The 139,235-nt window shown below is 58.0% G+C and overlaps 5 protein-coding genes across 8 annotated transcripts in view; 2 read left to right on the top strand and 3 right to left on the bottom strand.

Moving 5' to 3' along the window:
- Window positions 1-1,881: 1,881 nt before the first annotated feature.
- On the top strand, window positions 1,882-5,721 carry LOC101554898 (CMRF35-like molecule 6). The gene is made up of 3 exons (XM_055132275.1): window positions 1,882-1,967; window positions 4,755-4,866; window positions 5,589-5,721. The coding sequence occupies exons 1-3, from the start codon at window positions 1,907-1,909 to the stop codon at window positions 5,719-5,721; spliced, it is 306 nt and encodes a 101-aa protein (XP_054988250.1). The 5' UTR covers window positions 1,882-1,906.
- A 40,657-nt stretch (window positions 5,722-46,378) lies between these two features.
- CD300LB (CD300 molecule like family member b) lies at window positions 46,379-53,386 on the top strand. The gene is made up of 4 exons (XM_012935725.2): window positions 46,379-46,504; window positions 50,592-50,924; window positions 52,654-52,741; window positions 53,254-53,386. The coding sequence occupies exons 1-4, from the start codon at window positions 46,387-46,389 to the stop codon at window positions 53,384-53,386; spliced, it is 672 nt and encodes a 223-aa protein (XP_012791179.2). The 5' UTR covers window positions 46,379-46,386.
- Window positions 53,387-57,100: 3,714 nt separating this feature from the next.
- LOC129403539 (CMRF35-like molecule 8) lies at window positions 57,101-73,594 on the bottom strand. The gene is made up of 9 exons (XM_055132274.1): window positions 73,339-73,594; window positions 71,898-72,066; window positions 67,704-67,768; window positions 65,779-66,111; window positions 65,195-65,354; window positions 63,919-64,019; window positions 59,296-59,333; window positions 58,848-58,961; window positions 57,101-57,963 (listed from the first exon to the last, which is right to left on the bottom strand). Exons 1-9 carry the CDS (start codon window positions 73,592-73,594, stop codon window positions 57,826-57,828), a joined length of 1,374 nt encoding a protein of 457 aa, XP_054988249.1. The 3' UTR covers window positions 57,101-57,825.
- Window positions 73,595-82,516: 8,922 nt separating this feature from the next.
- Window positions 82,517-114,036, bottom strand: GPRC5C (G protein-coupled receptor class C group 5 member C). Of its 4 annotated transcripts, none has more exons than XM_055131403.1 (5): window positions 113,931-114,036; window positions 91,620-92,729; window positions 87,552-87,646; window positions 85,713-85,850; window positions 82,517-83,958 (listed from the first exon to the last, which is right to left on the bottom strand). In XM_055131403.1, the coding sequence occupies exons 2-5, from the start codon at window positions 92,695-92,697 to the stop codon at window positions 83,926-83,928; spliced, it is 1,344 nt and encodes a 447-aa protein (XP_054987378.1). In that variant the 5' UTR covers window positions 92,698-92,729; window positions 113,931-114,036; the 3' UTR covers window positions 82,517-83,925. The 4 variants fall into 4 exon arrangements, with proteins under 4 accessions (XP_054987378.1, XP_054987377.1, XP_054987376.1 ...); XM_055131402.1 differs by lacking the exon at window positions 113,931-114,036 and adding an exon at window positions 101,831-102,637; XM_055131401.1 differs by lacking the exon at window positions 113,931-114,036 and adding an exon at window positions 101,610-101,824.
- A 24,671-nt stretch (window positions 114,037-138,707) lies between these two features.
- The window catches only part of GPR142 (G protein-coupled receptor 142), a 3,045-nt gene continuing 2,517 nt past the window's right edge, over window positions 138,708-139,235 (bottom strand). Inside the window, exon 3 of the mRNA XM_004621682.2 lies at window positions 138,708-139,235. This exon is cut by the window's right edge and continues 598 nt beyond it. Coding sequence (XP_004621739.2) covers window positions 138,962-139,235 — 274 coding nt within the window. The 3' untranslated portion in view covers window positions 138,708-138,961.

Below are 139,235 nucleotides of genomic sequence, written 5' to 3'. Positions count from 1 at the left end.
ACACAGAGGGAACCCTCCAGGAAATGAGCGTGGGTGTGATTCCCACGGGGCCTCTAGGCTGCCGGCTCTGGGCTGTGGCTGCAGTGCTGTGCTGTGGGGGAGAGGAAAAGCCTGTGGTGCTCTGCGCTCACTCCTGGGGGGATCGGGAGACCCTGTGGGGTGCCGGGGATAGAACCTGAGTTGCTCACGGGCAAGGCCAGAGCCTTCCCACGGTACTGTCGCTCCAGCCCCATTTGTGGGTGTTTTTACCCGTCCCCAGCAGTCAGCCCAGCCCTCTGAGTTCAGCACGGGTTTGGAAAGGAGGAAGATTCTTTTCTCACGGGGCCATGAGAAGAGACCATGCAGATGACACAAAAGAGGGAACGGATCCTGCTGGGGTGTGGGGGGGTGGGTTTCCCTCAGCTGAGCTTGTTGCTCCACACCTCGAAGTTCCTCCACACAGAGGGGCCCCATCTACAACCTCACTCACTTGCTGTACACGCGATCAATCCCGGGTGGATCCCCTGCACCCCACAGGGTTCCCCCAGCCCAGACAGGAGTCATCCCTGAGCACAGAGCCAGGAGTCAGGCCTCAGCACTGCCAGGGCTGGCTACAAAACTAAATCAAATAAAGGAAATGAAACAAAAGCAGATGGTGCAGGTCAGCCGGGCCCTGGGGTGGGGGTGAGGGGGCGAGCACTGAGCACCCAACAAAGCACCTGCCTTCGAGGAGGGAGCATGAGTGGACAAGGCAAGAAGCACCGTAGAGAAACGCAGAGGGAGACGCCAATGGGGCAGGTTACGGATGAGGCCCCTGGGGAGGACGGGACATACCACAGACAGACCCCCCAGAGCGTGCAGGGGCCAGAGCACTAATACAGCAGGCAGGGCGCTTGCTTGCATGCAGCCAACTTGAGTTTGATCCCTGCAACCCTTCAGCCCGCCAGGAGTGACTCCTGAGCACAGAGCCAGGAGTCAGCCCCGAGCACTGTCAGGAACAGCCTCAAAACCTAAAACAGGGGCTAGAGCAATAGCACAGCGGGTAGGGCGTTTGCCTTGCACGCGGCCGACCCGGGTTCAAATCCCAGCATCCCATATGGTCCCCTGAGCACCGCCAGGAGTAATTTGTGAGTGTAGAACCAGGAGTAACCCCTGTGCATCGCCGGGTGTGTCCCAAAAAAGCAAAAAAAAAAAAAAAAAACCTAAAACAAACGAATGAAAAGGAGTGTGTACACAGAGAGGAGAGGTCGAAGGTGCGGGGGCTCTGATGGGACCCCCCCCGTCTGCATTAGCACCTGTAGCAGGAGCAGGAAGGCAGGACAGGTGCGTGATAGGGCGGGGGACAGCACAGGGACCCCAGAATTGCCTCCTTGTCCCCAGCAGGCCACGCTGCAGTACGAACCGAGCAGTTCAGAGCTCGGGTGTCCTGCCCAGCCCTGGGGGTCTCCGAGAAACGGTTCCGGGTCATGTGCATCTGGACCCCCAAAAGCCCAGACTCCCCTGGAGAGGGGAGCCCCTGTCCCCCGGAGACCCGCTTCCCAGCCCCCCTTTCCTTGGACTCTGTCTGACCTCTCTGCTCTGCCTCTCTGGATCTGGTGTGGGTGTCCCCAAGCCCAAGGGACACAGCTGCCCTGGGACCATACGACTAAAAGTAGAAGTCAGGGTGTCTGGGATGGTCGGCCTTCAGGCATGTACAAGCTGACCACAACACAAGGAAGTGACGTGGTGACATAGTTGGGGGGGCTCCCAGCTGTGGGCACCCAGGGGAGGCACCACCTTCTCTAGTAGCTTCCTGCCCGGCGGCTGAGACAGCCGGAAGGAGTGGTGGGGACTTGAGACCGGCCAGAGAAGTGGGGACGCGGGAGCTGTCCCCCACCTCCGCGGGACCCCACACAGCCTGCCCCTGTGGCCACCTCCCCACCGCCCAATGAGCCCGTGGGTGCGGGCCTCGTGGCTGCCCTGGACGCTGCTCCTCACCCACATCTCAGGTGAGCACTCGGGGGGACGCGGCAGCCGCAGGGACGGGGTGGCAGAGAAGCTTCCAGAATGCCTCTCCTGTCACCACCCGGACATAAGGGCCCAGTGTGAAGAGGCGACTTGGACTGGGGGGGAAGGGAGCACAGAGTCGGACCTTAGAAATGGTGACCGGAAGCCACACACACACCACATACACACACACACACACACACCACTCACACACTCACACACACAACACACACACCAGACACACCAGACACACAGACACATAAACATCACTCACACACACACACACACACACACCAGACACACAGACACATAAACACCACACACACACACACACACACACACACACACTTCCCCCTGTATCACACCAGAGAGTGGAGGGAGCTGCTCCCGCTGCCCCAGGCCTGAGGAAGGCCTCACCCCTGCCTCTGCCAGTCCCAGTCCCTGAGTCCTGGACGAACGGGCACCCAGGGGCCCTGGCAACGCCTCCCTCATGCCTCCACTGACTGGTGGCCATGCAGGTCATGTTGGGTGGAAATCGGGCTTCCTGGGAATTGGGGTCCCTGTGCTGGGCTGGAGGGGGCACCGTGTGGGGCTGAGCACACCCGGGTGAGGGGGATTTCATTAACCCCAAACTTTGCCCGTGCATTAATGCCCTTGAGAACTTTCTGGCGCCCTCTCTGTGGGGTTCAGTCTCCTGGGGGACAGGGTATGGGACGTCCTGCCAGTGTCCCAGCTGGGGGAGCAGGTGGGTGTTTGGGGGGACTTTTGGTCCTGGTTGGCACAGGCAGGAAGGGCAGCAGGAGAGGAGACTGGGGTCCGGAGGAGGGGGCTGCCGGGCTCAGAATCTGCAGCAGAGCTCAGAGAGATCACAGGGGTGTGGCTGATGGGGGCAGTCGATGTGCAATGGGGACCCGCAGGGGCCCGTGATGCCCGGTGCCCTGAGCCAGCTGTGCTTTCCAGGCTGTGTGTCCCTGAGGGGCCCTGGCTCCATGGATGGCACCGTTGGGGGGTCCCTGAGCGTGCGGTGCACATACGAGCAGGAACACAAAAACAACAGCAAATTCTGGTGCGAATTTCCATGTGTGACACGACTGAGTAAGGTTGTGGAGACGTCAGAGACACAACAAGAAGCAAGAAGGGGCCGTGTGACCATCAGGGACGAGCCAGCAAACCTCACCTTCACCGTGACCTTGGAGAACCTCACGGAAGCTGACTCGGGCTCGTACTGGTGTGGGGTCTCGCAGCCTAGATTCAACAGTGATCTCCTGGCCTGGGTGGTGGTGTCCGTGTTCCCAGGTACAGCCCCTCAGAACAGCCCTCAGGAGAAGACATATGTCTGTATGTGTGTCCATGCATGGATGCACACACGCGTACATGCATGTGTGCATATGTGTCGTATACATGTGTATGCATGGTGGGGGCATGTCTGTCTCCAAGCACCTGCCCACTCAGGCCATTCTAGGCCTTGCCCGCCGCACCCTGACTCGCTCTCGGTCTGACCCTTTGCTGAGGCAGGAGGGGGCGCAGTAGTGGGGCAGCCCAAAGTAGGGTGCAGGCTGTAGCCTCCTCCTGGGTCTCCCTCAGGCCCCCGGCCGGGAAGCCAGGATTAGAACATCCCCAGGGTCAGGTGAGGTCTCTGCCCCCGCCCCCAGCATCCTGGTCACATCCTGGATCTGCAGGAACCCCGGGGGCCCCGAGGAGCCCAGCCCTGTGGTGGGACTGTTGACTCGGAGCCCCCTGCCCCCTTCCCTGGGACCAGGCAGTTACTCCCCGGCACAAAGCAGAGGGTGGGGACAGGGTCGCGGGGGTCCTTGGAGCGTCCTGAGCCGCTGCTGCTGTGCATCGAGGGGACCCCCAAGCCCTGCTGGCAGCCCCTGCCTGACTCACCCCCTCGGCCTGGGTCTCTCCCCTGTGGGGGTCCCTCACCTGCTCTGTGCTCTTCCCTTTTTAAGGCAGGGGAAGGAAGGGAAGGCCGGGGAGGGCTCAGGACAGGGACACTCCATTTCCTCTAGCACAGCCGGGGTGACCCTGGGGGTCCCAAGCACCATCAGGCCAGTTCCTGGGGTGCTGGACCCTGATGGACCTGAAGCTACTGAGGGTGACCCGGAAAACACAGACTCAGCCATGGAGACGCTGGGTCCAGAGACACACTGAGCCGGGCCGGGACCCTGGGCTCCAGCTGGGGGTCTCCAGACGCTTCTATTTATTGGGGTGCGCTGGACACTCAGGGCTGTTAGGGGCTGCTCTGACTCTGCTCAGTGATCACACCGCAGGGACTCAGGGGATCAAACCCCGTCAGCCATGAGCAAGCAAGTGCCCAACCCTCTACATGGCTTTCTGACCTTCTAGATCCTTCTATGTGCCCAACCCCCTATCTGTCTCTCTGACCTTCTAGATCTTTCTTTCTGGTCTTCCCCTTCACCTAAGCAGGAGGTGCAGTGGCCCCATGGCCATCTCCTGGAAGACAGAGGGGGCGTCCAGCCTAAAGGGGCTGCCGTTACTAGGCCTCCCAGCACTGTAGGGGTGCCAGAAGGTCCTGGTCACAGTGAGCCTGAATCTGTGTGGGTCAGGGGTCCACATGATGCGGGGAACCTCAGGGTGCGGCCTCATTGCACCCCAACATGCAGATGAGAAAAGGCCCTTCTCTTAGTTCCTGTCTGATGTGGCCATGGGCTGCTGTGGGTTTCGGGCCACACCCAGAGGGCCCGGGGACCTTGTGTGAGCCGTGCATTGACGTGTCATGAGGCGTGACCCGATGTGACCCATGCTTCTCTCCGTCTTCCCGACAGCCCCCTCTGCTGCCTCCACCACCCTGGGACCCCACCTGGAACCAGCAGAGCCCACCTGGCAGGAACCCCCAGACCTGCACCCCACTAATGACCCAGGGGCCAGCGACAGAGGGTGAGTGTCCCTCCATCTGACCCCGCCATGTGCCAGCTGCACAGCTCATGGTCCCTGCCCTGTCCTGACAGACAGCCTGGTCTCGGGGTTCGCACCCTGAGCAGACCCCGGTGACCGAGAGGGAGATCCTGGGGCAACTGTCGAGGGAACGGATGACAAGAGCTCGGGGGTGACGGGAGTGGGAGCAGGGCTCAGGCGTGACCAGCAGGGATGGCCAGTCTGGGCAGCGCCTGCAGGACCCAGTTCTCAGGTAGCTTCAGACATGGCCCCTGAGGGGACAGATATCGCGAGATCGTGCGGAACAAGCCCTCAGCCCCCCAGAGCCAGGCAGCACAGAGGAGCCCTGGGCTCGTCCCTGCACTGTCCCCCCAACCCCGCCAGACACTGGGCCTGAGAGAGGTGGTCACCGCTGACTTGGGGTGGCCTTTGCTCACTGGGGTGGAGGGTCACAGCAGGAGACAAGCAACAAGCAAAGGGCCCTGGGGTGTGTCGCTCCCCCAGCCAGTTCCCCCAAATGCCCAGGACCGAATTGGAAGTGTGCCTGGGTGCCCACTCCGTCCCAATGACCACGCCCTCCTGTCTCCCTCTCGGGGCAACCACCAAGCAGGGACGGGGGCCCAGGATGGACATTTCCGTGGTCCTGTGTGGCCGCAGCGCAGAGGGGTCAGTGGAGAGCTCCGGCTGTCCCCGAGGACGGTGCTCATGTCCCCGTGTCCCCTCAGGTCCTTGCTCAGCAACATCCACTTCCGGCTCCTGATCTTCCTGAAGGTGCCCCTACTGCTGGGCATGATGGGGGCCGTGCTCTGGGCGAGCTGGCCACGGAGGGGCCCGCGACAGGTGGACAGCGCCGTGTGATGACCAGGAGGCCTGTGTGAGGACCCGCGGGGAAGCCCAGCCACGCCCCCAGAATCCTTCCTGACGCCTGGCTTTATGGTGGGCGTCACTCACCCGCCAAAAGGAAGCTGCGGAGACAGAGCTGGACCCCCAGCCCCCAGCCCTGCACACGCACTAGAGGCAGGCCCCCTACCCCCGCACGGGCACTGGAGCGGGACCACTACCCTGCATGCGCACTACACCCAGCCCAGACCTCACACCATGTGTGCAGCCCGAGAATAAATACACGCTGGGCTCCTCTCTGAGGGACGCGCACCCTTGCCTTGTTACTGTCATTCTTCATCATGGGACTGTATTACATGCATGTGTACAGTCAGAGCACACTTATACATGTATGCACAATGTTATGTTATGTGTACATGTGAGCACAGTGTTGTGTTATATACATACAAGTGTGTGAAGTGTCACAGTATACCCACATGTTCGAGGGTCATATTTTCACATATGTGTGCTGACAGTGTCAGGTTCATATACATGTCTGTACAGTGTCAGATCATATATTTATATAGAGTGTCATATTATACATACAAGTGCCTACATTGTCAGATACAACGCATTCTCAGTGAAATATTCTACAATACATATATGCAGAGTCATACATATATGGGTGTGGAGTGTCAGATTATACATATACATGAATGCACAGTGTCATAATCATGTTGTACATATATGTCATTCAGCATCTAGTTATATGTATGTATATATAGAGTGTCATATTATACATGTGCATGTGAACATACTGTCAGACTATGTATGTTACACCTGCCATTTTGTACATATATGTCATTCAGTGATGTACATATACATGTGAGAACAGTGTCAGGTTATCATTCATGATTATTGTCATATTATACATGTAGCTGTGCATACAGGACCAAATTATACATGTGTATATAGTATCATGCTATACACATGTGTGATTGCTGTGTTTGGCTGTACAACCACATTCATGTCGGGTATCAGAGTGTACATACATGTGTGCATACAATATTGGGTTATACATATACATGTGGGTACAGTGTCACAATATACATAGACATGTGTATACAGAGGCAGGTTATACGTACATGTTCGGAGTGTCATATTATGTGTTTATTTTGTTCGTTTAGTGTGCCACACCCAGCAGTGCTCAGGCTGAGCCCCGTCTCTGCTCAGAATCACTCCCGGCAAGGCTCGGGAGACCCTGTGCAGTGTCAGGGACTAAACCTGCTGACAGCTGTGTGCAGAGCAGCCCTGTCCCCTGCCCCCTCCAGCCCCGGGTCTTACTCTCTTAAACGGGATCCTCCCACAGGACATTGAAACGATGCCCGGCGTTTGTGCCTTTCGGAGCTGAGCTAGCGCAGAGTAAACTCGGCAACCTGAGGGAGTCCCCGTCATTTGCCCGTGAGTGCCGTGGAGTCACCAACCGCCTGTGGTCCTCTGGGCGCTGTTGCAAGGTTCCACCCCCACCGCCTACCCCCCTCCCCCCCACACACACACCGTCTCCTACCTTCATTTCTGTTTCTTGTGTTGCCTCAGTAACCAAGTGTCCAATCAGCGCCGTGCTTCCAAGTCCAGAGCCCTATCTAGAGCAGAAAGGAAAGGCTTTTCAGAATCCACAGACTAATTCAGCCCAGAGGCCCCTTACGTGGTCAGGATAACCTCAGACTTCAGGGGCTGGGGCTAAGGCACAAGTAGATGTGGGGGAGGGGGCGTGTAGTCAGTCCCTGTACCTCGTGAGCCTGAGCACCCCTGGGAGAGACTCTGGGGACCCCTGTCCTCCTAGGAAAGAAGGAATGGATGCTAGAGAGATCGGCGTCCCGGGAACAGACTCGTGTGTCACTTAGCAATGAGGCTGGGCTGAGAGGGACAGAGCTGGAGACTCATCCTCTGTGACTGTCCTAGAGCAAAGCACACAGCCCACGGGTAGGGCGTTTGCCTTGCATGCGGCCGACCCGGGTTCGATCCCCGGCATCCCATATGGTCCCCCAAGCACTGCCAGGAGTAATTTCTGAGTGCAAAGCCAGGAGTAACCCCTGAGCATCGCTGGGTGTGACCCAAAAAGCAAAAAAAAAAAAAAAAAAAAAAAAACAAAAAAAAAAAACAAAGCACACAGCCCGGTGGTCCAGCCCCTGCCACATGGCCCAGCGTCCTGGGACCCCCTGCTCCACCCAGCCCCTGCAGGGAGGCAGGATCTTACAGTCCCCTACACTTGTGTGCTCACTGCTTTTCTGTTCTGTTCACAGGAAGTACCTGGGTGTCTCTTGTTTGTTGGGTTGTATTTGTGGTTTTGATTGTTGTTGTTTATGGGCCACACACTGCTGTGCTCCGGACTCGCTCCTGGCTCTGTGCCCAAGGGTCACTCCCTGGCAGAGCTTGGGGGACCATATGGGGTGCTGAGGCTCCAACCCAGGCCGGCTGCCTGCAACACAGGTGCCTTCCCTGCCACACTATGCCTCTGGCCCTGACTTTCAAGACCCCAGCTAACATCCCTAGGTCTCTCTCCCCACGGCTTCACACACACTTTCTCATTCAATTCTCTGAGACGCTCATGGACCCATTGGACAGGTAGAAAAACTAAGACCTGGGAATCTAAGTCATCTACAGTCACTCAGTCTGGAAGCGGCACCCAGGATTGTAGTCCATGCCTGGCCGACCCACCGACTACCTGTGCCTACCACTCCCCCACCAACGCGTGGGCACCTGGGGAGCTGGAGGTGTCCTGCTGGGGGCTGCATCGTGGACAGCCACTTCCGGAGCTAACACCAGCCCAGATGACACCCAGATAAGGCCAGGCGCCACTTCCCCAGCCGCCTCCTCGTACAGACCCCTTACTTCCTCTTTCCTGCTGAGCGGGTACTCCAGGGCCTGGCACCCAGTCCCGCCCAGAAATGACCATGTCTGGGATGAATAACTGGGCAGTAAATCCTCGTCTATAAAAGGAAGCCACCCCAGAGGCCGGCCACACAAGCAGAGGTCATGCCAGGCACAGGTCGAGAGACCCAGGGATCTCGGCTGGTAGCGCCTGGAGCCAGGATGGTGCAGGGACCCAGGGACGTGTGGCTGCCCCCCGTTCTTCTCCTTCTCAGCCTCCCAGGTGAGTCACTGGAGTCTCAGGAGCACAGGGGCGGGGCACCTCGGGCCAACTGGCCGGGTGACACCAGCAAGGCTAAAGGCGATGATGACCTTGGATGCCAGGCCGGAGCTGGGGGCTGCCAGGAGAGAGAAGGTCGCTGGAACTGAGGGTCCGAGTCTTTGATACTGGCAGAGGGCATCTGCGGTGTCCCAGGGACAAAGGGCACAGAGCTCCAGAATGAGAGTCGCCTGGGGAACAGCACGGCAAGACCTGCCGGGCTCAGGACCCAGGGGACGTACAGGGCAGAGACAAAACGCGCAGTTTGGCCCCAGGACTATCGGAACACTGAGGGCAGGACCCGGCCAAAAGCAGCGATGGCAGGGGCAGAGCAGAGCCCCCAGCCGGGGTTGGATGAGTAATGTCAGTGGGACTGACCCCCAGCCACAGGCGAGTCTCCGAGAGAGGGTGGAGCTCTGAGGGGTGAGGGAAGCGCATTCCCGGGAGTGGGAAGTTTGACTCACCCTGGCCGGGCGCCCCCGCCAACCACTGGGTGAGGTCAGCAAGGCCAACGGCCACACTGACCGCCACCAGGACCCAGACCAGGAGCCGGGGTTTCCAGGGTCTCCCAGGTGGGAGAGGGTGTGTGTCTTCATCCTGGCACCCGCCACCCCCCACACACTCGGGGACACCAGGGGCAGTGGGAAGCCGGCAGCATGTGGGAGGTTGTGGGTCCCGCGGTCTTCTCTCAGGGACCGCCCTGCAGACAGGGGTGGCCAAGGCACCTCTGGAGCTGGAGCCCCTCTCCGTGGCTGCCAGAGCCCCTCGTCGTCCTTCTAGCTGTGGGGGTCTCCTCTTCAGACCCGAGTGAGCCACGAGGGTGAGAGACCCCAGAACTGGCTTGCTCTGGTAGATTTCTATTGGTTTTGATTGGGGGCCACACCATGGTGCTCAGAGGTTACTCCCGGCTCTGAGTTCTGGGATTACTCACGGGCCATATGGGATGCCTGGCATCGAACCCGGGTCAGCTGCATGCCAGGCAAACGCCTTCATCAGTGTCCTATCGCTCCAGCCCGGACCTTGGAGATTTCTGACCTTGGAGCCCCATGGGGGACTGTGAGGGAGGCTCCCGGGCCACAGGTCCGCCTGGGCTCAGGAACCCCACCCACCTGCCCCCTCTTAGCCCACTAAGGCAGGGGCGGAAGAATCATGCTTGGGCTGGAGCGCGCATGCGCGCCCGCACGCACACGCACAAACGCACACACGCACGCACGCACTCCAATCAACACAGTTCCCGGCCCCCACTCAGTCACACCCCGACACAGCTCTGCACACGCTCTCCCGCTCGGCCACACCCAGGCCCTCTTCTAGATGCTCATGCATGTGTACGCTGCATTCACACGCTCACGCTTGCACGACACGCAGCGTCACACACATGCATGCTGCGTCCACACCCACATGTTCGCGACCTGCAGCTTCACACGTATGCACACTACGTCCACACCCACGTGCTCTCGATACACAGCTTCACGCACACACGTGCTGCATCCACACCCATGCACATACGTGCAGCCCCTCCCCATGCATGCAGTGTTCACAGAATCCACAACATGGGCTGAGAGATGCACGTCGGGGGCCGCACTGTGCCCGTGACCGCTGTACGGAATGTGGGGGCCCGGGAGAAAGCCTTGTCTCCCATTGGCTGGCCCCTGCCTCCAGCTCCAGAAACTAGCAGCCCTGTTCTCTAGAATTTTCTCCCTGCCGCCCCCCACCCCCACCCCGGCAGCTGGCCCGCCCCACTTCCCTCACATCATCTTGTGAAATTCTACAGAGGCCTGAGGGATAGCCCCGACTTGCCCAATAACCCAAATGTGCAAGAGCCCCGCGACCAAAGAGGGGGGGCCCCTAGCAGGTGTCTCAGGCCACGTCTGTGGGGTTGATCCCAGGGCCCCATGACTTCTTGGTCCCTGAAGCATCTGAGGAGAGGCTCCCCCCGCCCAATAACCGAGCTGGGAGTAGCCCTGAGAACCAGGGTATGACCTGGAGTTGTTTTATGAGTGGGAACCCTGGCAAGCAGGTGAACAAGAAGATGTACAAGCAGGTGTACAAGCATAAACAGGTGTACAAGGTCTGCTGGTAGATATACACGCAGGTGTACAGATAGGTGTACGGGTAGGTGTGCCTGTACAGGCGAATGTACAAACAAACATATAGGTGCTATGACCAAGTGCCTGACCCATCCCCGGGGAGGGGCAGATCCCTGGTCACTGGTCACTGCAGCATTAAGGGAGGGAAGGGAGCAACAGCACAGCGGGTAGGGCGTTTGCCTTGCACGCGGCTGACCTGGGTTCGATTCCTAGCATCCCATATGGTTCCCTGAGCACTGCCAGGAATAATTCCTGAGTGCAGAGCCAGGAGTAACCCCTGAGCATCGCCGGGTGTGACCCCAAAAAAAAAAAAGGAGGGAAGGGAGAAGAAAGGGAATTGAGAAGTAACAGTGCAGTTCAGAATATATTCAAAGCATCCAAAGTATATCCAAAGAATGCTGATGCGGTTCAAAATAAAGCGGGGCTGCAGGGAGGGTCCTGAAATGCTCCCACAGGCCCCTGCGGAGCTGGCAGGGCCACTCTGGTGCCTGGCCAGGCAGCGAAGCTTCTGGAGCCCCGTCAGAAGCTCCGGCTGAGACGAGCGGCCAGACCGGCTCCCGCCTGTCACTGTGGGGCAAGACTGAGACAGGGGCGGCTGCGAGCGTCAAGTTCCTCCTGCTGGTGGCAACTACGCAGACCTCAGCAGAGGAGACGCACAGCCTAGCACGCGCCTGGCTGCCCGGGTTCAGTCCCGGCACCACATGGTTCCCTGAGCACCATCAGAGCCGCCCTGGAGGCCGCTGACCCATCAGGCAGCCCCTGTAACCCCTCCACCATCAGGTGACCCCTGTAACCCCCAAACTATCAGGTGACCCCCGAAACCCCTCCACCATCAGGTGACCCCCGAAACCCCTCCACCATCAGGTGACCCCTGAAGCCCCCACACCATCAGGTGACCCCCGAAACCCAGTGAGGTATTTATCTCCATCCACGTCCCGATGGATCTATCACATCCTCCAGAAAGGCAATGGAGAAAATTATTCACGACTTCTACTCGGATCTCTTTGACAGCCATGTTCACCCACACACATACCAAATTCCGCAGGATGATATGTCGTTCCCAACGTTCTCCCTTCTGAAATCCGACACGACATTTCGCTGGTAAAAACTCGAACAGCACCTGGTCCAGACAAGGTCAGACCCGAACACCTGAAGAATCTGCCACCAGTACTCATCAATAAACTGGCCCGACTCTTCACACGCTATCTATCTGAATGCAAGGTTCTGTCCCAGTGGAAAACCAGTAGGACCGTTCTGTTGTACAAGGGAGACATCCACGACATCGGCAACTATTGCCCAATCTGCCTGCTGTCTGTCATCTACAAGTTGTTCACTCATGTCATCCTGAATAGAATAGGCAGTATACTAGACGAAGGACAACCATGCAAGCAAGCTGGGTTCTGAAGGGGTTTCAGCACGATAGACCATATCCACACAGTGACCAAACTCATTGAAGTTTCGCGAGAGTTCAAGATGCCGCTCTGTCTGACATTCATCGACTTAAAGAAGGCCTTCAATTCTGTTGAGACTCAGGCAGTCATTGAAGCCCTGGCCAAACAGGGCGTTCAAACTCAGTATATCGAAATCCTCCGCTAGCTGTATTGTGGATTCACCACCAGGATCTCACCATTCTACAAGGAAGTGATCATTGATGTAAAGAGAGGGGTGCCGCAGGGTGATACCATTTCATGGAAACTCTTCAGTGTCACCCTTGAGAACATCATGAGATGACTGGAATGGGAAGGAATGGGAGTGAAGATAGACGGTCGGCAATTACACCACCTCCGCTTCGTTGATGACTTCCTTCTCATAACGCCAAACATTAGCCAAGCGGCACAAATGCTGTCCGACTTCGACCACGAGTGAAGAAAGGTTGGATTGCAGCTGAATCTCAACAAGACGATGTTCATTAAAAACGAACTCGTCCCTGAAACTCCATTTCTCTCAATGGAACAAACATCTCCGAATGCAGCAGCTATGTGTACCTGGGTCGAGAAATCAACATGAGGAACGACTTGGTGCTAGAACTGCGCAGGAGGAAGAGAGCAGCATGGAATGCATTCAAGAGCGTCGAAGAGGTGGTTAAGAGAACGAAGAACCTCCCACTCCGGCCACATCTTTTCGATTCCACTGTTCTTCCTGACTAACATATGCCTCAGAGACCTGGGCCCTACACAAACAGGATGAGAATGCTATTAGGGTACCCCAAAGAGGAATCAAAAGAACTATGCTGAGAATATCATGTCTCACTCAAGTGAGAGAAGGAATCCGGAGTTCTGATCTCCATTGACGGTCAAAAATCAGGGATGCTGTCTCGTTTGCCAAGGCATCAAAACTCAGATGGGCCGGTCATGTAATGCGATTCAGAGATGACCACCAGACTATTGCTGTTACCGACTGGATTCCACAGGATGTCAGAAGACCTCGTGACCACCCACAAACTAAGTGGTCAGATTTCTTCGTCAAATCCCTGAATGAATGATTTCAGGCTCCTCCTGTTCCTGGAGCAAGCAGATATCATTGGGCTGCACTAGCTCACGACAGGGACAAATGGAAACATTACTGTTCCCCGTTCAAGCAAATTGAAGATCAACAGGGCTACAAGTGATACAAGTGATACTAAGCAAAGAATTATAAAATGAGTTAATCTCAGATATCAGCCTGATAGCCTGAAGACATAGCATTGTGCCTTCGTAAAAGTCAAAAAACCCAAACGGCTCAAAACAACCCCTTTGGCTTTAATAGTTTCTGAGAAAGGAGAATGACATGGGAAATATGGGAAAATTATTAGTCAACTTATCCTGACGATATTGTTAGTCTGTCCAGTATATAAAAATGAGTGCTATTATTTTGATGACTTTATTTCATGCAGAGCTTTGTCACTGGGTATTACCCTATTCCTGACCTTCAGACAAGTGTGAAATTCTTACTGTTTCATGGTAACCTAGGAATGTTTTAATCTTCTTATGTCTATGATTTCCTGGAGATCAGAATTCTAAAGATGTCTCCTGGTTCATTTCTAATGTGAAGTGAACATTTGCCCAGTGAATATACATTGTAAAAAGTTTAATTGGGAGCATTTTTCAGGCTTTTTGAATATCTATAGAACTAGTCTAATGTATTTGAAACATCTCTACAGAGTAGTTTTATCATGTTAAGTGAGATGATTGGTAACTTGTGTCTAAACTTAGGATATCATGATGTACTAATACAGATGTAACTATTAAGTCAGAAAGATAATGGATGGAGATACCATCAGTGGGAAAAAGGAAAAGAATCCTGTTAAAGCAAAGTTGGTTTTGAAGTGGGGTGAAGAAAGTTACAGGACACAATGAATGTTAAGGAATGTGTAGAAGGTTTGAGGTTGTACTTTAAGGAAAGAAACTGATTAAACTATATTCTTATAAGAAACTCTTTTAATTACATCTGCGGAATCGTTCTAGTACCTTCTTGGTAAGCCCTATGGAAAAGATACTGGACAGATTTTCCGGACTCCTGTTACAGTGCTCTTTGATCATTGAATTCCTCAAAAGTTGCAGAAAATCAAGGGTTTTTCAACATGGGATCAAATGAATTAGGAATGTTAGACTGTACACTGGACTCCTGTAACATTTATCATAGATAATGGGAAGTCAAGGGACAAACGTGATGCTAGGGGGCTGGAGCGATAGCACAGCTGGTAAGGCGTTTGCCTTGTACGCGGCCGACCCGGGTTCGATTCCCAGCGTCCCATATGGTCCCCTGAGCACCGCCAGGGGTCATTCCTGAGTGTAGAGCCAGGAATGACCCCTGAGCATTGCCGGGTGTGACCCAAAAAGCAAAAAAAAAAAAAAAAAGTGATGCTAGACTGTATGCTTTATCACTAGAGATTTTAGCTTCTTTTGACTAGGACCCACAGCAAACGTGTATTACATCACACTGTGAGTAAAGTGAAATGTTTGCTTCTCTCTTCTTTGTACCTTCAGTAGGTTTTTGAGACGCTCCCTGGCACTATGTTCATTTGTTCATTTGCATAAATCCAGATACAAATCTTTCCTCTCTCTCATAGGGTCTACCCCTCATGCAGACAAGAAAATCAATTATGGGACCCAAAAGCGTGGGAGTCCAGACTGCAGCCCTCAGCGCTCTCAGGGCTTTCCAGAGACTCGTGAACACAACTTTAAAACCCCTTAGCTGGGGCTGGAGCGATAGGGAGGGTATTTGCCTTGCACGCGGCTGACCCGGGTTCGATTCCCAGCATCCCATATGATCCCCCAAGCACCAGTGACTCCTGAGTGCAGAGCCAGGAGTAACCCCTATGCAGCACCATATGTGACCCATGAAGAAAAAAAAAACCCTTAGATAATGTCTCTGGTGCTCCCTGGGAGTGCTAGAGCGCTCTCCCCAGCGCACCCCGACTTAGAATTCCAGATGGAGAGGGCCAGGATGAACACATGGACCGGCGGCCTGAGACAGTTTCCCTGGGGATTTATGCCCCACGGGCTGCCCCGGCTGGGGGTGTCTCCATCACTGCCTCTGAGCCCCCGCAGCGCCCCCTCACACACAGAGGGAACCCTCCAGGAAATGAGCGTGGGTGTGATTCCCACGGGGCGGCTGGGCTGCCAGATCTAAGATGTGGCTGCAGTGCTGTGCTGTGGGGGAGAGGCCAAATCTGTGGTGTTGTACACTCACACCTGGGGGGGATTGGGAGACCCTGTGGGTTGCCGGGGATAGAACCTGGGTCAGTCATGTGCAAGTCCAGAGCCATCCCCCCCCCTATTGTAGCTCCAGCCCCGTTTGTGTGTGTTCTCACCCGGCCCCCAGCCGTCAGCCCAGCCCTCTGGGTTCAGCACGGGTTTGGAAAAGAGGAAGATTCTTTTCTCACGGGGCCAGTGAGACAGAAGAGACCGTGCAGATGACACAGAAGTGGGGACAGACCCTGCAGGGGGTTAGGGGGGTGCGGGGTGGAGATCCCACGGCTGAGATTATTGTCCCAATCCTCAAATATCCTCCATGCAGAAGGGCCCCTTCTACAGCCTCACTCACTCGCTGGACACGCGATCAATCCCGGGTGGATCCCCTGACCCGCACAGGGTTTCCCAGCCCCGACAGGAGTCATCCCTGAGCACAGAGCCAGGAGTCAGGCCTGAGCACTGCCAGGGCTGGCTACAAAACTAAATCAAATAAAGGAAATGAAACAAAAGCAGATGGTGCAGGTCAGCTGGGCCCTGGGGTGGGGGTGAGGGGCGAGCACTGAGCACCCACCAAGACAGCCGCGTGTGAGGAGGGAGAGCGAGTGGGCAAGGCAAGAAGTACCGTGGAGAAACCCAGAGGGAGACGCCGAGGGGGCTGGTTCCGGATGAGGCCCTTGGGGAGGAGGGGACACACCACAGACAGACCCCCCAGAGCGTGCAGGGGCCAGAGCACTAATACAGCAGGCAGGGCGCTTGCTTGCACGCAGCCAACATGGGTTTGATCCCTGCAACCCTTCAGCCCTCCAGGAGTGACCCCTGAGCACAGAGCCAGAGTCAGCCCCGAGCACTGTCAGGAACAGCCTCAAAACCTAAAACAAACGAACGAAAAGGAGTGTGCACACAGGGAGGAGAGGCCGGAAGGGGTGGGGGCTCTGATGGGACGCCCCTGTCTCCGTTTGAACCTGGAGCAGGAGCAGGATTGTGGGGCGGGCACGTGACAGGGCCGGGGGACAGCACAGGGACCCCAGAATTGCCTCCTTGTCCCCAGCAGGCCACTCTTCAGTAGAAAACAAGCAATTCAGAGCTCGGGTGTCCTACCCAGCCCTGGGGGTCTCCGAGAAAAGGTTCTGGGTCATGTGGAACTGCACATCCAGCAATCAGGCCCCCCTGGAGTGGGGAGCCCCTGTCCCACACAGACCCGCTTCCCGGCCCCCTCTCATTGGACTATGTCTGACCTCACTTCTCTTCCTCTCTGGGGACGGTGAGGGTGTCCCAAAGTCCAAGGGACGCAGCAGCCCTGGGACCAATATGACTAAATGTAGAAGTCAGGGTGTCTGGGATGGCCCGCCTCCCACACTGACCACAAGGAAGTGACGAGGTGACATAGGGAGGGGCTCCCAGCCGTGTGCACCCAGGGGAGCCACCACCTTCTCTAGAGGCTTCCTGCCCACCAGTAAGACAGCCGGAAGGAGTGGTGGAGGCTTGAGACCGGCCAGAGAAGTGGGGACGCGGGAGCTGTCCCCCACCTCCGCTGGACCCCACACAGCCTGCCGCTGCGGCCCCCTCCCTCCTGCCCAATGAGCCCGTGGGTGCGGGCCCCGTGGCTGCCCTGGGCGCTGCTCCTCATCCACCACCCAGGTGAGTGCTCGGGGGTACGCACAGCCGCAGGGACGGAGTGGCAGAGAAGCTTCCAGAATGCCTCTCATGTCACCACCCGGACACAAGGGCCCAGTGTGAAGAGGCGAGTTGGACTGGCGGGGAAGGAAGCACAGAGTTGGACCTTGGAGATGGTGACCTGAGCCACACACACACTCTCTCTCACACACACACACATACCCACACACATACCACTCACACACACACCACTCATACATACATGCCACCAGACACACATGCCACTTACATACACTCACGTACCAAAGTCACACACAAGAAACTTACACGCATAGACACACACCAGACACACACATCCACCACTCAAACACAACCAGGCACACACACACCACTCGGACACACTCCCCCTGTATCACACCAGAGAGTGGAGGGAGCTGCTCCCGCTGTCCCCAGGCCTGAGGAAGGCCTCGCCCCTGCCTCTGCCAGTCCCAGCCCCCGAGTCCTGGACGGACGGGCACCCAGGTGCCCTGACAACGCCTCCCTCCCCATGCTCCACTGACTGGCAGCCATGCAAGTCATGTTGGAAAAGAAGACGCTTCCTGGGAATGGGGTCTCTGCGCTGGGTGAGGTGATTTCATGACCCAAACTTCGCCCCGCAATAATACCCTTGACACTTCTCTGACGCCCTCTCTGCTGTGGGGTTCAGTATCCTGGGGGACCCGGTATGGGATGTCCTGCCAGTGTCCCAGCTGCGGGGGTGGGGGGCAGGTGGGTGTTTGGAGGCAGTTTTGGGTCCTGCCCTGGTTGGTGCGGGCAGGGAGGGCAGCGGAGAGGAGATTGGGGTCCGAAGCAGGAGACTGCTGGGGTCAGAATCTGCAGCGGAGCCCAGAGAGTCACAGGGGTGTGGCTGATGGGGGCAGTTGGTGTGAGCTGGGAACCCGCGGGGGCCCGTGGTGCCCGGTGCCCTGAGCCGGCTGTGCTTTCCAGGCTGTTTGTCCCTGAGGGGCCCCGGCTCTGTGGATGGCACCGTCGGGGGGTCCCTGAGCGTGCGGTGCACGTAGGAGCAGGAAGACAAAAACAACAGCAAATTCTGGTGCGAATTTCTATGTGTGATACAACGGAGGAAGGTTCTGGAGACGTCAGAGACACAGCGAGAAGCAAGAAGGGGCCGAGTGACCATCAGGGACGACCCAGCAAACCTCACCTTCACCGTGACCTTGGAGAACCTCACGGAAACCGACTCGGGCACGTACTGGTGTGGGGTCTCGCGGCCTGGACTCAAGAGAGATCCCCTGGCCCGGGTCCAGGTGTCCGTGTCCCCAGGTGAGGAGATTCAGGGAGGAGGGGCAGGGGCAGGGCTCAGATCTGAGACTTGAGCAAAGGAGGGGGGGAACTGATGGGTCAGGGGAGCCCCAAGGGTCAGCCCTGCTACCCCATGCTGGGCTTCAGGGCCGGAGGACGCTGGGTGGAGGCGGCAGGACGCGGGTGAGGGCGCTGGGCTCAGATGGTGCCTGAGAAGTGGCTGCGAGCCTGCGGTGTAGACAGAGCTCTTGGGCAGGAGACTGGGGGTGGAAACGGGTTGGGCAGGCTAGAGTCTAGATTGTCGGGTCCCCTCTGTAAGTGCTCTGTGGCCCAGCGGAGTCCGGGGGCCGCCATCCTGTGCCCTCCCGGGTGAGCTGTACAGGGCAGGGGCCGGGACAGACTCAGCCTGTTTATCTTTCCTTTCCCGGCACCAGCGCCAGAGTCAACCCTGCGTATGTACGACACAAGGACCCAGACCTCGGCATGGGCCACCGAAAGGACCTCCGTGCTGTCCACTACGCTGGCCGCAGGGAGCACCCCTCACAATGCCCATGGCCAGGATGGGTCCCAGCCAGCCTCGAGCACTGGGTAAGACATCCTGCAGGTGGCCTTCTCTGGGGGTGACCTGGGGTGGCACTTCCTCCCCTGTCCCCGGACAGTGCCATGCGCATGCGGGTTGGAAGCTGCAATGTCACCTTCTAACCTGGGACACAGCTCACTGGCCCTGCCTGGGCAAAGGCAGGTTTCTGTGGTGCTGGGAAGCAGCAGCATGTGGCGAGACCCCCGCACACTAAATGCCTCACAGGAACATTCTCCTCTGCTCCCAACGCCGGGCACAGTGGTCCCGGCCCATTGCAGTACCACAAAGCCCAGGTCAGAAGTTCAGCCACAGCTGGACCCTGTCCAGGGGCCCCTATATGGTTTCTGCGGCTCTGGTCTGAGCCCCTTCCTGGTAAACTCCCCGTCTGCCGCTGTTGGTTTATTGGGGGCTACACCTTTTGGTCTGGGGGCCAGCAGTGCTCAGGGCACCACCCAGGGTACGGGGAAGAAATGCTGGGTGTCGTGCCCACTCTCAGAGTCATATCAACTCCTGGAAAACCTGACAGAAGCCAACACGGGCACGTACCGCTGTGGGGTCTCGTGGCCTGTATTCAGAAGGATCTCCTAGCCCTTTGGTGCTGTCCCTGTCCCCAGTAGAGCCCCTCAGGACATCTGTCATGAAAAGACATATGTCTGTATGTGTGTGCATGTACATGCATGTTTATCATACACATTGTATGCGTGGTGGAGCATGTCTGTCCCACAAGCACGTATCCACGCAGCCGTTCTAGGACTTTCCTGAGGAACCCGGACTCGCTCTCGGTCTGACCCTTTGCTGAGAGGCGGGAGGGGGAGCAGAATGGGGCAGCCCAAAGTGGGGTGCAGGCCTCAGCCTACTCCTGGGCCCCTTCAGGCCCCCACTCAGGAAGCCGAGACTCGAGCATCCCCAGGGCCAGGTGAGGTCTCCGCATCCCCAGCGTCCTGACACATCCTATATTTATGGGAACCCCTGGGGCCTGCGGAGCCCAGCCCTGCTGTGAGACTGTGGGACTCAGAGCCCCCTGCCCCCTCCCCTGGGCCCCAGCAGATGCTCACCGGTACAAATCAGAGGGTGGGGAAGGGGAGTGGGGCCCTCGTCCCAGAACCTCCATGTGCCCTTGGAGTGTTTTTGAGCCGCTGCTGCTGTGCGTCAAGGGGGACCCCCACAGCCCTGCTGGCAGCCCCTCCCGGTACTCTCCCCCCGCAGAAAAGCAAAGCTGTGCAGAGTTGGAAAATGCTCCCCCAGGAGACTCACTTCCTGTCCATGTCCCTCCAGGTCCCTGCTCGGATACGCCCCCTTCCTGCTCCTCATCCTCCTGAAGGTGCCCCTGCTGCTGGGCGTGCTGGGGGCTGTCCTCTGGGGGAGACGGCGCCCAAGGGGCCTTCAGGGAGTGGCCCCCCAGCAGCCTGGCCTAGGTGTTCCGCATGGTGTCACCGACCCTATCCAGAGACGCAGACAAATGCTCGCTGGGACCAGAGGGGACGTCCGGGCCGCAGCCCTCAGCACTCTCCAGGGCTTTCCAGAGACTCGTGAACACAACGTTAAAACCCTTTAGTCGGGGCTGGAGCGATAGGTAGGGCTTTTGCATTGCACGCGGCTGACCCAGCTTTGATTCCGAGCATCCCATATGGTCCCCCAAGCACCACCAGTAGTGATTCCTGAGTGCAGAGCCAGGAGTGACCCCCGAGCATCACCAGATGAGACCCAAATAGCAAAAGTAAATATATATATATATATATATATATATATATATATATATATAAAACTTTAGCCAAAGTCTCTGGTGCTTCCGGGATGAAGCAGAGAGCTGTCTCCAGGACACCCGACCATGAATTCCGAGGGAGATGCCCAGGCTGAGCACATGAACCCAAGGCAGCTTCTCAAGGGAGCAGGGGCCAAGCAACGAGCTCCTCCAGGCTCAACACACAGGGGCATTTCAGGACACCCACAAGCCCCGGGTGACACGCAGCTGGAACATCTGTGAAAGCAGAAGCTGCTGTGAGAATATGTCCCAGACAAGGCTGGGGGGATGCTGCCCGCCCAGGGGGTCGCTGAGCTCAGGGGACTTCACTTTACCCGTGGGGGTTGGGGGAGGAGCCGTGGAACGATTGAACCTGAGACGTGGTCTGAGACCAAACCTTGGATCACGGATGAACTTTGACCTGTGAGAAATCCCACTTCCTGGCATGGTGTTGGCAGGGGCGGGATTTAGGCTCCCAAAACCCTTCTGGAAACCAGCTTTCCCCCACACTGTGTGCTGTTGTTTGTTTGGGGAACACGCCCATTGGTGCTCAGGGCTTACTCCTGGCTGCGCTCAGGTTTCCCTCCTGGCGGGGCTTGGGGGGCTCCTATAAAGTGTTGGGATCGGTTTGGGCAAGTGCTGGACAAGTGGACTATCCCACCTGCCTATCCCTGTCGCCCTTGAACTTTAGTGAAAATGCCCAGAGCTTCAAATACTCCAAGCAGTGGGACTGAAGGGATAGCCAGTGGGGAGGGCGCTTGCCTTGCACACGGCCAACCCAGGTTCAATCCCCGGTACCCCATATGATCCCTGAGCCCTCTAGAAGTGATCCCTGAGCACAGAGCCAGGACTGAGCACAGAGCCAGGACTGAAGCACAGAGCTTGAGACGGTACCAGTAACGTCTCCATTGTGAGACTTCTTACTGTTTTGGCATATGGAATATGCCATGGGTAGCTTGCCAGGCTCTGCCATGTGGGCGGGAAACTCTAGGTAGCTTACCGGGCTCTCCAAGAGAGACGGAGGATTCGAACCTGGGTCGACCACATGTAAGGCAAATGCCCTACCCGCTGTGCTAATGTAACCAAATATTTTGAACCACCTTATAAATAAAAAAAATTAAAAATAAAGTGGCCCAGGACTGCCTGGGTCTTGGAGCAACTCTGAACCTAAAGGCAGCGCCAACTGAGTCTCACCTCTGACCTGTGCGGCCTCCTCACCACCCTCGTCCCCCCTGCAGAGACACGTCCCTCCTGCCCCAGCCACTGCACTGGGCGTGGCCTCCCACAATTCTCCATGGCGTGCCCGGAAACAAAAGAACTTTCCATTAATTCCTGGACAAAGGGGAATTTGTCCCCTGGGGAAAGGATGCTCCGAGCACTCAGGCAGCAGGAGACCCCCAAGTCTCCAAAATCTCAGTGGGGTGATGATGTTCCCAACTTTCAAGTCTGAGCACCAGGGACGCTGGGGACACGGGACAGGAAGCACTCAGGACACAGGGAGAATTCTTCCTGCTCAGAGAGTAGGTGGGGTCTGCCTCGCAGAGGGCGCCCGCAGAATAGCTGCACCCCTCACACACACAGAGGGAACCCTCCAGGAAATGACCGTGGGTGTGATTCCCACGGGGTGTCTGAGCTGACGGCTCTGGATATGGCTGCAGTGCTATGCTGTGTGGGAGAGGCCAAACCTGTGGTGTTCTGCGCTCACTCCTGGCGTGACTCAGAGGACCATATGGGGGTGCTGGGGATCAAACCTGGGTGGGTTGTGTGCAAGGCCAGTGCCTTCCCCACCGTACTATGGCTCCGGCCCCTTTGCAGGTGTCTTACCCGTCCCCCAGCCGTCAGCCCAGCCCTCTGGGTCCAGCCCGGGTTTGGAAAAGAGGAAGATTCTTTCCCACGTGGTCAGTGAGAGAGAAGAGACTGTGCAGATGACACAGAAGTGGGGACGGGCCCTGCCGGGGGCGGGGGGTTCCTCAGCTGGGCTTGCTGCCCCACACCTCGCAGTTGCTCCACACAGACTATTCTGCAGCCTCACTCACTTGCCAGACACGCGATCAATCCTGGGTGAATCCCCTGTACTCACAGGGTTCCCCCAGTCCAGACAGGAGTGATCACTGAGCACAGAGCCAGGAATCAGCCGTGAGCACTGCCAGGGGTGGCTCTGAAACTAAATAAAGTAAAGGAAATAAAACAAAAGGAAGATGGAAGGATAGCCTTTCAGGGGGGGAGCACTGAGCACCCACCAAGACAGCCGCATGGGTGAGAAGGGCGGGATGGGACCTGGGCCTGGCCGGGGATGACCTTCATATGCCTGGTTGGAGCCAGGCAGGGTCACTGCAATCTTCATGGCAAGGTGGGATTCCTTGACTCATTCACAAATGATTGAGCTCACGCCACCAGGGCCCAGATGAGAGCAGGATGGGGGGTTCAGTTCCCTGCTGCTCACCCTGTGGAACTCATTCTAGGGTTGTGGTGGTCCCAAACACCCACCAGCCCTTTTCCTGGGTCCCTTCTTCCTACCTCTGTGGTCAGGCCCCAGGGGAGACACGGTTGAGCTGGGGACAGTCACAGACTGGGCCTCGGGCTCTGCTTTTCACTCTCAGCCTCCAGCAACCAGAATTATACAGAGACCCGTGGGACCCCCAAGTCTCTATCAGGGACCCCACAGCAGGCCAACCCGGAGAGTAGGAGGCTCGCGTTCCAGCTTATAACTATCTCACAGTGGCTCAATAGATTGAAAAAAAATAAAGAAGAAGAGTAAAAGGCAGGTAAGAAGTCTGAGAAAAGCCACAAGACAGCAAAAGGCAGGAAAGATGTAGCAAGCTAAGAAGGGCAAAGTTTTGCCAACGAACCATGATTTCCTTAAGTCATTGCCCACACTCAGGAAATATGGGAAATTCTATATTGTTAATAAAAGATTCTCCTTTAGGTTGCTTATTAAAACGTCGGAGGAGCTTCCAACTAGGTCGTTGAAATGAGGAGCATCTTATTCACCTCTGTAACACCACGTGGCCTGGATGTAAGCTAGAGCACAGGGAAAGATGGCCAGTGAAGGGCAGTGTGCATTCCCAGACCATCTTGCAGTTCGATTTTTCTGCAGGGAGTAAAAGAAATGGGATTATCAAAGCAGAGGGGGAAGGGAAGTGCAAGATCATAAAATTACTGTTTGTAGTCAGCTCATTGCCTGTCTGTTTGTCCGTTAGAGCCAGGTTTGATGAAATCAGAAGTAGAAATTCTAAATCTGGGCAAGCAGGATCATCATGAGAGGTCAGAGTACACAACCCAGCAATTTGAAAGGTTTAAATGTTTTTTTATTTTTGGCTTTTTAAGTCAGACCTGGCAATGCACAGGGGTTACTCCTGGCTCTGCACTCAGGAATCACTCCTTGCAGTGCTCAGGAGACCATATGGGATGCTGGGGATCGAACCCAGGTCGGCGGCGTGCAAGGTCAACACCCTCCTCGCTGTGCTATTGCTCCAGCCCCGAAAGGTTTTCAATATTTTTGGAACTTCATAGACTGGGTTTAAACAAAGGTTTCTCATCAGAATGTTGAGCCTACAGAGAAATAGAAATTCCCAATCTAGATCGTACTGGAAAAAGTTAAAAGGCTTTGATCCCTGATGTTCTCTCAACTCCAGAGGCTGTATTTAGAAAGGGGCCAGGAGTTGGGGCCGGAGCGATAGCACAGCGGGTAGGGCGTTCGCCTTGCACGCGGCCGCCTGGGTTCGATCCCCGGCATCCCATATGGTCCCCCAAGCACCGCCAGGAGTAATTTCTGAGTGAAAAGCCAGGCGTAACTCCTGAGCATCGCTTGGTGTGACCCAAAAAGAAAAAAAAAAGAAAGGGGCCAGGAGCTAGAACCAAAAGCAGCAGAGAGATAAATGCTTTGTGAGACAGTGCAGAGATAACCTTATTAAGAATTTAGGGTTGCTTTACAAATAACAGAGACATAGAAGCCACCAAAATAAAGTTTTCTCATGTTTTTATAAACATTGGCAGTTCAAGTGTTTATGTTTATATCAAAGTTTGGTAAAAACTAAGGGCCTCTCTCTGTGTCTGAAAGCATGTTTGTATTCTTGTGGAATATTTAAAAGTATCTGGTGTAGAAAGCTCATGATTTTAAATAATTAAGGTACAAGAACTATTGAAATTAAGTCAAAAACAAAAATATTTTCTCGTGTTTTATAACAATTGATGGCTCAAAGGTCTTATGCAGTTATGTCAATATACATGTTTGTGGCTCTCCGCCCAGATGTGACCCGAGCTGCTGCACACGTGCCCCCCCTCCGTTGCTGAATGCCCATGATCCCGGAGGCCAACTAACTACTTTCAGCACCAGCAGCTTCTTGCAGAAATGCCTCTCAACTGTGAAATAAGCTTTGGCCCATGTCGCCTGGGGAGGGGAAAGGTTGTTTTCTCTCAGCCTTTTCTTTCTCTGGTGGAGACGTGATGATCGCCATCTTATAAGGCCCAGGAAACAGAGGTACCAGCTTGCAATGATGCGACTTCTGGTAGAAATTTCTCTGGACTTAGTTACTAAAATAGCAGAAATCCAAAATCATATGCTCTTTATTCTCAGCAATGGAAAACAAATTATCAAATGCTGCCATTTTCAGCAGGTCTGATTTTGGGGAGGGGGAATTCCAAATAATAATAGTGAGTTTTCTGTTGAAATATTGAATGTAATCAAAGTAAAGAGAAAGTAAAGTGAAAATTATCAGCCACACAGGCAGGGGATGGGGATGGGATGGGAGGTATACTGGGGTTCTTGGTGGTGGAACATGTGCACTAGTGAAGGGATGGGTGTTTCATCATTGTATGACTGACACTTTAAGCTTGAAAGCTTTGCAACTTTTCACATGGTGACTCAATAAAAAATTTAAATATATATACATATATGTACATATGTTTTTCTGCATTGGATTAGAATATTTGACCTAGAAAATCTTGTGAGTTGAAATACTTATGATACATGAAAACAGGTTCAAAAATAATGGTTTAGTTTAAAACATGAGTTTCTAGAGTCATAAAATTGGTTGCAGAACTTATCCTACCAGTGTTTTATTTGACCGCTGAAACTTTTGGTACCTAAAATTTATAGAACTACTAAGCAAAGAGTTGGGCAGTCATCTTGGACTTGTAGTTGACGAAGGACAGGAGAGCGTTGTGAATACTTTTCCCGGCTTCTGCTGCACTGGCCAACACTGCTGCTCTTCTCTCTTTGAGGTCTTCCTTTATCGCATCTCTGCACAGCTTTGTGAGCTTGGACGTTAGCTTGTGGTTGCCTGAAGTTCATGCCAAATCTCGTTGATGAATGACCTCAAGAGTTTTTGAAGACAGGCGTCTGTTTGTGGCTTTCTCACTCTCGGCATTCTTCACACAGACATGGAGCTGCTGAACCAGTCTATCATATTCCTTGTCGATGTTGTCAAGAACGGCACCTTCCCATGTAGCTGCAATAGTGCCAAAGAGCTCCCAGTTGGTGGTCATTCTGGGAGTTGTCTTCTTAGACTTAAATTTTGCAGACTTTTCTCCCCGCTCTGTGAAGTAGAATTTCGCACAAAGGAGATGGTGATCTGATTCCGTTTGGAATTTTGGGACAACAGGGACATCGGTCAGGCAAAACCTTCGATTGAATATGATGTGGTCAATTTCATTGTGGAACTGTCCATCAGGAGACTCCCATGTCCAGCGTTTAGATTTGGCCTTCTGCAACTGTGAGTTACCATGGATGGTCTTGGTCGACATGAGGAACTCAGACAGTCTCTCACCCTGATCGTTCCATTCTAGGCCATGTGTCCCAATGTGGAGTTCTTTGGGCGACCTTCTCAGACCTATCTTGGCATTAAAATCACCAACAATGATCTTGTAGAACGTGTGGTCTTCTTTATAGAACTTCTCTAGTTCCATGTAGAACCTCTCAATTTCTTCTTCATCGTAGTTGGAAGTTGGTGCGTAGACGATGAAGATAGAAACTGCAGGCAGTAAGCCACATCTATTCAAGCATAATCGTTCAATTCGGGTTGTTAGATATTCGAATGAATCGATGCTCATGGCCAAGTTCGTGTTGACAAGGACACCAATGCCACCAACGCCTCTGTTGTCGCATGTTCCGCGGAAAAATACTTCTTCAGTGTCGAAAATTGCATGATGTGATTGATGTCTCCTCATTTCGGTCAGACCAATGATGTTGTACTTGATCTTCTGCGCTTGCATCATCAGGTCCTTGATGGATGCTTCTGATGCCAGTGACCCTGCATTGAAAGTATAGACAATCATTTTAGTCTTTCTTCATTTTGGCAGTCTAGTTCGTCCTCGAGATTTTTTCAGCCTCTCTTTGCTCATCTTTCTTAACGCTGCCATATTGGGGGCTCTTTCGGTGACAAGTGAATGAGGCCAATTGTTGTTACTGTTGTTGGCATATCGAATACGAGATGGGTAGTTTGCTAGGCTCTGCTTTGCGGGCGAGATACTCTTGGTAGCTTGCCGGGCTCTCCGAGAGGAACGGAGGCTTTTAGGGCGGCCTCCAATCGCCCTTAGAGATCTTACTATGGTTCACACAAATTTGAACCCTATCAAATATGGTGTGGGAATAATAGGTATTAAGTGTTTTATGGTGTGTTGCGCGGCTGGAGAGCAACCTGGAGGGTGGCGGTGGCTGGATAGTGGATGTAGTGGGGGTCGGCCAGTGAGGTATTTATATTGAGTAGGGTGGGGCGTCTGGCTTGGACCTCTCCCTCAGATGCCGGAGATTGGAGGAGGCAGACAGAGGATCTTGTTTCCAGGTCTCGTTGAACCTAGAGCTAAGTTCGCAAAGTTCTGCTTACCTGGCTTTGCGGGTCTTCACTCGTGCGTGAAGTTCGGCCCAAGTGTCCGGAGAGCAACCTGGAGGGTGGTGGTGGCTGGGTAGTGGACGTAGTGGGGGTCAGCCAGTGAGGTATTTATCTCCATCCACGTCCCGATGGATCTATCACATCCTCCAGAAAGGCAATGGAGAAAATTATTCAAGACTTCTACTCAGATCTCTTTGACAGCCATGTCCACCTGCACACACACCAATTTCCGCAGGATGATATGTCGTTCTCAACGTTCTCCTTTCTGAAATCCGACACATTATTTTGCTGGTAAAGACGCGAACAGCACCCGGTCCGGACAAGGTCAGACCCGAACACCTGAAGAATCTGCTGCCAGTACTCATCAATACACTGGCCCGACCCTTCACATGCTACCTCTCTGAATGCAAGATTCCGTCCCGGTGGAAAACCAGTAGGACCGTTCTGTTGTACAAGAAGGGAGACATCCACGAGATCAGCAAGTATCGCCCAATCTGCCTGCTGTCTGTCGTCTACAAGTTGTTCACCCATGTCATCCTGAATAGAATAGGCAGAATACTAGACGAAGGACAACCATGCGAGCAAGCTGGGTTCCGAAAGGGATTCAGCATGATAGACCATATCCACACAGTGACCAAACTCATTGAAGTTTCGCGAGAGTTCAAGATGCCGCTCTGTCTAACGTTCATCAACTTAAAGAAGGCCTTCGATTCTGTTGAGACTGAGGCAGTCATCGAAGCCCTGGCCAAACAGGTCATTCAGACTCAGTATATTGAAAACCTCCTCGAGCTATATTGTGGATTCACCACCAGGATCTCACCATTCTACAAGGAAGTGATCATGATGTAAAGAGAGGGGTGCGGCAGGGTGATTCCATTTAACCGAAACTCTTCAGTGCCCCCCTTGAGAACATCATGCGACGACTGGAATGGGAAGGAATGGGAGTGAAGATAGATGGTCGGCAATTACACCACCTCCGCTTTGCTGATGACATCCTTCTCATAACGCCAAACATTAGCCAAGCGGCACAAATGCTGACCGACTTCGACCATGAGTGTGGAAAGGCCGGATTGCAGCTGAAACTCAACAAGACGATGTCCATGAAAAATGAACTCGTCCCTGAAACTCCATTTGCTCTCAATGGAACAAACATCTCCGAATGCAGCAGCTATGTGTATCTGGGTCGAGAAATCAACATGAGAAATGACTTGGTGCCAGAACTGCGCAGGAGGAAGAGAGCAGTGTAGAATGCATTCAAGAGCGTCGAAGACGTGGTTAAGAGAACAAAGAACCTCCGACTCTGGGTACATCTTTTTGATTCCATTGTTCTTCCTGACTAACATATGCCTCAGAGACCTGGGCCCTATGCAAACAGGATGAGAATGCTATTAGGGTATCCCAAAGAGGAATATAAAGAGCTATGCTGGGAATATCATGTCACTCAAGTGAGAGAAGGAATCCGGAGTTCTGACCTCCATCGATGGTCAAAAATCAGGGATGCTGTCTCTTTGCCAAGGCATCAAAAATCAGATGGGCACCCTCCCCTGCAGACTGCCTGGCCGAGTGGCCGGCACGCCGAACCCAAGCGCTGCCGCCATTCTGTCTTCCTGCAAAGGTCTGTGACGCTCCCTCGACCCGCCCTTCCAGACCCAGCCTGCTCTGCGGCCCTGAGCACCCCGCGCTTCCCTCCCCTGCAGACTGCCAGCTGAGTGGCTGGCACGCCAACCCCAGCCCGTTGACCACTGCCAGGTTGTGGGAAAGGGGCGTGGCCTAATTGTCAGGGGTGTGGCCTAAGAAAAGTGGGCGTGGCTCATTACTGGCGGCCAAAGCTCATGCGGCGGCAGATAGTTCCCTCAACGTCCTATCCAAGACTAACATCCTAGCTATTCGCAAGCAGTAGGACAATAAAACACAAGACTTCACATAAGAGTTAAAGGAGGGACCCTCTGCGCCTAAAGACTTTGATTCCAGAGATGTAACACATTCGGGCATCCAGCGCAGCATCCGATAGCGATGCACTGGGACTGCGAACTGGGCTACAACTCTGTGCTGCCAGGGGTGGATTTTTTTCCTCCCCACCCTGCCTTCCTGCACGGAAAGCGGCGGCCTGGCGGCACCCACGTGGCAGGCGCCATCTTCTGTGACTCCAAACCCACAGGTATTCGGTTTTTACTTTTGGGGCTCCCAGGAACTCATGGGAAGTGGGCGTAACCGGCACAACCTCGGCCCAGATAAATCCACTGAGCGCGAATCGGACACTCTGCGCCTAAAGACTTTGAATTCAGAGACTTCTTACAGCAATGCACTGGAACTGTGAGCTGGGCTATGTAATTTCTGACAGAATTTTCCCTGGACTTTATATAGAAATCCAAAACCGCGTGGACGCTGCAGCGTCCGCGTGACTTAACATTTATAATTGTCAGCAATGTGAAACGGTTCCTTTTGAACAGGTCTGACTTGGGGGGGAAACTCCAAATAATAACAGTAAGTTTTTGTTGAAATATTGAAGGTTTTTAATGTAGCAGCCACCTCTCTGGACTGTGAACTAAGCAAAAGCCCCATGCTGGCCGACGCGGCGTGGCGTACACCATACTATGAGGCGCTGGAAGGAGGATGAGGGGGAAAAAGAAAAAAAAAGGGAAAAGGAAAAAGGAAAAAAAAGAGAGAGAGAGAGAGAGCTATGTACTTGTAGCAGTGGGGCTACATATCTCTTCATTTCCAGCAATGAAAAACTAATTATCAAATGTAGTAGGTCTGTCTCTCTTGGTTGGAAACTCTAACAACTATAGTGAGTTTTGTGTTGAATTATGGAATGTAATCAAGGTAAAGAAAAAATGAAGTGAAATTCATTAGTTATACAGTAGGGGGTAGGGGGTGGGGGCAGGGGGTATACTGGGGTTTCTGGTGGTGGAATATGGGCACTGGTGAAGGGATGGGTGTTTGAATATTGTATAACTGACATATAAACCTGAGAACTTTGTAACTTTCCACATGGTGATTTAATAAAAAGTTTTAAAAAAAGAAAAAAGAATTAAAGGAAACATCTCAGTAGGAGACCAGGTTCTACAACCGGCAAGTAAAAAGGCAACCACTATTAATTGAGCCTATCCACAATCCTTTTTCACAACAAAAGGAAACAGGGATACTCATCTCCAAGGGCCCTCTTTCATACCACAGCAACAACATGAAGAAACAGCGAAAATCCCCAGTGCAAGCAGAGGACGACCCAAGGAGTCCGGAAACCTCAATGGGTGTTTCCTACAAACTTGACCTCTCTGAGAAAGAATTCAGAGTTGAAATCCTCAACATGTTCAATGAACTCAATGCAAAGATGGACAACTTCAAGGAACACCTGGCACAAACAATACAACAGACAGCCGACAAAATACGGGAAGAAATGAGAGCAGAAATAAAAAAACCTTCAAAAAGAAATGAAGGATTCGGTACATGAAATCAAAAACTCTCTGGCTGCCCTCAACAATAGGATGACTGCAGCCAAAGACAGAATCAGTATGCTTGAAGATGAGCTGCAAGAGGGCTACAGGCAACAACAAACCATGGCAAGAGACCTCAAAATAGCTCTAGCCAGAATCAGAGTCCTAGGGGATGATTTCAAGAGGAACAACATTAGAATCATTGGACTACCAGAACCACAGGGAACCAACCCCAACGAAAAAGACACAGTCAAACAAATCATTGCGGAAAACTTCCCACAGCTGGGCAATGCGGGCATCCAGATTCAAGGCGCCCGAAGAGTGCCAGCTAAAAGAGATCCTAACAGAAAAACCCCAAGACATATCATAGTTACAATGATGGACATCGTTCAGAGAGACACAATACTGCAAGCAGCAAGGTCCAAGAAGGAAATTGCATACAAAGGAGCTCCCCTTAGACTCACAGCAGATCTATCAGAGGAAACCCTCCAAGCTCGAAGGCAATGGTGGGATATAGTGAAAAAACTCAATGAAATCAACGCTTCACCAAGAATACTTTATCCGGCTAAACTCTCATTCAAACTAGAAGGAATCATACACTACTTTGGGGATAAACAACAGCTCAGGAACTTCATAGACTCAAAACCAAACCTAAAAGAAGCACTAAAGGGGCTATTGTAAGACAAGAACAACCACTACAAGCACAACAAACCCTTGCACAAAGATGGCACAAAATCCCATAACAATAATCTCCCTTAATGTCAATGGTCTGAATTCACCAATTAAGAGACACAGACTGGCAAATCTCTGGATTCAGAGACTCAACCCAACATTCTGCTGCCTGCAAGAAACACATCTGAATAGCCAGAACAAACACAGACTCAAAGTCAAAGGATGGAAAACAATCCTGCAAGCAAACAACTCCCTCAAGAAAGCTGGGGTGGCATTACTAGTATCGGACAACATAGACTTCAGGTTGAAAAAGATTAGAAGGGATAGTGAAGGCCACTTTTTATTAATCACGGGATGTGTACATCAGGAAGAAATCACACTCCTAAATGTCTACGCACCCAATGAGGGACCAGCTAAATACCTACAACAGCTGCTAAGAGACCTTAAGAAGGACATCTCGAGCAACACAATAGTAGTTGGAGACTTCAACACTGCACTGTCTCCTCTGGACAGATCAAGCAGATTAAAACTAACCAAGGAAATACTGGCTTTGAAGGAAGAAATAGAAGAGAGAGGGCTAATAGATCTATACAGGGCTTTATATCCAAAAAAAAAGGAATACACATTCTTTTCCAGTGCACATGGAACATTTTCCAGAATAGACCATGCGCTAGGCCACACAGCATACCTCAACAGAATCAAAAAGATAGACATTGTACCAGCTATCTTTTCAGACCATGATGCACTGAAGATAAAACTTAATCGTGGACAGATGCAGAAAACCAAATCAAACACCTGGAAATTAAATAGCTCGATATTGAACAATGAGTGGGTCAGGAAGGAAATCAAGGAAGAAATCAAGAGGTACCTGGAAACAAATGAGAATGAAGACACGAGCTACCAGAATCTGTGGGACGAGGCTAAAGCTGTTTTAAGAGGAAAATTTATAGCTCTGCAAGCATATCTCAAGAAGGAAGAAAGGGCCCACATAAATAACTTGACTTCACAGCTCAAGACCTTAGAAAAGGACCAACAAAAGGTGCCCAAATCAAGCAGAAGGAAAGAGATAATAAAACTTAGAGCAGAAATTAACGACATGGAAACCCAAAAGACAATCCGAAAGATCAATGAAACCAAGAGCTGGTTCTTCGAGAAAATAAACAAGATTGATAAACCACTAGCAAGACTCACAAAGAAAGAGAGAGAGAGAACCCTTATAAGCCGAATCAGAAATGAAAAGGGGGACATCACAACAGAAACCAATGAAATTCAAAAGATAATCAGAGACTACTTTGAAAATCTCTATGCCACGAAACAAGAGAACCTAGAAGAAATGGATAAATTCCTTGACTCCTATAATCTCCCAAGGCTGAACCAAGAAGACCTGGAGTACCTGAATTGTCCAATTAACATCAAGGAAATTGAAATGGTAATCAAAAGTCTTCCCAAAAACAAAAGCCCAGGTCCAGACGGATTCACTAGCGAATTCTTCCAAACATTTAAAGAAGATCTTTTGCCAGTCCTTCTCAAGCTTTTCCAGGAAATTGAAGAAACAGAAACCCTCCCAAACAGTTTCTATGAGGCTCATATCTCCCTATTACCAAAAGCAAACAAAGACACCACAAAAAAAGAAAACTACAGGCCAATATCCCTGATGAACACAGATGCGAAGATCCTCAACAAAATATTAGCAAATAGAATTCAACAACTCATCAAAAAGATCATACACCACGACCAAGTGGGATTCATCCCGGGGATGCAAGGATGGTTTAACATCCGGAAATCAATCAACATAATCCATCATATCAACAAAAGAAAAGATAAAAATCATATAATCATATCAATAGATGCAGAGAAAGCATTTGACAAAATCCAGCATCCGTTTATGATGAAAACACTCGCCAAAATGGGTATAGAAGGGACCTTCCTTAATAAAGTCAAAGCCATTTATCATAAGCCAATGGCAAGCATTGTTCTCAGTGGGGAAAAACTAAGAGCCTTCCCTCTGAGAACAGGGACGAGACAAGTATGCCCACTCTCTCCACTTCTGTTCAATATAGTACTGGAAGTACTTGCAACAGCGATTAGGCAAGAAAAAGATATTAAGGGCATTCAGGTAGGAAAGGAAGAAATCAAGCTCTCACTATTCGCAGATGATATGATACTATACCTAGAGAACCCTAAAACCTCTACCAAGAAACTCCTAGAAACAATAGACTCGTATAGTAAAGTTGCAGGCTATAGAATCAATACTCAAAAGTCCATGGCTTTCCTATATGCAAATAATGAGAGAGAAGAAAGTGACCTGAGAAAAGCAATCCCATTCACAATTGCGCCTCAAAAAATCAAGTACCTCAGAATCAGCTTAACAAAGGAGGTAAAGGACTTGTATAATGAAGACTATAAAACACTACTTCAGGAAATAAAAGAGGACACGAGGAAATGGAAAGACATCCCCTGTTCATGGATTGGGAGAATTAATATTGTCAAAATGGCAATTCTCCCTAAAGCATTGTACAAATTCAATGCGATCCCTATAGGAATACCCTTGACATTCTTCAAAGAAATGGAGCAAGCGCTCCTGAGATTCATATGGAACAATAAGCCCCCACGAATAGCTAAAGCAATTCTTGGGAAAAAGAAAATGGGAGGAATCAACCTCCCCAACTTCCAACTCTACTACAAAGCGGTTGTCATTAAAACAGCATGGTATTGGAACAAAGGCAGAGCTGCAGACCAATGGAATAGGGTTGAATACTCTGACATACACCCCCAAATATATGATCATCTAATCTTTGATAAGGGAGCAAGAAACGTGAAATGGAGCAAGGAAAGCATGTTTAACAAATTGTGCTGGCAAAACTGGACGGCTACATGCAAAAAAATGGACTTAGACCTCCATCATTAATAGCCATGATCCAGAGACTCACAAATAAATCTTGGAAGAGAGCAACACTCTCTTGTGGGCTTAGACCTCCACCTATCCGCATGTACAAAAGTCAGATCAAAATGGATTAAGGACCTCAACATCAGACCAGAATCCCTAAGGTACATTGAAGACAAGGTCGGCAAAACCCTCCACGACATTGAAGCCAAAGGTATCTTCAAAGCTGACACGCCACTGGCCAAGCAAGTGAAAACAGAGATAAATGAATGGGACTATCTCAAACTAAGAAGCTTCTGCACCTCAAGAGAAACAGTGACCAAAGTACAAAGACAATCTACAGAATGGGAAAGGATATTTCTGCAGTACCCATCTGATAAAGGGTTGATAACAAGGATATACAATGCACTGGTTGAACTCCACAAGAAGAAAACTGCCAACCCGATCAAAAAATGGGGTGATGAAATGAACAGAAACTTTCCTAAAGAAGAAATCCGAATGGCTCAGAGGCACATGAGAAAATGTTCCACATCACTAATCATCAGGGAAATGCAGATCAAAACAACCATGAGATATCTCACAGCCCAGAGACTGGCCCACATCCCAAAAAACAAAAGCAACCGTGGTTGGCGTGGATGCGGAGAGAAAGGGACTCTTCTTCACTGCTGGTGGGAATGCCGACTGGTTCAGCCCTTTTGGAAAACAATATGGACGATTCTCAAAAAATTAGAAATTGAGCTTCCATTTGACCCAGCAATACCACTCCTGGGAATATATCCCGGAGAGGCAAAACGTATAGTAGAGATGGCATATGTATTTCTATGTTCATTGCAGCACTGTTTACAATAGCCAGAATCTGGAAAAAACCAGAGTGCCCCAAAACAGATGACTGGTTAAAGAAACTCTGGTACATCTACACAATGGAATACTATGTAGCCGGCAGAAAACATGAAGTCATGAAATTTGCATATAAATGGATCAACATGGAAAGTATCATGTTGAGTGAAATGAGTCAGAAAGAAAGAGACAGACATAGAAAGATTGCACTCATATGTGGAATATAATGTAACTGAGAAGTACAAGTTGGCAACGATGCAACTTCTGGCAGATATCTCTCTGGACTTAGTTACTAAAATACTAAATTACAGAAACCCAAAACTGAGAGGCCGCTAAGTGTGGTCACTCGACCTCATACCTCTTCATCCTCAGCAATGGAAAACAAATTATCTAATGCTTCCTTTTCAGCAGGTCTGACTTTAGGGGAGAGACTCTCCAAACAATAATAGTGAGTTTTGTTGAAATATTGTATGCAATCAAAGTGAAAGTAAAGTGAAATTTATTAGTTATATAGGCTGGGGGAGGCTTAGGGTGGGGGGGCTAGGGGCGTGGGGGGGTTAGGGGTGTGACAGGGTGGGGTGGAGCTATACTGGGATTCTTGGTGGTGGAATATGAGCACTGGTGAAGGGATGGGTATTCGAGCATTGTATAACTTAGATTTAAACCTGAAAACTTTGTAACTTTCCACATGGTGACTCAATAAAAAATTAAAAAAAAAAACCCAAACAGCTCAGAACAACCCCTGTGGCTTTAATAGTTTCTGAGAATGGAGAATGTCATGGGAAATGTGGGAAAATTATTAGTCAACTTTTCCTGACTATATTGTTAGTCTGTCCAGTATATGAAAATGCATGCTATTATTTTGATGATATTTTGATGACTATTTCATACAAACCTTTGTCACCGGGTATTACCCTATTCCTGATCTTCAGACAAGTGTGAACTCCTTACTGTATCAAGGTAACCTAGGAGTGTTTTAATCTTCTCATGTCTGTGATTTCCTGGATATCAGAATTCTAAAGATGTCTCCTGGTTCATTTCTAATGTGAAGTGAACATTTGCCCAGTGAATATACATTGTAAAAAGTTCAATTGGGAGCATTTTTCAGGCTTTTTGAATATCTATAGAACTGATCTAATGTTTTTGAAACAGCTCTACACAGTACAGTTTTGCCATGTTAAGTGAGATGATTGGTAACTTGTGTCTAAACTTAGGAGATCATGATGTACTAATACAGATGTAACTCTTAAGTCGGAAAGATAATGGACGGAGATACCATCAGTGGGTAAAAGGAAAGGAATCCTGTTAAAGCAAAGTTGGTTTTTAAATGGGATGAAGAAAGTTACAGGACACAATGAATGTTAAGGAATGTGTAGAAGGTTTGAGGTTGTGCTTTAAGGAAAGAAACTGATTAAACTGTATTTTTATAAGAAACTCTTTCAATTACATCTGCGGAATCCTTCTAGTACCTTCTTGGTAAGCTCTATGGAAAAGATACTGGATAGATTGTCCGAACTCCTGTTACATTGTCTTACATCATTGAATTCTTCAAAAGTTGCAGGAAATCAAGGGTTTTTCAACATGGGATTAAATGAATTAGACATGTTAAATTGTACACTGCACTCCCGGTACAGTGCTCTTAGATAATGGGAAGTCAAGGTTTAAACATGATGCTAAATTGTATGCTTTATCACTACAGATTTTTGCTTCTTTGACTAGGACCCACAGCAAATGGGTGTCTCACATCACATTGTGAGTAAAGTGAATGATTGCTTCTCTCTTCTTTGTCTGTCAGTATGTTTTTGAGATACTTTGTGGCACGATGTTCATTCGCAGAAATCCAGATAAAAGTCTTTTATCTCTGTAATAGGGTCTATCCCTCATGCAGACAAGAAAATCAGTTTTGGGACCCCAAAGCAAGGGGGTCCAGGCTGCAGCCCTCAGCGCTCTCAGGGCTTCCCAGAGACTCGGGAACACAACACTAGAACCCCTTAGCTGGGGCCAGAGCGATAGTTAGGATGTTTGCCTTACTCGAGGCCAACCCAGGTTCGAATCCCACATCCCATATGGTCCACGAGCACCACCAGGAGTGATTCCTAAGTGCAGGGCCAGGAGGAACCCCTGAGCATTGCCGATTGTGACCAAAACAAAACAAAACCAAAAAAAAGCCCTTAGATAATGTCTCTGGTGCTGCCGCTCTCCCCAGCGCACTCCGACTTCGAATTCCAGACGGAGAGGGCCAGGCTGAACACATGGACCGCCGGCCTGAGACGGTTTCCCTGGGGATTTATGCTCCACGTGGCTGCCCCGGCTGCGGGTGTCTCCATCACTGCCTCTGAGCCCCCGCAGCGCCCCCTCACACACACAGAGGGAACCCTCCAGGAAATGAGCGTGGGTGTGATTCCCACGGGGAGTCTGGGCTGCCGGCTCTGGGCTGTGGCTGCTGTGCTGTGCTGTGGGGGAGAGGAAAAGCCTGTGGTGCTCTGCGCTCACTCCTGGGGGGGATTGGGAGACCCTGTGGGGTGCCAGGGATAGAACCGGAGTTGCTCACGGACAAGGCCAGAGCCTTCCCACCGTACTGTCGCTCCAGCCCCATTTGTGGGTGTTTTTACCCGTCCCCAGCCGTCAGCCAGGCCCTCTGGGTTCAGCACGGGTTTGGAAAAGAGGAAGATTATTTTCTCACGGGGCCATGAGAAGAGACTGTGCAGATGACACAAAAGAGGGAACGGACCCTGCTGGGGGTATGGGGGGTGGGTTTCCCTCAGCTGAGCTTGTTGCTCCACACCTCGAAGTTCCTCCACACAGAGGGGCCCCATCTACAGCCTCACTCACTCGCTGGACATGCGATCAATCCCGGGTGGATCCCCTGAACCCCACAGGAGTCATCCCTGAGCACGGAGCCAGGTTTCAGGCCTGAGCACTGCCAGGGCTGGCTACAAAACTAAATCAAATAAAGGAAATGAAACAAAAGCAGATGGTGCAGGTCAGCTGGGCCCTGGGGTGGGGGTGAGGGGGCGAGCACTGAGCACCCAACAAAGCACCTGCCTGCGAGGAGGGAGCATGAGTGGACAAGGCAAGAAGCACCGTGGAGAAACGCAGAGAGAGACGCCAATGGGGCAGGTTACGGATGAGGCCCCTGGAGAGGAGGGGACACACCACAGACAGGCCCCCCAGAGCGTGCAGGGGCCAGAGCACTAATACAGCAGGCAGGGCGCTTGCTTGCATGCAGCCAACTTGAGTTTGATCCCTGCAACCCTTCAGCCCGCCAGGAGTGACTCCTGAGCACAGAGCCAGGAGTCAGCCCCGAGCACTGTCAGGAACAGCCTCAAAACCTAAAACAGGGGCTAGAGCGATAGTACAGCGGGGAGGGCGTTTGCCTTGCACGCGGCCGACCCGGGTTCAAATCCCAGCATCCCATATGGTCCCCTGAGCACCGCCAGGAGTAATTTGTGAGTGTAGAACCAGGAGTAACCCCTGTGCATCGCCGGGTGTGTCCCAAAAAAGCAAAAAAAAAAAAAAAAAACCTAAAACAAACGAATGAAAAGGAGTGTGTACACAGAGAGGAGAGGTCGAAGGTGCGGGGGCTCTGATGGGACCCCCCCGTCTGCATTAGCACCTGTAGCAGGAGCAGGAAGGCAGGACAGGTGCGTGATAGGGCGGGGGACAGCACAGGGACCCCAGAATTGCCTCCTTGTCCCCAGCAGGCCACGCTGCAGTACGAACCGAGCAGTTCAGAGCTCGGGTGTCCTGCCCAGCCCTGGGGGTCTCCGAGAAACGGTTCCGGGTCATGTGCATCTGGACCCCCAAAAGCCCAGACTCCCCTGGAGAGGGGAGCCCCTGTCCCCCGGAGACCCGCTTCCCAGCCCCCCTTTCCTTGGACTCTGTCTGACCTCTCTGCTCTGCCTCTCTGGATCTGGTGTGGGTGTCCCCAAGCCCAAGGGACACAGCTGCCTTGGGACCATACGACTAAAAGTAGAAGTCAGGGTGTCTGGGATGGTCGGCCTTCAGGCATGTACAAGCTGACCACAACACAAGGAAGTGACGTGGTGACATAGTTGGGGGGGCTCCCAGCTGTGGGCACCCAGAGGAGCCACCATCTTCTCTAGTAGCTTCCTGCCCGGCGGCTGAGACAGCCGGAAGGAGTGGTGGGGACTTGAGACCGGCCAGAGAAGTGGGGACGCGGGAGCTGTCCCCCACCTCCGCGGGACCCCACACAGCCTGCCCCTGTGGCCACCTCCCCACCGCCCAATGAGCCCGTGGGTGCGGGCCTCGTGGCTGCCCTGGATGCTGCTCCTCACCCACATCTCAGGTGAGCACTCGGGGGGACGCGGCAGCCGCAGGGACGGGGTGGCAGAGAAGCTTCCAGAATGCCTCTCCTGTCACCACCCGGACATAAGGGCCCAGTGTGAAGAGGCGACTTGGACTGGGGGGGAAGGGAGCACAGAGTCGGACCTTAGAAATGGTGACCGGAAGCCACACACACACCACATACACACACACACACACACACACCACTCACACACTCACACACACAACACACACACCAGACACACCAGACACACAGACACATAAACATCACTCACACACACACACACACACACCAGACACACAGACACATAAACACCACACACACACACACACACACACACACTTCCCCCTGTATCACACCAGAGAGTGGAGGGAGCTGCTCCCGCTGCCCCAGGCCTGAGGAAGGCCTCACCCCTGCCTCTGCCAGTCCCAGTCCCTGAGTCCTGGACGAACGGGCACCCAGGGGCCCTGGCAACGCCTCCCTCATGCCTCCACTGACTGGTGGCCATGCAGGTCATGTTGGGTGGAAATCGGGCTTCCTGGGAATTGGGGTCCCTGTGCTGGGCTGGAGGGGGCACCGTGTGGGGCTGAGCACACCCGGGTGAGGGGGATTTCATTAACCCCAAACTTTGCCCGTGCATTAATGCCCTTGAGAACTTTCTGGCGCCCTCTCTGTGGGGTTCAGTCTCCTGGGGGACAGGGTATGGGACGTCCTGCCAGTGTCCCAGCTGGGGGAGCAGGTGGGTGTTTGGGGGGACTTTTGGTCCTGGTTGGCACAGGCAGGAAGGGCAGCAGGAGAGGAGACTGGGGTCCGGAGGAGGGGGCTGCCGGGCTCAGAATCTGCAGCAGAGCTCAGAGAGATCACAGGGGTGTGGCTGATGGGGGCAGTCGATGTGCAATGGGGACCCGCAGGGGCCCGTGATGCCCGGTGCCCTGAGCCAGCTGTGCTTTCCAGGCTGTGTGTCCCTGAGGGGCCCTGGCTCCATGGATGGCACCGTTGGGGGGTCCCTGAGCGTGCGGTGCACATACGAGCAGGAACACAAAAACAACAGCAAATTCTGGTGCGAATTTCCATGTGTGACACGACTGAGTAAGGTTGTGGAGACGTCAGAGACACAACAAGAAGCAAGAAGGGGCCGTGTGACCATCAGGGACGAGCCAGCAAACCTCACCTTCACCGTGACCTTGGAGAACCTCACGGAAGCTGACTCGGGCTCGTACTGGTGTGGGGTCTCGCAGCCTAGATTCAACAGTGATCTCCTGGCCTGGGTGGTGGTGTCCGTGTTCCCAGGTACAGCCCCTCAGAACAGCCCTCAGGAGAAGACATATGTCTGTATGTGTGTCCATGCATGGATGCACACACGCGTACATGCATGTGTGCATATGTGTCGTATACATGTGTATGCATGGTGGGGGCATGTCTGTCTCCAAGCACCTGCCCACTCAGGCCATTCTAGGCCTTGCCCGCCGCACCCTGACTCGCTCTCGGTCTGACCCTTTGCTGAGGCAGGAGGGGGTGCAGTAGTGGGGCAGCCCAAAGTAGGGTGCAGGCTGTAGCCTCCTCCTGGGCCTCCCTCAGGCCCCCGGCCGGGAAGCCAGGATTAGAACATCCCCAGGGTCAGGTGAGGTCTCTGCCCCCGCCCCCAGCGTCCTGGTCACATCCTGGATCTGCAGGAACCCCGGGGGGCCCCGAGGAGCCCAGCCCTGTGGTGGGACTGTTGACTCGGAGCCCCCTGCCCCCTTCCCTGGGACCAGGCAGTTACTCCCCGGCACAAAGCAGAGGGTGGGGACAGGGTCGCGGGGGTCCTTGGAGCATCCTGAGCCGCTGCTGCTGTGCATCGAGGGGACCCCCAAGCCCTGCTGGCAGCCCCTGCCTGACTCACCCCCTCGGCCTGGGTCTCTCCCCTGCGGGGGTCCCTCACCTGCTCTGTGCTCTTCCCTTTTTAAGGCAGGGGAAGGAAGGGAAGGCCGGGGAGGGCTCAGGACAGGAACACTCCATTTCCTCCAGCACAGCCGGGGTGACCCTGGGGGCCCCGAGCACCATCAGGCCAGCTCCTGAGGTGCTGGACCCTGATGGGCCTGAAGCTACTGAGGGTGACCCAGAAAACACAGACTCAGCCATGGAGACGCTGGGTCCAGAGACACACTGAGCTGGGCCGGGCCCCTGGGCTCCAGCTGGGGGTCTCCAGACGCTTCTATTTATTGGGGTGCACTGGACACTCAGGGTTGTTAGGGGCTGCTCTGACTCTGCTCAGTGATCACACCGCAGGGACTCAGGGGGTCAAACCCCGTCAGCCATGAGCAAGCAAGTGCCCAACCCTCTACATGGCTTTCTTACCTTCTAGATCCTTCTATGTGCTCAACCCCCTATCTGTCTCTCTGGCCTTCTAGATCTTTCTTTCTGGTCTTCCCCTTCACCTCGGGAGGAGGTGCAGTGGCCCCATGGCCATCTCCTGGCAGACAGAGGGGGCGTCCAGCCTAAAGGGGCTGCCGTTACTAGGCCTCCCAGCACTGTAGGGGTGCCAGAAGGTCCTGGTCACAGTGAGCCTGAATCTGTGTGGGTCAGGGGTCCACATGATGCGGGGAACCTCAGGGTGTGGCCTCATTGCACCCCAACATGCAGATGAGAAAAGGTCCTTCTCTTAGTTCCTGTCTGAGGTGGCCATGGGCTGCTGTGGGTTTCGGGCCACACCCAGAGGGCCCGGGGACCTTGTGTGAGCCGTGCATTGACGTGTCATGAGGCGTGACCCGATGTGACCCATGCTTCTCTCCGTCTTCCCAACAGCCCCCCATGCTGCCTCCACCACCCTGGGACCCCACCTGGAACCAGCAGAGCCCACCTGGCAGGAACCCCCAGACCTGCCTCCCACTAATGACCCGGGGGCCAGCGACAGAGGGTGAGTGTCCCTCCATCTGACCCAGTCATGTGCCAGCTGCACAGCTCATGGTCCCACGCCCTGTCCTGACATACAGCCTGGTCTCGGGGTTCGCACCCTGAGCAGACCCCGGTGACCGAGAGGGAGATCCTGGGGCAACTGTTGAGGGAACGGATGACAAGAGCTCGGGGGTGACAGAAGTGGGAGCAGGGCTCAGGCGTGACCAGCAGGGATGGCCAGTCTGGGCAGCGCCTGCAGGACCCAGTTCTCAGGTAGCTTCAGACACGGCCCCTGAGGGGACAGATATCGCGAGATCGTGCGGAACAAGCCCTCAGCCCCCCAGAGCCAGGCAGCACAGAGGAGCCCTGGGCTCGTCCCTGCACTGTCCCCCCAACCCCGCCAGACACTGGGCCTGAGAGAGGTGGTCACCGCTGACTTGGGGTGGCCTTTGCTCACTGGGGTGGAGAGTCACTGCAGGAGACAAGCAACAAGCGAAGGGCCCTGGGGTCTGTCACTCCCCCAGCCAGTTCCCCCAAATGCCCAGGACCGAATTGGAAGTGTGCCTGGGTGCCCACTCCGCCCCAATGACCACGCCCTCCTGTCTCCCTCTCGGGGCTACTACCAAGCAGGGACGGGGGTCCAGGATGGACATTTCCGTGGTCCTGTGTGGCTGCAGCGCAGAGGGGTCAGTGGAGAGCTCTGGCTGTCCCCGAGGACGGTGCTCATGTCCCCATGTCCCCTCAGGTCCTTGCTCAGCAACATCCACTTCCGGCTCCTGATCTTCCTGAAGGTGCCCCTACTGCTGGGCATGATGGGGGCCGTGCTCTGGGCAAGCTGGCCACGGAGGGGCCCGCGACAGGCGGACAGCGCCGTGTGATGACCAGGAGGACTGTGTGAGGACCCGCGGGGAAGCCCAGCCACGCGCCCCAGAATCCTTCCTGACGCCTGGCTTTATGGTGGGCGTCACTCACCCGCCAAAAGGAAGCTGCGGAGACAGAGCTGGACCCCCAGCCCCCAGCCCTGCACACGCACTAGAGGCAGGCCCCCCACCCCCGCACGGGCACTGGAGCGGGACCGCTACCCTGCATGCGCACTACACCCAGCCCAGACCTCTCACCATGTGTGCAGCCCGAGAATAAATACACGCTGGGCTCCTCTCTGAGGGACGCGCACCCTTGCCTTGTTACTGTCATTCTTCATCATGGGACTGTATTACATGCATGTGTACAGTCAGAGCACACTTATACATGTATGCACAATGTTGTGTTATGTGTACATGTGAGCACAGTGTTGTGTTATATACATACAAGTGTGTGAAGTGTCACAGTATACCCACATGTTCGAGGGTCATATTTTCACATATGTGTGCTGACAGTGTCAGGTTCATATACATGTCTGTACAGTGTCAGATCATATATTTATATAGAGTGTCATATTATACATACAAGTGCCTACATTGTCAGATAAAACGCATTCTCAGTGAAATATTCTACAATACATATATGCAGAGTCATACATATATGGGTGTGGAGTGTCAGATTATACATATACATGCATGCACAGTGTCATAATCATGTTGTACATATATGTCATTCAGCATCTAGTTATATGTATGTATATATAGAGTGTCATATTATACATGTGCATGTGAACATACTGTCAGACTGTATGTTACACCTGCCATTTTGTACATATATGTCATTCAGTGATGTACATATACATGTGAGAACAGTGTCAGGATATCATTCATGATTATTGTCATATTATACATGTAGCTGTGCATACAGGACCAAATTATACATGTGTATATAGTATCATGCTATACACATGTGTGATTGCTGTGTTTGGCTGTACAACCACATTCATGTCGGGTATCAGAGTGTACATACATGTGTGCATACAATATTGGGTTATACATATACATGTGGGTACAGTGTCACAATATACATAGACATGTGTATACAGAGGCAGGTTATACGTACATGTTCGGAGTGTCATATTATGTGTTTATTTTATTCGTTTAATGTGCCACACCCAGCAGTGCTCAGGCTGAGCCCCGTCTCTGCTCAGAATCACTCCCGGCAAGGCTCGGGAGACCCTGTGCAGTGTCAGGGACTAAACCTGCTGACAGCTGTGTGCAGAGCAGCCCTGTCCCCTGCCCCCTCCAGCCCCGGGTCTTACTCTCTTAAACGGGATCCTCCCACAGGACATTGAAACGATGCCCGGCGTTTGTGCCTTTCGGAGCTGAGCTAGCGCAGAGTAAACTCGGCAACCTGAGGGAGTCCCCGTCATTTGCCCGGGGAGTGCCGTGCAGTCACCAACCGCCTGTGGTCCTCTGGGCGCTGTTGCAAGGTTCCACCCCCACCGCCTCCCCCCCTCCCCCCCACACACACACCGTCTCCTACCTTCATTTCTGTTTCTTGTGTTGCCTCAGTAACCAAGTGTCCAATCAGCGCCGTGCTTCCAAGTCCAGAGCCCTATCTAGAGCAGAAAGGAAAGGCTTTTCAGAATCCACAGACTAATCCAGCCCAGAGGCCCCTTACGTGGTCAGGATAACCTCAGACTTCAGGGGCTGGGGCTAAGGCACAAGTAGATGTGGGGGAGGGGCGTGTAGTCAGTCCCTGTACCTCGTGAGCCTGAGCACCCCTGGGAGAGACTCTGGGGACCCCTGTCCTCCTAGGAAAGAAGGAATGGATGCTAGAGAGATCGGCGTCCCGGGAACAGACTCGTGTGTCACTTAGCAATGAGGCTGGGCTGAGGGGGACAGAGCTGGAGACTCATCCTCTGTGACTGTCCTAGAGCAAAGCACACAGCCCGGTGGTCCAGCCCCTGCCACATGGCCCAGCGTCCTGGGACCCCCTGCTCCACCCAGCCCCTGCAGGGAGGTGGGATCTTACAGTCCCCTGCACTTGTGTGCTCACTGCTTTTCTGTTCTGTTCACAGGAAGTACCTGGGTGTCTCTTGTTTGTTGGGTTGTATTTGTGTTTTTGATTGTTGTTGTTTATGGGCCACACACTGCTGTGCTCCGGACTCACTCCTGGCTCTGTGCCCAAGGGTCACTCCCTGGCAGAGCTTGGGGGACCATATGGGGTGCTGGGGCTCCAACCCAGGCCGGCTGCCTGCAACACAAGTGCCTTCCCTGCCACACTATGCCTCTGGCCCTGACTTACAAGACCCCAGCTAACATCCCTAGGTCTCTCTCCCCACGGCTTCACACACACTTTCTCATTCAATTCTCTGAGACGCTCATGGACCCATTGGACAGGTAGAAAAACTAAGACCTGGGAAGCTAAGTCATCTACAGTCACTCAGTCTGGAAGCGGCACCCAGGATTGTAGTCCATGCCTGGCCGACCCACCGACTACCTGTGCCTACCACTCCCCCACCAACGCGTGGGCGCCTGGGGAGCTGGAGGTGTCCTGCTGGGGGCTGCATCGTGGACAGCCACTTCCGGAGCTAACACCAGCCCAGATGACACCCAGATAAGGCCAGGCGCCACTTCCCCAGCCGCCTCCTCGTACAGACCCCTTACTTCCTCTTTCCTGCTGAGCGGGTACTCCAGGGCCTGGCACCCAGTCCCGCCCAGAAATGACCATGTCTGGGATGAATAACTGGGCAGTAAATCCTCGTCTATAAAAGGAAGCCACCCCAGAGGCCGGCCACACAAGCAGAGGTCATGCCAGGCACAGGTCGAGAGACCCAGGGACCTCGGCTGGTAGCGCCTGGAGCCAGGATGGTGCAGGGACCCAGGGACGTGTGGCTGCCCCCCGTTCTTCTCCTTCTCAGCCTCCCAGGTGAGTCACTGGAGTCTCAGGAGCACAGGGGCGGGGCACCTCGGGCCAACTGGCCGGGTGACACCAGCAAGGCTAAAGGCGATGATGACCTTGGATGCCAGGCCGGAGCTGAGGGCTGCCAGGAGGGAGAAGGTCGCTGGAACTGAGGGTCGAGTCTTTGATACTGGCAGAGGGCATCTGCGGTGTCCCAGGGACAAAGGGCACAGAGCTCCAGAATGAGAGTCACCTGGGGAACTGCACGGCAAGACCTGCCGGGCTCAGGACCCAGGGGACGTACAGGGCAGAGACAAAACGCGCAGTTTGGCCCCAGGACTATCGGAACACTGAGGGCAGGACCCGGCCAAAAGCAGCGATGGCAGGGGCAGAGCAGAGCCCCCAGCCGGGGTTGGATGAGTAATGTCAGTGGGACTGACCCCCAGCCACAGGCGAGTCTCCGAGAGAGGGTGGAGCTCTGAGGGGTGAGGGAAGCGCATTCCCGGGAGTGGGAAGTTTGACTCACCCTGGCCGGGCGCCCCCGCCAACCACTGGGTGAGGTCAGCAAGGCCAGCGGCCACACTGACCGCCACCAGGACCCAGACCAGGAGCCGGGGTTTCCAGGGTCTCCCAGGTGGGAGAGGGTGTGTGTCTTCATCCTGGCACCCGCCACCCCACACACACTCGGGGACACCAGGGGCAGTGGGAAGCCGGCAGCATGTGGGAGGTTGTGGGTCCCGCGGTCTTCTCTCAGGGACCGCCCTGCAGACAGGGGTGGCCAAGGCACCTCTGGAGCTGGAGCCCCTCTCCGTGGCTGCCAGAGCCCCTCGTCGTCCTTCTAGCTGTGGGGGTCTCCTCTTCAGACCCGAGTGAGCCACGAGGGTGAGAGACCCCGGAACTGGCCTGCTCTGGTAGATTTCTATTGGTTTTGATTGGGGGCCACACCATGGTGCTCAGAGGTTACTCCTGGCTCTGAGTTCTGGGATTACTCACGGGCCATATGGGATGCCTGGCATCGAACCCGGGTCAGCTGCATGCCAGGCAAACGCCTTCATCAGTGTCCTATCGCTCCAGCCCGGACCTTGGAGATTTCTGACCTTGGAGCCCCATGGGGGACTGTGAGGGAGGCTCCCGGGCCACAGGTCCGCCTGGGCTCAGGAACCCCACCCACCTGCCCCCTCTTAGCCCACTAAGGCAGGGGCGGAAGAATCATGCTTGGGCTGGAGCGCGCATGCGCGCCCGCACGCACACGCACAAACGCACACACGCACGCACGCACTCCAATCAACACAGTTCCCGGCCCCCACTCAGTCACACCCCAACACAGCTCTGCACACGCTCTCCCGCTCGGCCACACCCAGGCCCTCTTCTAGATGCTCATGCATGTGTACGCTGCATTCACACGCTCACGCTTGCACGACACGCAGCGTCACACACATGCATGCTGCGTCCACACCCACATGTTCGCGACCTGCAGCTTCACACGTATGCACACTACGTCCACACCCACGTGCTCTCGATACACAGCTTCACGCACACACGTGCTGCATCCACACCCATGCACATACGTGCAGCCCCTCCCCATGCATGCAGTGTTCACAGAATCCACAACATGGGCTGAGAGATGCACGTCGGGGGCCGCACTGTGCCCGTGACCGCTGTACGGAATGTGGGGGCCCGGGAGGAAGCCTTGTCTCCCATTGGCTGGCCCCTGCCTCCAGCTCCAGAAACTAGCAGCCCTGTTCTCTAGAATTTTCTCCCTGCCGCCCCCCACCCCCACCCCGGCAGCTGGCCCGCCCCACTTCCCTCACATCATCTTGTGAAATTCTACAGAGGCCTGAGGGATAGCCCCGACTTGCCCAATAACCCAAATGTGCAAGAGCCCCGCGACCAAAGAGGGGGGGCCCCTGGCAGGTGTCTCAGGCCACGTCTGTGGGGTTGATCCCAGGGCCCCATGACTTCTTGGTCCCTGAAGCATCTGAGGAGAGGCTCCCCCCGCCCAATAACCGAGCTGGGAGTAGCCCTGAGAACCAGGGTATGACCTGGAGTTGTTTTATGAGTGGGAACCCTGGCAAGCAGGTGAACAAGAAGATGTACAAGCAGGTGTACAAGCATAAACAGGTGTACAAGGTCTGCTGGTAGATATACACGCAGGTGTACAGATAGGTGTACGGGTAGGTGTGCCTGTACAGGCGAATGTACAAACAAACATATAGGTGCTATGACCAAGTGCCTGACCCATCCCCGGGGAGGGGCAGATCCCTGGTCACTGGTCACTGCAGCATTAAGGGAGGGAAGGGAGCAACAGCACAGCGGGTAGGGCGTTTGCCTTGCACGCGGCTGACCTGGGTTCGATTCCTAGCATCCCATATGGTTCCCTGAGCACTGCCAGGAATAATTCCTGAGTGCAGAGCCAGGAGTAACCCCTGAGCATTGCCGGGTGTGACCCCCCCCAAAAAAAAAGGAGGGAAGGGAGAAGAAAGGGAATTGAGAAGTAACAGTGCAGTTCAGAATATATTCAAAGCATCCAAAGTATATCCAAAGAATGCTGATGCGGTTCAAAATAAAGCGGGGCTGCAGGGAGGGTCCTGAAATGCTCCCACAGGCCCCTGCGGAGCTGGCAGGGCCACTCTGGTGCCTGGCCAGGCAGCGAAGCTTCTGGAGCCCCGTCAGAAGCTCCGGCTGAGACGAGCGGCCAGACCGGCTCCCGCCTGTCACTGTGGGGCAAGACTGAGACGGGGGCGGCTGTGAGTGTGAAGTTCCTCCTGCTGGTGGCAACTACGCAGACCTCAGCAGAGGAGACGCACAGCCTAGCACGCGCCTGGCTGCCCGGGTTCAGTCCCGGCACCACATGGTTCCCTGAGCACCATCAGAGCCGCCCTGGAGGCCGCTGACCCATCAGGCAGCCCCTGTAACCCCTCCACCATCAGGTGACCCCTGAAGCCCCCACACCATCAGGTGACCCCCGAAACCCCTCCACCATCAGGTGACCCCTGAAGCCCCCACACTATCAGGTGACCCCCAAAACCCCTCCACCATCAGGTGACCCCCAAAACCCCTCCACCATCAGGTGACCCCTGAAGCCCCCACACCATCAGGTGACCCCTGTAACCCCCAAACCATCAGGTGACCCCTGAAGTCCCCACACCATCAGGTGACCCCTGAAGCCCCCACACCATCAGGTGACTCCCGAAGCCCCCAGCACTGCATCCTGTTGGCCAAAAATCACTGACTCTGAAGCCCCCCACATCCTCCTGAACATCACCTGGACGATCCCCCCAAATAGCAAAGGACCACAAATACAGGGGCCGCGTGCCAGCTCCACGGGCGCACAGAGGCACATGGGACACCCCCCACTCCTCACCCTTGCATGAGAACCTGAAATCCGCCAGCGACAGAAACAGGGCTGCAGGGGCAACTCAGAGGGCACATGACTGGCACACATGGGCCCTGGGCCAGTCCCTGGCACCTCGAGACCATCAGAGCACTGCTGGGAATGACGCTGATTGCTTCCACCACCTCCAGGAAGACCTCTAAGCTTTTCCCAGAACATGCTAACCACCCCCACCAAGGAAAACAAAAACCAATCATGAAAATTGGCAAATACAACAAATCAGAGATTCCCCCCACAATGCTGGGGGGCCGTTAGATATTTACCAACAGAGCACAAATTCGAATTAAAAGCAGGATTCTGGTGGGGCTGGAGCGACAGCACAGCGGGGAGGGCGTTTGCCTTGCACGCGGCTGACCCAGGTTTGATCCCCAGCATCCCATATGGTCCCCCAAGCACTGCCAGGAGTGATTCCTGAGTGCAGAGCCAGGAGGAACCCCTGTGCAACGCTGGGTCTGACCCAAAAAGAAAAAAAAAAAAAAAGCAGGATTCTGTGGCCAAATCGTCAAATATTGGATGGGAGCCATGGACGTGCCAGGAAATCAGGAGGGGACACGCCCAGGGAGAGGGCCAGGGCCCTAAGTCTCATCACTGGGGATCCAGAGAAGGTGGAGGCCAGGAGCCAGTTTGGGGGTGTTTGGGGGGGCGGCCCCATCCGGTCCCTGAGCATCTGGGGAAGGCGGGGGCGGGGCAGACGCTGCATCTCCCACTTGTACTTCACAGGCTGCTTCTCCACCGGAGACCCCAGGACCGTGAGGGGCGCCGAGGGGGGCTCGCTGGACGTGCAGTGCCCCTACAGCCCCCGATGGGGGTTGCACGGGAAGCTGTGGTGCCGCGGGGCCCACTGGGACACCTGCAGGGTCCTGGTGCAGACCCAGGGGGTCTTCGGGCGCCAGGCGCAGGGCGAGCGCGTGGCCATCAGGGACAAGCTGGGGGCGCGCGCCTTCACCGTGACCATGTGGCAGCTGCGGCCCGAAGACGCAGACACGTACTGGTGCGGGATCCGGAAGGCGGGCTCCGAGGGGGGCGTGCGCGTCACGGTGACCGTGGACCCAGGTAAGAGCCTCCCCGCGGGCTAAGAGCAAAGAGGGGGGCTCTGTCAACCCCCCGGGCGAAGGAGAGACCCAGCGAGACAAGGAGGGAAACTGAGGCAGAGCAGCCAAGCCCTGCACCCCTATCTCCCTGCGGACTCCCCAAGGTGCTCTGCTGGGATTGGATGGGTGAGGACCTGGGCCCGATCTCTTGCGGGGAGGGGGAGCTATAGAAGGTTCCAGACCCAGGGCTGACTCAAAGGCAGAGGCTGTGAGTGCGGGAACCCACAAAGCAGCCGCCCAGACCCGGGTCTCCCGAGTTTCTTTCAGAGGCGGTTTCGGCCTCCTTGTTTGTCATTCACTGTGTGGGGGCCACCCTGGGCAGTGCTCAGGGTACTCTCGGCTCTGTGCTCAGGGTACTCTCAGCTCTGTGCTCAGAGGGTGCTCCTGGTGCTGCCACGGGCTGAGCTGAGGCCGGCCACGCAGCAGCCTTAGTGCTCTTCCCTCTCCGGCTTCCACACTGCGGGGTCGGGAGACCCCCCCCACGGTCAACAGCCTCTCCCCTCACTGCCTGACGCCCATTTCTGGAGCAACTGTTTTGGGGCAGAGAGAACTAGGGACCCCACTCCCGACAAGCCCCCCGGGGGTCGGTGAAAGAGGCTGGAAGCTGTCTTGCTCCCCAGAATCAACAGGGGCTTCCTCTGAGACCGGATGGGAGAAGTGAGGTGGCCGGGCGTGTCTGAGGGCAGGGCGTGTCTGAGGGCAGGGCGTGTCTGAGGGCAGGGGCGTGTCTGACGGAAGGGGCGTGTCTGAGGGCAGGGGCGTGTCTGACGGAAGGGGCGTGTCTGACGGGTAGGGGCGTGTTTGAAGGCAGGCGCATGTCTGAGGACAGGGGCGTGTCTGAGGAGCAGGGGCATGTCTGAGGGCAGGGGAGTGTCTGACAAAAGGGGCGTGTCTGACGGGTAGGGGCGTGTTTGAAGGTAGGGGCGTGTCTGAGGAGCAGGGGCGTGTCTGAGGGCAGGGGAGTGTCTGATGGAAGGGGAGTGTCTGACGGAAGGGGAGTGTCTGAGGGCAGGGGCGTGTCTGAGGGCAGGGGCGTGTCTGAGGGCAGGGGCGTGTCTGAGGGCAGGGGCGTGTCTGAGGGGCAGGGGCGTGTCTGACGGAAGGGGAGTATCTGAGGGCAGGGGCGTGTCTGAGGGCAGGGGCGTGTCTGAGGGCAGGGGCGTGTCCGAGGGACAGGGGCGTGTCTGAGGACAGGGGCGTGTCTGAGGACAGGGGGCGTGTCTGACAGAAAGGGGCATGTCTGACAGAAGGGGGCGTGTGACGGGCAAGGGCGTGTCTGACGGAAGGGGCATGTCTGAGGGGAAGGGACGTGTCTGAGGGGCAGGAGCGTGTCTGAGAGCAAGGGTGTGTCTGACTGAAGGGGCGTGTCTGACAGAAGGGGCGTGTCTGACGGAAGGGGCGTGTCTGTCAGGCAGGGCGTGTCTGACAGAAGGGGCGTGTCTGAGGGCAGTGGCGTGTCTGACTGAAGGGGCGTGTCTGACAGAAGGGGCGTGTCTGACTGAAGGGGCGTGTCTGACAGAAAGGGGCGTGTCTGTCAGGCAGGGCGTGTCTGACAGAAGGGGCGTGTCTGAGGGCAGGGGCGTGTCTGAGGGCAGGGGCATCCTGATGCTGGTGCGGGGGGTGTCAGGAGGAGGGTGAGTGAGTGACGGAGGCGGAGCACAAACCCCAGCCCGTGTCTGCTCTCCACACAGTGGCCACCCACACCCCAAAGCATAACAGGCGCCTGCACTCCACAGCAACCGACACCCCCAGAGCCGCCACCTCAGGCGTGTCCACCCGGTGAGTGACTGTGAGGTCCGGGTCTGCCCTTGGGGCGGCTGAGCCGGGGACCCCCTGCGCTGTGCCTGAGTCCACGGAGACCCGCCCTGCCCGTGTCCCTCCGCAGCAGCTCCCGCCCGCCCTGTCCTTGTCTCGCCTGGAGCCATCTGTCCACTCGGGTCCAGGGGAAGCGGCTGAGTATGGGGAGCGAGCTGGTGGCCGGCTGGGGATCCTTGGGGTGACGGGTGTCATCCAGTAGTGGCCACTGGACAGGAGGGGGCCCCAGTGCAAGGCAGGGGGCAGAGCGAGAGTTTGCCTTGTAGGGGTCTGTAGGTTCGAACCCCGGCACCCCATGTGGTCCCCTGAGCCCTGAGCACTGCCAGGAGTGGCCCCCAAACCAAAACCAAAACATTTGCATCGGATGCAAAGCCAGAGCTGAGGGGCCTCTGGGGAGCCCCGTGATTGCACCACAGGGAGGGTTCCTGGGGGTCAGCGGAGGCTGCTGGCCCTGACCGCTCTGCCCAACCCCGCAGGACCCACTACCTGCTCCTGGGCTTCCTGAAGGTGCCCATCCTGCTGCTGCTGGTGGGCGCCATCCTCTGGCTGAAGGCGCCCCCGGAGACACCCCAGGAGGAGTGCGAGGAGTCCCTCTACATGAACGTATAGACCCTGCCTGGCCCCCAGATGGACGAGAAACCCGAGGGACACGGCGACAGGCAGGGGAGGCGGGTGCTCCGTGCTCCCGCTAAGCTCGGGAAGGAGAGAGACTGAGCGGGATCTGAAGACCCTCGTCACCTCCGGGGCACCTGCAGCGCAAACTCACCCCTTTCTGCTGTTCCAGCCACAGCCGAGTGACCCCAAAGCTGGGAACTCAGGCCAGGGACTGGGGTCAGCAGGGTAGCCGCGTGGGGCAGAGACAGAGAGAGAGAGATGGGAGACAGATACAGAAATAAAGACAGGGGGAAAGACAGAGTGGGTAGGCAGAGATAGAGAAACAGGGAGCTAAATGAGGAGACAGACAAATTAAGAGACAGAGAGAGACAGGGAAAGAGACAGAGACAACAGAGACAGAGAAAGGTAGAGACAGAGAGAGAAACAGGGAGAGAGTCAGAGAAACAGATAACAGAGAGAGACACAGAGAGATAAAGAGAAAGAGAGGGAGGGGAGAGAGAGAGAAAGAGAGACGGAGAGGGATAGAGAGACCACGAAGACAGACTAACACAGTGGGAGAGATAGAGAGGCAAAGACAGAGACGGACAGCAAGGGAACACCTGAGCCTGCTCCCCAGCATTCCTCTCTCTCTCTCTCTCTCTCTCTCTCTCTCTCTCTCTCTCTCTCTCTCACACACACACACACACACACACACACACACACACACACACCGTGGGCGTGTCCAACTGCTGCTTTAGCCATCTCTGCTTCCCAGCGAGTTGAGCTGTTTCTGAAGATGCCAAAGAACCCAAAGTCTCTCCCTCAAAAAAACAAACAAAAAAAAAAAAACAGAAATCCAATGCATTACATGGGATGGTTGTCATTGAATTACTATTGATGCAAACACCATTATAATTGTATAATAGAATCATAACATTACCGTGAACCGTGAACCGTCTCCTGTTATTGTGTGAGTAATAATTAATAATAAATATTATCATTGGTAACGAGTTCAGGCCACCCCCAGTCCCAGGAACACAGGCCTTGCTCCGCCTCAGCTGCCTCCCCAGCCCCACGCCGTGTTTGCACCAGACTGAGCGTCCCCCGGAGCCCCGCTTAACCGTGCACAAAAAGGGCTCCTGGCACCAAGGGCTGAGACTGGCAGGACCATTTTGTTTTGTTTTATAAATATTCTTTTTGGGTTTTGGGGCCACAGCCAGCGGTGCTCAGGGGTTACTCCTGGCTCCGTGCTCAGAGACCATATGGGATTGAACCTGGGTCAGCCACATGCACGGCAAGCGCCCTCCCCGCTGTGCTATGGCTCTGGTTTCCAGCAGTTTTGGTGCTGGGGCTTCCTCACTAGGTGGGAAGGGTGTGTCCAGCCCCATCGTCACGGTTAAGGATGTGGTTGAGATTATGTGATTGCTGGCTCCTGTTCATCCGATCGCCAGAATTTGTCTATTTATTTAATTTTGGGTTTGGGGCCATACCCCGCGGTACTCAGGGCTTCTTCCTGGCTTTTTTTGCTTAAGGATCACTCCTGGTGGGGCTTAGGAGACCATCTGGGGTGCTGGGGACTGAACGCGGGTCAGCCACATGCAAGGCTAGTGCCCTCCCCGCTGTGCTATCTCCCCGACTCCCTGACACCGCAATTTAGAGATAGACATTACCGTCACATTATCTCCATCGTTATTATTACTATCAGCATTATTGCCATTATCATCAGCACCATTATTGTTATTCTAACCATAATATCACTCTCATCATGTTATTATCATCATCGTTATTAAGATGCTGAGTCTTTATTCATGGGAGTCCTGTGTTCTATGGCTGAGCGGTTTCTCTTGCCTTTTCAGTATTATCTTCAAAATCACTTCCTGTGGCCCCAAGCACGCGATCCCCACCTTACCCTCTACCCTCTTCAGGGGAATGTAGATCATTTAACTTTGCTGGTCTTTTTTCCAGTTTGGGGGCACTTCCGGCAGTGCTCAGGAGACCAGACGATGCTGGGGACCACCACGCCCGGGGCTCCCACAGGTGAACCCTGTGTTCAGCCTGTTGAGTTCCCTCTCTGGCCCCAGCTCTGCTGCTCTGCACAGGTGGCTCAGCTTCTGCATCTCACTTTCAAACCCTGGAAGTGTGTTTCTCCCCCAAACTCTGCAGTTGGCTGGCACACTACGGCCTCTGAGTAACCCCAGCTTTCTCTCAGGTTTGGCAGCAATCTCTTCATTTTGTATATGTAGGGGGTTGGCTGGGTCTTCGGGGTGTTGTTAGGGTAGAACGGTGCAGTTTCCTTCCTGCCCTTTGCTCACAGCCTCGACACTGTCCAGTCACCTCTGTGTGGTCACAGCCACAGCTGAACTACAGAGGAAGCGCCCAAGTTCCCCGAGCCCCGCCCACCTGCCCTGCCCTGAGTCTCATTGGCTGGTTCAGATTCAGATGCCCCACCCTTTGACCAATCACTGAAGAGTGAGGGCACTACACTGGGCCAAAGGCAAGGGTGGACCTGCCTCAGGCAGGAGGGCAGTTATAGCTTTTGGGGGCTGATTTTTTTTTTTTTTTTTTTTTTTTTGCTTTTTGGGTCACACCTGGCGATGCACAGGGGTTACTCCTGGCTCTGCACTCAGGAATTACCCCTGGCCGTGCTCAGGGGACCATATGGGATGCTGGGATTTGAACCCGGGTCGGCCGCGTGCAAGGCAAACGCCCTACCCGCTGTGCTATCTCTCCAGCCCCGGGGCTGATTTTTTATTTTGTTTTGGGCTTTTTGGGTCACACCCGGCGATGCTCAGGGATTACTCCTGGTTCTGCAGTTAGGAATGACTTCTGGCTGTGCTCAGGGGACCATATGGGATGCCAGGGATGGAACCCAGGTTGGCTGCGTGCAACGCAAACACCCTCTCCACTGTACTATCGCTCCAGCCACTGGCTCTAGCTTTGGGGCGTGGAGGCTGAGTCTCAGGAGACCCGGATGTCTGCACAGATTTTTTTTTTGCTTTTTGGGGTCACACCCAGCGATGTTTAGGGGTTACTCCTGGCTTTGCACTCAGGAATTACTCCTGGCGGTGCTTGGGGGACCATATGGGATACCGGGGATCTAACCTGGGTCGACCAAGTGCAAGGCAAACGCCCTCCCCGATGTGCTATCTCTCTGGCCCTGGCTGCACAGATTTTGAGAACTTTCTGTACCCTGGTGGAGTATTTGACGGTAGACTAGGGTCCCTTCTGGGGACAGTCCTGCTGCTGCAGGGATATGGAGCTTGTCCACAGTCGGGTGACCTTCTGCTTCCCAGGAAACCCCCGCATAGATGAAACTGGAGGGGCACCGCAGCCCCCCCCCCACAACTAAATCTCTGGGGCTTGCGCATCTCTGCTGGCCAGTGACTGCTCCCTTCGTGAAAGATGCTGTGCAGCAGGGTGGCGCTTTTCTCAAGGACTTGGGCTCGTGGGCTGGAGCGACAGCACGGCGGGGAGGGGTTGGCCTGGCACACGGCTGACTTGGGTTCCATCTCCAGTACCACAGAGGGTCCAGTGAGCACTGCCAGAGTATCTCTGAATGAAGAGCCAGGCGTGAGGCCTGAGCACCGCCAGTGTGGCCCCCAAAAAAACAGAACAAGTTAGATTTTTGTAAAAAAAAATTTAATAAAGGACAAAGAGAGGAAGGGTTCTGGCACGAATAATCGAAAGCACTGAGATCCGCATCTCTCCCACCTTTGGAGGCACGTGGAACTGTCGTTTACCCCAGATAGGCCCAACCTGGTTAAGAGCTGGGACAATGTCCAGGACAGCAGAGAGAAGGGAGGGGGCGGTGCCGATGGCATCAGGCTTGCCATCTGCAGACAAGAGAGCTGTGGTGTGCCAGCATGGGGAGAGGCAGCCATCGGCGACACCTCTCAGGATGTCCCCACGGGCCCCATACGCTTCCCTATTCCCTGGGGACAGAAGCAGGCCCTTCCCTTACTTGAGGGCCGCAACAGGAAGCAGCTGTGGCTCAAGGAACATTTTCCTGCTCCAGCTTTAAACTTTATTTAAAGGCTCCTGCTGCAGAAGGACCCTGAGTCCACAGGTCCCCGCGCTCCGGCCGCGGGCGCCCTGCCCAGCCCACAGTGCTTCAAGCTCCTGGTTCTGAAGTTTCTCCCCTCTCCCAGCATTCCAGATGCTTCCATGGGGCACGGTGGCACAGTTAACCGAGGGCACCACCCTGTTCGCTGTACCTTTCCCTGGAAACACGTGGGACTCAGCACTGTGACCCCACGCACACCTCTGCTCCCCACGCTGGGACCAAGCAGAGGACAGAGGAAAGTCGCCCAGAGCCGGTGACCCCACAGTCCCTCCCAGAGCTGCCGCCTGCTTGTCCTCCATGAGGCCCGGAGCTCTGGGGCCAGGCGCCCTGTTGGCTCTGGGGGGCGGGTATGGGGCAGCCCTGTGGGTCCCGGGTAGCAGGTGCGGGTAGCCTAGGTCTTCTTCCGAATCACGCTGTATTCCACCTCCGGCTCGGAGGGCGTCTCGGGGGGGCCCCCGTGGGCCTGAGAGGCCTGGCCCTGGGCACCGAACATCACGGTGCTGTAGTGAAGCTCTCCTCTGGAGATCTCCTGCAGAGACAGTGAGGCTCGGAGAGAGCGGGGGCAACGCTGCCCCCCCACTCATGATGGCTGGCACCCCGGGGTCTGTGAGTGAGCTGAGAGGGGGCGCAGACTCCACTTTGCCCAGGACGCTTCTCCTGTCAGCCTGGGTCTCCCAGCCCCCCACACCCACCCGCTCCCACCCCCTGGCCAGGCACGGGCAGGGTGGGGGGCCGGGATCCACGCTGAGGCCGGCGGTGACCAGGCCAGACCAGAGATGGTCCTCCTGTGCCCCCACCAGCTGCCTGAGCCCTCCTGCTGTGACGGCTGGCTGAGCTGGGGGAGGGGTGACCTCCATTCTGCTCTGCAGGGCCTCAGGGCTGACCTGGGTGTGGGAGGGAAGGAGGGGCTGGGAAGCAGAGCTGATCCAGGGAGATGAAGAGACCCCAACAAGGAGAATGGCAGGTTCTAGCATCTCAGTGGGGTATACAGCAGGAGTTCAGACAGTGCTCCCCACTGTGGGGTATACAGCAGGGACTCAGACAGTGCTCCCGTCTTTGGAGTATACAACAGGGTTCAGACATTGCTCCCCATTGTGGGGTATACAGCAGGGGCTCAGACAGTGCTCCCACTGTGGGGCATACAGCAGGGGCTCAGACAGTGCTCCCACTGTGGGGTATACAGCAGGGGCTCAGACAGTGCTCCCACTGTGGGGTATACAGCAAGGGCTCAGACAGTGCTGTGCTTCACTAACTCTCAGGACCATCCCCAGACTCCCTCCCTCTCTCCTCCCCCAGCCAGTTACCGTCTTACAAACCACACTTCCCCATCTTGCCAGCCCCCCAGCCCCCTCTTGGTCTCAGTCCCCCCAACGACGATGACGCAGGTGCCCCCAAGGGTGGGCCGGCACTCACCACGTTGCTGTACTCCACCTCGGGTGGCACCAGGGGCTCGGGCTGCTCCCCGGGGGGCTGCACCTTCAGCTCCAAGTTGGCGTAGCAGGGCTCAAGCTCGCTCCGCTCCACAGCCTGGGGTGGGGCCAGCGTGCGGGGTTTCGGCCTGGGTCCTCAGAGCCCCCTGCACCCCCTGCTTCTCTGCACACATCCCCTCTTTTCCATGTCCCGGATGACCCCTGACCCCAGACCTCCCACCCACCCAGGTCCTGGGGGTCTGTATTGGACTTTCCCCAGCACCATAGTGGAGGGCTGGACTGGCCAGGCCCGAAGCACTGACCAGGTCCCCAGGCACCACCTGCGGCTCTGCACTAGCCCCCACTCCATCCTCGGCCCCCTGCCCCCACCCCCGGGACTGTGAGCCCCCCATGAAGCTCCATCCAGCACCCCCGCCTGTCGCCTCTCTCACCTGGTGGGGCTCCTGGCCTGGCACCCGATTCTTAGCAGCTAAAGAGACAAGAGGGGTGTAAGGACACTGAACCCCAGCACTAAGGCAGGGAGGGGGTCCCTCTGACGAGTCTTTGCCTAGAGACTTGGATTCTGCCCCCTCCCCCAACACACATGCACACACACACACACACACACACACACACACACACACACACACTCCATACACACTCTTCTGGGTTCTACCTGCAGCCGGGAAGGAGCTGTAGAGAGGACGGATGGGTGAATTAGTGAGCGGGCACAGGGATGAATGAATGAACCAAGAAACAAGCAGAGAGGCTCCAGACCAGCCCCTTCTCCACACGGCCCCCCAGGGCTGGCCGGTTTGAGGGAGGGTGCTGGGCGGGCCAGGCTGCCCCTTTTGGGAGCGGGCACTGTCGGCAAAGCCCAGAGGTTCACACAGCTTCTCTCCACAGTGTGACGGCCACAAAGCTTCTGCTCAGTGCTTCTCCCCAGGGCCTAAACTGCAGGGTAGGGGCCGGACTCCAGGGGCTGGAGCTTCAGGTGGGGCGGCCTGGACTTGAATCAACGCCCCATGGTCTGCTGAGTACTGTGGATGTGACCCCCACATTTTAAAAATGCAGAGTAAGCTTTTTCCGCTGCTGCACGAGCACAATCCCGGAGGCAACTGAACTACTCTGGACACGAGCCGCTCGCAGAAACGCCTCCAGACTGTGATTGGAGCCGCTAGCCCACGCGGTGCCAGCGGGGCAGGGTTTTTCTCTCTCAACCCTTCCTTACTGGGCACCCTTCCTCTGAGTGCAGAGCCGGTTTTTAGAACACAGAATGCAGAAACTGCTTGCAGCCATGTCTCTAGACTGTGAACTAAGCCATAGCCCCACGCCGGCCAAGGACGGGAAATATCCTTTTTTTCTCATTGGGCGGCGTGGCATCAGTCATATTATGAGAACTATTTATTAAGCAGGCATGAACTTGGTGGTGCAGGAAGGAGGAAAAAAAATTCTATGTACTTGAAACAGCGGGACTTCATATCTCTCCATTCTCAGCAATGGAAAATTAATTATCAAATGCTTCCTTGGCAGTAGGGCTGTCTTTCTTGGGAGAAAACTCCAACAATAGTGAGTTTTGTATTGAAATATGGAATGTAATCAAGGTAAAGAGAAAATGAAGTGAAATTTATCAATTACGCAGGCGGGAATGGGGGTGGGAGGGCGGGGGTTGGGAGGTATACTGGGGTCTTTGGTGGTGGAATATGGGCACTGGTGAAGGGATGGGTGTTTGAGTATTGTATAACTGAGACATAAGCCTGAGAACTTTGTAACGTTCCACATGGTGATTCAATAAAATAAATAAATTTCTAAAAAAATAAAATATAACTGATGATGCATTCACACTCTTGACACAAAAAATAAATAAATAAATAAATAATAAATAAAAATGCAGAGTAAGATGGGAGACGGTCCAGAGAATGAGGACCAGCTGACCCTGGTTCAAGCCCTGACTCTGCCTCTGGTGCCCGAGCACTGCCAGGAGTGGTCCCTGAGCACAGAGTCAGGAGTCATCCCTGAGCACTGCTGTGTGCGGCCTCATCAACCCCCTATAATAAAATAAAATAAAATGCAGAGGGCTGGAGCAATAGCACAGCAGGGAGGGCCTTTGCCTTGCACGCGGCCCACCCAGGTTCGATTCCCAGCATCCCATAGGGTCCCCTGAGCACCGCCAGGGGTGATTCCTGAGTGCAGAGCCAGGAGCAAGCCCTGTGCATCGCCAGGTGTGACCCAAAAAGCAATAAATAAATAAATAAATAAATAAATAAATAAATAAATAAATAAAATGCAGAGCCCTCGGCCCTAGTGAGACTAACTGGTTCAGCAACATCAGGGCTGGACAGGGTTCAGGTGTTCAAACACGGCAGAATCAACACAGAAGGATGCTTTTGTGCAGAGACCTAGAAGGGGTCAAAACCCCCCGACCATGAGTCACTTGCCCCACCCTGGGGGTCTGTGCCTGCAGCTCTGAGAACCCCCTCACCCCTACACCTCATCCCCCACTGGCCCCCCAGGAGCTGTGGGCAGGGCCAGTGCACAGGCCAGATACGGGGGGCGGGCGGGGTGCTGCAGGGAGGGGCTCTTCCTCCTCTCAGGGAGCCCCAGACTGGGGGAGACCAGAGAGCCAACTGACCAACTGACCGGAACTCGCCTCGCCCCGCACCCTACGCCCTCAGGCCAGTCAGTGGGGTTGAGGTGCCAGAGAAAGTAACTGGCCCTGATTGCTCCCTGCTTTAAGGGGGGCTGGGGAGGAATTTTTGTTTTGTTTTTCTCTTTGGGTCACACCCGGCGATGCTCAGGGGTTCCTCCTGGCGGTGCTCGGGGGACCATATGGGCTGCCGGGGACCGAATCCGGGTGGGCCGGTACAAGGCAAACGTCCTCCCGGCTGTACTACCACTCCAGCCTCTGCGGGGGCAGGGAGGACTTTCTAGGCAAAAGGTCACCCGTGGGAACCAGGAAGCCGGAGTCCAGGCTAGGAAAGTCCCCACAGACAGGCCGTGTCCACCCGGGGAGGCTGCGGTGGAGCCCCAGCTGAGGGGACGGTGGGTGACGAAGAGGAAGTGGCTTTCCTTCTGCTCCCGCAGAGGCTGAGGACCCCTCGGGGCGGGGGCACTGGCCGGGCCCAGCAGGACCTTCCCGGTAGCTGCAGAGGGGAGGCAGGACTCCCCCCGACACCACCGCCCCCGGAAAGGCTCAGTCACAGCTGCGGGCAAGCCTCCCGCCTCCTACAGGGACCCGCTCCCCCCAGTCAAGGGTGCCCGAGCCACAGCACAGCGGGGAGGGTGTCTGCCTTGCACGCGGCCGACCCGGGTTTGATCCCCGGCATCCCATAGGGTTCCCCCAAGCACCGCCAGGAGTGATTCCTGAGTGCAGAGCCAGGAGTAAGCCCTGAGCATCGCCGGGTGTGACCCAAAACCCCCTTAAAAAGAAACTACAGGCGGGGCAGGAAGAGGCGCGGGAGCCCCTCAGGGAGCAGGTGCGGCCGTCGCCCGCCCTCTGTGCCCTGTCTCTGCTCTGCTGCCAGCGAGGGCCGGTGGCAAAGCTGGTGCCAGGGCTCCCCACACCTTCTCTCCGCTAGGCGGTGCCCGGGGGGCGTGCCAGAGCCCAGAGACAGCGTGACTGGCGGGGGTGACACGCCCTGGGAGAGGGTCTCGGGAACCCCCAGACACCCGTGGCACCTTCAGAGTTATTGTCCCGGACCTGGAGGGGGTGGCGACAAGCTGGTGAGGGCCAGGCCGCTCCTGAGGAGGGCCCTGGGGTCCTCTCTGGCGGCTAGGCAAAGGTCCGGGGGAAGAAAGCTGGGGGGCCCCCCGAACGAGGCCGGGACAGGGCAGGGCCTCCGGCTGCAGAGCCCAGAGTGGACACCGAAGGGGGGCTGAGCTCGGGCCCTGCCAAGGGACCAGGAGATGTTCTTTGCTCTGTGCTTGTTGCTATTGGCTTGGGGTCACACCCGGCTTGGTGTTTGAGGGTTGCCCCTTCTGTGCTCAGGGACCAAACCCGGGCTCCCTGCAGGCCCCGTCTGCACTCACTCAGCCTGTCGGGTGCTCTGGGCCCAGGGACAGAGTCTGGGAGCAGCTGCCTGCAGCGGGGAAGAGGGAAAGTGGGGGGCAGGGCCCAGGGGAGCACTCTCCAGGGAGCCCTTAAGCCTGTCTCTGTCTCCAGAGATGTGCACCTGTGGGGTTGCCCAAGACACACAGGACCTGCTGGTGTGGGTGTGGGGTGCTGAGGGCGCCAGGAATGCAGGGTGCTGGGGTGCAGGTGTGTGTGCCGTGGTGTAGGGGTATGAGTGTAGAGGTGTAGCGGTGTGGGGCACAGGGGTGTGGGTGCAGGGGTGGGACAAGAGTGTGGGTGCGGGGATTGGGATGTAAGGGTGGGGGGTACAAGGCTATGGGGTGCAGGGGTATGATGTAGGAATGGGGGATACAGGGGTGTAGGGTGCAGGGATGTGGGGTGAAGGGGTGCAGGGGGTTAGGTTGGCATATGCATGTAGGGGTGCAGGGGTGTAAGGTGCTGGGGCATGGAGTGCAGGGCCATGGTGTGGGTGCAGGGGTGTGCGTACTGGGTACAGGAGTGTGCGGTACAGAGGTATGAGTGCAGGGGTATGGGGTGCAGGGATCTAGGGTACTGGGGTATGAATGTAGGGGTATGAGTGCAGGGATCTAGGTACAGGAGTATGAATGTAGGGGTATGGGTGCAGGGGTATGGGGTGCAGGGCTGTGGGTGCAAAGGTGTGGGTGCAGGGGTGTACAGGCTGGAGTGCAGGGGTATGGCGTGCAGGGGTATGAGGTGCAGGGGTGTGGGGCACATAAGTGTGGGTGCAGGGGTGTGGGGTGCTAGGGTGTAGGGATGTGGGTGCAGGGGTGCACATGCTGGGATGCAGGGGTGTGGGGTGCAGGGGTGTGAGGCATATGAGTGTGGGGTGCAGGGGTGTACATGCTGGGGTGCAGGGGTGTGGGGTGCAGGGGTGTGAGGCATATGAGTGTGGGTGCAGGGGTGTGGGGTGCAGGGGTGTGCCTGCTGGGTTGTAGGGTGTGGGTGCAAGGGCTCGGGGTGCGGGGGTGCGGGAGTGACTCACCCCTGCCCTGCCGCCGGACCATCCTCCAGGCCAGCAGCGCGGTGGCCGCCAGCAGCAGCAGCAGCAGCAGCACAGACGCAGACACCAGCGCCCCGGGGACCCTGCGGGGAGATGGGGCGGGGGCCCCCGTTTCCACGTGCAGTGCGGGGAGGGGGCCCGGTGCTCTCACACTGGCCACTGAGCCCCCTCAGCACTCTCCCCCTTCAAATGTTGGGGGACTCCTAAGCAGTGCTCAGGGACACGTCCTGCTCTTCCTCGGCCCGGTGGACCGCGTGGCTCAGTGATGCTGCAGCCTGGACAAGGGGCTGCCCTGGCTGCAGTGCCCACCGGTGTGGCTCAGGGACCCCCGGTGAATTTTTTTTGTTTGGGGCCTGGCCTGGTGGTGATCAGAGAGTGCTCCCAGCTGGTGCTCAGTTTGCTCCTGGCCGCTGCTCAGGGCCCAGGAGACAGTACAGCAGGGAGGGCGCTTGCCTTGCATGAACCTGACCTGGGTTCAACCCCCGGCACCACAGAGGGGCCCCCGGGCACTGCCAGGAGTGAGCCCTGAGCCCCGTGAGGTGTGAGCCAAGCTCTCCCCAGAGAGGCACAATAGGGGCCCCAAGGCGCTGTGACGCCTGCGGCAGGTGCCCGGGGGGCCTGAGTCTGAGCTTATGCGGTCTCCCGGTTCCGCAGGGATCTGAATTCCAGAGACCTGGGTGTCGGGGTGAACCCCAGAAATGCATCATGGGCAGAGTCTAGATCACAAGGGCTTGGGGGAATGTGACCCCAAAACAGGCATGAGGAGCTGGCTCTGAGGGCGGGCAAGACCCCCAGCATTTATGCCCGGTACCCTGGGTGGTGCCCTGAGCACTGCTGGCCCCCAGACCACCAGGTGTAGCCCCCAATAAACCCACAGCGGCAGATGGGGAGTCTAGGAGGAAGGGGCTCAGACCAGAGCCGCAGAGACCGTGCGGGGGCCCTGGCCAGGGTCCTGCTGTGGCTGAGCTTCTGACCTTGGCTTTGCGGCTCTGCAGGAGGCAGGGGCCACTGTGCCCAGCGGTGGGGGCAGAGGAGACTGTTCCTGTGAGGCATTTAGTGTGCGGGGGTCTTGCCACATGCTGCTGCTTCCCAACACCCCAGAAACCTGCCTTTGCCCAGGCAGGCCAGTGAGCTGTGTCCCAGGTTAGAAGGTGACATTGCAGCTTTCAACCCGCATGCGCATGGCACAGCCCGGGGACAGGGGAGGTGGTGCCACACCAGGTCACCCCCAGAGAAGGCCACCTACAGGATGTCTTACCCAGTTGTCGGGGCCGGCTGGGACCCATCCTGGCCGTGGGCACTGTGAGGGGTGCTCCCTGCGGTCAGCGTAGTGGACCACACAGAGGTCCTTTCGGTGGCCCATGGCGAGGTCTGGGTCCTTGTGTCGTATGTGTCCTGGGTTGGCTTTGGCGCTGGTGCTGAAAAGGGAAAAGATAAACAGGCTGAGTGTGTCCCAGCCCCTGCCCTGTACAGCTCACCCAGGAAGGGCACAGGATGGCGGGCCCCGGACTCTGCTGGGCCACAGAGCACTTCCAGAGGGGACCCCGGCAATCCTGACTCCAGCCTGCATAACCCGTTTCCACCCCAGCCTCCTACCCGAGAGCTCTGTCTACACCGCAGGCTCACACCCGCTTCCCAGGCACCTTCTGAGCCCAGAGCCCTCACCCGCATCCTGCCGATTCCACCCAGCGTCTTCCGGCCCTGAAGCCCAGCATGGGGGCCGCAGGGCTGACCCCTGGGGGCTCCTCTCTCCACCCATGAGACTCATTCAGTATCCTCGCACCTTTGCTCAAGTCTCGGATCTGAGCCCTGTCCCTGCCCCTCCTCCCTGAAACTCCTCACCTGGGGACACGTACACCACCACCTGGACCAGGGGATCCTTGACTCCAGGCCGTGAGACCCCACACCAGTACGTGCCCTTGTCGGCTTTCGTGAGGTTCTCCAAGGTCACGGTGAAGGCGAGGCTTGCTGGGTCGTCCCTGATGGTCACTCGGCCCTTTCTTGCTTCTCGCTGTGTCTCTGACGTCTCCACAACCTTACTCAGTCGTGTCCAACATGAAGATTCGCACCAGTATTTGCTGTTGTTTTCATCTTCCTGCTCGTACGTGCACCGCACGCTCAGGGACCCCCTGACGGTGCCATGCACGGAGCCGGGGCCACTCAGGGACACACAGCCTGGAAAGCACAGCCGGCTCAGGGCACCGGGCATCACGGGCCCCTGCGGGCCCCAAGCTCACATCGACAGCCCCCATCAGCCACACCCCTGTGACTCTCTGGGCTCCGCTGCAGATTCTGACCCCGGCAGCCCCCTCCTCCGGACCCCAATCTCCTCTCCCGCTGCCCTCCCTGCCCGCACCAACCAGGGGCAGGACCCGAAACTCCCCCCAAATACCCACCTGCCCCCCCAGTTCGGACACTGGCAGGACGTCCCAGACTGTGTCCCCCGCTCCCTGGGTCTGAACCCCAAAACAGAGAGCTCCACAGAAGTTCACCACAGAAGGGCACCAGTGCCCCTGCAAAGCTTAGGGGTAATGAGAGCACCCCTCACCCGGGCGTGCTCAGCGCCCACCCTGTGCCCCCTGCAGTCCAGCGCAGGGACCCCATTTCCAAGGAAGCTCATTTTTTCTTTCCAACATAGCGGGCACGACCACCCCATTCCCCGACGTCTCCCACACAGAGGTGGAGTGTTAGGGGCCATGCCGGTCACCAAGCAGAGGACACGTCCTCAGGGTACCTGCTCACCACCCTGCAAATCTGCAATGGGTCCCCCAAATGAAGGGGTGCCCTCTTCTAGGACTCAGTTTTGTAATTTCACCCGCATTCCCATTTGACTTTGCAGGGTATGAACTCGGGCTCACACATGCAGGCAACAGCTCCCCCCCCTCAGCCATCGTCCCGGACCCTTTTCACACTCTCGAGTCCCTCGTTTTCCCCACAGTAGCTTGGGTCACCTCTGAACATAGCTCGCTCTGAACCTGCCCCAGAAAACTCAGAATCAGACAAGTCAAGACGCTCAGATGGTGGATTTCCTGTAAGAAGTCGGCAAGGGGGGCTGGAACAATAGCACAGCGGGGAGGGCGTTTGCCTTGCACGTGGCTGATCTGGGTTCGATTCCCAGCATCCCATATGGTTCCCTGAGCACCACCAGGGGTAATTCCTGAGTGCAGAGCCAGAAGTGACCCTTGTGCATCACCAGGTGTGACCCAAAAAGCAAAAAATAAATAATAAATAAAATAAAAATAAATGTCCCTTCTTTTTGAAAAGAAAGAGAGAAAGAAGGAAAGAAAGAAAGAAGGAAAGAAAGAAAGAAAGAAAGAAAGAAAGAAAGAAAGAAAGAAAGAAAGAAAGAAAGAAAGAAAGAAAGAAAGAAAGAAAGAAAGAAAGAAAGAAAGAAAGAACTCTACAAGGGCTGGAGAGATAGAAAAGGGGGAGGAATAGGGCGATCCTTTTATGCAAGACCCCAGTTCAATGCCTGACCCCCATAGTGTCCCCCCAGCTTTGCCGGGTGTGGCACCATGACTGAAAAACAAAAATTGAAATAAGTCCATGAGCAAGAATGCCTGCGCCACTGGAGTGTGTGTTTTCCAAAGCCACACGTGACTGCATATAAGGGGAGCCTGACAGGTGGCTGAGGGGTATCTGAGGGTGTCTGGGGACTGTCTGAGTCATGCCTAAAGGGTGCCTGAGGGTGTCTGAGGGTGTCTGAGGGTGACTGAGAGGTGTCTGAGGGGAGACTGAGGGGTGACTAAGGAGTACCTGAGGGGTACCTGTGGAGTGTCTGAGGGTGCTTGAGAGGTATCTGATGTACGCTTGAGGGATATCTGAAGAATGTCTGAGGAATGTCTGCGGGTGTCTGAGAGGTATCTGAGGGGTACTTGAGAGGTGTCTGAGAGGTATCTGAGGGATGTCTAAAGGGTGACAGAAAGGTGTCTGGAGAATGTCTGAGGGTACGTGATAGGTATCTGATATGAGACTGAGTGGTGTCTGATGTGTGACTGAGGGGCTACTGAGGACTGTCTGAGGGGTCTGTAAGTGCTATTTGAGAGGTGCCTGAGGGGGTACCTCAGGGGTATCTGAAGGTGCCTAAGGGGGTACCTCAGGGGTATCTGAAGGTGCCTAAGGAGTGTCCGAGGAGTGTCTAAGGGGTACCTGAGGGGTGCCTGGGGGTGTCTGGAGTGTCTGAGGTGTGTCTGAGGGGAGTCTGAGGAGTGTCTGAATGGTACCTTAGGAGTGCCTGAGGGGTATCCAAAGAATGTCTGAAAAATGTCTGAGGAGGGTCTGAGGGTGCCAGGGTGGTGACTTATGGGTGTCTGAGGGCATCTGAGGGCATCTGAGGAGAGGTAGCTGAGGAATACCTGAGGAGTAGCTGAGAGGTGTCTGAGGGGTACCTGAGGGGTATCTTAGAGGTGACTAAAATGTATCTGATGGGTGTCTGATGGGTCACTAAGGGGTGTCTGAGAGATGTCTGAGGGGCGACTGAGGAGAAACAGGGTGTGACTGGGGAGTTATTCCAGCAGCACCATGAGTCACTGTTCAGGGCTGGGGTGCAGGTTGCCCCTGCCAAATGGTGAGGCTGGGTGCACAACAGAGCGTTGGACTTTACTGCCAGGTGAGAAGTATGGAGAAGCAGGATTGGGGTTTACTGGCAGAGCATAGGCCGGCATGTGTGAGGAGGCCCTGGGTCCCATCTCTGGCACCTCAACACACATATATACAAAATACACGTGTATATAGCACTGTTATAGCACTGTCCTCCCGTTGTTCATCGATTTGCTCAAGCGGGCACCAGTAACGTCTCCATTGTGAGACTTGTTGTTACTGTTTTTGGCATATTAAATTTGACATGGGGGGGCTGGAGTGATAGCACAGCGTGTAGGGCGTTTGCCTTGCGCGCGACTGACCCAGGTTCAATTCCCAGCATCCCATATGGTCCCCTGAGCACTGCCAGGGGTGGTTCCTGAGTGCAGAGCCAGAAGTGGCCCCTGAGCATCGCTGGGTGTGACCCAAAAAAAAATACACCATGGGTAGCTTGCCAGGCTCTGCCTTGTGGGCGGGATACTCTCGGTAGCTTGCCAGTCTCTCCAAGAGGGATGGAGGAATCAAACCCGGGTTGGCCGTGTGCAAGGCAAACACCCAACCCGCTGTGCTATTGCTCCATCTCACACGTGTATATAAATACATAATATATACTATATGCAGAATATAATATGTATAATAAACATACTAAGAATGATATATCAAATTTACACATGATATCTGAAGCGTTATATATGCCAAATAAATGTATAATATCTACAAATATATATATACACATATATGTGGAATAAATGGGAAGAGATTCCCATTATAATAGATATTAGAAAATCAGATACTAGAAAGTCAGAACCAAGATATCGCTCTGCAGAATCTCTCCAGATCATGCATAAAACTGCACGAATATGTGATTTTCTAGAAAAACACAAATCATGAATAAGAGCATCTAGCAAGAGCCCAGCCAATGAATTCTGTGACGAATCTCCCCCGGGGATGTGGGCCCTGACTCCGCCCCCCACCTCGCTGTGACACGTCAGCTCTCTCTGCCTGATCTGGGGGACCCATCACCCCCCACTCTCACCCAACCCTGCTGTCCCAGGCTCTTCCCCCCTTGGGTCACCTTGCATGAGGCAACCCTGATTTAATCTGCAGTACCTCATGGTTTCCCCAGCACCTCTTCAAATGACTCCTGAGCACTGTCAGGGGTTGCCCAATCCCTGCCTAAAAAGAAAGTAACCCCCTCTGGAGGACACCCCTCTGAGACTTTGTCTCTGCAAAGGGAAGATGTGGTGTGGCTTAGAGTCACAGGGTGAGGGCTACCCCAAGACCTGCGACAGCTGTGTGAGTCTGGGCCTCTGCAATTGCTTCTCCAAGTCCAGTGCTCACTTACCCTCCTAACACGTACCCCCCACCCCACAGCCAACACAGAGACAAGCTGGTGCCCCGGGTCCAGGTCCCACCCCACCCCCCGAGTCCTGCCTCTCCCTCCAGGATGTCCCCCTGGTCCTTGGGATATACATTAGGGTCACGGGTCCTTCCACGATCCCCACCCCTCAGAGGGGCTGAGTGCCCGCCTCGCCCGGGGAGCTGGGGCACAGGGCAGGAGCAGACTCTGAGCAGGAGCAGGGGAAGGGGAGCTCAGAACCCAAACCCGGAGCTCTGGGGGCTGGAGCGATAGCACAGCGGGAAGGGCCTTTGCCTGGCACACGGCCGACCCGGGTTCGATACCCAGCATCCCATATGGTCCCCTGAGCACTGCCAGGGGTAATTCCTGAGTGCAGAGCCAGGAGGAACCCCTGTGCATTGCCGGGTGTGACCCAAAAAGCAAAAAAAAAAAAACACCCCTTGAGCTTGGACTAAAGCCCAGTCTGCCTTCAGGGGCTGCCAACAAGCCGGTGCTGGGAGCGGGTGCCCAGCTGAGGGGAGGGAGACACGCGATCACCAGGAAGAGGAGGAGGCCGCTGGCCCGAGCGATGGCAAGGCGGGGAGGGGTGGCTCTCATGCACCCAGCCCGGGTTCAGTCCCTGGCACCCCATAGGGTCCCTGAGCCCCGCCACTGGGTATGGCCACAAACCAAAAAAAAAAAAAGTGGGGGGAAACTTAAATAAATAAATAAATAAATAAATAAATAAATAAATAAATAAATAAAATGGAGCGGGAGAAAACCCCAATACAAAGCTCTTCCCCCTCCCCCTAAATGGGAGCAAACACCAACCATCCCCCTCCCTGCCCGGCCCCAGCAGCCGCCACACCCTTGGGTGCCGGCATTGGGGTTTTCTTTCTTGGTTTAGTTTGTTTCTGGGAGAGGCTACACCCAGCTGCCCTCAGGGCTCACTCCTGGAGGGGCTGCGACACCCTCTGTGGCGCCGGGGGTGGAAACCCAGGTGGGCTGCCTGCAAGAGCCTTCCCCGCTGCGTGTGGAGAGACCCAGAAGCGGGCCCCACCTCCCCCCTCCACCCTGAGCGCTACCCCATCACCCCAAAGTCCCTGCAGGCCTCAGACACGGACTCAGCCCCCGCGGCTGCCACCGTAAAGGCGCCTCATAAGGTTCTCTGAGCTCCCTGGAGCCTGGTGACACCGGGTGGGCGACACGGCCGTGCAGTGGCGGGGGGTGGGAGGGGGCCGGCAGGAGCTGCCGCGCCCACCCCACCCGCATAGAGCCAGGAGCCGCCCCGTGACCCCAGACAGCAGCAGTGGGGCATGTGGGGGCTTCGGAGCCCAGATGAAACCCCTTTCGTGGGGCTGGAGCGAGAGCACAGCGGGGAGGGCATTTGCCTTGCACGCGGCCAACCTGGGTTCGATTCCCAGCATCCCATAGGGTCCCCTGAGCACCGCCAGGAGTGATTCCTGAGTGCAGAGCCAGGAGGAACCCCTGAGCATCACCGGGTGTGACCCAAAAAGCAAAAAAAAAAAAAAGCCCTTTTATGTCCAGAGAGGCTGGCAGGCGAGTGGAAGGAAGCCGCAATTACACACTACAGGACGGGTTTGAGCAACGCAGGAGGGGATTCGTGAGCTTGGAAGGAGCCCCCAGAAAGGGGACCGCCCCGCCCCCCCACCTCCCTGATCCTCTTCCCCCTCCCCCGACCCGGGGTCTCTGTCTGCTGCCCGCTGCGCCTTTGTGGGTCACACTGAGTCCCCAGGACCGAGGCTGGCTCCTGCTGGGGACCCCCGCTGCCCGGGAAACCTCAGGGGTCTCCAACCCCAACTCCTGCCTTCTTCCTGGAGCCTGTCACCCGGGAGCAGCCCCCAGCCCTTCTCTGTGCCCCCTTCTGGCCCCCGACACTCGACACTCGCAGACCCAGTGGAGCCCCAGGAGACCGTCCCCCACCTGCCGCCTGGACGCACCCCAGGGGGGATGGGACACCCCTTTTGCAGCCCTGCCGCCAGGGGGCTCCCCTGCCCCTCCCCACAGACCCCCGGCCCCTCACCTGGAATCCAGAGCAGCAGGAGGGCTGAGGATCGCCAGGCCGCCATCACGCCCAGCTGCTCTGCTCTGTCCCCCCGGAGGGACAGTCACCGGCCCGGGCGCCTCTTCCCCTTTTCTGGGCGCTGCTTCCTTGTTCGGTTTCTGCTTCTGCTCGGAGAGCTGCTGGGAAGCTGCGAGTGTGGGGGCCAGCAGGGCTGTGGCCGGGCACCCCAGAGCCAGCGCCCGTGCAGTGGCGGGGGGTGGGAGGGGGCCCGCCCCTCGGGCCCAGCTGTGAGGCGGGTCCCAGAGATCTCATCCAGGGAGGCCCCCCGCCCCCCTCAGTCTCAGCTGCCCCGCCCCTCCCCCCCTGCCTTCCCAGACCCCAGAGCTGGGTTCCTCCCAGGCCGGCCCAGTGAGTCCCCACTTCCTGGGTCAGGGGGAGCGTCCTGCGGGCACACCCACATCCGACTCTGCAGAAGGTGTCCCTGCAGAGGCTGGCCCAGCCCCTGAAACAGCTCCAGCCCCGTCCCCTGACAGCTGTCACGGAATGGCTAAAGGATAACTGGACCCCCTTTCCCAGGCTGTCCCCCAAAGCCTCTCCCGGGGTCTGATCTGCCAGAGCACGGAGTCAGGGGTCCCCAGAGAGACCTGGGGTGGCTGAGCTGCCCTCCTAGGGCTTCCCATCCCTCCACCCCTCCTCTCCTGAGCTCCAAGGGTCTTGGCCCCTGGGGACCACGGTGTGACCCCAAAGCCAGGCTGCGAGGCCCGAGTCGGGAAGCAGCCACGTGGGTGTAGGAGGGAGCACGTGACGGTGACGGGGGAGCTGACTGGGGAGCACATGGGGGACAGTCTTTATATGCCATGCTTGGGGGTCACGCGGGGGGCTGCTCCCCGTCCTGTGCTGGGGGTTGCTCCGGGGGCCAGGCAGGGCAGGGAGGGAGCCCGGGGCTCCGGCATCTGCTCTTGTCAGGCGTGAGTGAGGCAGGAGCTCGGAGGGGCAGAAGACAGGGGTCTGGAGATATCCACGCCCCCAAGAAGCCCCCGGAGGGACCCATAACTCAGGAGACCCTGCCTGCTGGACTCCCAGCAACTGCCCGCACCCTGGTTTCTCTCCACCCTAAGCGGGTGCTCCGGGCTCAGCCGCAGCCACAAGCACTGGGAGGGGGACCACAGCCACTCTCTTGGCCCCGGCTCACTGGGGTCCAGCGGAGGGAAAGAGGACCCTGTGGCCAGCAGGGGGAGCAGTGCTGGGCAGAGGACGGGGCTCCCCCCGGCTTCCTGCCCCTCCCCCACCCGGCGCCCCATATAGGGATTTCCCCACCCCAGGAGAGGACAGGAAGGACAGAAGCAAGGCCAGGGCTGCGGGGGCCAACTAGGGCCAGAGCCCCAGTGGGGGAGCGGAGGGGGGACTCGAGAGCCATGGGCCATGAAGGTGGGCGGCCAGTGGGGTGTTGCTGGCCCACAGGGGGCGCTGTGGCGTGTTGCTGGTTGCAGGGGGCTCTGTAGCATGTTGCTGGCCTGAAGGGGGCGCTGTGGCATCTTGCCGGGCCACAGGGGGCTCTGTGGAGTGTTGCTGGCCTTCAGGGGGCGCTGTGGCACGTTGCTGGCCCACAGGGGGCGCTGTGACACGTTGCTGGCCCACAGGGGGCACTGTAACATGTGGCTGGCCTGCAGAGGGCACTGTGGCATCTTGCCGGCCCACAGGGGGCTCTGTAGCATGTTGCCGGTCCGCAGGGGGCGCTGTGGTGCGTTGCTGGCCCGCAGGAGCGCTGTAGCATGTTGTTGGCCCACAGGGGGCGCTGTAGCATGTTGCTGGCCTGCAGAGGGCGCTGTGGCATCTTGCCGGCCCACAGGGGGCGCTGTAGCATGTTGCTGGCCTGCAGTTTGCAGCCTGGAAAGAAGCCTTTGGGAGTGGAAGCAACAGTGCCACAGCACAGCTGGTAGAGCGCTGGATTCCCTCCCTGGCACCCCACGTGGTCCCCCCCGACGTGGTCCCCCGAGCACGCCAGGACTGATCCCTGAGCTCAGGGCCAGGAGTAAGCCCTGGCGCGGCTGTGTGGCCCCCAAACCCAAAACAGAACAGCAACAGCAAAGCCTTTGGAGCCAGGTGGTCAGAGCTGCAGCTGCATCGCCCTCTGCTGGTGGTTTGCAGAAACGCCGTTATCCTGGGGTTGGCGACAGCTCTCTGCTCACCACCCCCACCCCCAACGCCCCAGTCCCTGCGTGTGACGTTGACCCTCCAGCACCAGGAGGAGAGGGGGAAGTTCCATCCCTTGGGGAGGAAAATCTGGAGGCGTCAGAGAAGCAGGCTGTCCCTCCGCCGTGTGCACGAGAGGGCGACAGGCGGTGGGGTTCGGCGGAGCCCCCAGGCCAGCCAACAGGTGGGGTGGGGCGGATATGGGGCTCAAGTTTCCCCAGGTCCTGCCTCACGGCACTGAGACACAGGGGTGCTCATCTGTCCCACCAGGCCAGCTCCGAAGTGGACCTGGGGTTGTCCAGTAAATGAACCTCCACCTCCTGTCTCCATTGGAATGTTCTAGAAGGGCGTGGGATGGCGCTGTTTCACTCGAGACAGACATACAGGCAGGGGGAGGGGGTGTCTCATGTCTCCCTCAACGCTTCTTCACCCTGAGGCTCGGGGTTCAGGGCCACACCACCCCGCAGTTCCCAGCTGAGAAGAATTCCTATTATATACACGTGTTTTGGCCACAGCAGAAGCGACCCATGGATGAGACCCCCAAACCGTCTCCTGCCGGAGCATGGTAGCGGGGAGTATACGAAAGCCCAGGGTCGGAGAGTGCAGCGGGCACAGCGCTTGCCTGGCACTCGGCTGACCCAGGCTTCGATCCCCAGCGCCCCGTGTGGCCCCCCGAGCCCACCAGGGGTGATCCTGAGTGCAGAGCCAGGAGTGAGCCCTGAGCATTACTTGGATCCTCAGAACCCGGCAGAGTCCGGGTGCCCAGCCCCAGGCACGGTTTCGAGTCACTTGGGAATTAGTTTCAGCCACCTCCCCTGACCCCCATCTCCCACCCAGCTGAGCCTCAAGATCCTGACTCCGTGGAGCTGGGGGGAGCCCTAGCTTGGCATCCAGTTCTGAGGAAGTGTGAGGGGTGCTGCAGGGAGGGGAGGGGCGGGGAAAGAGCTGGGAAGGCAGTGGATACAGCGCGGGAAAGCACGGAGGCAGGGAGCCCCTCTCACACCTGGACCCCCACCTCAAGACCCTCCCAGAGAAGGAGAAAGGTCCTACAGGTGGAGTCCACATGACAACACAGCCGGGGTGGGGGGGCTGCGGGCGCTGGTGCCCAGCTGCAACCCTCTCTGAGAAGGAACGCACGGCTGCATGCACACACACGCAAGCAAAGGAGTGAGAGGGGGTGTGCACGCATGACAGCGTATGGATGCAGGAATCCGTGAATAGCCCTGTGCACGCATGGGAATGTGTAGGATATCACTGGTTTGTCCTTTCTCCCTTGCCACGGAGTTTGGGCTTATCTGGTAATAATCTCTAAACAATTCTAGATTACATTGGTATGTCCTGCTCCCCTTGCCACTAGGAGCTTAGGTATATCGGTCACACCCATCAAAGTGCTCACGAGTCACTCCCATTCCTTTGTTTATCTGTAACCACTTCTACCAGTTTATCAGCTCTTCCCCTGATCAGACTCTGTTAAGTTATAAGGTCAGACCTTTCTAGGAAAGTGAACTCGTATTGTAAGTTAATATTGCCTTTCTCCTCTCCTCATGTCTTTTGAATAGTTTACTTTAAAGCAATGTCCTTTTTGTATGGACAAAGAAAGAGAGTTGTTAATATGCTTTGGTAACATGGGATTTAATTGGCTTTGAATATTATTCACTCCCGGGCATCTGCTTTCTCGATTTAAGCCTCAGCTGTCCTCAGTTCCTAGCACCCCCAAAAGCAGGGTCCCGACGAGGGACGGGATGGACCCAGGGCAAGTGGTGAGTTATGTGCTACCCTGGCATCGAGATGGGCCTGGCCAAAGTGCCTAATGCTTAACTATATGTTAAGAGCTTGGTCATGGACATGTTATGTCATGATCCAAAAGCAAGGATGAGACTAGGACCCTGCTAGGGTAGTCGGAGATCGAGATTACCCCAGGAGAGCAATTCTATAAGCTTAATGCATCTCTTGCTATGTCCATACAAAATGATTAATATTATGAATACTTATATGTTATTTGGACAAGGAGAGGAGAAACACACCCATGGGATTCCACTCTTGGGAAGAATCTGAAAGAGAATCTGTCCTAGAAGAAGCATCCCCTGAGGGAGAGAACTTTACCCCTATTGACTGTGACCACTCCTATGTGTAAGCCCCAACCCCTCATGCTTGGGGATTTAACTAGGCTGTGAGAGTGGGCCCAGGGCCAGTCCCAGGGCCAGTCCCAGAGCCAGATCTGGAGAAGCCAGATCGAGATCCAGACCCAGAGGAGAAGGAGAATGAAGTAGGATGGGGGAGGAAGTAGCAGGAGAAGAATCAGAGGAGAATGGAGATGGGAATGGAATAAACTGCAACTGAGACCAACCAGCCTGGCCCTTGTTCCTTCCTTCACCTGCCTCGTCATCACCATCAACCTCCCCGGGGTGGGGGAAGCGGCGTGGCCCCCTCCTCTCCCCTTCTTTCTTTTTTGTGTTTTTACACAGGAATGTGTGTGTGTGTGTGTGTGTGTGTGTGTGCATGAGGAAACGGGGGCAGGAATCAATGAATAGATGCATGCAAGAATAAATGGATGGATGCAAGCAAGAATGAGGGGGTGGGTGCATGGAATAGCTGCATGAGTGCATGGAGATGGGCGTGTGCATGCACGAGAGAAAGGAGGCAGGAATCAATGAAAGAATGAGTGGGTGTGAAATGTATGATCATCTAATATTTGATAAGGGAGCAAGAGACGTGAAGTGGAGCAAGGAAAGCCTCTTTAACAAATGGTGCTGGCACAACTGGACAACCACAAGCAAAAGAATGGGCTTAGAACTCGACCTGACACCATGCACAAAAGTCGGATCAAAATGGATTAAAGACCTCAACATCAGACCACAGACCATAAGATACATAGAAGACAAGGTCGGCAAAACCCTCCACGATATTGAAGATAAAAGTATCTTCAGGGGGCTGGAGAGATAGCACAGCGGGTAGGGCGTTTGCCTTGCACGCGGCCGACCCGGGTTCAAATCCCAGCATCCCATATGGTCCCCTGAACATGGCCAGGGGTAATTCCTGAGTGCAGAGCCAGGAGTAACCCCTGTGCATGCAGGTGTGACCCAAAAAGCAAAAAAAAAAAAAAGTATCTTCAAAGATGACACAGAACTAAGCAATCTAGTTGAAACAGAGATCAACAAATGGGACTATATTAAACTAAGAAGCTTCTGCACCGCAAAAGATACAGTGACCAGAATACAAAGACTATCTACAGAATGGGAAAGGATATTCACACAATACCCATCAGATAAGGGGTTGATATCAATGGTATATAAAGCACTGGTTGAACTCTACAAGAAGAAAACATCCAACCCCATCAGAAAATGGGGCGAAGAAATGAACAGAAACTTTTCCAAGGAAGAGATACGAATGGCCAAAAGGCACATGAAAAAGTGCTCTACATCACTAATCATCAGGGAGATGCAGATCAAAACAACCATGAGATACCACCTCACACCACAGAGACTGGCACACATCCAAAAGAACAAAAGAAACCACTGTTGGAGAGGATGTGGGGAGAAAGGGACCCTTCTACACTGCTGGAGTGAATGCTGACTGGTTCAGCCCCTTTGGAAAACAATATGGATGCTTCTCAAAAAATTAGAAATTGAGCTCCCATTTGACCCAGCAATATCACTGCTGGGAATATATCCCGGAGAAGGAAAAAAGTATAGTCAAAATGACATCTGCACTTATATGTTCATCGCAGCACTATTTACAATAGCCAGAATCTGGAAAAAAACACGAGTTCCCTAGAACAGATGACTGGTTGAAGAAACTTGGTACATCTATACAATGGAATACTATGCAGCTGTTAGAAAAAAATGAGGTCATGAACTTTGCATATAAGTGGATCAACATGGAAAGTATCATGCTAAGTGAAATGAGTCAGAAAGAGAGAGACAGACATAGAAAGATTGCACTCATCTGTGAAATATGGAATAACAGAGTGGGAGACTAACACCCAAGAATAGTAGAAATAAGTACCAGACGGTTGACTCCATGGCTTGGAAGTTGGCCTCTCATTCTGGGGAAAAGGCAGCTCAGATAGAGAAGGGAACACCAAGTAAAATGTGGTTGGAGGCCACGCGGGGGAAGGGTGATGCGTGCTGAAAGTAGACTAGAGACTTAACACGATGGCCACTCAACACCCCTATTGCAAACCACAACACCCAATTGGAGAGAGAGAACAAAAGGGAATACCCTGCCACAGAGGCAGGGTGGGGTGGGGGGAGATGGGATTGGGGAGTGGGAGGGATGCTGGGTTTATTGGTGGTGGAGAATGGGCACTGGTGGAGGGATGGGTTCTCGAACATTGTATGAGGGAAACACAAGCACGAAAATGTATAAATCTGTAACTGTACCCTCACGGCGATTCACTAATTAAAAAATAAATTAATTAAAAATAATAATAAAATAAAATAAAATGAGTGGGTGTGTGCCTGCCCACCTAGACCAGTGAATGAATGCATGGTGCCTGAAGGGATGGGGGGAGGGGAATGTGTGTGCGAGTGAATGAATGTATTAATGAATGAATGGATGAATGGATGGATGGATGGATGGATGGATGGATGGATGGACGGATACTTGAGTCAGTGAATAGATGCAATAGAAAATGCATGAAATGATGGGTGAATAAATGAGCATGTCTGTGGCCCTGGATTAATGATGGCTGCGTGAATCAACTAACGGATGCCCGCATTCTCAAATGAATGGACCGAGGCTGAGTGTGGTTAAAAGCGTAGACCCGGGCTGGAGAGACGGGACAGCAGGTCAGGTCAGGCGCTCTGCCTTGCACACGACTGACACGGGTTTAACCCCAGCAGCCGAGTCCTGCCAGGAATTGATCCCTGAGCACAGAGCTAGGAGTAAGCCCTGAGGGGGACCTCTCTGCCTGGCCTTGACTCCGTGCAAGCATGCCTGAGTGATTAGCCTCTCAGAGCCTCCCTGTCCCCACCTGTGAAAGGGGTGACAGGGGCTGGAGCGATAGCACAGCGGGTAGGGCGTTTGCCTTGCACTCGGCCGACCCGGGTTCGAATCCCAGCATCCCATATGGTCCCCTGAGCACCGCCAGGAGTAATTCCTGAGTGTAGAACCAGGAGTAACCCCTGTGCATCGCCGGGTGTGACCCAAAAAGCAAAAAAAAAAAAAAAAAAGGGTGACAGGTCTGGCCTGCTTGTCCCCCCGCTGCCGTGCTGGGGGCGGGGGCACAGAGATGCAGAGATGCTGCGTCCGTGTTCCTGCTCTCCTGCCAGTCGCTCGCTCTGCAGCTGTCCCTCCCTGCTCACCACCTGCCCAGGCCATGCAGGTCTTTCCCACGTGCCACCGCGTTCAGGGGTTCCGTCCCTCCTCTCACCAGACTTCGCCCAGGAGCCCCCCACCCACGCCCAGCTTCATGCGACCTCACACTTGAACCTTTGCTCCAGCCACCCTGCAGTATGTGCTATGTCCACCAGAGGGCACTCCTCGCCCAGGCTCCGCGGCTCCTGCCTTTGACTCTTCCCTAAACCCGGCTTGAGGCCCCATAAACACCAGGTGAGAACTGTGGGGACGGACAGGGAAGCGGGTCTACTGTAGCTTTTCTTTTTAAACGTTTTACTTTTCGGGGGTGGGGGGCACACTCAGCAGTGCTCAGGGCTTACTCCTGGATCTGTGCTCCAGGATCACTCCTGGCCGTGCTCCAGGGCCCCTATGGGGTGCTGAGGCTCGAACCCGAGTCAACCACGTGCAAGGCAAGCGCCCTCCCCACTGTGCTAGTTCTCCAGCCCAGCAGGTTTACTTTGAATGACGGGGCTGGAGCAATAGCTCAATGGGGAGGAGGTTTGCCTTGCACGCGGCCGACCCGGGTTCGATTCCCAGCATCCCATAGGGTCCCCCTGAGCACAGCCAGGAGTGATTCCTGAGTGCCGAAGTGCCAGGAGTAACCCCTGAGCATCGCTGGGTGTGACCCGAAAAGCGAAAGAAAGAAAGAAAGAAAGAAAGAAAGAAAGAAAGAAAGAAAGAAAGAAAGAAAGAAAGAAAGAAAGAAAGAAAGAAAGAAAGAAAGAAAGAAAGAAAGAAAGAAAGAAAGAAAGAAAGAAAGAAAGAAAAGATGAGACGGAGCTTTGGGATCAAAGGGAAATTCCCAGTGGCGGTCCCAGGGGGCTTCCCTGCCAGTCCCGGTCCCCGGCTCCGTGCCCAGCTGTTCCCTGGCCCCTTAGAAGAATCCTGGCAGGACGAGAAGCCCACAGGTGGAGGTGTTGGGGGCCCACCTTGGGCTCGGGCTTGTCCCTCTTCTCCCACTAAGGTGGGGGGTGATAGTCATGGGGGCTTCCCCTGCCCGCTGCCAGCAGCGCCCCTGGAGGACTGCATGGAAGGGTGGGCTGTGGGCGGGGAGCAGGGCTGTTTCACCGCCCCCCCCCCCGTGCCCGCTCCCGCCCTCCCGTCCACTCAGGTCCCTCTGCCTGGGTGGACAGGGGTGGACAGGACACAGGGAGAAGGGACTGGAGGGAGGGAAGGAGAGGGGAGGGGGGAGGAGCTGATGAAGGGGAGGGGAGGGGAGGGAAGGGGGGGCGCTTCTTGCCCCTGGGATAGCGGGGTCCTGTTAACCCGGGTCCATTGGGGAGAGGGGCAGGGGGCCACACGTGGCTGTGCCCAGGGGCTGCTCCCAGCTCCATATGGTACCGAGGATTCACACCCTGCCCCAGCCTGCCCTTTGACCCTGCAGATGAGGGGAGGCGGGGGTCTGGAGCCCTTTAAAAGTCCGCCCTGCGCTGGGGAGGAGAAGGGGGCCTCCAGCTGCGCCCACCGCACCCCCAGGCCCTCCTGCCCCGCTGGGCCGCGCCCAGGGGAAAGTGGAGCAGAGGGAGGAGGGGCGTGCAGGCGTCAGCAGGGGTGTCAGCCGCGAGGGGTGAGGGCAGCACCCGCAGCGCCCCACCTCCCACCCCCAAGCCGGCCGCGGGGAGGGGAAGGAGCGGCCGCAGCCGGTCGGGGCCGGCTCGCCAGGCACCGCGGGGCGAGGGGTGGACGCGGGGCGGGGCTTGCGGCCGGAAAGCGGCCTGTGATTGGCTGGCTCTGGGGGCGGGCCCTCCGGAGTGACGTGCTCGGGCCCCGCCCCTGAGCCCCCGTCCCGGCCCCGCGGCAGCCCTGGGGGTGCGGGCTGCGGGCTGCGGGGAGCCCGGGCACCCCCCGAGGCAGGTGAAGGACGCCCCCAGCCGCCTCCACCCTTAGTTCCGCGCCTGGGGGCGCGGGACCCCCCCCCCCAGGCCAGGCCCTTGTTTGGTTCCCGGGCAGAACTCAGATCTGCCCCCCTGAGCTTGGGGACGGAGCCCCCAGCCCCTCACTGCCCCCCTCGGCCTGAGGCCCGCCTGGGAGGCACTCGGAGAGCCTAGGAGGGGCTCCCAGCGCTCACCCCCGCCTCGGCCAGGGCCCCCCCCTCTTTAGCGGGGTGCAGCTCCTCTTCCTTGGCTTCCCTCCCCCCCACACCCCAGCAGGCAGCACGCCAGCCCTCCCACCGGGAAAGGGACAGTGACAGCCAGGGCTGTGGCCTGGAGACAGGCATGGCTGGGCAGGAGGCTCCGACCTGGGCTGTGACCGTCACGGGCTGGGACGGGGAGGAGCGGAAAAGCCTGAGGAACTCGGTACTGGTCCCGCCAGCCCCGCCCTAGCGGGCCCCCGGGTTGACAGCCGGACTGTAGAGGGGTCAGTGTCCCCCTCCTCCCCAAGGGCACTGTGCCCCCCGCCCCCACCCCCGGCCCTGAGCACCTCACCTTCTCGGAGATCCCGAACAGCTCTAGGAGGGGGGTTGGCAGAGGGGACACAGTCCACCCCAGCCCCTCCTGGGCCCCAGAAAATGCTGGGCCTGGGGAGAAGGGCTGAGGGCAGCGGGCTCGGCGCTCCGTCATGCGTGCCCTGTCTGCAGGTGCGGCCTCCCCCGCCCCCCCGTTTCCTGCCCCCCAGCCATGGTGCCCTCCCTGGCTTTGGGGGGAGGGAGGGGATGCTGGAGCCTGGACTAGCTCGTTAGGGAGGACTGGAGCCCCCCTTTGGAATAAACCCCCAACTAAGATGAACTGAGATTGGGGCTGGAGCGACAGCACAGCGGGGTGGGGGGGGGGGGCGTTTGCCTTGCATGTGGCCGACCCGGGTTCGATTCCCAGCATCCCAGAGGGTCCCCCCGAGCACCGCCAGGAGTAACCCAAGAAAAAATACAAAAGATAAACTGGGATCAGACTCAGAGGCCCAGAAGCCCCGAGTGCCAATTAAAATGCCTCCTAGGGGGTGCCAGAGGGGTATGTGACTAGGGGGTATGTGACTGACCCGGTCCCACCACCCGGCGGCCGTGGACGCCCCCTGCACCCCAGGCCCGAGCAGCCCTGCACTCTCGGGCACCCACTGAACCGAGGGCCGCACCCCAGGAAAACCGTCAATGAACACACAGGGGTCAGGGCGTCGCTCCCCGCCAGAGGCGGCGTTTATTCGTGCTCGGTTCTCAGTGCCCGCTCCGAGCGCGCGGTCTGCGGGTGCGCAACTCCGGGTCCCTCTCGGGCTTCGCTTCCGGCCCGTCCGGCTCCCTCCGGCCCGGCCCAGGCGGGCTCCCGAGAAGGCGCCGCCCTTCCCCGCAGACGCGGCCACGGCACCGCGAGGGGCCGCAGGCAGGCCGGGCTGGGGTCCCCCGTCCTGCAGGACTCACGCGGGTTTGGCCCCTGGGAGAGCCGCGACCTCTGCACCCCGGGCGGGGGCTGCAGACCCCTAACCTAGACCGGGGGGAAGTCTGGGGGCTCAGCGCGCCCCCTTCCTCTCACGGGGGCCGGTGATGCTCCATCCAGAACCCAGGCAGCCCCGGGACACTCAGCAGTGAATGGAGGGACCCCCGCGGGGGCGTCTCGGCAGGGCCTGGCTCTGGAGAAGGCCTCCAGCGTCAAAGGCACAGCTGCTGGTGACAAGGACAAGAGGCGGGCACTGGGCTACGGGGTGAGCTTGGGCCACCTCTGGCGCAGTGACCCCCATCATCTCTGTCCCCCCAGAAGGTCCTGAGGGGGGGACCTGAGCACTGGGGGAGACCCAGAGACGACGCGCCCTGGGATGCACCAGCTCCGACCGGCACCCCAGAGGCGTCAGATATTCCTGAGAGCAGAGCGCCCACCCCCACCTCCTGTGCTGGGCGCCAGCCTCATGCATGTCCCTAGGACGCCCCCCTCTCCTCCTGGGACAGGCCTGGGAGGATGGCAGCCCCAGTGAGCAAACCTACCAAGGTCCTCCCAGCTGTCCCCCACCCAGGAACTTCTCGGTGCCCCAGTCTCCACGCCCCCGGGTCCACCTGGCCCAGGACAGAGCTGGTCCCGGGAATGCAGGTCCAGCAAGGGACCCCCCAGCGCATGGGGGTTTGTGAGAGGGAGCTGACCTGGAACCCGCTGGCCACGGAGAGGATCCGGGTCTCTCCCCGCCCTGCATGAACCCCCCCCAGCCGGCAGCCTCTGGGGTCTGCATGGGGGCAGGACCCCGGCAGGAGGCGCAAAGCCGGCCTCACCAGGGCTCGGCCCAGCGCCCCCGAGCACAGCGAGGAACGGGCCAACGCTGGACATCCAGGGAGGTCCACGGGGGAGGACTGGTGTCCGGGGGGGCCCACCTGGAGCACAGAATGGGGGGTGCAGAGGCTGCAATGGAGGGGAGCAGGCTGAGGGGGGCTGCAAGCTCCTGTGGGGAGCAGGAGAGGGCGATGCCACAGCCCCTGCCTCACACTGGGGGCACACAGAGCCCCCCTCAGTCCACTGCTCCCCATCCGTGGTGGCTCCAGCCAGTCCCAACGGCAACCGGGGGTTAGAGGCCATCGGGCGGTGCGCGGTCCGGGAAGAGGGCGTTACCATCTCGTTTTATTTTGCGGGGACTGACCCTAAAGCAACCAGAGAGGAGAGTCAGGGGCCCGCGGAGCGCAGAGCAGCGGGGGGCGTCCCTCCCGCCGCCCGCGCACCCACGGGACAGTCCTCCCTCAACCCGGTCAGAAATAGCTTCTGGCTCCGCGGGAGAACCGTTCCCAGGCCTGGGGGGGGCAGTGGCAGTCCCCTGGGCAGTGCCCCCGGGTCAGGCTGCGCCCCTCCCAGGCAGACACCCAGAGACCTGCCCAGTGACACGGGAGCTAATTCCCTCAGGCCCCGCTGAGTCTAAAAGGTTTGGTTGCAGGGCTGGAGCCACAGCACAGCAGCGGGGAGGGCGTCTCTCTTGCACGCAGCTGACCCAGGCTCGATCCCCAGAACCCCATCTGGTCCCCCAAGCAACGCCAGGAGTCATTCCTGAGTGCAGAGCCAGGAGTAACCCCTGAGCATTGCCGGGTGTAACCCAAAATAAATAAATAAATAAATAAATAAGAAATGTTAGGGACTAGAGCCATAGTACAGCATCGCATACAGTCCCCCGAGCACTGCCAGGAGTAATTCCTGGGTGCAAAGCCAGGAGTAACCTCTGTGCATCACCAGGTGTGACCCCAAAAAGCAAAAAAATAAATAAATAAATAGAAATTTTTTTTTAAAATAAAAGATTTGGTTCCCAGCACTGCTCAGGGGCTGCTCTGGTCTCAGCGCTGGGGGCGTCGTTCCAGGCGGTGCCAGGGATGAACTCGGCCCCCTGAATGCCAAGCCTGAGCTCTCTAAAACGGCCAGGTCTGGCAAAGGGAGACAGTGCCATCTGGTCCACTGGGCGGGGGGGAGACAGCCCCGGGAACTGAAGTGTGCCAGCAGCGTGGAGAGGCTTTGCTCCCCGCGAGGTGGGAGGAAACGGCCTTGGCGCTGACCTTGAAGGACCAAACACCCACTGACCACGCCCATTGCTGTCCTGCCCCGCCCCACCCCACTAACCCCGCCCCTTTTAAAACAAGCCCCGCCCCTGTGTTCAGGCCCCGCCCCTTTGGCGGTAAGCTCTGCCCTCGCCCCCCTTGCAACCCCCACCCCGTGAGCTTAACCTATGTCCACTCCTGTCTGCGGCCTCTGCCCAGGAGAAAGCAGCTGGGGTCCCAACAAGCCACTCCAGTCTAGGCCCTGGGCCCCCCAACCCCGGGGCCCCCCAATAGCCCACCCGCGCACCCCAAGGAGCCCCCAGGCCCCGCTGCGCCCTTGCAAGAGAAGCCCAGAGACTCAGCGGCACAGCAGAGAAACACAGCGGCGGGAGGGCGGAAGCGGCCAGGGGAGATGGGGGTCCCGCGCCCCACCGCCGCAGGGAGCAGCTGAAAGCCACCGCAAGCCCCGCGCCCCTTCAGAGAGAGACGTGCCCAGAGGAAGTTAATAAAGCAGAAACGTGTTTATTTCAGGCCCCTGGTCCTCACAGAGGAACGAGAGGCCAGACAGACGCCTGAGAAACCCGGAGGGTGCGGGAAACGCCAGAGATGCGAGAACAGAGCTGCACGGCCGCTCCCCGGCCCCGAAACACTATTTGGCTTGAGAGGGGGGGACCCCCAGGAGGAGCGCCCCCGAGTGAAGGCCAGGCCGGGCTGGCCCCTGGACTCCACAAACACTGAGAAGGGGGGACGGGGCACCAGGACCCGCGGCCAAGGCGGGCATTGGGGGGCGGGGCCCTTGGATCCCAGGCCCCTCCCTCTGCGGAGCCCCCGCAGGGCCAGGGCCAGCCTCAGTCCCACACGTAGGGGTTCCTAAAGACCTGTGAGCCGCTGCCGTCGGGGGGCGTGGGCGCCTGCACCGAGTACACGTCCTCGGCTCGCAGCGTGGAGCTGGCGCTGCCCAGCACCTGGGTGTTGGCGCTGGCCCGCGGGAGGATGACGTCGTAGGCGCCCTCGGACTGGAAGGAAGAACAGGGGGGTCTCACGGCCAGGATCACGGGCGGCCGCATGGGGCAGTTTCCTGCAGGCCGCCCCTGACCACTCGGCGCTCACCACCACTCTCCTTGGGGGGGGCCCTGGGGGCGCTGAGGCCTGAGCCCACCCCAGGCAGAAGGTCACCGCGAGCTCTGGACATAAGGGACGCCGGGACTGGTCACCCATCCCCAGGGACCGCGGCTCCCCTGAGGACTGGTCTTGTGGAGGGGGGGGAAATGCTCTTGTCTCAAACACCCTCCCGGCCCCCCAAACCTTGGGGCGTGGCAACCCCACACCCCCAGCTGCTGTCTGGCCTCTCTCAGGACAGATGGTGGGCCCCAGGGAGCCCCTCCCCACATTTCTTATCTAGGGGTCTGGGTGCCAATTTGCCGCAGCACCTCGGAACCCAAATTCTCTGCCCGGGGCCAGTCAGAGTTGCTGGGCGCAGCTTCGGGGTGGAGTAGAAAGCGGGGGAGGGTAGTGAGTCCTGGCTCCACACCCACCCTCCCGCAGCCTAAGGTCTAACCCAGGCCCTCCCTCTGGAGCTTGGGTCCCTGGAGATGTGGGTGACCTGAATCACGGGGACTAAGTTTTTTCTCTCTTGGACCACGCCCTGCCATTCTCATCAGTGACCCCTGCCCTGTGCTTGGGGGTCTCTTTCAGCAGAGTTGGGGGACCCTTTGGTGCCAGGGATCGAACCAGCGTCCAAACCTGGGTCAGCTGTTTGCAAGGGGAGCAAGCGCCTGACCCCCAGAGACTCTCCCGCCAGGCCCTGGCCATTGTCCGCTAGCCCGGGGCTGGGGCAGGCGCTGGCCGGCTTCCAGGGGGGTGGGGGGAGGGGGTGCCGGGACTCCCCGCCAGGCCCTTGCCAGGTGCTCCAGGAGAATCACCAGAAACAAATGGGGATTCCTTTCCCCCTGCTGCTTTCTCCAGGGCCCCTGACTTGCCGCTGAGGGTCTTAGGGTCGCCCCCTGGGAAGCAGAGATCCAGCAAGGCTAAGGCCACACCCTTTGGGGTGGGGGGGTGCCGAGAGGCGCAGCAGGGGGTCCCCCAGTCATCCCCTCCTCCTCCGGCTTCAACCCCACCCCCCCAGCAGCGTGAGGCTGGGGGCGGGGGTTCAGGAAGATTGGCTTCCTGGCCAGTACAGCCCCCTTTGACCTCTGGGCTTCCTGTTCCCAGCGTCCTGCCAAGTGGGTCCCCGGCCTCTCCTGGAGCCGGCCAGCCTGCAGGAGGCTCACAGAAGGAGTGAGACTCTGACCCCCGCTTCCGTTCCCACCAACGCCCCCTGCCCCCCCACACTCCCTCCCCCCGCCCACCGTGGGTGGGGAGCGGAGAGGGCCGTGCCCAGCTCCCTGGGGACAGGTGGGGTGAGGAGTAAATACCTACCCAGGCCTGGCTAATTGGGGCCCTGTCCCTGCGGGGCCTCAACAGTATCTGCCTGCCAGTGGCCGCCTCTGTCCCTCCCTAAGCAACCAGGGCTCGGCCGCCAGCTCCCACCGGCCCCTCCCACCGGCCCCTGGGGACCCCCCCCCCCCCGCAGGTCCCCTCCCCCCCATGATGCAGCTGCACCTCCTGGAAAAGGGCCTCTGAGGTCCCCAAGACTGAGGTCCAGGCCGGAGATCCCTCCCCACCCCCCACCCGCGTGGAGGACTCGGGGGGCATGGGGGGGCGGGGGCCCCACTCACCGGGCCCCTGTGCATCAAGGCCATCTCTGTGGGCTGGTACACGCTCGTGAGGAGCTGCCCGTTGTAGCCGCTGTACGGGGACACTGGCCGCTTGGCTGCAAGGGAGACAGGGACAGTCGGGGGGGGGGGGTGTCAGGGGCTCCCTCCCCCTCTCTGCAGGGGCCCCCGGAGCAGGGAAAGGGGCGGTGGCCGGTACCAGCCAGGCTCTGAGATGCCCCCAGCCCAGGAGAAAGCTGGGCCAGAGCTTGATTCATCCGGTTCTGCTTTGGGGGCCACACCTGGCAGTGCTCAGGGCTCACTCCTAGCTCGGTGCTCACTCCTGGTGGTGCTCAAGGGACCCTATGGGGGATGTCGGGGATGGAACCGGGCCAGCCGCGTGCCAGGCCAGCGCCCTCCCGGCTGGCTCATCTCCCCGCCCCTGGGCTTGGGGTGAGGGGCCGGTGGGGGCGCCCCAGCTCTCTGGAACTGCAGCGTGAGAGCCCCTGCCCGCCCCCGCGTCATCTCAGAAGAACACGCTCCATCAGCAAGTGCTCACAGCCCATCCGGAGGGTCAGGGGGTCGCCCTCCTCCCAGACGGCCGGGCTCCAGCCTCAGGCTGGGGAAACGCGGGGGTGGGGGGGCGCCCTTCCTCGGGGGCAGGGCCGGGCGCCAAGGCCTGGACCCCACCACCAGCCAGAACCTCACGGATGCTACCGGCTCCTTCTGCCCCGTGGGAACACAGAAGTTTCCAGAACGTGTTCCCGTTCCAGGAATGCTCCGGGCCCTGGGCTGGGTCCCTCGCTGGCTCCTGGGACCCCAGAGGCCGGCTGGTGGGGACCGTGCTCTATATATAGGGGCCTCCGAAGTGCCCGGCTCACTTCATTGATTTTTCCATTTAGAAAAAGGAAAAAGCCAGAGGAAAAAATGGCCTCCGGTCCCCAGGGTCCGGCGGGGGAGGCCAAAGGCTGAGCACTGCCCGGACCCCCCAGGAGGGAGTGGGGCCTCCAGCTGCGGCCCCAATTGCTTTTTCTTTTTTCTTTTTTTTTCCTTTCGGGTCACACCCAGAGATGCTCAGGGGTTACTCCTGGCTCTGCACTCAGGAATCACTCCTGGTGGTGCCCAGGGAACCCTATGGGATGCTGGGAATCGAACCCGGGTCAGCCGTGTGCAAGGCCAACGCCCTCCCCGCTGTGCTATCGCTCCAACCTCCACAGCCCCGGTCTTACCTGCAAGTCCCCTCTCCTTCCAACCACATCACTGCCCCAACACACTGGGCCCCCTGCTCACCCAGCAGACCCCCATTCTGTGCCGGGGACGGGGGTGCACTTCCTCTGGGGAGCTGATCAAGGCCCAAGGGCCTGGCAGAACCCAGGTCCGCTCAGAGGGGTCACAGTGAAGAAGTGGGGGGTTCTGGGCCCTGCCTACCTCCCAGAGCCCCACTGGACAATCAGTCAGGCCCTTGACCCATATTTTTTTCCCACTTTTTGGGTCACACCCGTCATTGCACAGGGGTTACTCCTGGCTTTGTGCTCAGGAATTACTCCTGGCAGTGCTCAGGGGAACCTATGAGATGCTGGGAATTGAACCCGGGTCGGCGGCATGCAAGGCAAATGCCCTCCCTGCTGTGCTATCGCTCCAGCCCCCATTGACCAATATCTTGACCGATTCTATAAATCTGAGGTCAGGGCACTGAGGCTTTGTCCTTCCCCCCGCCCCCGCCCCAGCTTTAGGGGTGAGTACAGAGGGGCTGGTGGTCTCAGGGGAGCTGCTGGTTCTCAGCTGTCCCAGAAATACCAGCGGTGGTCAGGGGCGTGACGGCCCGGCTAACGCTCCTCAGGGTTCTGGGGTTCCCGGGGACGAGCATCCAGAGACTCATCCCCCCAGTCTCCCACCCAAGCTGCTCCACGTGGGGCTTAGCCCACCCTGCTGCCTCCCCCAGCCCGGTTCTGAGCACCAGAAAAGCCAGGAACACTTGGGGTCAGGCCGGCAGGCCCGGTGCATATTCTGACCCCGGGTCCGACTCAAAAGGGAAGAATGTAACTGTAATGCAAAAGGGGAGAATGTAACTGAAAAGCAAGAGGGAAGAATGTAACAGTAAAGCAAGAGGGAAGAATGTAACAGTAAAGCAAGAGGGAAGAATGTAACAGTAAAGCAAAAGGGGGAGAATGTAACAATAATGCAAAAGGAAAGAATGTAATAGTAAAGCAAGAGGGAAGGATGTAACAGTAAATCAAGAGGGAAGAATGTAACAGTAAAGCAAAGCCAACTTAAGTGACTCTAAGCAGGTGGGGGGGGAGGGCGAGAGAGTTCTGGAAGGGCAAGCACCGGAATAAAGTAACTCAGCACCAAGGTGACAATTCTAGAGTGTTTTCCCCCTGCAAGAACAAGCCTGGACTTCATGCTCAGAAGGTCGACGATGACCCCACCCCCACCCCCTTTACAGGTGAGGACCCCCGACAACCCCCGTCTTATAGGAAAGAACCCAGGTTCGTAGAGGTAAAAGACAAAGCGGTTGAGGTCAGAGTGATAGCACAGCAGGAAGGGTGTTTGCCTTGCACGCAGCTGATCCGGGTTCGATCCCCGGCATCCCACAGGGTCCCCTGGGCACCGCCAGGAGTGATTCCTGAGTGCAGAGCCAGGAGTAAGCCCTGAGCATTGTTGAGTGTGGCCCCAAAACAAACAAACATTGCTGGGGTTGAAACGGGAAGGAAGGGGGTGGGACTGGGGAGAAAGAGAGGGGTGGGTTTTGTTTTATCTGTAATATTTGAGGGTGTTTTTGTTTGTTTGTTTGTTTGTTTGCTTTTTGGGGTCACACCCGGTGATGCTCTGGGGTTACTCCTGGATCCGCACTCAGAAATTACTCCTGGTGGTGCCCAGGGGACCATATGGGATGCTGGGAATTGAACCTGGGTCGGCTGTGTGCAAGGCAAATGCCCTACCCGCTGTGCTATCACTCCAGCCCCAATATTTGAGATTTTATAAGGGAAAAATAATGGGAATGAGTTCCAAGGATCAAACCTGGGGTTCATGCAAGGCAGACTCTCGGCCAGCACAACACCTTCCTGGCCCCCTTTTTCTAGACATAGAAGACTCGGGGTTTGCATAAGGACACTGAGTCTGGTTGAAATGACTTTAGTACATGGAACTAGAGTGGCAAACAGAGGTGAAGGTGTTTGCCTCCCACCCTGCCAACCCAGGTCAAAGCTCTAATACCACATATGAACCCTGACCGCTGGCGGGGGGGTGGGGGGGTCACCCCTGAGCACCACTGGGAGAGGCTCCGGAATTCCCAAAATCAAAATAGCAAACAAACAAAAATGAGGTGGGGGGTGGGGCTGGAGCGATGATCCAGCAGGGAGGGCATTTGCCTTGCCTGTGCCCAACCCAGGTTCGCTCCCCAGCATCCCACAGGGTCCCCTGCGCTCCGCCAGGAGTAATCTCTGAGCTCAGAGCCCGGAATAACCTCTGAGCATCACCAGGTGCAGCCCAAAAACTAAAACCAAAAAGGTGGGTCTGGAGAGACAGTTCAAGGGTTCAAGAAACATCTGCCTTGACCAGTATTGAATCCCTGAGCCACACAGGGTCCCCCAAGCACCATGAGAGCCAGGAGTAAGCCCTGAGCAAGGTCAGGTGTGCGTCCCCCGCCCCAAAACAAGCTCCCATACACACTCACAAAAAGAACCTTCTAGGGGCAGAAGCAATAGCATAGCAGGGTAAGGCGTTTGCCTTACATGTGGCAGACCTGGATTCAATTCCCAGCATCCCAGAGGGTCCCCCGAGCACAGCCAGGAGTGATTCCTGAGTGCAGAGCCAGGAGTAACCTCAGTGCATCGCCATGTGTGATGCAAAAAGGGAAAAAAAAAAAGGCGGGGGGCCGGAGTGATAGCACAGCGGGTAGGGCGTTTGCCTTGCATGCGGCCGACCCAGGTTCAATCCCCGGCATCCCATATGGTCCCCCAAGCACTGCCAGGGGTAATTCCTGAGTGCAAAGCCAGGAGTAACCCCTGAGCATTGCTGGGTGTGACCCAAAAAGCAAAAAAAAAAAGAATTTTCCAGTAAGAGCTAGAGGCGCCCGAGGAACCAACCTACCTGCCGCCGGTTCGTCCATGGAAAACGCCTTGTTCTCCACGAACATGCTCTGTCCCTTCTGCTCCTTCAAGATGGTCTCGTAGCCCACGCCCCGGGTCGGGTACATGTCCCCCTGATAGCTCTGCTCCGGGCCGGGCTTGGTCACCTGCGAGATCTCGGGGATGACGTAGAAGAGGACGAAGGCCCACGCGTTGGCGGCCAGGGCGATGGCCAGCGTGGGGTCGTCCCAGGTGGGGCTGTCCTGCTGCCGGTTGCCGTAGGTGTACATGACGATCCACACGACCCACACGGCGATGGACGTGGCCGTGGTCAGCAGCACGAAGACGCCGTGGCGCCGCCAGCGCCGGAAGCGGCCGCACAGGGCGGGCCAGGCGCCCGTGAAGGCGACCAGCAGCAGCAGCATCACGTAGATGAGCGCCATGACGAAGTCCACGTTGGCGATGGCGCAGGGCGAGGCCCGCACGCCGCCGCCGCCCACGCCAAGGCCAAGGCCAAGGGCGCTGCGGTTGCCCGCGGGGCCGCCCTCGCCCGCCGCGCGCAGCAGCGTGATGATGAGCCACTCGGTGTTGATGATGACCTCCACCAGGGTCAGCAGCAGCGCCACGGTGAAGACCACCCAGCCGCGCGGCCCGTGGTTCTTGCGGGCCAGGAAGTTGAGGGCCAGCACGTGCGCCACCAGGCACGAGAAGCAGATGGCGAAGAGCACCCCGAAGAGGAAGCGGCGGGAGGCGCAGGTGGAGAAGTCGGGCTTCACCACGCAGGCGAACACCAGGCAGAAGAGGCCCAGGTTGCCCAGCAGGAAGAAGACCTGCGTGCCCAGCAGGCCGCGCTTCTTGGTGTCCTGCACGAACGGGACGCTGGCCACCAGGATGATGGTCAGCACGAAGGTGGTCACGATGCCCGCCCCGGCCACCGCCTCCAGGATGATGCCCCAGGCCCCCGAGCGGTCGCACAGGTTGTAGTAGAGGGGGCTGAGGTCCGGGCTGCAGCCGGGGGGCGCGTGGTTCTGGGCGCCCACCCCCGGCAGCAGGAGGAGAAGCCCCAGGCAGCCCAGGAAGGTCTCGCGCTGGTCAGCCATCCCGAGGGCCAGGCCCCGCGCCCGCGGGCAACCTGTGACAGGAGGAGAACAGGCACAAATGAGCCCTCCGGGACCAGGGCCAGGGCCCCCTCACGCCCCCCCAACGGGGAGCCAGGACAGACGGCATTGGAGTTTCTGGCGCCCCCTGCTGGGCCTCGGCACCCTTCCAGACACAGAGTCCTGGGGAGGCTGATCAACTCACCAGGGTCCCGGGAGGGAGAACCCATGTGTCACCCCCATTCCAAATCCACTCAAAACCAGGCAGTTCTCGGGGGCTGGAGCAATAGCACGGCAGGGAGGGCGTCTGCCTTGCATGCAACCAACCTGGGTTCAATCTCCAGCAACCCACAGGGTGTCCCAAGCACTGTCAGGAGTAATTCTTTTTTTTTTCTTTTTTTGGTTTTTTGGGTCATACCTGGCAATGCACAGGGGGTCGCTCCTGGCTCTGCACTCAGGAATTACCCCTGATGGTGCTCAAGGGACTATATGGGATGCTGGGAATCAAACCTGGGTCGGCCACGTGCAAGGCAAACGCCCTACCCGCTGTGCTATCACTCCAGCCCCAGGAGTAATTCTTTTTTTTTTTAATTTTTTATTGAATCACCATGTGGAAAGTTACAAAGTTTTCAGGTTTAAGTCTCAGTTATACAATGCTCGAACACCCATCCCTTCACCAGTGCACATATTCCACCACCAAGAATCACAGTATAGCTTCACCCCTAGCCCCCCCCACACCCCTAGCTCCCCCCCACACCCTAGCCCCTTTGCCTGTGGAGTAATTCTTTTTTTTTTTTTTGGCTTTTTTGGGTCACACCCAGCAATGCACAGGGGCCACTCCTGGCTCTGCACTCAGGAATTACCCCTGGCGGTGCTCAGGGGACCATATGGGATGCTGGGAATCGAACCCAGGTCAGCCGCATGCAAGGCAAACGCCCTACCCGCTGTGCTATCTCTCCAGCCCCTGTGAGGAGAATTCTTGAGTGCAAAACCAAGCTAGGAGGAACCCCTGAGCATCAGCGGATGTGGCCCAACCCCCACCCTCCACACACAAAAAAAGTAAATTAAATTAAAATGCTTCTCTGGGGCCAGAGAGAGACCACAGCAGGTAGGAAACTTGCCTTACACGTGGCCAACCCAGTTTTGATCCCCGACATCCCAGACAGTCCCCCAATCCCCACCAGGAGTCATTCCTGAGTGCAGAACCAGGAGCAATCCCTGAGCACCACCGGGTGTGCCCCCCAAAAAAATGCTTTTATGGTTTGGGGTCCCAGCGGGTGGCATTTAGGGATCACTCCTGCTGGGGCTCAGGGAACCCCGTGGGGTGCAGGAGGGACTGGAACCCAGGCCCTCAGTTGAAAGGCAAATACCTCAACTCCTGTACTGTATCTCTGGTGTAAAAAGCTTTTTGTTTTGTTCTGGGGAAATGCTCAGGGATGACCCCTGGGTCACCCATATACAAGGCAAAGGAGCGGCTTCCCGCTGTACTACCTCTCCATCCCTAAAGCATTTTTTTGGTTCCTGGGTCACACCCTGTGGCTCTCAGAGCTGACTCCTAGCTCTGTGCTCAGGGATCACTCCTGGCTGGGCTCAGGGAACCAAACAGCGTGCTGGGGATTAAACCCCAGTGCAAGGCAAGCACCATGCCCACGGTACTATTGCTCTGACCCCTAAAATGCTTTTTTGGGGCGGTGGGAGGTGCCGCACCCAGCATCGCTCAGGGCTTATTCCTGGCTCTGCGTTCAGTGCTCCCTCCTGGCCAACTCAGGGGACCGTCTGGGATCAAACTCAGGCTGGCCTCACTCAAGGAAAGCACAGTCCCCGCTGTAGTATCACTCCGATAGTTTTTTTCATAAAACAGTTTTGAAAGCAAGAACCAGGGAAGGGCGCGGCAGAACCCGGAGCGATGAACCCAGGGTGGCCCCGGGCTGTGCAGCTCGAGGGCCAGGCGGAGCCCAGATTCCCAGCAGGAAGCCGCAGGGATAATACAGAGAAGCTACAAACTGCACCCAAGCACTTCCCAGACGCCCTGGAGGACGAACAGTGGCACAGACAGGCGCTAACAAGCAAGCTCTAGGGGCCAGAGACGAGGCCAGCGTGGGTCAGCACCTCCTCGTATGCGAGAGGACCCGAGTTCAACCCGCAGCGTCGCGTGTGGCCCTTCCTGATCGATTTATTGCAGCAACTTCTACGGCCCCGAACTCTCCAGATGCAACTTGTCCACCACCCCAGAGGGTCAAGCAGCAACTCCACACGTTCTTTCTCGGTCAGTTATGAGCCCACACCCACATGCCGTTAGGGCTAGATGGATCTGCTACGGCTGATGAAGCGCCCACTGTGCCTGGTTTAACAATAAATGTTATCCAGCTGGAGAGAGAGTACAGCAGGGAGGGAGCATGCCTTGCATGCAGCCAACCCGGGTTCGATTCCCCGCATCCCTTACGGCATCCTTTACGGTCGCTGAGAACTGCCAGGAGTGATTCCTGAGTGCAGAGCCAGGAGTAACCCCTGAGCATCGAGGGGTGTGGCCCAAAAATGAAAGAAGAAAAGGGAGAAAGGAAGGAAGGAAGGAAGGAAGGAAGGAAGAAAGAAAGAAAGAAAGAAAGAAAGAAAGAAAGAAAGAAAGAAAGAAAGAAAGAAAGAAAGAAAGAAAGAAAGAAAGAAAGAAAGAAAGAAAGAAAGAAAGAAAGAGGGGGCTGGAGCGATAGCACAGCGGGTAGGGCGTTTGCCTTGCACGCGGCCGACCCGGGTTCTAATCCCAGCGTCCCATATGGTCCCCTGAGCACCGCCAGGGGTAATTCCTGAGTGAAGAGCCAGGAGTAACCCCTGTGCATCGCCGGGTGTGACCCAAAAACCAAAAAAAAAAGAAAGAAAGAAAGAAAGAAAGAAAGAAAGAAAGAAAGAAAGAAAGAAAGAAAGAAAGAAAGAAAGAAAGAAAGAAAGAAAGAAAGAAAGAAAGAAAGAAAGAGAAAGAAAAAGAAAGGATGGAAAGAAAAAAGGAAGGAAGGAAAGAAAAAGGGAAGGAAGGAAGGAAGGAAGGAAGGAAGGAAGGAAGGAAGGAAGGCTGGGCTGGAGTGATAGTGCAGCGGGTAGGGGGGCATTTGCTTTGCATGCGTTTGACCCAGGTTTGACACCCGACTTCATTCCATAAGGTCCCCCAAGCACCACCAGGAGTAATTCCTGAGTGCAGAGCCAGGAGGAACCCCTGAGCATCGCTGGGTGTGACCCAAAAGAAAAAAAAAAAGGCAGGAACGGAGGCAGGGAGGAAGAAGGAAGGAAGGAGGGAAGGAAGGAAGGAAGGAGGGAAGGAAGGAAGGAAGGAAGGAAGGAAGGAAGGAAGGAAGGAAGGAAGGAAGGAAGGAAGGAAGGAAGGAAGGAAGGAAGGAAGGAAGGAAGGAAGGAAGGAAGGGTCCTCACAGATGTGCATGCTGGTTGGAAAAATAGTACTATGAGATGTGCCACTATCCGTGGCATAAGGCATGCACGGGGGACTACAGACTTGGAACTACAGTCGGAGGGGGGCTGCTGTGTAGCTGTAACTCTGCCTATTTTTATCTCATCCGCCACATGTGGCAGTGCCCAGGGCTCTGTGCTCAGGGCTCACTCCTGGTGGGATTGGAGCTTTCCGGTGCCTCTGACTGAACCCGGATCAGTCACAGGGAGGCAAGCCCCCTCCCTGCTGCAACCTCTCTGCCCCTGGGAACTGTGTCTCTCTCCTTCCCACCCCTCCAGAGCCCAGGAAGAGACGGGAAGCCGGCAACCAAGCTTTCCTGGGCCAACAGCGACCACTAGTGGTCAGCAGGGGGATGACAAGCGATGACTTCCTGGGCCAGAGCTGGTTCACCCCCCGTGATCTCACCATGCTTCGTTCCTTCATCTCTAATGGGCAAACAAAATATCTCGGGCTCAGTGGGCAGGAACGGCCCGTAACTGGGACACGGACACTGCTACTGGGCGCTAGTGAAACATGCCCTCTCGGCCTCCCTGGCCCCTGCTGTCTGCCCACCTCGGCCCAGGCTCACGCTTCATCAACCAACATTCCTTCTTTCTTCTTGGTTTGGGGGCCACACTCTACAGTGCTCAGGAGCTACTCCTGCTTCTATGCTCTGGGGTCAATAAATCAATACTGGGGTCAGAGCGGTAGTACCGGGGGTAAAGCATTTGCCTGCATACGACCAGGCCAGGTTCCATCCCCAGCATCCCCTATGGTCTCCTGAGCACCGCCCGCAGAGAGCCAGGAGTAACCCCTGAGCATCGCCGGGTGTGGCCCCCAAAAGAAACTAAATTAATATTCTCTCGGGGGGAGGGGGAATAAGCCTCCCCAGCTGCGAGTGTGCAGAAGACGCAGGGGCCCAACAGCAATTTTAAGCAGGGTGGGAGCCTCCCGGGCTGCACCTTGCCATGAAGGGAGGGCTGGGTTGGGGGAGGGGACGTGTGTGTGTGTGGGGGGGGACGGGACCCTGATCCTGTACTGCAGAGAAACTCTCTCCAGGTCTCTAATACATTAACATTTAAAAAAAATTTGGACCACACCCATTGGTGTTGAGGGCTTACTCCTGGCTCTGTGCTCAGGGAGGTGCCGGGTTCAAACCCAGATCAGTCGCTTGCAAGGTAAGTGCCTTCCCCGCTGTACTATCTCTCTGGCCCCAAATTAACATTCTTGTAGGCACTGAGGATTGTCTCCCCCACCCCGCCCCCCAATGAACCAGCCCCATAACTGAGCTGGACAAGGCCCGGTTCCCCTCCGTGGAGGCTGGAGTCGGAGACTTTGAGTGTAATCAATAAAGCACAAACTGTATTTACAGGCTCCGGGAAGGGCCGGAGCCGGGAGGGCTAATGGGCGCAGAGGGCTATCGACCCGACCCGGAGATCATTTATGGCTGCATGTAACATGATCCCAGCCTCCCCGCCACATCCCCACCACATCCCCCAGCTCCTGGGCACGTGGTAGAAAAGGCCAGAACTTGGGGTGCAGGGAGAGCTGTCGTGGGGAGCCCTGAGAGTGGCCGCCCGGCTCCGCCTGCAGGCGTGCCCAGGCCCAACGGTCCGTGCCCACGAGAGAGGGCCCAGCCCAGCGGCGTTTCAGGCGTGGGAGCCGCTAAGATGCAGAAGCGTGGTCCCGGCCTGGAGGTGCCTACAGCCAGGAGCTCCGGGGGGACAACCCGCCACGGGACAGCCGAGGGTGAACAGCAGGCAGGTGCTGCCGGAGGTGTGGTGCCAAGGGCCCAGGAGGGGACACGCACGGGACAAGGGGCTGGGACAGGCAGAACAATGCCAAAAATAAAATTAGACTCAGACGATGGCAAGCTAGGACAGGCTGAAGGCTCCTGCCTCGCATGCAGACGACCCCCACTCCACCCCGGCACCCCATAGGATCTCCCCGCCCCCCTCCCGCAGGACCAGGAGAGAGCTCCGAGCACAGAGCCGGGAGTCAGCCCTGAGCACCGCCGGATGTGGCTCCAACCTCTCACCCACCTGCCCCCCGCCCCAAAGCTGACTCCACGACAAGGTTCACCGGTTCACCAAGCCAAAAGGAAGTCTGCCAAGAGAGTCAGCGGCCAGCAGGTCGGGATCCACGAGGCCACGGGGAGGGAAGGGGCCGGGAGTCGGCGGGGAGGCCCGGAGCAGGAGGCCGCGGAGCCCCGGTGGCGGCGCGGAGGCTGGAAGGCGCACAGGAAATCAATCTGCGGAGGGCGCGTGCAGATGGGTTTAAAGATCGAGGCCAAAGGTAAAGTGGTCAGGGCCAAATCTGAGCAATCCTCTCGCTGCAAAAACACCGCACAGACTGCTGGGAGGTGGGGGAAGAACCCCAGGCCGGGGTTACCAGCTCCGCCCAGCCCCCCGCCCCCGCCCCCGGGGCCTCCTTGCTGGGCAGCCCGCCCCAGAGCTGCAGAAGCCCCCACAGACCCCAGACTCTGGGTCTCCCGGGCCCGGGGCACGGACGTTTCTCTGCTCCAACGGTTTCCACCTAACTTCACTGCTGGTCCTACAGCATCTCTGTCTCTGGACCCCTCAGTGCTGTCTCTGTCCGCCCCCAGATGGAAACGGCCCTCACACACGCTAGCCGGCTCCTCCCTCCGCCCAATCCCGCGCTCCGGGGCACCCGACACCCCCAGCCCCGGATGAAAGCGACCCCCGCAGCTGAGAACAGAAGGCTGGGTGGGGAAATCAGGCCAAAGGGCCTGGAGCTGGGCGAATGCCCCAGGCAGCGCCCCCTGGTGGCCAGCACGAAGAGTGTTGTTCCAAGGTGGCCCTTGGCGACAGCAGGACCTTTGAAGTCGCAGAGAAGGTCCTTAATTCAGGAGCCCAGGGGCTGGAAGGGCAGCTGCCCTCCACGAGGTTCGATCCCCGGCATCCCATACGGTCCCCCCGCCCCATGCCCCTCAGGAGTCACTGCTGAACATTAGCTCGTATGGCCCAACACTAAATAAATAAATACATAAATAAAAATAAATAAGTAACAGGTCAACTCTGCGTAGACCCCCCTCCTGCTCCTGTACTTCTGGGGACATAGTCCCGGAACCATGTGGAGGGTCTCCCATGCCCCAGGCCTTGGACACAAAATGCATTTAAAAGCCACTTCTCCTAGGGGGCTGGGGGGGGGGTAGTACAGTGGGGAGGACGCTTGCCTGGCACGCAGCTGACCCAGGTTCGATCCCTGGCATCCCATATGGTCCCCCAGAGCCCTGCCAGGAGTGATTCCTGAGCAGACAGCCAGGAGTAAGCCCAGAGCATCGCCAGGTGTGGCCCAAAACAAACAAAATAAAATTTTAAAAAATTTGTTAAAGGGGGCAGGAGCCATATACAGCAAGTGAGGCACTTGCCTTACTTGTGGCCGACCAGGATTTGGTCCCCGACACTCCATATGGTCCCCCCAGCCCCACCAGGAGTGATCCCTGAGCACAGAGCCAGATGTTAGTCCTGAGCACCAGTGTGTACCCCAAAATCTAAAACCATTCCTCCAGAGACATGTCTGGGGTCAATATCCGGCCCCCATGAGGTCCCCCAGCACGTCCCGGGCTTAGAGCCAGGAACAGCACCTGAACACCACCAGCATGGCCCAAACTTCACCCCCGGCCCCCCAATATACAGTGAACCAACATGAAAACCACAGCTGGGTCAGAGAGAGAGAGAGAGCTCACCCAACGGGCTGAGCACACACTTTCCGGGGAGAGGTTGGGTTTGATCCCAAGCCCCATTAGGTCAGTCCCCCCCCACCCGGCACCACCGAGAGTAACCCCTGGAGGTCCCCGTCCCCAAGCTATGAGCCAGGAGTAGCCCCAAGTACTGCTGGGTGTAAAAACCCAAAAACAAAACAAAACAAATCCCCACTCACAGCCCCTAGGTCTCTCCCAGACACGCCTCCCTAAACTCCTGCTTAAGGCTCTTATTTTTAGTTTTCCCTTTTTTCAGGGGGAGGAGGGGTCACATCTGGCGATGCTCGGGGGTTACTCCGGCTCTGTACTCAGGAGTCACTCCTGGCGGTGCTCGGGGGACCAGTTAGGGTGCCAGAGATCGAACCGGGTCAGCCGCATGCAAGGCAAACAAGCACCTCCCTGTTGCCCCACTGCCCCGGCCCCCTGTTTTAAGTTCTTGAAAAGACCTAGGACGCGAGAGGTGGGCTGGAGACCACCCTTCTGCCCCAGGACCCCCCAAACCACAGCTGGAGCCTGGCCCCATCCTCAGATGATTTTCTAGACCCCCGGGGCCCTGTGGCTTCACCTTCCGGGAACGGGTCACCTCTGAGGCCTTTCCCAGGTTGACCACTCGCCACAGTTTGGGGGGGGAGTTGCCCAGATCGGGTCCCAGAAAGAACCGCCTTCCTCCTTCCATCCCTCCTGGGGAGAGCAGAGGAGCGCCTCTGCAGAGTGGGGGGCTCAAGCCCCTAACCCGGCTGGGAGAGGGGTCACCCACACCGCCCCTTCCTTCTGCGCCCACGCAGCGGGTGGGGCCCCACTCCTGCACCTCCCACCCATCCCCCTTCAACAGCACCCCACCCCCACCCACACATGAAGGCACACAGGGGTGACCTCCAGGACCCCAGAACCAGGGTCCAGTACATTCTCTGGCCGAGATGGGCCTTTCCTCCCCCCCTTCTTTTTTGAGTGTGTATGTGGGGGGGGCACACCCTGTCATGCTCAGGGCTGACTCCTGGCTCTGCACTCAGGGATCACTCCTGGCGGGCTTGGGGGACCAGATAGGGTGCCGGGGATCCCACTCGGGTCGGGTACAAGCGCCTGAAGATTTTGTGCGCTCTAGCGCTCTCTCTCTCTCTCTCTCTCTCTCTCTCTCTCTCTCTCTCTCTCTCTCTCTCTCTCTTCTCTCCTCACTCTCTCCCTTTCTCTCTCTCTCTCACCCAATAAATGCGTGTTCAAGTCACTGTTTACCTGGAGATAAACGGAGTTACTGGGGATGGACTCCCGTCCCCCGCCCCCTGTCTGAGGTTTAAAAGGGTGCAGAACCCCAGTAAAGGGGCCGCGGGGGTGTGGGCAGGGGTCCGCAGAAGCCCGGCTGCCGCAGGGGAAGACTGGAGCGCTTCCGAACACTCTGAGGTTCCAAACTCTCCGCAGGAGGGTTCCGAGCCCGCCCTTCACCGCGCTCCCCCGCGCGTCCCAGCGCCGAGCGCCAGGAACGGCCGCCCTCCCCCGCCCCCGACTTCTTCAGGCCCTGGCGGGGCGCGGGGGCCCGGCCTGGGCGCATGGGGGGCGCCCCGCGGAGCCCCCGACGGTGGAATCCCGCCCCGCCCCGCAGAGGCCCGCGGGCTCCGGCTTTGGAAACTTTTCGCGGCCGAGCGGAGTTGGCGGCGGCGGCCCCCGCGCACCCCGCGCACCCCGCGCGCCCCGGGGCCCCCCCACCCCACTCCGGGCCTCTCCGGGCCCCGCTCCCCGACGCTTCCGGGCGGCGACCGCCCTTACCTGGGCAGCGGCGCGGCGTCCGGGGCCCGGCCCGGCCCCCCGCGGGGCGCGATCGCGGGTGGGAGGGCGCGGGGCGCGGGGGCCTGCGTGTCCCCGGGAGGGCCGGCGCCCGCATCACCGTGACATCACCGCACCGGGCGCCCGCGGCGCGCCAGGTAGGGGCCGGCGCCCGGGCCGAGAACAAAAGCGCGCCGGGCCCTGCCCCCCACGCCCGGACTCACCTCCCGGCTCCGGCGAGTCGCACTTCCCGGCGCGGGCGCGAGGTCGGAGTTTCTGGCCCGGCCGCCGAGTGGCCTGTGGCCGTTCGCGCCACGCCCCCCGCCGCGGGAGCGCGCACCCCCGCGCGCCCTCTCCGGCCCGGCCGGGCGCGCCCGCACGTCCCCTCCCACCCCCCGCTGGGCCGCTGGCGCTGGGGGCCCCAGAGGCGGGGGCCCTCTCGGTCACTGTCCCGTGAGTCCCGGGCTCCGGCACCCGCGGGCTGGTGCGGGTCGGAACCAGGCGCGCGCCCAGCCCAGACCCCCAAGTCCGGCTCGGTCACGCCTTCGGGGCGCCCCCCCATGCCCCTGGGCGACAAGGCACACGTGGGCCAAACGCACACACCGAGTGGCCGCGCCTCCCGGAGTGCGCGTGGGACCCCCGCCCCGGCCCCCGGCCGCTTGCACGGCCCAAACGCACAAAGGGGTCCCGGGGTCCCGGGGTCCCGCCCGCCCCCCGCCCCCGCCGCGCTCTGCCGCTCCCCGGGCTCGGCGCGCCCCTCGGCGCTCGGTTCCGCCCGGTGCTAATTAGCGTCCACGGTTCTGCTCCCCGAGGTGCCGCGCTTAACCCGGCCCCCGCGGGGCCTGCGCTCGGGGACCCGCCGGCCCTAACCCCTCCCGGGTCCCCCGAGGCCCCGCCGAGCTCCGCCCCCTGCCCTGGGGTGGCGGGGTGGCCGGGTCCAGCGCCGCTCGCTGCCTTCCAGCAGCTGGACTCAGCAGAAAGCGACGCAGCCGAGCGGATCCGAGCTGGGACCTCTCCAGCCCCGTCCACAGGCGATTTTCCCGCCGCCCTCCCCGGGGGGTGGGGGGGACTGCGGGCTCCGGAGCAGGGTGGGCGCCGGGGGCCGGGGTCGCCCGGCCGGGCAGGGAGCGGCTGCTGGGCCTGGCCGCGGCCCGAGGGACGCGGGGGGAGGGGCGCGCCGGATCCCCGAGGTGCCCGCGCGCGTGACGCCGGGTCGCCTGGGGGATCGCCAGCCGCGCGCGGTCACCGCCAGCCCCGGCCCGCCCGGCCTGTTTGCTCGGCCCCGCCGCGGGCGTGGGGAGCGCGGCGGGAGAGGGGCGAGGTACCTCCGAGAGAGGGAGAGACGACTGGTGGGCCCTGCCAAGGACAACCTGGATCCAACTTCTGCAAATCGCCAGAGCGGCCCGGGTGATAAGGTTGCCCCACCTCTTTAAATTCCCCAGGGGAATGTTTGCCTAGCGGGCCCCTGGGTTTCTGGAAGCTTCTCTCCCTTCCCGGGGCCTCGTCCTGGCTGGCTGGGCTGGGGAATGTGGCAGGCTTGACCGCTGCAGGTCTTTGCAATGTCAGGAGGGAGAGGAATGGGGACAGAGCCGGACCTTACCCGGGCACCTGAGGACCCCAGGTGAAGGTGTGCAAACCGGCGTAGGGGGCGGCCTTCTGGGGGTGGGGGGCGGCCTCGGGGCTCTGAGCACCTGTCCAGTCCCCCAGTCACTCCCCTGACTTCATTAAGAAGCTGAAGGCTGGGAGAGGGTAGCACAGGGGGGAGGGCGCTTGCCTTGCAAGCCCACCCAGGTTCGATCCTCGGCATCCCATAGGGTCCGCAGAACTATGCCAGGAGTGGTCCCCGAGCACTGAGCCAAGCGTGAACTAAAAACAAACCCGGAAAAAAAGAAAAAGATTAAAAAAAAAAAAAAAGCTCTAACTGGTATGGTATCAGGGTGGGGAAGGCAGGTACAAGGTTATTTTTTTTTCTTTTTGAGTCACATCCGGTGATGCACAGGGGTCACTCCTGGCTCTGCACTCAGGAATTACTCCTGGTGGTGCCCGAGGGACCCTATGGGATGCTGGGAATCGAACCAGGGTTGGCCGCATGCAAGGCAAACACCCTCCCGGCTGTGCTATCGCTCCAGCCCCACAAGGTCATTTTTTAACATAAGAGAAAAACCTAATTCCAGAGAGATGGTCCAGTGGTCCACTGCCTGCCTTCATGTGGCCCACCTGGTTTAGCCGGGAGCATCACACAAGGTCCTCAGAGCACCTAAGAAGTGATCCCCTGAGGGGCTGGAGTGATAGCACAGCGGGTAGGGCGTTTGCCTTGCATGCGGCCAACCCGGGTTCGAATCCCAGCATTCCATAGGGTCCCCTGAGCACCACCAGGGGTAATTCCTGAGTGCAGAGCCAGGTGGAACCCCTGTGCATTGCCAGGTGTGACCCAAAAAGCAAAAAAAAAAAAAAAAAAGTGATCCCCTGAGCACTGAGCCAGGAGTAAGTCCTGAATACCCTCAGGCATGGCCTCAAAAGACAAAGAACAAAATAAAAATTTTTTAAAAAAGTTCACAGGGGGGCTGGAGTGATAGCACAGCGGGGAGGGCGTTTGCCTTGCACATGGCCGACCCAGGTTCGATTCCCAGCATCTCATAGAGTCCCCTGAGCACCACCAGGAGTAATTCCTGAGTGCAGAGCCAGGAGTGACCCCTGTGCATCGCTGGGTGTGACCCAAAAAGAAAAAAAAATAAAAATAAAAATAAATAAATAAATAAAAATTCACAGGACCCCCAGAAGGGTGGGGTGGGAGAGAGCTGACTTCATGGGGCCACGGAGGAATTGTGGGTCCCCTCCTCCAGCCACAGCACCTGGCGCCTGGGCCCTGGGAGTCCCAGCAGCTGGGCCCCAGGGGCTGGGCAGATGGCTGGGAATGTGGGCCAGGTTCCGAAAAGGGTTTGCTGCGCCTTGTCGGCCCGGCTCGCTGGGGAACAGACTCTGCCTTCAGAACAAAGCCGGGCCTGAGACACGGTTGTCCCCGCCGGCCAGCTCTCGGCTCCTGGTCAGCCTCCGGGTCCTCTCTGCTTTCCTCCCTGGGGTCCCGGGCTCCGTCAGTGCCGGGGAGGCGGGAGGGAGGTCGTGAGAGCCCCCTGCACCCCCGGCTTAGAGCAGAGCTACACTGGGGGGACACAGCGCTCCCTAAGGGTGGTCACACCCAAAGGCCCTGCACCCAGCTGAGCGACCCACTTCCGTGAAACGCTTGACGAACCCCCGTTGCATGAGAAAACACTCGAGAGTGACCCCAGGTGGGTGAGCCCCGACACTGATTGGGGAGCCAAACTGCCTCGACTTCCCCAGATGCCCGTCTCCTTTGGGCTGTGTCTATCAAGTGACAGAACTGGGGCTTGGGGGGTGACTCTGCCTCACCTATCGCCCACTCTGGGGCCTGGGGAAGCCTCTTCACCCCTCTGATCCCCGGTTTCCTCTCCTGCTGAGTGGCGTGCCCGCCCCATGCCTTCCAGAATGTTCCTGAGGCTGGCAGAGCTCAGCGCTCAGAGGGGTCTTTGCTCCGTTCCTTCTCGCCAAGCCTTACTTCCGTCAGTTCAAGAGGCCTCGAGGTTGGCCCTGGGGGCTTGGGGCCACGCCTGGCAGTGGCCAGGGGCTACTCCCCGCCCTGGGCTCAGGGCACATCCATACAGTGCCAGGGGGTGGGGTCGCCACAGGCACCATCCCCCGGCCCCCAGGCCCACGGGATTTTTTTTTTTTTTTTTTTGCTTTTTGGGTCACACCCGGCAATGCACAGGGGGTCATTCCTGGCTCATGCACTCAGGAATTACCCCTGGCGGTGCTCAGGGGACCCTATGGGATGCTGGGAATCGAACCCGGGTCGGCCGCGTGCAAGGCAAACGCCCTCCCCGCTGTGCTGTCGCTCCAGCCCCCAAGGCCCAAGGGATTTTAATCCCAACTCAGGCCCAAGCTGTCCCTCCGTCCTGTTTGACTTTTGAGGGGTCAACCTGCCCACATTTCTGGAACCTTCCTGCCCGGCCCAGGGCTGTTTCCGCTGTGGTGCTTTCCCTGACCTTCCCCAGCCCCACCCAGGTCCCCACGGCCATGGCCATCGTTTCTGGTTTCCCCAGAAACGCCGTTTAATCCTCCTTCCGTCCCCGGCTCCCTGGTTCAAGGACGGGGGCGCGTGTCCCTGCAGACTGCCCCATTGCTGGCTGCTGCCGGCAGGGTAGAGCCAAACCCTAGCCCGGGCGGAGGCACAGCCCGGAGAGGGGGCGCCGCGGAGCCCCCCGGCCCTGCCCACCAGGGGCACTATGCCTTCGGGGGAGCACGTGGGGGGACCCCCAGCCTCCAACTCCTGCAGAGGGCACAGCGGCCTGGATGTGAGGGTCGCTCCGGACAGTGCTGGGGACTGCCCCTATGCAGGGCGGCAGGGCCGGAGGGGGCACTTCCTGCCGGGGGCCCGGGGCTGGTGCCGCACCCCTGGGCCGGGCCAGCCGACCGACCGGGCAGCCTTCCTCCCCAGCCCAAGGTGGGGCGCTTGGCTCCCGTCAGGTAGGTGCCTGGAGCCTTGTGCCAGGCGGCTGGTGCCCCACGAATCTGGTAAACAGATCTTCCATCTGACCTCGGCCTGCTCCCGCCTTAACTGCTTGTGGCCCGGGGGCAGCGGGTGCCCGTGCGCCCCTCCCCTGCCGCTCCCAGCCCTGCCGCCTCGGTTACAAGGCCAGGGGGCTCCCTGGAGGCAGGGGCCCAGGAGCAGGCCGGAGGGGCCCCCCTTCCCCACCGCCCGCCGGCGTCCATGGTGCGTGCCGGGCTGCAGGCCTGGAGTGTCGATCACATGATCTGCTGCCCGCTCCCACCCCAGCCTGGCCCCCACTGTCGGGGCTCCGAGGCTCTGACCGCAGGGAGGGCAGAAGTGGACGCTGTGAGCCGCCCCCGTCTGCCGGCCCCACCGACAGACGAACTCTGACCTCGCACACCCCCGCCCCCCCAAATCCAGACTGTCTGGATCTGGGAATCTGTCAGGGGGCAGAGTGAAGCATCAGCCCCCCAACATACACACACGCACACTCACACATACACATACACAAACACACACAAACTCACACACACACACAAACTCACACACACAAACTCTCACACACACTCACACGCATACACTTTCTCAAACATACACACAAACTCACACACAAACACACACACTCACACAAACTCACACACATACACACTGACTCAAACACACACACCAACTCACACACACACTGATACACATACTCACCCGCTGACGCACGCAAACTCACACATATACACACACAAACTCATACACACAAGCACATTCACACAAACACACACACATACACACAAACACACACACTGACTCACACAAACTCACACACTCATCATGCTCACACTCACCCACTGACTCACACCAGCACACACACACACACACACACACACACACAGAGGCTCATCATCCCAGGTCTGTACGGGGGCTGTTCCGGGCTCTGCTCAGGGGCCCCTGTGCCGTGCGGGGTTCGAACAGGATTCAGGGTATCTCAGGGCCCGGCCCAGTCTGAGATTGTTTCTGGGCTGTGGACACACCCTCCCACCGAGCCCCTCCCCCACGGCTACGTGCCCCACACGCTGAGCCTGCCTGCTCGCTGCCACCTCCTGCCCCCGACTCGCCTGTCCCCACCCCCCCACCCAGGCCCCACTCCAGCTGTCCCTGGCCTCAGCCCGGAACGTGGCTCGCACCTGCGCCCGTTCCCACAGCCTTGGAGGGGGGAGGCAAGCACCTCGGCCCCAAGTCAAGGCCTCTGCACCCGGGCCCGCGGGGGCCCCGCCCCGCAGCCCACCGCTTCTGCAGGAAGGGTCCCCCCTGGCTGAGCCATCAGCCCGGCCTTCCGGAGGCTGCACGCCCCCCGCCCCAGCCCCCCCTTAATCCAGGCTGCCCCTTCTCAGTCTCGCTGAGTGAGTTCCCTCAAAGCCTCTGCTCCTCCGGGAGCTGGGGGTCCCGCCCCGCCCCGCCCCCTCCCGCCCCCGCCCAGCTGGGCCCCTCTGTTCACCAGCGTCCCCGCCCCCACCCAGCTCCACATTGTTCTCGTCCCCCTGTGTGTGTGCGTGTGTGTGCGTGTGTGTGCGCGTGTGTGTGTGCGCGCGTGTGTGTGTGTGTGTGTGTGTGTGTGTGTGTGTGTGGAGGGGGTCTCTGCAGGGGAAAGATGCTCCTGCATGCACATCCTTCCTTGCACCCCCTAGGAGAGACCCTGAAACGGGGCGATAAAAATGAGAAAAAACCAAAGGACATTTAGTATCCTCAGTGAAGGATGCGGCACCGTCCGAGACTGGGCAGAAGGCAGCGGGGACACTCCAGCTCTCCGCCTCGCTCTGCCCCAGGACCAGGCCGGCTCCCTGCGTCCCACTGGCCCCGGGGCCCCCCCACACTGGGGCTGGCATGGTGGCACAAACCCCCGCAGCTGACTCCTGCAGCCCCAGAGCACTGCACACTTCTCAAAGCTCCTCCAGCTGCTCAGTTACACATTTGGCCTTGGAAATCTGCTGAGCTCGAGCAAGCCGCCGCCGTTGGGTCCATTTTATGGATTTTTTTAACTGAGGCTCCAAAAGGCTACGTGATCCATCACGCACCAGGGGCAAGCTTGTCCTTGCGCGCCCGCCCGCCTGCCCTGGGCACCTCATCCCCAAATGCCTGTATCATCTCCGCCCAGCTCTGTCCCCCACCTTAGGTCATCTAAGGGGGGAGGATCATGAGGCTTGAACCCGGGGCCTCGTCCACGCGGAGCACGTGCTCTGCCCCTGAGCCTGATTTCCGACCCGTGTTCTGTGCGCGATGCATGACAGCCCCGACAGTGCTCCCTACAGGGAAAGATGGACGTGACCCACCTTGATGTGCGTCCCGCCCGCATCAGGAACATGGGGCAGCACTCAGAGAGGTCACCCAGCCTCGCAGGGGTGACCCGAGGGCAGCTGGGCAGACCCCGCGCCCAGCCCCATGGATGGCGGCATCCCCTCCCCCAACCATCCTGTCACCTTCAGAAGCCAACCTGGAGCCAGAGCCGGGCCAGAAGGCCGCGCGGGCTAGACGGCCTCCCTCTCCTCTGTCTCTGTCCCTCCTTCCTCCGGCTTCAGCCCTACTGTCCCGGGAACCCCTCTGAAGTCTGTCCCTGTAGCTGCCTACCTCCTGGTCCCCAGGGCGACTCGGCCCAGCTCTGGCAGGACCCCTGGGCACAGCCTTTCAGAGACCCAGCCCCCTCCCTCCCTCCCTCCCTCATCCCACCCAGGATGGGGGAGGCGGCCCTGAATCCCCTGCGCCCCCAGGGGGTGGTGGGTGCCTGCAGACTCACCCGGAAGGCTCCGCCAGCTGGCCTTGGGGGGGCACCTCAGACCAGCTGTTCTCAGGCGGGCCGGGCCGGGCCGGAAGCCGGGGCAGGGCTGCGGCGTGGCGGGGCTGCCGGGAACCTGGGCACGCTATTCTGGGATCGCGCTGGAGCTCGGGGCGGCAGCTGAAATTTCAGCCCCACCGGCCTCCACGCGGCCCGGCTCCCTGTGATGGGGAGTCTGAGCTCAGAACCGCGGAGGCGCCTCTGAGGGTCTTAATGGCAGCTGTGGGCAGGCTAAAAGTGGGGCCTGACCGCAGCGGCCTGCACCGGGCCGGGGCCCAGCCGCACTCCTTCCTGCTCGTCAGTCACTAGTCACTTAGGCCCAGCCCTGGTCGCCCGCCCGCAGCCCTGCAACTGCCACCTTAACCCGTTCCCCACCAGGCCGCCCCGCCCCAGCCCTGGAAGCCCAGGGCTGCCCCCCCGCCCCCGCACCGCCTCCTCTCTGCTGGACACTGAGACTGGGTGATTCCACCCTGCAGCGCAGGTGAAGCCTTAGCTGGGGAGACAGAATATTCCAGAAGGATGCTATTAGTCTCTCTGGGGGCAGCCTCATAGAAGCCCCCTGCCCTTAAAGGGCTGACGCAGGGTTCCCCACCCCCCATAAAGGGCTGACTCGGGGTTCCCCACCCCCATAAAGGGCTGACTCAGGGTTCCCCCCCAAGAGGGCTGGTTCCCCCTGCTGGTGCTTTGGGCCCCTGACCCAGCAATGTCCAGGCTGTTGGTTCCACGCCCAGGCCCCGTGAGGAGGGGCTGCTTGGGCCCACCGGGGTCCCCCCATCAGGCAGTTACCCAAAGCGTCCCGGTTTCTTCTCTGGCATTGGAGTCACGGGCCCTGCCTGGCCCGGGTGGCCCTCGGGTCACAGGTTGCCGCGGAGATGACCCGTCCAGAAGAGGAGCTGGGGCGCAGGCGCAGAGGAGAGGGCGCTGGCCTTGCACGCAGCCCACGAGGCTCGATCCCCGACATCTCACAGGGTCCCCAAAGCATCCCCAGGCGCGATCCCTGAGTGCAGAGCCAGGCGGCAGCCCTGAGCACCGAGGGGCGTGGCCCCAAGCCAGAAGGGGACAGAGGTCCCAGCACCGTGTGGCCCTCCGAGCACTCACAGGAGTGGCCCAGATTCAGGGGGACCCAACAGAGTCTGCCCTGCTCTGGATGAGCGAGTCTACCCAGGATGCCCAGAGCCAGGCTCACGGGCTCCCCACAGGAGATCAGGGTGCACGGAAGGGGGCAGCCCCAGAAACTCCAGAGGCCCAGGAGGGGCTCTGAGAATAAGTGCAGGGGGTGGAGAGGGGATGGAGGGAGAGTCCAGAGCAGGGAGGGAGGGAGCCGGCAGCTGCTTATCTGTCTCCGAGACCTTTGACTGGGCCTGGCCTTAGGAAACCACCAAGAGACAATGGCTGGAGAGTCATCTCGAGGGTCTGATAATGACAGACCCTGAGCCCGGGAACACAGTCTGTGGGAACACAGTCTGTGGTTCCCTCTGTCCCGGGTAGGGAAGCAGTAGCCAATCACGGACAGCCAGGAATAGTTTTCAAAAGAAACTTCAGACAAACCAAAAAAAAAAAAAAAAAAACCAACAAAAACCCCAAACCCCTCAAATCGAAATCGCCCCAGGAACTGGTTTGGTTCAGCCTGTAAGCACTTCCTCTTTCTTCCTCCTTTTTGGTTTGCGGTACTGAGGCTTGAACCCCCAAGTCTCTGGTGTGCAAGTGCTCTGCTGCTGAGTCACGGGGTTTTGTTTGTGGTTTTTTTTGGGGGGGGGGCATGCCCACTTATGCTCAGGACTTACTCCTGGCTCTGCTTCAGGGATCACTCCTGGTGGGACTTGGGCACCATTTGGGGTGCTGGGGATCAAACCAAGTCCTCCTTGAACAAAGCAAGTGCCCTACCCACTGTACTATCTCTCTGGCCCCTGCTCCAAAGTTTTACTACTGGCTTCATCTTCCTCTTTCCTCCCATTAATCAACCGCCCCTTTCAGGTTTTTCATTTTTCTTTTCTCCTCTTCCTTTCATCATTCCTTCCCTCCATTCTTCCCTCTCTTCTTCCTTCCCTCCCTCCTTCCCTTTCTTCCTTCCTTCCCTCCCTCCCTCCCTCTCTCCCTTCCTTCCTTCTTCCTTCCTTCCTTCCTTCCCTTTCTTCCTTCCCTCCTCCCCTCCCTCCCTTCCTTCCTTCCTTCCTTTTTTCCTTCCTTCCTTCCTTCCTTCCTTCCTTCCCTTTCTTCCTTCTCTCTTCCCTCCCTCCCTTTCTTTCTTCTTCCTTCCTTCCTTCCTTCCTTCCTTCCTTCCTTCCTTCCTTCCCTTCCTTCCTTCTCTCTTCCCTCCCTCCCTTTCTTCTTCCTTCCTTCCTTCTTTCCTTCCTTCCTTCCTTCCTTCCTTCCTTCCTTCCTTCCTTCCTTCCTTCCTTCCCTCCTTCCCTCCCTTCCTTTCTTCCTTCTCTCCTTCCTTCCCTCCCTCCCTTCCTCCTCTTGTTTTTGGGGAGCCATCCCCGGCAGTGCCCTGGGCTCACTCCTGGTTCGGGGTCACTCCTGGCCGTGCTCCAGTGACCGTAGACAATGCTGGGAATCAAACCTAGGTCAGCCGCATGCAAGGCAGGTGCCTCCCCGCTGAACTATGTCCAGCCCAGAGGAATGCAGACAATACCTTCGGGCCAGCAGGGATTTAGCTCCTGGTTCTCAGCACTCGAGGCTCAAGGCTCCCTGATTCTTGGGGAACCCATCTGGACGACACCCACACACTGTAGTCCAGGAACAAGGCGTGGCTGGGGCGATCAGTGGCCCCTGAACCAGAAATCTGCCCTGAACATCAGCATGTACTTCTCAGGACGGCCAAGTTCAGGGCAGAGCAGGGGTGGGGGGTGGAGGGCGGGGAGACAAACGCGTGGTCGGCCGTAGCCTGAGGAAACGGGGTGACCTGCCACCCGGGAGAGTCAAGTCGTGGAGTTCTGGGCCTTAAAGTGAGAATCGAGGCCAGCGAGAGTGCCCAGGCTCGGACCCCGGCCCCAGGGCCTCAGCGTCACCGGGTGGGCCCCCGCACTGCAGGCCCCAACAGCTCCGCATCCTGGGCCCTGAGCGGAGCCCCCAGCCCCGGTTGCTGAGTCCGGGACCCCCCCCCCCACCACAGCTCCCCCCCTCACCCCGCAAGGAGCAGGAAGCAACGATAGACTTATTTGAGTTGTTTCTTTTTTTTGGTTGTGAGGTCACACAAGTGGTGCTCCGGGATCACTCCTGGCCCTGTGCTCAGGGTTTACTCCTGGCTCTGTGCTCAGTGCTCACTCCTGGCAGTGCTCAGGGCTCACTCCTGGCAGTGCTCAGGAGACTGCAGTGTTGGGGCTGGAACTGGGGCCTGCCACATGCAAGGCGAGTGCCTTACCCTCTGTCCTACCTCTCTGGCCCCTCAAACCCGGAACTCCTGTCTCCCGGACAGAGAGGCTCCTGGGAGAGAGGACGGGACACGCCTCAGGGAGGAAACAGGAGCCCCCGCCCCCTCCCCAGACAAACCCTCAGAGATAGGCCCCGGGTCCCTTGCAGATTCCTGGACATCAAAACGGAATTATTTACATATTGATTTGGGGATCACTGGGGCGCCCTCCAGCTAGCACAGGCCTGTTGGGGATCAAACCTGGGTCCCCTGCACACTCCACAGGAGTCTGCCCACCTGAACTCTCTCCTGGGCCCCTCAAAGGGAATTCTCCCTCTCTCCCTCTCCCTCTCTCTCCCTCTCTCTCCCTCTCCTCTCTCCCTCTCCCTCTCTCTCCCTCTCCCTCCCTCTCTCTCTCTCTTTTTCTCTCTCTCTCCCTCCCTCCCTCTCCCTCTCCCTCTCCTCTCTCTCTCTCCCTGTCTCTCTCTCCCTCTCCCTCTCCTCCCCCTCCTTCTCCCTCTCCCTTTCCTCTCTCTCCCTGTCTCTCTCTCACTCTCTCTCTCCCTCTCTCTCCCCTCCTTCTCCCTCTCCGTCTCCTCTCTCTCTCCCTGTCTCTCTCTCTCCCTCTCTCTACCCCTCCTTCTCCCTCTCCCTCTCCTCTCTCCCTCTCTCTCTCTCCCCCTCCTTCTCCCTCTCCCTCTCCTCTCTCTCTCCCTCTCTCCCTGTCTCTCTCTCTCCTTCTCTCCCTCCCTCCCTCCCTCCCTCTCTCTCTCTCTCTCTCCTTCTCTCCCTCCCTCCCTCTCTCTCTCTCTCTCTCTCTCTCTCTCTCTCTCTCTCTCTCTCTCTGTTTCTTGGGGTCATACCCGGCAGTGCTCAGGTTTTACTCCTGGCGCTGTGCTCGGGGCTCACTCCTGGGGGTGTCAGGGACCCCTCTGGGGTGCCAGGATCAAGCCCAGCTCAGGTGCCGTCCCCACCGTGAATCTCTCCAGCCCGGAATTCTCTTCTGCCGCCGCCCGCTCATCCGCCCTTCCCACCAGCTCCCTCCGGACGTGATGAGGGTCCGAGAAAGGGCGGTGGGTGGGCCGCAGCAGGGAGGGGGCCTGGCAGCCGTCGATGAAGTGAGCCACACTGCTGACCCTCCAGGCTTCCCTGCGTCTGGAAGGTTCTCTGCACCCCACCGCCGACTGACCTGGCCCCTCGCAGGGAGTTTCCCTCGGGGCTGAGAGGGGGCATGTGAGACACACGTGGCCTTGCATGGCGGGAAGCGGGGGCTTGTGAACACAGAACTCCTCCCTGCGTGCGGGGCGGGGGGCTCACAGAGACCCCACACACACACATGCGGGAGAGAAAACGGGGAAAGTTCCAGCACCCCCCACCTCCCGTCTCCACGGGGGATGCTGGGGGAGAAGCGGCTTCGGCCCAGTGAGCCCCTCCGTCAGCAAAGCGGGGGCGTGCGGGCCTGCAGGAGGGGGCGGCCACACGCGCGGCCCGGGGCTGGTCCAGCCGGTGTGGGCGTGGCCGGCTCTCCCAGGCCCGGCTGGCTGGAAACCCCCCAGGCACCCCGCCCGGCCGGCGGCCCCAGCACACCTGCACACTCTTTGCATCCGATTTTCCTAGGCGCTGCTCATGCCGTGGACGTGTTGGCCGCCAGGCTCTGCTCTTCCCCGCAGCCCGGCCGGGCCTGGCCAAGGTCACTCCGAGCCGCCCCTGCCTGCAGGCTCCTCCCGACAACACTTGCGCCCTAAGCCCTCGCCCGGATTGCATTTCAAAACACTTGTCCTGGCCGCCCTGCCACTTCCGGCCCTGCAGGGCCAGGAAACGGGATCCGGAGGGGCCCCCCTGGCCCGGGGGCCCCCGTCCACGGCCGCCTGCTCCCCTTTGTCTCACGGACACCCCCCCTCCCGCAGGCCCAGGTCCCCCCAACCCCAGCACAGCCTGTATACCCAGCTGCTGACAGGTCGGCGATGAAGGGAACGGGGCCCGGCTGTTCCAGCTTCCAGTGAACTGTGAGCACTGCACAGAGAGTCCTACACAGCCAAATGGCAGGGTCATCTCACCTGTCTCCCTCTCTGTCTCTCTCCCTCCTTCCCTTTCTCACTCCCTCTCTTTCCCTGGCGGCCCCCCACTCTATCTCCCTCCCACTTTCCCCCTCCTTCCCTCTCTCTTACCCACTCTCCCTCCCTCTGTCCCCCTCCTCCTCTTCTACGTCTGTGTCTCTCTCCCTCTGCCCCCTCTCTCTGTCTCCTTCCTCCTTCTCCTCTGTCCCTCTGTCCCTCTGTCCCCCTCTCTCCCTCTCTCCCTCCGTCCCTCTCTCTCCCTCCGTCCCTCTCTAAGGGGTCACAGGGGGTTTGGTTTGTGAGTTTGGGGCCACAAGTGGCGGTGCTCAGGGCTGACTCCTGGCTCTGCGTTCAGGCATCGCTCCTGGGGGGGCCGGTGGGGGGGACCCACATGGGGTGCCTGGGCTCGAACCCAGGCTGGCCGCATGCAAGGCAAACGCCCTCCCCGCTGCACCACCGCTCTGGTGCCAGCAATGACATGCTTTGTCATTTATTTTGCTCCTTCCATCCGCTGACGCCGTCATGGCAGTGGGCGGGGAGGGGCCCACGGGGGCGGGGGAGGGCGGGGGTGTCTCTCATCCTTGGTTCCGGGCTGTGCGTCGTGTCCGCACCCCGGGCTGTGGGAGGGCTGGACGCTGCTGGCTGCCCGGGGATCAGAGCCCGGAGCCCCCCCCCCGTGCCCCCCGGACTGTTTCCTCCCCCGGGTCACGGGCATCTCAGCGCAGCAGCTCCTCTGAGGAGGGGGACGCGGTCCCTGTCATGAGGGACGAGAAGTGGCAGTGCCCTGTCCACGGCCGTGTCCTGATGGCGGGGCCCGTGATGGCTCAGCTGAGACAGGAAGATGGTCTGAGCTGCCGAGAGGCTCTGTCAGGGGCCAGCCGGCAGGAGGGGCAAACACGGTGGGGGAGGGGAGCTCTTCTTCCTTCCTTCCTCCCTCCCTTCCTTCCTCCCTCCCTTCCTTCCTTCCTTCCTTCCTTCCTTCCTTCTTCCTTCCTTCGCCTTCCTTTCTTCCTTCCCCTTCCTTTCTTCCTCTTCCTTCCTTCCTCTTCCTTCCTTCCCTCCTTCCTTCTCCTTCCTTCCTTCCTTCCTTCCTTCCTTCCTTCCTTCCTCTCTCCCTCCTTACCTTCCTTCCTTCCTTCCTTCCTCCCTCCTTCCTTTCCTTCCTCCCTCCCTCCCTTCCTCCCTCCCTCCCTTCCTCCCTCCCTCTCTTCCTTCCCTCCTTCCTTTCTTCCCTCCTTCCTTCCTTCCTTCCTTCCTTCCTTCCTATTTTCCTTTCTATCTATTTTTCATGGGCTGGAGCAATAGCACAGCGGTTGGGAGTTCGCCTTTCACTCGGTCGAACCCGAGTTCGATTCCTCCGCCCCTTTCAGAGAGCCCGGCAAGCTACCGAGAGTATCGCGCCCGCGCGGCAGAGCCTGGCAAGCTCCCCATGCATATTGGATATGCCAAAAACAGTAACAATAAGTCTCTCAATGAGAGACGTTACTGGTGCCCGCTCGAACAAATCTATTTTTCATACACGGCCAACCCCGGTTCGATCTCCGGCATCCCATACGGTCCCCTGAGCACTGCCAGGAGTGATTCCTGAGTGCAGAGCCCAGAGTAGCCCCTGAGCACTGCTGGGTGTGGCCCCCTCCCCACCAAAAAAAATGAGCTTGCAACCAAAACATTGGCCGGGGGGCCCCTGAGAAATAATGCAGAGGGCCAAGTGCTGCCTTGCACACAGCCCCCCGGGAGCACAGAGCCTGAGGGGGTCCCGAGCCCCAGAACATCTTGTGGTGCCAAATAAAACAAGATGCTGGCCGGGCCCTGCCCTTCTGGGGGCTGTGCTGGGCTGGGGTCGGGCCCCTGGATGGCACCTCACTGGTGCCTCTGCGCCTTTCCACGAGCATCCCTCAGCTTGTTTCCCTTCTCAGGGTCAGGACTCACATGGCAGTGCTCAGGGTCGGGACCCACACAGCAGTGCTCAGGGTTGGGACCCACACAGCAGTGCTCAGGGTTGGGACCCACACAACAGTGCTCAGGGTCAGGACCCACACGGCAGTGCTCAGGGTCGGGACCCACACAGCAGTGCTCAGGGTCGGGACCCATACGGCAGTGCTCAGGGTTGAGACCCACACAACAGTGCTCAGGGCCGGGACCCACACGGCAGTGCTCAGGGTCAGTTCTGGCTGTGACTAGGAAACACAAACTCAGACGTCCTGCAGACTGAGCTGTCGTGTCTTTTTGTGGCCGGGGTGGGGGACTTAATTCCCCCCACCGGGCCGGGTGGGCTGGGCCTTCCCTGTGCCGGAGGCTCGGCAGCGCCTGGAGCTGGCCATGGGGCGGCCACCCTCACTGCAGACTCACGGTGGACACAGCGGCTCCTCGTGGCCTGAGAGTCCCGTGGCCCCCGCAGTCCCCGGGCCCCAGGGGCTGCGCCTGCCCCAAAACTGCCCCCTGGATTCCGGCCACAGAGTTTGCCTCCATCGCCTTCTCCTGGGATATCCTGTGCCCTGGCTAACTTCGCCCCCCAATGCCCCCTCCCCAGCCCCTCCGCTGGCGTCTCCCTCTGGGTTCCGGGAGCCCCATTTCTTGAGAAGCGTGGTAGGGTGCTGGTGCCTGCTGAGAAGCACTGTGCACCCTCCTTCCTAGCACTCCCAGCCCCACCTCCTGCCAGCACTGACAAGTGGGTCCCGTCCCAGCTGGCTCTGCCCCTCCTCACACTGCATCAGCCACGTTCCTTCCCTTGGGCTCTGACGGGACAGTCCCCAGGTGTCAGGCTCGAGGGACTGAGAAAACTGAGTCAGGACCCCCCAACACACACGCACGCGCGCGCGCGCACACACACACGCACACACACACACACACACATCAGTGGGACTTGTGTGATGGGTGCCCACGGGAGTGGTGACTGCAGGGGCTCTGGGGACGGCGGTGAGAGGGCAGGAAAGCGGCGAGACTGCAGTGGCTTTGGTTCTTCATCTTTCCTCCAGCTGCCCGGGATGGTGGAAGGTGCTAGAACAGCGCAGAGCTGCTTCCTGGAGAGGAGAGGAGGAAGGTTGCCCTCCCTCTGTGACTCAGATTCCAGAATCACCCTGGTCACATGTCTCAGTTGAGGCAGGGACAAAAGTCCTGCTTCCCCCAGCTTTAGGACCCGTTTCTGCAGTAGCACCCACACTCCTAGGGACCAAAACCGGTTCTAACTTAAAGAACCGGCCATTGGGACTGGAGTGATAGCACAGCGGGGAGGGTGTTTGCCTTGCACGCGGCTGACCCGGGTTCAATCCCCGGCATCCCATAGGGTCCCCCAAGCACCGCCAGGAGTAATTCCTGAGTGCAGAGCCAGGAGTTACCCCTGAGCATCGCCGGGTGTGACCCGAAAAGAAAAAAAAAAAGAAAAAAGAAAAGAACTGGCCATTCCCGCGTTGAGGACAGCGCCCCTTGTGGTCAGGACCGTGAAGTGCAAGTTCCAGGCTGAGGTCCGTCTCCCCGCTCCGATGCCTCCGACCTCGCCCGCCTGAGCAAGCCCTGAGCTGCCCGCCAGGCCAGGCGGCCACCACGGATGGATCTAGAAGGAGTCTGCGTGGGGACAGGTAGCCAGGCAACGCGGCTTCCAGCCCTGGCAGCGCCAACTCTGTGTGCTTAACCAGAGGCCCGGGGCCCTCCCTGCCGGCCGGGCCGTTGGAGCCTGACAGGAGGCCCGGGGTCACGAATCGCTTGCTAAGCTCTTCACGGCACTTCAAATAAAAGGCATCGGGTGTCCTGCAGAGCGCCAGGAATATCCTCGCTGTTCCACAAATATTTGCAGAGTTTAATTGAAAGGTGACAGAGAGGGAGCTTGGCCGCCCAGCAACCGGGCCGTGTCCCTGGGGCCGGTCCCCAGGGAAAGCACCGGGTCAGCCACCAGCGAGACTTTGGACCGTGTGACCTGGGCGTCCTGGTGACTCCCAAGGAGCCTGTGGGGAAGAGCGGGGAGAGGGGTGAGGGGGGATGGTTCAGAGCAACAACCCTCCAACGTCCTGGCTCAACGAATTCCTTGTGTTTTGTTGGTTTTGGTTCTGGACACCCGGCGGTGCTCAGGGGTTACTCTCATCTCTGTGCTCAGGAATAACTCCTGGCGGTGCTCAGGCCACCCCATGGGGTGCCAGGGATGGAACCCAGCTCTGCCGCCTGTAAAGCAAGCGCCATCCCCTGTCCCCTCTATCCTATCTCCCCAGCCCCACGCCCATCATTCTTTCTGTTCCTTTGCTTGTTTTGTTGGGGGTCATGACTCCAAACTTGGTGCTCAGGATCACCGGGTAGAAGGACCTTGGGGTGCTGGAATCCCACATGCAGAGGAAGTCTTTTTAATTTTTTCCCAGGTGACTTGGCAGAGAGGACACACACCGGGGTTACATGCCAGGCACACGGACTGTTCACACACGCCAGGTATGTGCGCCAGGGTACGCATGTCAGGTACACCAGCTGCACGCGTGGCGACTCCCCCCACTCATGAGTATGACTTAGTGAGAAGGAGGGTCGTTGGCCATGTCGTGAAGGTGAGGCTTGAGGAGGGGGCGGGGGGTGCAGGCTGAGTCCCCCAAGGACACGACACAGCTGGCCACAAGGTGGGGGGAGGGGAGAGGGCACCCCGCCAGCCGGTGGTCTGGGGGCCTCAGAGCCAGGGGCAGCCAGGAGTGGCTTTGCTTTCAGGGTTCCCAGGCGGAACCAGCCCCGTTGCCACCTTGATCTCTTGTTGTTGTTTGCTTTGGGGGGGGCCCCCGGCCGGGCAGGGTTCAGGGGCTCCTCCCACCTCTGGGCTCCAGGGCTGAGCGACTGTATGGCAGGTTGTATTTGTCTTGCAAGCGGCCAACTCGGGTTCTAGCTGGCGGCAGCACTCCGCCAACTGCCCTGGGCCTGCCGGGGGTGAGCACTGAGTGCTGGGCCAAGAGTCACCCCGAGCTCCGCCAGGTGTAGCCCCCAAACAAACAAAACGTCTTGTATTTTCTGGTTTGGGGGACGGTGCTCAGGGGTTTCTCCTGGTTCTTCATCAGGAATGGAAAGAGGAGGCCTCAGTTTACCCTGGCAGCAGTCCGCGTGGACTTGTGTGTGTGTGTGTGTGTGTGTTGTGTGTTGTTGGAATTCTGGAGACCCCTGGGCTTCTTCTGATAAGCCAGGAATTAACAAGTGTTCGTCATAAAATTCTTCCCAGAGTTTAGGCTCGCAGGGAGGCTGAGACCCTGGGAATACCTGAGGCAGGTGGCCAGACCAGGGGCTGTTAGATTCTCCATCCTCTGCGACTTTGCCAAGAGCCGATTTTCATTTAAAAGGGTCTGCGGGGAAACCCTTTTCTTTAACTTGCCTGGCGACACAAAGACCCGGTTTTCCTATAAAAATCCCACAAAAAGAGCCAAAGTTAACTTAGTCCTGTACTAAGTCCCTCCCTCTGTCCTACACTAAGCTCCTTTTCTTTTCTCTCCGACTTTCCAGTAAGCTTTTCTGCTTTCCGACTCTGAGTCCGAGCCTGTTGATCGCTCAACATTCTCATTCTCGAAACTCTTGAAGAACCCCGGGACTCGCCAGTGAAGAGACCCGCCACCACTGCAGCCTCATCCGCGCCAGGAGCAGGGGACACGCGGGGTGCTGGGTCTTCCGCGTGCCAGGCAGGCGCCTCCCCTGCTGCGTGTGGCCGGGCCGGTGCCCGGGGTGTTCTGGCAGCGTTCAGAGCACAGACGGTGCCCGGGACCACCTGGGCCTCCCACGCGCAAAGCTCGAACTGTCTCTCCGGCCCCGTGGGGGCCATCACACCGCCCTGTGTGACCCCACGAGAAAACAGAAGAAAGCAGGAGTCCTCTGCAGGCATGCAATGGCCACTGGGGCCCTGGAGCTCAAGGGACAGCCCCAGAGGGCCTGAATCCTCCCCCACCCCACACACGTCCGGGGCAGGAGGTGGATTCAGGGTCACTGGGGCAGCGGCAGGGGCGGGGCTGGGGGGCCTGGGCGCTCAGGGTTATCTGAACCAGCCTCTGTTTAGTTTTGATCTGTGTTTGTTCGGGGGCCCGTCTGGCAGTGCAGGCCAGGGAGGGCCGGGCAAAGGTCTGGTGTCGGGTGCTGGGGATTGTACCAGATCTGCCACACACACACACACACACACACATATGCACACACACATGCACACACATGCACACATACACACACACAGCAAGCGCCTTGCATGCACACACACACACATACATGCACACACACATGCACACATACACACACAGCAAGCGCCTTGCATGCACACACACACACATACACACACACAGCAAGCGCCTTGCTTTTTTTTTTTTAATTCTTTAATTAGTGAATCACCCTGAGGGTACAGATACAAATTCATGCATTTTAGAACTTGTTTTTCCCTCATACAATGTTCTCAAGCACCTTGCTTTTTGGGTCACACCCGGCGATGCACAGGGGTCACTCCTGGCTCTGCACTCAGGAATTACCCCTGGCAGTGCTCAGGGGACCCTATGGGATGCTGGGAATTGAACCTGGGTCAGCCACGTGCAAGGCAAACGCCCTCCCCACTGTGCTATCGCTCCAGCCCCCAGCAAGCACTTTAAGCCCTGGTCTATCTTTCTGGCCCCCTTACTGTTTATGTGACATCTGGGCTGAGTGACAGAGCCCCCCCCCCACTTCCTGTGCCCTGGTCCCCTTCAGGTCCTGGGGATCTGGCTACTGCCCTCCTGGGACTGTCCTGTACAGCGTCACTCCTTTTGTGGCGTCCCAGGGTCACACCTGACACTGCGCCCACTCTGAGGCTGACGGGCAGAGGTCTGGGGCCGGGCGCCTCAAGCCGCAGGAAGCTCAGTCAGGGGCGCACACGTACCCCCACTCAGTCAGGGGTGAGGACCCGCTGCCCCCGGCTCTGCCCTGACCGGTCTCTGCCTGCTGAGTGACCAGCTTGCCCAGAGCTGCCCCCCACCCCCAGAGCCGACGCCCCAGCTCCTGGTGAGGGGCTGCCCCACGATTGACTTTTTTTTTTCTTTTTGGGTCACACCTGGCGATGCCTGGAGTTACTCCTGGCTCTACACTCCTTAGCGATGCTCAGGGGACCATATGGGATGCTGGGATTCGAACCTGGGTTGGCCGCGTGCAAGGCAGACGCCCTACCCGCTGTGCTATCGCTCCAGCCCCCACGATTGACTTTTAACTGTGTTTTGTGCTGATTTGGGTTCTCGGCTACAGCGAGTGCCTGGCCTCTGGCAGGAAGCCGGGGAGAAGCCCACCCATACGGGGACCTGGAGAGAGGGTCAGGAAGGGAGGACCCACCTCTCAGCACCTGGAGCCCCAGCGTGGCCACATAAGGGCACCCCGGGACTGGAGGTCACCACGCTGGCCCTGGCCCTGGGCAGGGACCCTGCCATGGGCAAAGAACAAACTGGCAACTCGCCGTTTTGTTTTAATTTCGTTTGGTTTGGGGGCCACACTGGGCTGTGCTCAGGGATCACTCCCGATCAGGAAGCAGATTTCCGAGGGATCAGGAATTTCTGGCAGGAAAAAGTCAGTGCTGGTGTCCGCTCAGTCCAAGGGTGAATGAATGCCGGGGACCTCCCGGCCCTCGCATGCATGTGGGCCCTCCCTTAGCCTGTTCACTCGGTACTCCGTGAAAGAAAGTGAATTTGGGGCCGTGGAGATGTTCATCGGGCTCAAAGCTGGGTTTTGCGTGAAGAAGGTCTGCTTGGGGGCTGGAGGGATAGTCCAGCGGGTAGCGCACTTGACTTTCCCTCGGCCAATTTGTGTTCGATCCCTGGTACCCCAGCGGGTGCCTGGCCTGAGCATCTCCAGGGCTGATCCCTGAGTGCAGAGCCAGGACCAAGCCCTGAGAACATCTGGGCGTGGCCCCAAAGCAAACCAAAAGGTCTGAGTTTGACGGTCAGCAATGCATCTAACGCCCACCCCATCCCCCACCATCCCCTGCACAAACCTGGGAGTCGCCCTGAACACCACTAGGGCCCAGCCCGCCTTCCCGGTCCCCCTCCCTTCTGAAATGCAAATTTGCATTCCTCAGATTGCTAAGGTGAAAAGCAGTCTGTTCTCCCAGGAGGCCTGGATGGGCGGGGAGAGTTTCCATGAAATCAGCGTTTCCCCGACCTTAGCGTTTGACCTCACCACCAAAGTCCTGTGCTCGCTGGCAAAGTCTGTCTGTGTGGCTAGAAATCTGTCTGTGACCAGGGAGATGGCTCAGAGGGCGGAGCTCCTGCTTGGTGAGTGGAAGCGCTGGACCGGACCCTGGAACTTGATGGTGCCCCCGGCCCGGCCAGGCGTGACCCCCACAAAAGTCAAAGGTGTGGGGCTGGAGTGAAACGCAGCCGACCCGGGTTCGATTCCCAGCATCCCATAGGGTCCCCTGAGAACCGCCAGGAGTAATTCCTGAGTGCAGAGCCAGGAGTGACCCCTGTGTATCGCCAGGTGTGACCCAAAAAGTAAAAAAAAATAAAAAACAAAACAAAAAAGATCATAGATACACATTTTTTTTTTTTTTTTGCTTTTTGGGTCACACCCATAGATGCACAGGGGTCACTCCTGGCTCTGCACTCAGGAATTATCTCTAGCAGTGCTCAGGGAACCATATGGGATGCTGGGAATCGAACCCAGGTCGGCTGTGTGCAAGGCAAATGCCCTACCTGCTGTACTATTGCTCCAGCCCCATGATCTTTTTGAATTTTTTTGACTTTAGGGTTTTGGGTCACACCCGGCGATGCTCAGGGGTTACTCCTGGCTCTGCACTCAGGAACACTCCTGGCAGAGCTCAGGGGACCACATGGGATGCTGGGGATCAAACCCGGGTCAGCTGCATGCAAGGCACATGCCCTCCCCACTGTCCTATGGCTCCGGCCCGGATATGCCCATCATCTTTAAAGAGCTCTCAAAACTCAGCAATAGGAAAATAAATGGGGACATGAACACGACACAGGGGCTAGGGTCCCTGACCTGAGCAGAGTCCCAGCATCAAATGGTTTCCTAAACACGCCGAACGCAGGGGCCGGAGCCACAGGACAGCGGGTAAGGTGTTGGCTTTGCATGAGACTGACCCGGGTTCCATCCCCAGCACCCCATGCGGTCCCCCAAGCTGTACCAGGAATGATCCCCGAGTCCAAAGCCTGAGCACTGCCAGGTGTGACAGCCCCCACCCCCGCCCTCGACAATTTATTTTTAGAAAGAAAAGTAGGGGGACAGAGAGATAGTGCAGTGGGGCTGGAGCGATAGCACAGCGGGGAGGGCGTTTGCCTTGCACGCGGTCGACCTGGGTTCGAATCCCAGCATCCTATATGGTCCCCTGAGCACCGCCAGGGGTAATTCCTGAGTGCAGAGCCAGGAGGAACCCCTGTGCATCGCCCGGTGTGACCCGAAAACAAGCAGAGAGATAGGGCAGTGAGTAGAGCACTTGCCTTGCTCGTGGCCGACCTGGGTTCGATCCCCGGCATCCCAGATGGCCCCCCAAGCAATGCCAGGAGTGATTCTTGAGTGCAGATCCAGGAGTAGGACCTGAGCATCACTGGGTGTGACCCAATCAACCCCGCCCCCCCAAAGAAAAGTAATAACTCGTCTCCAGCTAAGTGACAAAAGGGATGAACGTGTCCTTTATGCATCTTTCCCACTCTTGCTTCTTACTGGTCAGTTTCCAAAGAGACCAAGTCTTGGCCTTTGAACTGGGGGGTTCGGGGCGGGACTGGCCTCCTGCAGGGACCAACCGCAGCCCCCTTCCCGCCTCTCCCTTTCCCTGCTGCCCACGGGCCCACATCTCGGGTTCCCGGGCCCCAGCACTGCCTGCGGGGCCCCCTCCAGCCCAGCCCCAACTCCTGGCTCCCTTTTCCCACTCGCCCACGCACCCAGGATGATGTCAGAGTGTCCATGTCACCAGTGACTCTGCCCCCAGGTGAGCGGACAGAGAAGGGTCCCCTCCACTGCTCCTGAAACGGCCAGTGCTGGGTGGACACGCGCCCGGGGGTGTCCTCGGATCAGAGGGTTTGTGCACGCGCCACCCACACTCTCGGGGTGCTGAAGTCTGAGCAGCCTTACTTCCCACGGCCCTGGCTCTGCACTCAGGATTCACCCCTGGTGGTGCTCAGGGGACCATAGGGGAGGCCAGGGATTGAACCCTGGCCGGCCACATGCAAGGCAAACGCCCTCCCCGCTGTGCTTCAGCTCAGGCCCAGAAAGAGAATTTGATGGGAGAGGAGCGGAGGCTGCTGAGCAACACCTGATTCCTGGGGCCTCTGACCCCTCCTGTCCCCCGGGGGAGCTGGACACCCCCCTCTGTGGAGGAGCTGGGCTGTGGTATCTGCAGCTGCCACAGCTGGCTTTGGGCCCTTCCGCAGGGCACATCCAGCGCTGGCCCTGGCAGGAAGCAGAAAGGGAGGAGGCCCGGTTAATTCAGGCGCGGAGGACCAGGAGGGCGAAAGGCATATGCACCCCTGCCTGCACCCCCGCTGCCATGCACCCCTGCCCGCACCCTGCCCTGCCCACAGAGCTAAGCCTCAGAGTCTCAGCCTCACCCCAGCCCCAGGCAGAATGTTCCAGAACTGCGGTTCCCCTCCTCCACCACACCCAGCCAGCCAGCAGCCGGCTCTGGGGGGAAGAAAGCCAAGAGCCGAGAGCAAAGGCTGTCCCTGAGGCCTCGAGAAATGCTTAATTGCTTTCCGAGAGAATTGTCACCTCTTTCGAGCTCTCTCCCTCCCCCCCGCCCCCCCCCCCCGCCCCCGGCGCCCCTCCCCCCCGGGGCCTGGCGGACTCCCAGAGTAGCCGGGAGCCCTGGGCGGCGCCTCTCCAAATACGCCACGGCTCCTCCTGGGCCCCTCCTGGCCGGGAAGCAAAGGGCCCTATGTTCCGGAGGATCAATGTGCGCTTCTCTGCGTGCCAGCCCGGGCGGCAGATGGAGGCGGCGCGGCTGAGTCAGCCCGACGCGGGCGCAGGCAGGGGACCCGAGCCAGGGGAGGACAGTGGCCGCAGGGGGTGGCCCAGGACCTGGAGCTCAGCCCCGGCAAGGGTGTGTGACTGACAGGTAACTTACACCTAGCCAGACGGGGTTCAGCGTGGTCAAGTTCAGTGAGGCCGTGGAGCCCCCCACCCCGCTGTGGATCACCCCCTACAGACACACACACACACACCACACACACACATACACACACACACATACACAGACACACTGGCAACCTGTGGATCACCCCCTACACACACATACACACACACACCACATACACACACACCACACACACACTGGCAACCTGTGAATCACCCCCTACACACACACACACATGACACAAACACACCACACACCACACACACACACCACACACACACAGAGGCAACCAGTCATCACGTGGGCATCCTTGGCTGCAAGGGCCTCTGGGAAATGTAGTCTCTGCTCTTGGGCGCCCCTTGTCTAGGGGAAAGGTGAGCAGGGATTGGTGGACGGCTGATGGTGCCCACCACAAAATGAAATCAAGCATTTAGGTCAGAGGACCCAGAGAAAAGAGTGGAATTCTTTCCACATTTGAGGAGTAAGACCAGGTCTTATTTTATTTATTTGGATTTGGGGGTAGGACTGGAGTGATAGCACAGCGGGTAGGGCATTTGCCTTGCATGTGGCCGACCCAGGTTTGATTCCTCCACCTCTCTCGGAGAGCCCGGCAAGCTGCCGAGAGGATCCCGCCTGCACGGCAGAGCCTGGCAAGCTCCCCCTGGCGTATTCGATATGCCAAAAACAGTCACAACAAGTCTCACAATGGAGACCTTACTGGTGCCCGCTCGAGCAAATCAATGAGCAACAGGACAACAGTGCTACAGTGGATTTGGGGTTGACACCCCAGGGTGCCCAAGATTCTATTCCCAGCTCTGTGCTTGGAGGACCAGGCAGTGCTGAGGCTTGAGCCTGGGCCAGCACTTTCGAAGCAAACACCTCAACCCTTAAACTCTCCTCCCATGCTTGTAGGTCTTAAACGGGGCGGCCTGCCGGGATGGACACAGAGAGTCTCAAGCCGAGTGAAGTGAGTCAGAAGGAGAGGGACAGATAGAGAATGACTGCGCTCATTTGTGGGACATATACAAAAAAATAGTACGAGACTGGGGCCGGAGCAATAGCACAGCGGGTAGGGCGTTTGCCTTGCATGCGGCCGACCCGGGTTCGATCCCCGGCATCCCATATGGTCCCCCAAGCACTGCCAGGGGTAATTCCTGAGTGCAAAGCCAGGAGTAACCCCTGAGCATCGCTGGGTGTGACCCAAAAAGCAAAAAAAAAAATAGTACGAGACTAATACCCAAGGCCAGCTAAAATAGTGCCAGAAGGACTGGTCAATGGTTAGAAGCTTGCCACAGGGGTGTGTGTGGGGGGGGGGACGCGGGGGTCGTGGGAAGTTAGGATAGAGAAGGACCAGTATGGCAGCAATGGAAATGATCACTCGGGACAAGAACGGAGTGTTGAAAGTAGGTCAAGAGATATACATGATAACCTTTCAGTGTCTATTGCAAACTGCAATGCCCTAAAGGCGGGGGATGGGGAGAGAGAGAGAGAGAGAGAGAGAGAGAGAGAGAGAGAGAGAGAGAGAGAGAGAGAGAGAGAGAGGAGGGAGAAAGAGGAGAGAGAGTGAGAGAGAGAAGAGAGAGAGGAGGGAGAAAGAGGAGAGAGAGGGAGGGAGGGAGAGGAGAGAGAGAGGAGAGAGAGAGAGAGAGAGGGAGGGAGGGAGGGAGGGAGGGAGCGGAGAGAGAGAGGTGCCTGCCACAGATGTAGAAAGTGGGAGGGGGAGGGACACTGGGGACACTGGTCATGGGAAACGTACACTGGTGAAGTGACAGGTGTTGAAACATTATACAACTGAAACACAATCATGAACAACCTTGTAACCGTGTATCTCACTGTGATTCAATCAAGAACACTTTTTCAATGAAAGCTTACTAGGAGGGATGCTGGTTTTGTCAAGAAGATTCAGCAGTTGGGGCTGGAGCCATAGCCCAGCGGGGAGGGCGTTTGCCTTGCACGTGGCCGACCCGGGTTCTATTCCCAGCATCCCATAGGGTCCCCTGAGCATTGCCAGGAGTGATTCCTGAGTGCAGAGCCAGGAGTAACCCCTGTGCATCACCAGGTGCGACCCAAAAAGAAAAAAAAAATAGATTCAGCAGTAGATCTGGAGAGATAATACGGCAATCCAGAGACTAAGCCACACAGGGTTCCCTGAGCACCACAGGTGAGCCAGGAGTAGCTCCAGAGCACTGCTGGGCATGGCCCAGACTCACTCCCTCGAAGATCCAACAGTATCAGCATCAAACCAGGTAAGAAGGTGGTATAAGATGGGGCTGGCGCCACAGCACAGCGGGGAGGGCGCTTGTCTTGCACGCAGCTAACCCAGGTTTAATCCCCGGCATCCCCCAGGGTCCCCCTTCCACTGCCAGCTGTGATTCCTGAGCACAGAGATGGGAGTAACCCCTGAGCATCGCCAGGTGTGGCCAAAATATGGCCCAAATACCAAAAAGAAAGAAGAAACGTAAGTACCCATTTCCTGAGGAGTCTGGAGCGATAGCACGGCGGGGGAGTACTTGCCTTGCACGCCACTGACCAGGATTCGGTCCCTGGCGCCTCAGACGCTCCCCTGAGCCTTGCCGGGACTGGCTCGAGCCCAGGGCCAGCAGTCTTCCCTGCACACTGCCCCAAGGACGAAACAAAAATCTTGGCCATGGGCTGGAGAGAGCCAACCGAGCTTGTCTAGCACGCGGCCAACCTGGGTTCGAGCCTTAGCATCTCATACGGTGCCCTGAACCCGCCAGGATTGGTCCCCGAGCACAGAGCCAGGAGTAACCCCTGAGCATCTCCGTGTGACCCAGAAACAAAAACCAAGACAAAAAAAAATCTGGGTCAAAGGAGTAGTACAGGGGGCTGGAGCGATAGCACAGCAGGGAGGGCGTTTGCCTTGCATGCGGCCAACCTGGGTTCGATTCCCAGCATCCCATATGGTCCCCTGAGCACTGCCAGGAGTTATTTCCTGAGTGCAGAGCCAGGAATAACCCCTGTGCATTGCCAGGTGTGACCTAAAAAAAAAAAAAAAAAAAAAGCAAAGGAATAGTACAGCAGCTAGGCAGCTAGGGAGCTTGCCTTGCAACACAGCCAACACGAGTTCCATCCCCGACACCCCACAGGGTCCCTCGATCCCCACCAGCCGTAATCCGGGAGCACAGAGCCAGGAGTAACCCCTGAGCACTCATCAAGTGTGGCTCAAGCACAAACAAAAAGAGAAAAAATCCAGGGACCCTGGCCCAGCCCTTGTCACGAATAGGGTCGGGGGCAGGAACCGAGAGGAAATGCCCACCCCCACCCCCTTTTGGAGCCCCCCACAAAGGAGAAGCTGACAAAGCCCGGCTGCCCCAGGGGGCGTCTCCCTGCCTCTCCCGCATTTTCCAGGCTCCCGCCCACCCTCGCCGCCCTGCAGGACGGGGCAGGCCCGGGCATGGTGCGCACAGCACTTGGCAGCAGCCCTGGCATTCCCCGGCCACCTCCTGGCCACCCAGATGGTGCCCAGGCCCCAGCCGCCGCTTCGGGCCTGTTCCCGCAGATGACCTGCCTTGGAGCCCGTGGGGCGCCCCCTCCCCACTCGCAGAGCCGCCTGTGACCCCCCTTGACCTGGCCCCCCGCCTCCCCTCCTCCTCCTCCTCCTCCTCTTCCTGGTCCTCTTCCTTCTGCCGCCTGCTGGCTCCAGCCATCCCCCACCCCCCAGGGCTGTGCTCACCGTTTCCAGCACTTTCTAGAAGCTCCTGGGGGTTGCTCCTTCCCACTCTTGCCCCTCTCAGCACGGCCAAGTCGGGTGCCCCACCATCCCCCAGGAAAGCACGTGACCCCAGGGCACCCCAGAAAACGCCTTCCCAGCTAGCACAGGGAGCAGGAAAGTCCCCCGTCGGCCTCCTGTTGGGGAGTCCCAAGGTGGCCCTCTCGCGCCCCCTTTTCACCCAGAGCCCGTGGTCTGGCCTCTCCCGGGGCTGTGGGTGCGAGCAGCTCCAGGCAGCCCCTCGCCTCACCCTGAGCCGGACACAGCTCGCTCTGGAGTTTTCTGGGTGCAGGGCACAGAGGAGGTCTATTTTTATTTTGATTTTTGCTTTGTTTTTGGGTCACACCCGGCGATGCACAGGGGTTCCTCCTGGCTCTGCACTCAGGAATTACTCCTGGCGGTGCTCAGGGGACCCTATGGGATGCTGGGAATCGAACCCGGGTTGGCCGCATGAAAGGCAAATGCCCTCCCCGCTTTGCTCTCGCTCCAGCCCGGAATGAAGGTCTTGACCCTGCAAAAGCACCGGGAAAGTTCCAGCCCCAGCAGGATTCTTGAGTAGTAATAAGCTGCCCCCCCCCCCCGCCTCCTGGCACCCAGGGCAGGGAAGCCCCTCGGGGAGCTGAGGGGCAGTGGGGGGCTTCAGCACTCCTGGAACGGGCCTGGGAGAATCCAGCCTGAGGGGGTCCCAGGAACCGGAACCGGCGTGTTGGGGGGCATCAGGCCTTCCTCCTCAGCCCCAGCTCCCCTCCTGACCCGGAAGAGAGGATTCGGGGTACAGGGGGAGCCTGGGGCTCCCATCGCTGCAGCCTGCAGAGAAGGGTCTTCCCCATGAGCCCCAGTGCGGCCCACCTGGTGAAAACTGGGGGCGTCCTCGGTCCTGCCTAGGGGGTGCTGGGCAGCTCGGCTGACGGGAAGCCTCCTCTCCTCTCAGGGCTCCCGCCCCTCCTCTGCCAACATCCTCCTCCTGACCCCCCCCAAGCCCCACATTTCCCCGCTCCCCGCCCCCAACTTCCTCTTCTCTTTGGGTTCTGGGTATCTCCAGGATGAGGAAGCCCAGGGGAGGGCGCGGGGTTCCCCCAGGGGCGGGGGTTACCTAGCCCTCTCCTGCGGCCCAGGAGGGGGGTCACCCCCCCCACAGACCCTGGAGTGGCAGAGCTGGCGGGAGGGGTGCTGGGGGAGGGGTCAGTCCCGGGAAGCCGCCCTTGAGCCTTTGGGGAGCAACAGCCCCACTGCCTTCTGCGGACCCTTTTCCATCACCCTGTGGCCCCTCAGGCCCAGGGCCACCCCCGGGGGCCTCATTCCTGCCTCTCGTGGGGGCCGGACACCCACTATGGGGGGCTGGGCTACTCGGGGTGCGCCTCACTTCTCAGAGGCGGGAACGGGCTGGCAGAGGGCCTGGGGCCAGTGCGGGTACCACACACTGGGGTGACCTCACCCCACCTCCTCCCGCCTCCTCCCGCCACTGTGTCACGGAATCCTGGAGCAGTTCCCAAGGACGGAGGGAGTCCGGGCTCCACCCCCAGAGCCAGCCTTCACCCCCAGGCCAGCTCCGGGAGGGGGCGGCTTCCTGCACCCTCACTCGGGGCCGTCAGAACCCCGATCTCGGCAGAGAGCCCCGGGCTGCTCCCGTCGCCCCGAGACCACCAGCCCAGGGGCTTCAGAGGGGCCTCAGGGGGCCGGGCAGAGGGGCACTCTAGGACCCCCTCTCTCTCCTGGCATTACTGTTTGGTTTCCTGCCTCGCCCCCCGAGAAACGGCGAGGGAACGTGTGCCCGGGAGGGAGCAGGAGGCCCAGCAGGGTGGACATTCTCGGGGTGGGTGGCCCCTCAGTGCCAGTCACCCCTCTGTGTGCTGGGCGGCCCTCAGGTTGCCGGACCCTGTACCAACACGCGCAGGTGGCGGGGCCAAAGCAGAGCTTCTCCCGCTCCCGGGCTCAGTCACCCCACAGGGCCCGGACGGGAGAAATATCTCCCTCTTTTTTTTAGGGGGAGGGTGGCGGGGAGGGTGGCATTTGGGGCCACACCCAGAGGTGCTCAGGGGCTATTCGTGATTCTGATCAGGAGTGATCCCTCACAATGCACGGGGGGCTCTATGGGGCACCGGGGGATCAAAATGCACCCCCCATGCCAGAGCAGTCTCTCTCCCTGACCTAACTCTCAGACCCTTCCCAATTCTCCACTTCTTTTTTTTTTTTTCTTTTTGGGTCACACCCAGCCATGCTCAGGGCTTACTCCTGGCTCTGCACTCAGGAATCACTCCTGGAGGTGCTCGGGGGACCCTATGGGATGCTGGGAATCGAACCCGGGTCAGCTGCATGCAAGGCAAACGCTGTGCTATTGCCCCAGCCCCATCCTGCCCAGTTCTTGTCTCTGCTTTTCACCTAAAAAAAAGAAAAATGCACCCCTAAAAGATTGCACCCTTCAAAAGGTACCCTTCAAAGATTCCCACTCCAGATAACTTGTCCACCACCTCTGTGAGCCCCTAGACCACCCGGGGCCTTCCCTTGCTTCTTCTAGAAAATTCTCCCTCTCTCCTCTCTGTTCTCTGCTAAGTACACGGGTGCGGGACTGGAGCAATAGTACAGCAGGGAGGGCATTTGCCTTGCACGCGGCCAACCCGGGTTCGACTCCCAGCATCCCTTATGGTCCCCCGAGCTCTGCCAGGAGTAATTCCTGAGTGCAGAGCCAGGAGGAACCCCTGTGCATCGCCGGGTGTGACCCCCCTCCCCTCCCAAAAAAAGTGCAGGGGCGCTTGCTGGCCCCCGTGGAGCGTGAGGGAAGGGAGGTCGCCTTGCCGACTGGCAGACCCCTCTGGCTGACCCATGACCCTGAGAGTCCTCCGGCCGGGGGTCAGCGAAGACGATGAGCTGCTGGGTGAGGGTGAGGGCGAGAGGCGCGGAGGGACGGCACAGCTGCGCTGCCCGGAAGCCGCGTCCACCAGGCCCCCAGAGCCCGGCAAGGACAGGCCCCGGCCTTGGCACCAGGCGAGCAGCTGGGCGCTCAAGGTCTCCCCGCAACAGCGCTCCCAGATCACAGGCCGGGAAAGGAGGGTTCCTGGCACGGAAAGTTCTAGAAGGGTGGTGGGTCAGGGGAACGGTAAGAGATCCCAACAGTGACTGGTACACTTGGGGGTCCGCACTCCTGGAACATTTCTGGGAGGGCTCAGGGCTCTTGCTGGCTGAGGGGGGGTGCAACGTCTGCAGGCTAGGGGGCACGCCCCTCGGAATCCTGCCCCCCTCCCCCCCTCCCCCCCCCCCCCCCCCCCCCCGCCTCCGGGGCTCGGGGGCACTCGGCGCCGGCGCCGGCGCCGGACCCGGCCTGTTTGGGCTTTGGCCGCACTGGGCATGCGCAGGGTTTACTCTACACTCGGGGATCATTCCTGGTGGGCTGATCTCCCCCACCCCGCTGCAGGCTGTGTGCTGGGGATCGAACCCAGGTTAGGCTGGCCCGCTGGACCGTTCTGCAGACTCTGGCCCGGCGGACAAACCTGGGCTGACAGTCATTCAGACTAGAGAGAATTTCTTTTTCTTCCTTTCTTCCTTTCTCTCTTTCCCTCTTTCTTTCTTTCTTTCTTTCTTTCTTTCTTTCTTTCTTTCTTTCTTTCTTTCTTTCTTTCTTTCTTTCTTTCTTTCTTTCTTTCTTTCTCTTTCCTTCCTTCTTTCTTTTTTCCACCTTTCTCCCCTTTCTTTCTTTCTTTCTTTCTTTCTTTCTTTCTTTATTTCTTTTCTTTCTCTTTCCTTCCTTCTTTTTTCCACTTTTCTCCTCTTTCTTTCTTTCTTTCTTTCTTTCTTTCTTTCTTTCTTTCTTTCTTTCTTTCTTTCTTTCTTTCTTTCTTTCTTTCTTTCTTTCTTCCTTTCTTTCTTCTACTTTCCTCTCTCCCTCTTTCTCTCTTTCTTGTTTTTGGAGGGGTGTCCCACACCTGACAGTGCTCAGGAGAACTTACGGGGTGCTGGGGATCGAACTAGGGTTGTGGCAGAGGGAGCCGCCTCTGAGTGTCCTCTCGGCCCAGCCTGTCTCCACAGTTCTGGCCTTCCTCCCTCTTCCTGCCCGGACACAGCCACCGGCCCTGCCCTAGGGGACAGAGACCCCACATAGTCCCCCCTCCCCCCGGGCGGCACTGCCTGGCCCCTCGCAGGGATGTCTGGGTGAAGTTGCTGCCCCCAAGGGGACACACCACTAGCCACCCTGGGCACCTGGACGCCCCCTCCCCACCCCCAGCCCCCAGCCCCTGCAGCTGGGCCGGGTCTTTATCCCCGAAACGCTGCCGACCAGGCTTTCCTGCCACCTTCCAGGGCCAGGAGACGGTCGCTAGGTGCTTCTCCCACCCTCCTCCCCCAGGCCGCCTAATCTCTGACCTCTCGGCCCCCACCTAACCCGGTCCACGCCTCATTCCACCTCAGAGCACCCCACCCTCCAGCTCCCCCACTGAGCGAATCAGGGGCTTCAAGGCCAGGCCTGTGGCCGCCTGCCCCTCCCCCCCTGGCCTTGGCCAGTCCACCCAGGAGGAGTCTGGGAGGAGGAAACTTCCAGCCCCGTTAACCCTTTCATGCCTGCAGGCATGGGGGGGGCAGGTGGCTAAAGCCAGAGGAGGAGGGGGCTGCAGACTCGGCAGTAAAAAGGGAGACCCTCGCCACCTCAGGGGGAGACTGAGTCAAAGGAGCGGTGGGGTGCTGTCTGCTGCCCCCCTTTCAAGGAGCAGCTTTGGGGAGCAGGCAGGTGGCTGGGGAGGGTGGCCCCTTTCCCGGCTTCCTGAGTGGAGAGGGGAGGCCCAGCCTTGCGGCTTTGGACAAACCCTCTAGCATCCCTTCCCCCCCAGATGGCCCTGCATTTGGGGTACCCCCATCTGCCTTCCTGCAGCCTAGCCCGGGGCACTGCCAGAGGCTCCCCAGGAATGGCCCAGTTGGGGTGGGGGTCCCTAATCCTCCGGTTTAGAATCACCTCCCCCCACCCCCCTCCTGCAGGGAGCGAAAGGGCGGGTCGCTGCCGAGGTTCCTGCTCCAGTGGACTTTAGGATGCCCAGGGGTGGGTCCAGGCGGACCAGGACCCGGTGGGTAAGAGCGACCCGCAGACACCGACCGATACCTGGGGCGGGCTCCGAACCCGAGGCCCGCTGGACCCCCGCGAAGGGACCTCAGGGACACGCCCGGCCAGCGTGGCTGACAGACGTGGCTCTCCCACGAAGCCCTCCCTGGCCGCGGGGTCCCCACGCCCAGTTTCTTTGCGGTAACTTTCACTTTTCCGTCAATCACCTCGAAGCCCCGCCCCGGCCCCGCCCCGCCGCCCCGTCCGCCGGTCCTGCAGCGCCCCCTGCTGCTCGAGCCTAGAAAGGCCGATGACTGGGTGGACCGGGCTGGGCTGGGGGCGGGGGGGGGGGGGACCATCCCTCCAGACACCTGCACGCCCGGCCCACCGAAGGGCTTCAGGGCTAATTCAGAAAGTGGCACTCGCTTTCCCGGGGGCGGACCCTCGCCGGGGCAGGCCCCAGAAACCTCCAGAAACTGGGTCTGGCATGTACCGAGCACCCAGTACTGCAGTGGGAATAACCCAGCAGGGCGGGCCCCAAACCAAAACATGAAGGGAAAGAGGGAAAGGAGAAGGCAGTTTGTTAAGAAGCTTCCCGACCAGGGGCTGGAGCGATAGCACAGCGGGTAGGGTGTTTGCCTTGCACGCGGCCGACCCGGGTTTGAATCCCAGCATCCCATATGGTCCCCTGAGCACCGCCAGGAGTAATTCCTGAGTACAGAGCCAGGAGTACAGAGTGCATCACCGGGTGTGACCCAAAAAGAAAAAAAAAAAAAAGAAGAAGAAGCTTCCCGACCAGCAGAGAACACGTATCTGTACCCTCAGGAAGTAAATGGTGCTCACGGGGTTCCCACAGGCAAACGTGAACCCGCGTGTCGGAGAAGCCAGGCTGGTGGACCCACAGGGTCGTAGCTGGCGGCGACTGACTCAGGGAAACAGTTTCAGATGAAATTTCATTCCCCGGGGTATATCCACAGAGGGCACCCGCGTCTCTGCCGTCCTCAGGGTCAACGTCTCCTCCTTCTCCTCCTCCTCCTCCTCCTCCTCCTCCTCCTCCTCCTCCTCCTCCTCCTCCTCCTCCTCCTCCTTCCTCTCCTCCACCTTCTCCTCTTCCTCCACCTCCTCCCCTTTCTCCTCCTCCTCCTCCTCTTTTCTCTTTGGGTCACATCCAGCAGGACTCAGGCCTTACTCTGCACTCAGGGATCACTCCTGGCAGGCTCAGATGACCATATGAGGTGCCAGGGATCAAATCCAGGTCAGCCGTATGCAAGACAAGCGCCCTGTCCGCCGCACCGTCACTCTAACCCTGCTTCTTTTCTCCAAGTCCTCGAGGGTTTAATGGTGCAAATGCACAAAGGGGCCTTGGGAGAGGGCTCAGGGGTCAGGGGCCCATGTCTTGCATGCACCAGACCGGAGTTCTAGTCCTGGCTCTGCCTCTACCTGCCCTGGCATTTGGCTAGCATCACTCACCGGACAGGGCATAGACCAAGGGTACAGAAGTGCTCTTTTTAATTTTTTCCTTTTTGGGTCACACTCAGCGTTGCACAGCAGTTACTCCTGGCTCTGCACTCAGGAATTACTCCTGGTGATGCTCAGGGGACCATATGGGATGCTGGGAATCGAACCCGGGTCGACTGCGTGCAAGGCAAACGCCCTCCCCGCTGTGCTATCACTCCAGCCCCAGAAGTGCTCTTACATGCCTCTTGCTTACATTTCAGCAGCACGCTTACTAAAGTGACATTGTAGCACTGTCGTCTATTGTTCATGGATTTGCTAGAGTGGGCACCAGTAACATCTGCATTGTGAGACTTGTTGTTACTGTTTCTGGCATATTGAATACGCCATGGGGAGCTTGCCAAGCTCTGCCGTGCGGGCAGGATACTCTCGGTAGCTTACCGGGCTCTCCGAGAGGGACAGAAGAATCAAACCCAGGTCGGCCGCATGCAAGGCGAACGCCCTACTCGCTGCACTATCCTGCTGTCAAAGTGACATTAGCCTCCGTTTATTAGAGATCACAAAATTGCGAGAAAGGAACCTCTAGCCAATGCTTTGTGTAAGAAAAACTGGAAGCCAGGCTCTAAAGCTGTACGGAGTCAAGAATCCCTGAAGCTGCAGTTCCCAATCTGCCTTACCCTAGCTCTCTCCGAGCGCCCCCTGGAGGTGGTGGGTGGAAAGACAGCACCGGAAGCGTTTTGCAGCGTTGCTCTGAGCCTTGTCTGTTGCAAGCCCCCTAGAACTTCAGGGCTGGAGACACATTGTGTCTCCCTCCAGACCATCCGACTTTGGCAATCCAGGGAGGCCTGCTTCAGTGTGTGTGTGTGTGTGTGTGTGTGTGTGTGTGTGTGTGTGTGTGTGTGTGTGTGTTTCGCTTCGTTTTTGTGTGTGTGTTGGGGGTGGCAGGTCCTGGGGATCAAACCCAGGGTCTTGCACATGCAGAAAGATGTTCTTCCCGGCCATCTCCTTACGGGCTGGGGGAAGCCCCCCTCCACAAGCCCCCTGGACCTCACCAATGGGCTGGGCTAGCCACCTTATCAGAGCAGAGGTCTTACCCGCAACGTCCCGGCCCCCCTCCACGGGGGTCTGCCACGGGCCGCTCCGTCCCACAGACACTCCCCGGTCCGCCTGGAGGACCCCTCCACACCCCAGTTGGCAGGCGCCTGGAGAGAACGGGGGCACGTTCTCTGCGCTTCCTCTGAACCCGGTGGGACCAGTTGCGCCTTGTAATTCTGGCACTTTCGGAACGGAAAATGGTAATCCGAACGGCATGCTCTCATTCACTCTCGGCCCCGAGGGGCGCGTGGGGCGCAGGGAACCCGGGTCACAGGAGGCCACGGCAGGACCCAACCAGCTGGCACCGGGCTGGCCCCGGCTTCCCGCTCCCTGTGTTTCCGGGCTGGCTCGGGCTGACCGGGCGGGTATTAGAGATCTGGGGGCTTAGGGTGGTGGAACCGACCGCGGCTGCCTTCTCCTCCTTGTCCTCCTCCCCCGCGCTGGGAGAAGCTGGGACAGGCAGAGCCCAGTGTTTATTTTACACTCAGCTGCCTCTGGCCTTCCCCATGCCATTAAGGGGGGGTGGGCGGGGGCTGGGGGCTGGGGGAGCTGTTCTGCAGCTCCCATTTCAGGGAAAGGTCACCTCAGCCTGACCTGGAAGCAGAGCCCAGCCCAGCCCAGGGCTAATGTGTTTACCCAAGACCAGGAGCAGGTGGGCTACCCGCCCCCCTCCCCCATCTCTCCCAGCTGCCTCTTCTGCTAGCGCCCGGGAGGCTGTGAAGGGGCTGCAGACTCGCCCACCTCCTTCAGGGGCGGGCAGGGTCCCTTTTCCAAGGGAGGGTGCGCTGTGCCCCCCTCCAGCGCTGGATCCGGTGCTCGGCTGAGAAGCTATTTCCTCTCTCCAACTCGGCAACAATGGGCTGTTCTGGGTCTGAGGAGGTTCTGGCTTCAGGCGGGAGTTAAGGGAAATCCAGCCAGGATGCTGGACACCCAAGGGGTCGTGTCGCCTGGGGCTGGGGCTCCAACTGGCTTTCAGAGAACCCCAACCCAAGCGCGCGCGCCCCAACCTGGCTTTCCCCGCCTCACGATGTAATCCACGAAAGGCCTTGAACCTTGCAGATAGTTTTCTTGTCACCAGGTATTGCTACTGGAACCTTGAGAGGTGATCAACTCAGGAACTAGGTGGACATCAATGGGGGACAGGCTAGAAATAGTTCATGGTCAGCTAGCCAGCTAGCCACTGACCTACCCATCCACCCACTGACCAATCCATCCATCCATCCACTCATCCATCCACCCACCACCCATCCATCCACCAATCCACCCACCCATCCGTCCATCTACCCATCCATCCATCCATCCACCAATCCATCCACCCATCTATCCATTTACCTATCCATCCACCCACCCATCCATCTACCCATCCATTTACCTATTCATCCATCCATCCAGTCAGCCAGCCATCCACCAATCCATCCACCCACCCATCTATCCATTTACCTATCCATCCATCCACCCATCCATCTACCCATCCATTTACCTATTCATCCATCCATCCAGTCAGCCAGCCATCCACCAATCCATCCACCCACCCATCTATCCATTTACCTATCCATCCATCCATCCACCCATCCATCCATCCATCCATCCACCCATCCATCCACCCACCCATCCATTCATCTACCTGTCCATCCACCCACCCATCCATCTACCCATCCATCTATCCATCCATCCATCCATCCATCCATCCATCCACCCATCCATCCATCCATCCATCCATCCATCCATCCATCTATCCATCCATCCATCCATCCATCCATCCATCCACCCATCCATCCATCCATCCATCCATCCATCCATCCATCTATCCATCCATCCATCCATCCATCCATCCACTCATCCATCCACCCTCATCACCCACCCATTTATCCATCTGTCTGTCCACTTTTCTGCCCATCTACCCATCACTCATCTGTCCACCCACCACTTTATTGATTAAATAATCTCACCACCATTAACTTGGCCGTCATAAGTTATATGTTACACATTCACAAACGCAAGGTAGAGTGTTCCTCACAAAGAACTGGCCATAGCAACGGACATGTCCACGTCACCCGCATCTGGCAGGCACAGGAGTTGCTGGGAAGTTTCTGGGAGCGTGGGTCAGATGGCCTCCCCTTCTGCCTGGGCGTCTCCCCAGTGCCGGGTGGGGTCGATCAAGGGGCACCGCCCGAGACACCCAGTCCACACGGGCAGCCGGGAACCTCCGCTAAGCCGCGGGGCTGAGCCCTCGCCCTACAACCCTGGCCTTTGGGGGGACCCCGGGGGCTTCAGCCCGGGCGCCGCTCCCGTGCCATCTGGCCGCGTGCCTAGCGTGCAGGACAGGTGGGCGTCGTGGAGGACGCCCCGCACGGCGGCCCGGAAGGTCTTGCTGACCAGGCAGTAGAGGCCGAAGTTGAGGGCGGTGTTGAGCATGGCCACCATATTGGCCACGTCCAGCGCCAAGTGGACCCTCCAGTCCCGGTGCACGGGGGCCACGTACAGGTGGTAGAGCATGACGATGATGCGG

Source organism: Sorex araneus, chromosome 3 (assembly GCF_027595985.1).
Source record: "Sorex araneus isolate mSorAra2 chromosome 3, mSorAra2.pri, whole genome shotgun sequence".
NCBI classification, from domain to species: Eukaryota; Metazoa; Chordata; class Mammalia; order Eulipotyphla; family Soricidae; genus Sorex; species Sorex araneus.
Note: the sequence above shows the minus strand (reverse complement) of the source record. Positions and strands in the feature narration are given on the sequence as shown.

Excerpts from the sequence above, each read along its gene's own strand:
- GPRC5C (XM_055131401.1), bottom strand. The coding sequence starts at position 101,724 with ATGCGGGCGCCGGCCCTCCCGGGGACACGCAGGCCCCCGCGCCCCGCG. Across the intron at positions 92,730-101,609 it reads GACGCCGCGCCGCTGCCCAG|GTTGCCCGCGGGCGCGGGGC; the intron begins GTAAGGGCGGTC and ends CTCCTGTCACAG. Across the intron at positions 83,959-85,712 it reads CCGACGGCAGCGGCTCACAG|GGTCAGTCCCCGCAAAATAA; the intron begins GTCTTTAGGAAC and ends TGGTTGCTTTAG.
- CD300LB (XM_012935725.2), top strand. The coding sequence starts at position 46,387 with ATGCCAGGCACAGGTCGAGAGACCCAGGGACCTCGGCTGGTAGCGCCT. Across the intron at positions 46,505-50,591 it reads TCTCCTTCTCAGCCTCCCAG|GCTGCTTCTCCACCGGAGAC; the intron begins GTGAGTCACTGG and ends TGTACTTCACAG. Across the intron at positions 50,925-52,653 it reads CACGGTGACCGTGGACCCAG|TGGCCACCCACACCCCAAAG; the intron begins GTAAGAGCCTCC and ends CTCTCCACACAG.
- LOC129403539 (XM_055132274.1), bottom strand. The coding sequence starts at position 73,594 with ATGCTACAGAGCCCCCTGTGGGCCGGCAAGATGCCACAGTGCCCTCTG. Across the intron at positions 64,020-65,194 it reads CAGCCGGCCCCGACAACTGG|GGTCCCCGGGGCGCTGGTGT; the intron begins GTAAGACATCCT and ends ATCTCCCCGCAG. Across the intron at positions 57,964-58,847 it reads AGGTGGAGTACAGCAACGTG|GAGATCTCCAGAGGAGAGCT; the intron begins GTGAGTGCCGGC and ends CTGTCTCTGCAG.
- LOC101554898 (XM_055132275.1), top strand. The coding sequence starts at position 1,907 with ATGAGCCCGTGGGTGCGGGCCTCGTGGCTGCCCTGGACGCTGCTCCTC. Across the intron at positions 1,968-4,754 it reads GCTCCTCACCCACATCTCAG|CCCCCTCTGCTGCCTCCACC; the intron begins GTGAGCACTCGG and ends TCTTCCCGACAG. Across the intron at positions 4,867-5,588 it reads CCAGGGGCCAGCGACAGAGG|GTCCTTGCTCAGCAACATCC; the intron begins GTGAGTGTCCCT and ends GTGTCCCCTCAG.